Source organism: Petromyzon marinus, unplaced genomic scaffold, assembly GCF_048934315.1.
Source record: "Petromyzon marinus isolate PM22_M1 ecotype Great Lakes invasive population unplaced genomic scaffold, UKy_Petmar_22M1.pri1.0 PM_Scaffold_50, whole genome shotgun sequence".
In the NCBI taxonomy this organism is placed as follows: Eukaryota; Metazoa; Chordata; class Hyperoartia; order Petromyzontiformes; family Petromyzontidae; genus Petromyzon; species Petromyzon marinus.
The window spans coordinates 294,795-436,733 of NW_027423502.1; the positions used below are offsets into that span (position 1 = coordinate 294,795).

Below are 141,939 nucleotides of genomic sequence, written 5' to 3' on the forward strand. Positions count from 1 at the left end.
CACACAGAGAACCATAAACTCACCAAACAGAGACCCACAAACTCACCACACTGAAACCCACAAACTCACCTCACACCGAGATCCACAGACTCACCACACACAGACACACACAGAGACCCACAAACTCACCACGCACTCACAAACTCACCTCACACCGATACACACAGACTCACCACACGCAGACACGCAGACTCACCTCACATACACACACAGACTCAACACACATAGACACACACAGAGACCCACACACTCACCACACAGAGACCCACAGACTCACTCATCACACAGAAACCCACAGACTCACCAAACAGATACCCACAGACTCACCACACATACACCCACACTCACCACACACAGACCCACAGACTCACTACACAGAGAACCATAAACTCACCACACAGAGACCCACAAACTGAACACACAGAGACCCACAAACTCACCTCACACAGAGACCCACACACTCACCACACAGAAACCCACAAACTCACCTCACACAGAGACCCACAGACTCATCACACAGAAACCCACAGACTCACCAAACAGATACCCACATACTCATCACACTGTGACCCACATACTCACCACGCTGAGACCCACAGACAGACCTCACACAGAGACCCACAAACTCACACAGAGACCCACAAACTAACTTCACACAGACACCCAGAGACTCACCACACACAGACACCCACACTCACCTCACACAGACGCCCACAGACTCACAGACTCACCTCACACAGAGAAACACAGACTCACCACACAGACACACAGACTCACAGACTCACCTCACACAGATAAACATAGACTCACCACACATACAAACACAAATACCCACAAACTCACCTCACACAGAGACCCACAGACTCACCACACACAGACACACATAGAGACCCACAGAGTCACCACACACAGACACCCACACTCACCACACACAGACCCACAGACTCACCACACAGAGAACCATAAACTCACCACACAGAGACCCACAAACTCACCACACTGAAACCCACAAACTCACCTCACACCGAGATCCACAGACTCACCACACACAGACACACACAGAGACCCACAAACTCACCACGCACTCACAAACTCACCTCACACCGATACACACAGACTCACCACACGCAGACACGCAGACTCACCTCACATACACACACAGACTCAACACACATAGACACACACAGAGACCCACACACTCACCACACAGAGACCCACAGACTCACTCATCACACAGAAACCCACAGACTCACCAAACAGATACCCACAGACTCACCACACATACACCCACACTCACCACACACAGACCCACAGACTCACTACACAGAGAACCATAAACTCACCACACAGAGACCCACAAACTCAACACACAGAGACCCACAAACTCACCTCACACAGAGACCCACACACTCACCACACAGAAACCCACAAACTCACCTCACACAGAGACCCACAGACTCATCACACAGAAACCCACAGACTCACCAAACAGATACCCACATACTCATCACACTGTGACCCACATACTCACCACGCTGAGACCCACAGACAGACCTCACACAGAGACCCACAAACTCACACAGAGACCCACAAACTAACTTCACACAGACACCCAGAGACTCACCACACACAGACACCCACACTCACCTCACACAGACGCCCACAGACTCACAGACTCACCTCACACAGAGAAACACAGACTCACCACACAGACACACAGACTCACAGACTCACCTCACACAGATAAACATAGACTCACCACACATACAAACACAAATACCCACAAACTCACCTCACACAGAGACCCACAGACTCACCACACACAGACACACATAGAGACCCACAGAGTCACCACACACAGACACCCACACTCACCACACACAGACCCACAGACTCACCACACAGAGAACCATAAACTCACCACACAGAGACCCACAAACCCACCACACAGAGACCCACAAACTCACCTCCCACCGAAACACACAGACTCACCACACACAGACACACACAGAGACCCACAAACTCACCACACAGAGACTCACAAACTCACCTCACACAGATACACACAGACTCACCACACGCAGACACGCAGACTCACCTCACATACACACACAGACTCAACACACATAGACACACACAGAGACCAACACACTCACCACACAGAGACCCACAGACTCATCACACAGAAACCCACAGACTCACCAAACAGATACCCACACACTCACCACACTGAAACCCACAAACTCAGCACACAGAGACCCACATACTCACAAAACAGCGACCCACAGACTCATAACACAGAGGCCCTACAAACTCAGCACACAGAGACCCACAGACTCACCACACAGAGACCCACACACTCACCTCACGCTGAGACCGACAAACTCACTTCACACAGAGAAGCACATACTCACCACACAGAGACCCACAAACTCACATCACACAGAGACCCACAGAATCATCACACAGAAACCCACAGACTCACCAAACAGATACCCACATACTCATCACACTGTGACCCACATACTCACCACACTGAGACCCACAGACAGACCTCACACAGAGACCCACAAACTCACCTCACACAGAGACCCACAAACTAACTTCACACAGAGACCCACACACTCACCAGACAGAGACCCACAAACTCACCTCACACAGAGACCCAGAGACTCACCACACACAGACACACACAGAGACCCACAGACTCACCTCACAGAGACTCACAAACTCACCTCACACAGATACACACAGACTCACCACACGCAGACACGCAGACTCACCTCGCATACACACACAGACTCACCACACACAGACACACACAGAGACCCACAGACTCACCACACACAGACACCCACACTCACCTCACACAGAGACCCACAAACTCACCTCACACAGATACCCACAAACTCACTTCACACAGAGACCCACAAACTCACCTCACACCGAGACCCACAGACTCACCACACACAAACACACAGAGAGACCCACAAACTCACCACACAGAGACTCACAAACTCACCTCACACAGATACACACAGACTCACCACACGCAGAAACGCAGACTCACCTCACATGCACACACAGACTCAACACACATAGAGACACACAGAGACCCACACACTCACCACACTGAAAGCCACAAACTGAGCACACAGAGACCCACAAACTCACCAAACAGAGACCCACAGACTCATAAAACAGAGGCCCTACAAACTCACCACACAGAGACCCACAAACTCACCGCACACAGAGAACCACAGATTCACCACATACAGAGACCCAAACACTCACAAAAACAGAGACCCACAAACTCACCTCACACAGAGACCCACAAACTCACTTCACACAGAGACCCACAAACTCACCTCACACAGAGACCCACAGACTCACCAAACACAGACACACACAGAGACCAACAGACTCAGCATACACAGACACCCACACTCACCACACACAGACCCACAGACCCACTTCACACAGAGACCCACACACTCACCAAACAGAGACCCACAAACTCACCTCACACAGAGACCCACAGACTAACCACACACAGACAAACACAAAGACCCCCAAACTCACCACACACAGACACTCAGCTCACACAGACACCCACAGACTCACAGACTCACCTCACACAGAGAAACACAGACTCACTACACAGACACACGGAGATCCACAGACTCACCTCACACAGACACAAACAGAGACCCACAGACTCCACTACACACAGACACCCACACTCACCTCACACAGACACCACAGACTAACAGATTCACCTCACACAGAGAAACACAGACTCACCACACAGACACACACAAAGACCCACAAACTCACCTCACACAGAGACCCACAGACTCACCACACAGAGACACACACAGAGACCCACAGACTCACTACACACAGACACCCACACTCACCACACACAGCCCCACAGACTCACCACACAGAGAACCACAAACTCACCACACAGAGACCAAAAGACTCCTCACACAGAGATCCACAAACATACCACACACAGAGACCCAAAATCTCACTTCACACAGAGACCAACACACTCACCACACAGAGACTCACAGACTCACCTCACACAGAGACACACAGACACACACAGAGACCCACAGACTCACCTCACACATAGACCCACAGACTCATCACACAGAAACCCACAGATTCACCAAACAGATACCCAAATACTCATCACACTGTGAGCCACATACTCACCACACTGAGACCCACAGACATACCTCACACAGAGACCCACAAACTCACCTCACACAGAGACCCACAAACTAACTTCACACAGAGACCCACACACTCACCAGACAGAGACCCACAAACTCACCTCACACAGAGACCCACAGACGCACCAAACACAGACACACACAGAGACCCACAGACTCACCACACACAGACACCTAATCTCACCTCACACAGACACCCACAGACTCACAGACTCACCTCACACAGATAAACATAGACTCACCACACATACACACACAGATACCCACAAACTCACCTCACACAGAGACCCACAGACTCACCACACACAGACACACATAGAGACCCACAGATTCACTACACACAGACACCCACGCTCACCACACACACACCCACAGACTCACCACACAGAGAACCATAAACGCACCACACAGAGACACAAAAACTCACCACACAGAGACCCACAGACTCATCACACAGAGACCCTCAAACTCACCTCACACAGAGACCCATAGACTCACCACACACAGACACACGCAGACACCCACATTCACCTCACGGACACCCACAGACTCACTACACACAGACACCCACACTAAAACCACAGTGACACCTATAGACTCACCTCACACAGACATACACAGATACACAGAGACCCACAGAGTCACCACACAGAGACCCACAAACTCACCACACAGAGACCCACAAACTCACCTCACACAGAGACCCACAGACCCACCACATACAGACACACACAGAGACCCACAGACTCACTTCACACAGAGACCCACAGACTCACCACACACAGACACCCACAGAAAAACCACAGTGACACCCACAGACTCACCACGCACAGACACACACGAAGACCCAAAGACTAACCTCACACAGACACACACAGAGATCTACAGACTCACGACACAGAGACACCCACACTCATCTCACACAGACACCCACAGACTCACAGACTCACCTCACACAGAGAAACAGAGACTCACCAAACAGACACACACAGAGACCCACAGACTCACCACACACAGACACCCACACTCACCTCACACAGAGACCCACAAACTCACCTCACACAGATACCCACAAACTCACCACACAGAGACTCACAAACTCACCTCACACAGATACACACAGACTCACCACACGCAGACACGCAGACTCACCTCACATACACACACAGACTCAACACACATAGACACACACAGAGACCCACACACTCACCACACAGAGACCCACAGCCTCATCACACAGAAACCCACAGACACACCAAACAGATACCCACACACTCACCACACTGAAACCCACAAACTCAGCACAGAGAGACCCACAAACTCACCAAACAGAGACCCACAGACTCATAACACAGAGGCCCTACAAACTCACCACACAGAGATCCACAAACTCACCGCACACAGAGACCCACAGATTCACCACACACAGAGACACACAGAGACCCACAGACTCCACTACATACAGACACCCACACTCACCTCACAAAGACACCACAGACTAACAGACTCACCTCACACAGATAAACATAGACTCACCACACATACACACACAGATACCCACAAAATCACCTCACACAGAGACCCACAGACTCACCACACACAGACACACATAGAGACCCACAGATTCACCACACACAGACACCCACGCTCACCACACACACACCCACAGACTCACCACACAGAGAACCATAAACGCACCACACAGAGACACAAAAACTCACCACACAGAGACCCACAGACTCATCACACAGAGACCCTCAAACTCACCTCACACAGAGACCCATAGACTCACCACACACAGACACACGCAGACACCCACATTCACCTCACGGACACCCACAGACTCACTACACACAGACACCCACACTAAAACCACAGTGACACCTATAGACTCACCTCACACAGACATACACAGATACACAGAGACCCACAGAGTCACCACACAGAGACCCACAAACTCACCACACAGAGACCCACAAACTCACCTCACACAGAGACCCACAGACCCACCACATACAGACACACACAGAGACCCACAGACTCACTTCACACAGAGACCCACAGACTCACCACACACAGACACCCACAGAAAAACCACAGTGACACCCACAGACTCACCACGCACAGACACACACGAAGACCCAAAGACTAACCTCACACAGACACACACAGAGATCTACAGACTCACGACACAGAGACACCCACACTCATCTCACACAGACACCCACAGACTCACAGACTCACCTCACACAGAGAAACAGAGACTCACCAAACAGACACACACAGAGACCCACAGACTCACCACACACAGACACCCACACTCACCTCACACAGAGACCCACAAACTCACCTCACACAGATACCCACAAACTCACATCACACAGAGACCCACAAACTCACCTCACACCGAGACCCACAGACTCACCACACACAAACACACAGAGAGACCCACAAACTCACCACACAGAGACTCACAAACTCACCTCACACAGATACACACAGACTCACCACACGCAGAAACGCAGACTCACCTCACATACACACACAGACTCAACACACATAGAGACACACAGAGACCCACACACTCACCACACTGAAAGCCACAAACTGAGCACACAGAGACCCACAAACTCACCAAACAGAGACCCACAGACTCATAACACAGAGGCCCTACAAACTCACCACACAGAGACCCACAAACTCACCTCACACAGAGACCCACAGACCCACCACATACAGACACACACAGAGACCCACAGACTCACTTCACACAGAGACCCACAGACTCACCACACACAGACACCCACAGAAAAACCACAGTGACACCCACAGACTCACCACGCACAGACACACACGAAGACCCAAAGACTAACCTCACACAGACACACACAGAGATCTACAGACTCACGACACAGAGACACCCACACTCATCTCACACAGACACCCACAGACTCACAGACTCACCTCACACAGAGAAACAGAGACTCACCAAACAGACACACACAGAGACCCACAGACTCACCACACACAGACACCCACACTCACCTCACACAGAGACCCACAAACTCACCTCACACAGATACCCACAAACTCACATCACACAGAGACCCACAAACTCACCTCACACCGAGACCCACAGACTCACCACACACAAACACACAGAGAGACCCACAAACTCACCACACAGAGACTCACAAACTCACCTCACACAGATACACACAGACTCACCACACGCAGAAACGCAGACTCACCTCACATACACACACAGACTCAACACACATAGAGACACACAGAGACCCACACACTCACCACACTGAAAGCCACAAACTGAGCACACAGAGACCCACAAACTCACCAAACAGAGACCCACAGACTCATAACACAGAGGCCCTACAAACTCACCACACAGAGACCCACAAACTCACCGCACACAGAGACCCACAGATTCACCACACACAGAGACCCAAACACTCACAAAAACAGAGACCCACAAACTCACCTCACACAGAGACCCACAAACTCACTTCACACAGAGACCCACAAACTCACCTCACACAGAGACCCACAGACTCACCACACACAGACACACACAGAGACCAACAGACTCAGCATACACAGACACCCACACTCACCACACACAGACCCACAGACCCACTTCACACAGAGACGCACACACTCACCAAACAGAGACCCACAAACTCACCTCACACAGAGACCCACAGACTAACCACACACAGACAAACACAAAGACCCCCAAACTCACCACACACAGACACTCAGCTCACACAGACACCCACAGACTCACAGACTCACCTCACACAGAGAAACACAGACTCACTACACAGACACACGGAGATCCACAGACTCACCTCACACAGACACAAACAGAGACCCACAGACTCCACTACACACAGACACCCACACTCACCTCACACAGACACCACAGACTAACAGATTCACCTCACACAGAGAAACACAGACTCATCACACAGACACACACAGAGACCCACAAACTCACCTCACACAGAGACCCACAGACTCACCACACAGAGACACACACAGAGACCCACAGACTCACTACACACAGACACCCACACTCACCACACACAGCCCCGCAGACTCACCACACAGAGACCCACAGACTCATCACACAGAGACCCTCAAACTCACCTCACACAGAGACCCACAGACTCACCACACACAGACACACGCAGACACCCACATTCACCTCACGGACACCCACAGACTCACTACACACAGACACCCACACTAAAACCACAGTGACACCTACAGACTCACCTCACACAGACATACACAGATACACAGAGACCCACACAGTCACCACACAGAGACCCACAAACTCACCACACAGAGACCCACAAACTCACCACACAGAGACCCACAGACTCACCACACACAGACACCCACAGAAAAACCACAGTGACACCCACAGACTCACCACGCACAGACACACACGAAGACCCAAAGACTAACCTCACACAGACACACACAGAGATCCACAGACTCACGACACACAGACACCCACACTCACCTCACACAGACACCCACAGACTCACAGACTCACCTCACACAGAGAAACAGAGACTCACCAAACAGACACACACAGAGACCCACAGACTCACCTCACACAGGGACCCACAGACTCACCTTACACAAACACACAGAGACCCACACACTCACCTCACACAGACACACGCAGAGACCCACAGACTCACCTCACGTAGACACACACAGAGACCCACACACTCATCACACAGAGATCAACAAACTTACCTCACACAGAGACCTACACTTACCACACAGAGACCCACAAACTCACCTCACACAGAGACCCACAGACTCACCACCCACAGACACACACAGAGACCCACAGACTCACCTCACACAGAGGCCCAAACTCACCTCACATAGAGACCCACAAACTCACTTCACACAGAGACCCACACACTCACTACAGAGACCCACAAACTCACCTCACACAGAGACCCACAGACACACCACACACAGACACACACAGAGATCCACAGACGCACCACACACAGATACCCACACTCACCTCACACAGACACCCACAGACTCACAGACTCACCTCACACAGAGAAACACAGACTCACCATACAGACACACACAGAGACCCACAGACTCACCTCATACAGACACACACAGAGACCCACAGACTCACCTCACACAGAGACCCATAGACTCACCACACACAGACACCCACACTAAAACCCCAGTGACATGCAGAGACTCACCTCACACAGACACACACAGAGACCCACAGACTCATCACACAGAGACCCACAGACTCACCACATACAGACACATACAGGGACCCACAGACTCACCTCACACAGAGACCCAATGACTCACCACACACAGACACCCACACTAAAACCACAGTGACAACCACAGACTCACCACGCACAGACACACACGAAGACCCACAGACTCCACCACTTACCGACACCCACACTCACCTCACACAGACACCACAGACTCACAGACTCACCTCACACAGAGAAACACAGACTCACGAGAGAGACACACAGAGACCCACAGACTCACCTCACACAGAGACCCACAGACTCACTACACCCAGACACACACGGAGACCCACAGACTATCCTCACACAGACACCCACACTTACCTCACACAGACACCCACAAACTCACAGACTCACCTCACACAGGCCCACACAGAGACCCACAGACTCACCTCACACAGACACACACAGAGACCCACAGACTCACCTCACACAGAGACCCACAAACTCACCTCACACAGAGACCCACACACTCACCACACAGAGACCCACAAACTCACCTCACACAGAGAAACACAGACTCACCTCACACAGACACACACAGAAACCCACAGACTCACCACACACAGAAACCCACACCAAAACCACAGTGACACTCACAGACTCACCACGCACAGTCACACACGGAGACCCACAGTCTATCCTTACACACACACACAGAGACCCACACACTCACCACACAGAGACCCACAGACTCATCACACAAAGACCCAAAAACTCACTTCACCCAGAGAACCACACACTCATCTCACAGAGAGACTCACAAACTCACCTGACACAGAGACCAACAAACTGACTTCACACAGAGACCCACACACTCACCACACAGAGACCCACAGACTCAACTCACACAGAAACCCATGGACTCACCACACACAGACACACACGGAGACCCACAGACTATCCTCACATAGGCACACACAGAGACCCACAAACTCACCTCCCACAGAGAAACTCAGACTCACCTTACACAGACACACACAGAGACCCACAGACTCACCACACACAGACACCCACACTAAAACCACAGTGACACTCACAGACTCACCACGCACAGACACACACGGCGACCCACAGACTAACGTCATACAGACACACAGAGACCCACACACTCACCACACAGAGACCCACAGACTCACCACACACAGACAGACACAGAGACCCACAATCTCACCTCACACAGAGACCGACAAACTCACTTCACACAAAGACCCACACACTCACCACACAGAGACCCACACACTCACCACACAGAGACCCACAAACTCACCTCGAGGGGCACGCCGCGTCGGCGTCGTCACTCCTCCTTGGCGGTGTCACAGTGGTGAATACGGCCCCCGACGGATCTGCTCCGCTGCGGTGGTACCACACAGCCCCCCGAGGTGCCAGTCCCCGTCCCGGGTTGACTGGAGCACCTCGCCTGGGTTGCCCCTACGAGATAGTGCCGCGGGGTCCGAGGGACTCGTCCGACTCTCGTGGCTGGCCTCGGCTGTGGCGGTTCTGTCTCCCGGGGTTCCGGCGGCGGTCTCCTCCTCCACTCCAGTGGTTCTATCCGTTCTTGGGTACCTGCGGGCGGGGAGACAATCTCCGGGGCGGTGGGGTTCAGGGACCGTCGTCCCCGTCTCTTCTGGCTTGGGTCGGGAACCCTGGGGCCCGGGGCCCCCTGGGGCCCATATACTCTGCGAGGCCCCCGCGTATGGGGGGTGTGGGGACCCCGGGGTTTCGGGGTCCTCGAGCGGCGGAGTTCTCCCTCGCTGGGGCCGCCCTCCATGGTTTCAGTCGCCGGACGTTGACTACCATCTCCCGGCCCCCTTCTCCCCCTTGAATCAGTACCGTCCATGGGGAGATCTGTCGCCCCACCGTCCAGGGTCCCCGCCAGTAGGTGATTAACTTCCCCACCTGTCCGGCCCTGACGCGAGGGTTGTGCAGCCACACTTTAGAGCCCGCCGAGTAAAAGGGGGGCTCCATTCGGGGTCGGGCGCCCCGCTCGTGCCGCTGGTGTGCGGTCTCGCCTTGCGGGTAGGCCCGAACCCTAGCTTCTTGTAGGGTCTCCATCAAGTGCTCCACGGGGCTGCTCCCTTCCTCCCGTTGCGGTGGAGGGACACCGAACAGCAGATCTGTGGGTAAGCGAGACTCGCGACCAAACATCATTAGGAACGGGGTCTGTCTCGTGGATGTGTGTACTGTGGTGGCGTAGACGAACAGAGCATAAGGGAGGTGTTCGTCCCAGTCCCGTTGATTCGCGGCTGCCATGCGTTTCAGCTTCTCTGCTAGAGTTTGGTTCATCCTCTCTACCATCCCATTTGCCTGGGGGTGATACGCCGTAGTTCGGTCCTTCTGGATCCCGAACTCTCGGCACAGCGCCTGGAATAGCTCTGCCTCGAACTCACTACCCTGATCAGTAATGACTCGTTCGGGGATCCAGTGCTTAAGTACGTAGTGTTCCACGAACGCTCGGGCCACTACGAGAGCTGTTTTATCGGGGATGGCTACCGCTACGGGAAAGCATGTGAAGTATTCCACCGCTACGAGAATATATCGGTTGCCCCGGTGGGATCGCGGGAATGGTCCCTGCAGGTCGATTCCGACCAGCTGGTTCGTCCGGCTGACGCAGAACGGCCTCAGGGGTACCTGGTATCACGCTGGTCTCGGCCCGCATTGCTGACACGCGCGGCAGCCCTGCACCCAGGCGGCCACGTCTTGTGCCAACTTGGGCCAGAGATACTGGCGGCGTAGGGTTTCCCGAGTGGGCCGTTTCCCATCATAGCCCCCGAGCGGGTGGTCGTGCACTAGTCTCAGCAGCTGGGGGCGCACCTGGGCGGGAAGGCAGATGCATCCCGGCTGGCCGGCTTCGTTTAGTTCTCGTACCATCCCATTCTGCACGCACAACCGGGCATACAAACCACTCCAGGGTCCTGGTAGGGCGTCCTCCTTCTCCCGTAGGGCCGCCTCCACCGCTGCCAGATCCGGATCCCGCAGCTGGGTCCGTCTCAGCTGCTCGTCGTTCAGGCCCGGGAAGGAGCAGCCGACGTCCTCCTGATCCGGGACCTGCAGGCGGCTCACGTCAACCCCGAGCACGCTGCAGTGCGCGGCGCTCACGAGTGAGGCTACGGCCCCCGTGTCCAGTAGGATCCGGGTGCGCTGCCCGTTCACCTGTCCTTCCACCAGCGACGTGGCCCCCATGATTCCTGCCACCAGCTCCCGCAGCCAGTCACCCGTCTTCACCGTATCCTTGGGTGTTGTGGTCGGAACCTGTGTGGGGGTCATTCGCTCACCATTATTATTATCGTCGTTCTGCAAAGGGACCGTGTTGACTGCACCCCTAGGTGGTCCACTCTCTAGGGGGCGTTGGCGTTTAACCCTGGCACATTTTTAGCGCGGGCGATCTGGGGACAGTCCCTCACGAGATGCCCTTGATGGTCGCACAGGTAACACGCCCGGGGGAGGGCGGCAGCCCCGTAGAAGCCTCTCCGCCCGTTCCCTTTTTCCCCTCCGATACGCCGCTGCCCAGATTCTGCCTCTAGTCGGGCTACCCTCCCGGCCAGCCCCCCTACCGTGCAGTGCATTTTTCCCATTTCCGACTGAATGGTCTCCACTGTGGACTGTAGTTTCGTCATGTTCCTGCTCGCTTCCTCACGTACGTGGGTCACCCTGTCACCTACTTGGGTTACCCTGTCACCTACTTGGGTCACCCGGCCGGCTACATCCTTTATGCCCATCTGTATCCCAGCTACCCATCATGGGGCTGTGTCGCGGGATGCCGGAGGCTCCCTCTCTCGCCCCCTTACTGCTCGGGCGAGCTCCTGTTCCTCCTCTTCCTCCTCGGTGGACAGACTTGCGATGGTGCGCTCCCGTCCCAGTCCTTGGAGCTGCGCGCGTTCACTAGAAATTCTTTCACATTTATGCGCGCGCTCGACAAGGGCGTTAAAGGGAAGACGCGTACAGCTCATGTCTGGCTGGCACCACGCCGTGCGAGTTAAGTATCGCTGGATTTTCTCGGCGGCCTGCTCCTCAATCACCTCTGTCGTGTACCCCGGGCGTGCGATGTTTGTTAGCTCGCGCACATCCTCGGCATAATCGCGCAGGTCCTCGCCGGGTTGTCGACGGCGTGCCTCTAAGGCCGCTTTTGCCTCCTCCTCATCACGCGTACCGAAACGCAGGTCAAGTCGGCGCATCAGCTCCCCTAGCTGTGTCTGCGTGCTTGTGGGTAGAGCTTCTATAAAATCAGCTGCCCGCCCATCCAGATTCACAATAAGTTGGCGTAACGCCTGCGCGTCTGTCCAGCCATTAATTTACTTAGCCCCTATGATGTTGCGGGCGAATGCCTTCCACGAAGGGGTCCCCCGGCCAGTAAATATGTGCTTTATTTTTGCGTGGGGTAACGCGGGGATTCGTACCACTTCTGACACCAAACTGTGGGGGCGAACGTCCCCCGCCATCACTGAATTGTCGGGGCCGTTGCCCACCGACTCCCCCGTTCCATTCATACCGCTACCCCCCGGCTGCTCTGTGGGGTTCGGGCTAGCGACCTCCCCTGCCTCGCCCTCCAGTGTTGCTGACCGCGTCAGCATGTTTCGACCGATGGGTAGGGCGCGGCGCTTTACGCTCATGGCGCGCTGCATGGTTGGGAGGCGGCGAGCCACGGTGAGCGCGCTTGCCAGCAAAAACTCCGTCCCGCCCGTAAACAAACAGGCGCGGCACGTGTCTCCCTCCCACCCACGCTCCACGTGCTCCGGTAATAACAAACACGCCTCTATTCTCTGCCCAGCCCCGTACACCAATCGCACGCGAGGGGGTTGGGGCCGAGGGATGGGCGGGCGGGACGTTTGCCGTGCGCGCTGCTGATTGGGGAGGGTCGCTCAGCTCTGAGTTAAAGGGCCCGTTCAACCAGTCGCATGAATACGCGCGCGCTCGGCGCTTAGCTCGCTACTTCGCAATTAGAAAATCGTGTGGGCGTGCGACCGCAACACAGCCACATAGGTACGCGATCGCTAAGCACCACCGAAAATCGCCACGTATGCCCGCACGCGCCGCACAGTACTGTACACAGTCGCCCAGGTGCGCGAGCGCTACACGCTATTGTAAACAATCGTGCGGGTACGTAAACACCAAACACTTCGTCTCGTGGTGAACAACCGCGCATACACATAGACACACAGCACACTCTGCCCTCCTCCTCACGCTCCCCAAAAGACCACACAACACAGTTTTTTATCCCCCCACTAGCGATTTTATTTACCAGAGCAACCCGTTTAAGTTACGCGTATGTGTGTGAGTCAGTGGCTACCAGCCTACTCTCCCGAGGATTCTAGGCTGAACCTACTCTACCTATTGCTCCGCTCTCTACTCTCGATTAACTAGCCTAACTTACCTCCCTCTCTTACTCACGTGCACTTTCACTCTGCTGCACGGGAAGCTGTAGAACAGCGATCCGTAGAGGGTTGAGCCTGGCTGCGCTGAAGTTTGTCACGCGGACGTTTTGAACGGCTGACTCCCCTCCTGCATGGACTGCGATGATTTTTGAAGAAGACTGTCTCTTGCTACGCTAAGCCTCCGTATTTTATACACCCTAAAGGCATTCCGTTGCTCTGGTGCCTGCCCACCCGTGCTCCTTCATATTCAGATCTGTAATATTGCTTATGACAAAGGCATACCGTGGTTCCCACGCTCCGTACCGCCCTGTCCATTCAGAGGCTGAGTTATTTTCGTCCTTTTTCATATGCTGATCCGTGACGTTTTCTAGAACAAAAGACATTCAGATGCTTCCGCCCCGCTCTGCCCTGTCTATGCAGAGGCCTGAATGCTCCTATCCAGTTGTTATTTGGACTCGGGAGCTCACCTATAGTCAAGGGCATTCAGTTCCTAATTCCATCTATAACAACAGGCATTCAGTTCCTAATTCCATCTGTAACCAAAGGCATCTCGCGGTTCCCACGCCCCATGCCGTGTGTGTGCGGTTTCGTTCGCGGTGGCGCAACGGCCTCCGCCGTGACCACGCAACTTTAATGTCAGGTCACGGTGCCGCGGTGCGTGTCAGCCTCTGGTGTAGATCGCCCAATTTCCCGGCCGAAAGGAAACCATGAAGCTTGATCCCATTAGGGGCTTCTGGATAAAAACCCGTCGGCCAGGTGACCTTTGTGGTGCCGCCGCAGCGGAGCCGCTCCAGCGGAGCCATGCTCGCCACTCTCCCGGGGCCGGTGCCTTCTCAGACGTCCGTGTTTTGCCCACTGCACAGTCGTGAGGCCGCCGCAGCAGAGCCGCTCTGCCGAGGCCGTGTCCACCACAGTGAAGCCACCACCGGGGGATGCCGACGCCGACGCGGTGCACCCTCGCCACCGCCCCCCCCCCCCCCGCACGAACGCACACACGCCCCACGTAGAGCAGGGAGGGGAGGTCAACCGGCCGATAGGTTTTTTTTCCAGAAGTCCCTAATGGGATCGAACTTCATGGTTTCCTGCGGCCGGGAAATTGGGCGATCTTCCCCCTGTAGCAGACATGCACTGCGGCGCCGTGACCTAATATTAAAGTTGCATGGTCACGGCAAGGGCCATCGAGTGTCCGTGAGTGGAACCACACACGCACAAGCATAGGTCAGTGGACTGGTAACGGGAGAACAGAGAGCGGACGTCGGAGAGATCACTGCGGCGACATCACCCGAGCTGGGATCCGAGTATCGAAAGGGCGGGAAAATCCGTGCCCCTGGTTGGACGGGAGGCCAAGGGAGCGAAACGGCGAAATTCCTTTGTTGTAGGTAGGATAAAGGGAGGGGGATTCAGGTAGCAAGGGCAGTTCTTCTTCAAGATCATCGCGGTTCCGGGAGCAGCAGAGTCAGCCGTCCGAGACGTCCGTGGGATGTACTCCAGCACCGTCAGGCTCGCCCATCTACAGAGACAACTCGCCGTCTCATCCGCTTACAGCGTTCAGCACAGCAGGGTGGAAGTAAGTGCGAGGGGGAGAGGCGTAAGTCTAAGTGTAGAGAGCGGGGCGATTGGTAGGAGAAATGAATCGAAGACTTCTGAGGGATAGACTAGCGTCCACTGACCCACACCATCACACGTAGATTAAACTGGTTACTCGCCGCAAATAAAATCGCTAGCAGGGGGATAAAACTGCGTCGTGCGGTCTTTGAGAGTGTGGAGTGTGCTTGGTGTCCACGCATCTGTACGATCACTTACAATAGTGCTTAGCGCTCGCGCGCCGGTGTGACCGTGTTACGATCGCTCGCCTGTACGAGTGTCTATAGCAAGGTAGCGAGCGACGCGCCAGGCATGCGCGTATTCGTGCGGCGGTTTAAACGGCCCATTCAAATCAGAACGCAGGGATCCCCTTCAACCAGCGTAGCGCGCTGCAAGTGTAGAGCGTACCGCCCCACTAATAGAAATATGCCGATGCAGGCAGCAACAAAGTCAGGGGTACAGGGAGGCGAGGGAGTGGAGGCCGGTAGCCCAGACCCCACAGAACAGCCGGGGGGTAGCGGTACGAGCGTCACGGGGGAATCGGAGGACAGCAGTCCCGACAATTCGGTGATGGCGGGGGACGGTAGCCCCCACAGTTTGGCGTCAGAAGTGGTACGAACCCCCGCGTTACCCCACGTGACAATAAGGCATATATTCACCGGCCGGGGTACCCCTTCGTGGAAAGTGTTTGCCCGCAACGTCCTAGGGGCTAAGGAAATTAATGGGTGGACAGACACGCAGGCGTTACGTCAACTTAATATGAATCTGGATGGCCGGGCAGCCGATTTTGTGGAAGCCCTACCCGCAAGCGCGCAGACACAGCTAGAGGAGCTGATGCGTCGACTTGATCTGCGTTTCGGTACGCGCGATGAGGAGGAGCCAAAAGCGGCCTTAGAGGCACGCCGTCGCCAACCCGGCGAGGACCTGCGTGATTATGCCGAGGATGTGCGCGAGCTGAGAAAGATCGCACGCCCGGGGTACACGACAGAAGTGATTGAGAAAATCCAGCGATACTTGACTCGCACGGCATGGTGGCAGCCAGACATGAACTGTACGCGCCTTCCCTTTAATGCCATTGTCGAGCGCGCGCGTAAGTGTGAAAGGATTTCTAGTGAACGCGCGCAGCTCCGAGGACTGGGACGGGAGCGCACCATCGCAAATCTGTCCACCGAGGAGGAAGAGGAGGAACACGAGCTCGCCAGGACGATGAGTGTTCGGGAAAGGGAGCCCCCTGTATCCCGCGAGACAACCCCAGGATGGGTGGCGGGGATACAGATGGGCATCGGGGGGATTGACAACGAGGTAACCCAAGTAGGTGAAAGAATAACCCAGGTGGACAACAAGGTAACCCAAGTACGGGCACATATGACTGCGCTGCAGACTATGGTGGAGACGGTTCCGACCGAGGTGGGAGGCTGGCCGGGAGGGTAGCCTGACTAGAGGCGGAATCTGGGCAGCGGTGTACAGGAGGAGAAAGAGGGAGCGGGCGGAGAGGCTCCCACGGGGCCGCCGCCTTTCCCCGAGCATGTTACCTGTGCGACCGTCAAGGGCACCTCGTTTGGGACTGTCCTCAGATCGCCCGCGCTAGAAACGCGCCAGGGTTAAACGCCAACGCCCCCTAGAGAGTGGACCACCTAGGGGTGCAATCAACGAGGTCCCGAAACAAAACGACGATAATAATAATGGTGAGCGAGTGACCCCCACACAGGTTCCGACCACAACACCCAAGGATGCGGTGAGGACGGGCGACTGGTTGCGGGAGCTGATGGCAGATATCACGGGGGCTACGTCGCTGGTGGAAGGACAGGTGAACGGGCAGCGCACCCGGATCCTACTGGACACGGGGGCCGTAGCCTCACTCGTGAGCGCCGCGCACTGCAGCGTGCTCGGGGTTGACGTGAGCCGCCTGCAGGTCCCGGATCGCGTGCTGCAAACAGCGAGCGGGGCCGGAATGGGGTTGCTGGGAAGGATCTCCCTCGAGGTCCGTCTCGGACACCAGGTGTGCACACAGGAATTCTACGTCTCCAGTGTGTAGTGCCATGAGTGTATTGCAGGGACGGACCTCTTGGAGAAACTGGGGCTCAATGTACAGCCCCGCCAGCGATGCGCCACGATGGAAGGCAGCGGGGAGTGGATCCCGTTCCTGGGACAGGAGCGGGATCGCCCTCGTTTCACACCCGTAGCCGCTACGCTGGTGTCGGCCGTCACCATCGGGCCACTCGCCGAGATGCTGGTGCCAGTGGCAACCCCCTCCGCCGATCCCACACACCGACCATCGGGCGAGGTAATGCTAACCCCTCACCCGGAGTTGGCAGCGTGGTACGGAGTCGTAGGGTTAGCCACGCTGGTAAACGCAGATGGGGGGCGACTGTTCATGCGGGTGTTTAACCCACACAGTACCCCGGCGATGCTATGACGATGCACCACAGTAGCCACCATACACCCCCTGCACGAGCGCCACTCTAACGACTCAGTGTTTGGACTCTGGGCGGAAGACCCTGGCCACCCCGAGGACAAGCAGGATCTGGCCTGGCGGGTCGGCCCAACCCCCCGGGCTCCAGATCGTTCGCCTGCATGATGCGTTACATGTGCCTTGGGCAGATTTACCTAAGGGGGAGGCCGATCAGCTGCGCGGGTTGTTACGGGAGTACGCTGACGTGTTCAGTGAGCACGATTCAGATGTAGGCCAAACAGACCTTGTTAAACACCAAATTGACACAGGTGCAGCCCGACCGATCAAACTCCCCGCATACCGGGTGGGCGCGCCCGAACGGACCCAGATCAAGGAGCAGTTGCGGATATGCTACGTGATAACATAATCCAGCCCTCGACGAGCCCCTGGTCTGCCCCGGTGGTGCTAGTGACGAAAAAGGATGGGACGACCCGGTTCTGCGTTGATTACCGAAAGTTGAACGCAGTCACCCTCGGCGACGCCTTCCCCATACCGCTCATCGACGACACCTTTGACAGCCCCGCAGGAGCACGGTATTTTTCCACCCTTCTGTCGTCCGGGTACTGGCAGGTGGAGATGGCGGAGGAGGATCGGCCGAAAACCGCATTTACCACCCCGATGGGGCTGTTCGAGTTTCGAGTGCTTCCGTTCGAACTCACTAACGCGCCCGCGACGTTCCAGCGGTTGATGGAGTTGGTGATGCGGGGCTTACAGTGGGAACAGTGCCTGATTTACCTGGACGACGTGAAAGTGTTCAGCAGATCTCTGTCTGAGCACTGGTCCAGGTTGCTAGTGGTGTTCCAGCGACTGCGAGCAGCCCATCTCAAGCTCAAGCCGTGTGAGTGTTACCTGGCGCAGCGCGAGGTAGGGTACCTCGGACACCGAGTCAGCGAGGCGGGGGTGTGCACTGATCCGGAAAAGGTGCGCGCCGTAGTGGAATGGCCACGGCCCAAGAATCTGACGGAGATCAGGTCATTCCTGGGACTAGCTACGTATTGTCGTCGATTTGTAAAGGGATTCAGCGAGATTGCACGCCCCCTCACCCAACTCACCTCCCCTAAGAACCCCTATCGATGGACGGTGGCCTGCCAAACGGCCTTCACCACCCTCAAAGACCACCTCACCCACACCCCTACCCTAGCTTTCCCCGATTTCACCACGGATTTTATCTTGGACACCGACGCCTGCAGCAGTGGGCTGGGCGCGGTGCTGTCACAGGTACAGGGTGGGAGGGAGCGGGTCATCGCATACGCCAGTCAGACCCTGAGTGGACCCGAGCTGAATTATTGCGTGACCCGTCAAGAACTGTATGCCGTGATCTTCGCGTGTAAACAGTTCCGACCGTATTTGTACGGCAGGAAATGTCGGGTGCGCACCGACCATTATGCCCTGCAGTTCCTCCTTACATTCAAGGAACCGCGGGGGCAGATGGCCCGATGGCTGGCGCAGCTGCAGGAGTACAACCTGCAAATAGAGTACCGAGCTGATCGTACGCACGCAAACGCGGACACCTTGTCGAGGCGGCCCACGGTGTGTGCCGAGACAAGGGTGGAGGAAGCTTGCCCATGCTTCATGGGGGGCCGTTGCCGGCGGGTGTCGGACCCCCAGGAGCGCACCGAGACTAACCCTCCCCCGGTGAGAGGCAGTGCAGTATGTGCAACAGAGACCCCGGTAGGAGGAACCAAGGACCCGGGGGACCATTTGGCGGGCACGGAGCACACACCCCGGGGCCCGACGGGTCGCTCAACCCCACCCGATTAGATCCAGGAGGATGTCGGCTGCACCTTCCCGAGCCTGGACGACGAGCAGCTGAGACGGACCCAGCTGCGGGATCCAGATCTGGCGGCGGTGGAGGCGGCCCTACGGGAGAAAGAGGACACCCTACCAGGGCCCTGGAGTGGTTTGTATGCCCGATTGTGTGTGCAGAACGGGGTGGTACGGGAGCTAACCGAAGCCGGCCAGCCAGGATGCATCTACGTGCCCGCCCAGGTGCAACCCCAGCTGCTGAGACTAGTGCACGACCACCCGCTCGGGGGCCATGACGGAGAACGGCGCACTCGTGAAACCCTGTGCCGCCAGTATCTCTGGCCCAAGTTGGCACAAGCCATAGCCGCCTGGGTGCAGGGCTGCCGCGCGTGTCAGCAATGCGGGCCGAAACCGGCGCGATACCAGGTACCCCTGAGGCCATTCCGCGTCAGCCGGACGAACTAGTTGGTCGGGATCGACCTGCAGGGGCCATTCCTGCGATCCCACTGGGGCAACCGATATATTCTCGTAGCGGTGCAGTTCTTCACACGCTATCCCGTAGCAGTAGCCATCCCCAATAAGACAGCCCTCGTAGTAACCCGAGCGTTCGTCGAACACTACGTACTTAAGCACGGGATCCCCGAACGAGTCATTACTGACCAGGGTAGTGAGTTCGAGGCAGAGCTATTCCAGGCACTGTGCCAGGAGTTCAGCATCCAGAAGGACCGAACTACGGCATATCACCCCCAGACAAACGAGATGGTAGAGAGAATGAACCAGACTCTAGCCGAGAAGCTGAAACGCATGGCGGCTGCGAATCAACAGGACTGGGACGAACACCTCCCCTATGCTCTGTTCGCCTACGCCACCACAGTACACACATCCACGGGACAGACCCCATTCCTAATGATGTTTGGTCGCGAGTCTCGCCTGCCTACAGATCTGCTGTTCGGTGTCCCACCGCCCTAACGGAAGGAAGGGAGCCGCCCCGTGGAGCACTTGATGGGGACCCTGCGAGAAGCAAGGGTCCGGGCCTACCCGCAAGGCGAGACCGCACACCAGCGGCACGAGCGGGGCGCCCGACCCCGAATGGAGCCCCCTTCTACTCGGCGGGCTCTAAGGTGTGGCTGCAGAACCCTCGCGTCGGGGCCGGACAGGTGGGGAAGTTAACCACCTACTGGCGGGGAGCCTGGACGGTGGGGCGACAGATCTCCCCCTGGACGGTACTGATTCAGGGGGGAGAGAGGGGCGGGAGATGTCAGTTAATGTTCGGCGACTAAAACCATGGAGGGCGGTCCCAGCGAGGGAGAACCCCGCCGTTCGAGGACCCCGAAACACCAGGGTCCCCACACCCCCGATACCCGGGGGCCTCGCAGAGTGTATGGGCCCCACGGGGTCCCAGGCCCCAGGGGTCCTGTCCCAAGCCAGGAGAGACGGGGACGGCGCCCCCTGAACCCTACCGCCCCTGAGTTTGCCTCCCAGCCCGCAGGTACCCAGGGCCGGAGGGAACCATTAAAGTGGAGAAGGAGACCGCCGCCGGAACCCCGAGAGACGGAGCCATTACCGCCGAGGCCAGCCACGAGAGTCGGACAAGTCCCGCGGACCCCGCGGCGCTACCTTGTAGGGGCAACCCAGGCGAAGTGCTCCAGTAAACCCGGGACGGGGACTGGCACCTCGGGGGCCTGTGTGGTACCGCCGCAGCGGAGCCGCTCCAGTGGAGCCATGCCCACCGCCGCGACGCCGTCACCGATGCCTCGGATTTCCCGCCACTCTCCTGGGGCCGGTGCCTTCTCAGACGTCCGCATTTTGCCCACTGCACAGTCGTGAGGCCGCCGCAGCAGAGCCGCTCTGTCGAGGCCGTGCCCACCACAGTGAAGCCGCCACCGGGGGATGCCGACTCCGACACGGTGCACCCTCGCCACCCTCCCCCCTGCACGAACGCACACACGCCCCACGTAGAGCAGGGAGGGGAGGTCACCCGGCCGATAGGTTTTTTTCCAGAAGTCCCATATGGGATCGAACTTCATGGTTTCCTGCGGCCGGGAAATTGGGCGATCTTCCCCCTGTAGCTGACATGCACTGCGGCGTCGTGACCTAATCTTAAAGTTGCATGGTCACGGCAAGGGCCATCGAGCCACCGTGAGTGGAACCACACACGCACAAGCACGGGTCAGTGGACTGGTAGCAGGAGAACAGAGAGCGGACGTCGGAGAGATCACTGCGGCGACATCACCCGAGCTGGGATCCGAGTATCGAAAGGGCGGGAAAATCCGAGCCCCTGATTGGACGGGAGGCCAAGGGAGCGAAACGGCGAAATTCCTTTGTTGTAGGTAGGATAAAAGGAGGGGGATTCAGGTAGCAAGGGCAGTTCTTCTTCAAGATTATCGCGGTTCCGGGAACAGCAGAGTCAGCCATCCGAGAGGTCCGTGGGACGTACTCCAGCACCGTCAGGCTCGCCCCTCTACAGAGACAACTCGCCGCCTCATTCCCTTACAGCATTCAGCGCAGCAGGGTGGAAGTAAGTGCGAGGGAGAGAGGCGTAAGTCTAAGTGTTTTTAATCCAGGGTAGAGAGCGGGGCGATCGGTAGGAGAAATTGAATCGAAAACTTCCACTGACCCACACCATCACACATAGATTAAACTGGTTAAAATCGCTAGCGGGGGATAAAACTGCGTCGTGCGGTCTTTGAGAGTGTGGAGCGTGCTTGGTGTCCACGCATCTGTACGATCACTTACAATAGTGCTTAGAGCTCGCGCACCGGTGTGACTGTGTTATGATCGCTCGCCTGTACGAGTGTCTATAGCGAGGTAGCGAGCGACGCGCCAGGCGTGCGCGTATTCGCGCGGCGGTTTAAACGGCCCCTTTAAATCAGAACGCAGGGATCCCCTTCAACCAGCGTAGCAGGCTGCAAGTGTAGAGCATACCGCCCCACTAATAGAAGTATGCCGACGCAGGCAGCAACAAAGTCAGGGGTACAGGGAGGCGAGGGAGTGGAGGCCGGTAGCCCGGACCCCACAGAACAGCCGGGGGGTAGCGGTACGATTGTCACGGGGGAATCGGGGGACAGCGGTCCCGAAATTTCGGTGATGGCGGGGGACGGTAGCCCCCACACCTTCCCTCCCGGCCCTACGTGGGGTGTGTGTGTGTATACATGTGGGGGGGGGGGGGGGGGTGTGGCGGGTGGCGGTGTTACGGTGGTGAATACGGCCCCCGACGGAGCTGCTCTGCCGCGGTGGTACCACATAGTCACTTTAAGACGTTTATTGTTCATGTTTTTGTTTGTTGTGGTTGCACCCGATTCAAGAGCCGAATGGCTCACAGGGCTATACCTAATAAATGAACTGAACTATGGGTCTCTGTGTGTCTCTATGGATAAGCGTGGTTTCTTAAGCGAACTGGGGAATGTGGTGGGCGCTTAACATGGGAGCCCTTGGGAGCTCTTTGGGAGTTTGCCGGCGATGGTGATTGTAATGTGTAGTGCGGATAGGTTGGGAAGTTTATGTCATGTAGGGAATGTGGGGACGGGTAACGTGGGAGCCTATTGGTGTAGAAGGTGAAGGTGATTGCAATTTGTAGTGTGGATAAGTAAGGTGGTTATGTCTTGTAGAAAATGTGGCGGAAGGTTTGATGTAAAGCCTATAGAAGCCTATAGGAGTAGCAAGTGAAGGTGATTGCAATTTGTAGTGTGGATAGGTTAGGTAAGCTCTGTTAATTATTGTAACTCAGACACGTGCCCCACCCCCCTTGTGACGTCACCGCAGCACTTATGAGGCCATGTGAAGTGTCGAAGGGTCGCTGCTGGCAGGGCACGTGACAGACCCAGCAGGTGCCATGGGTTGACTGCTGTGCTAGGCTAGGTACAGGAAGAGGTCACGTGACACACCCAGCAGGTGCCATGGGTTGACTGCTGTGCCAGACTAAGTGCAGGAGGAGGTCACGTGACAGACCCAGCAGGTGCCATGGGTTGACTGCTGTGCTAGGCTAGGTACAGGAAGAGGTCACGTGACACACCCAGCAGGTGCCATGGGTTGACTGCTGTGCCAGACTAAGTGCAGGAGGAGGTCACGTGACAGACCCAGCAGGTGCCATGGGTTGACTGCTGTGCCAGGTTAGGTAAAGGAAGAGGTCACGGGACAGACACAGCAGGTGCCATGGGTTGACTGCTGTGCCAGGCTAGGTGCACTTGGAGGTGACGGGACAGACCCAGCAGGTGCCATGGGATGACTGCCGTGCCAGGCTAGGTGCACTTGGAGGTGACGGGACAGACCCAGCAGATGCCATGGGTTGACTGCTGTGCTAGGCTAGGTGCAGGAGGAGGTCACGTAACAGACCCAGCAGGTGCCATGGGTCGACTGCTGTGCCAGGCTAGGTGCATCTGACGACAAACATCTGGGCAGTTCACCACCATTGGTTCAAGCAGAGCCTGTCTCCTGCTTCTGCTGATGAGACACGGAGCTGGGCAGACTCCAATTGAACCTACGACCTCATGCATCAGGCGAGGTAGTTAACATCTGGATCCAAGTCACCTGAGACCCCAAGCAGCAGCAACTCGCCACAACAAACACAACTGCAACATTCTGTTGAGTCCGCATATTTATTACAACAACAATCGATAAACTAACAATGGTCTAGATATATATGTACACATTATTACATTAAAACTTATTTTTTTATCTCTATCCTAACTCTTCACACGCGCACGTGGCTTGGCAAGCTCTAGTCCATTGTGTGGTGAGTGTGGGTGGTGCGTGTGGTGTGGTAAGTGTGGTGTGGTGAGTGTGTGTGGTGAGTGTGGTGTGGTGAGTGTGGTGAGTGTGGGTGGTGAGTGTGGGTGGTGAGTGTGGGTGGTGAGTTTGGTGAGTGTGGGTGGTGAGTGTGGGTGGTGAGTGTGGTGAGTGTGGGTGGTGAGTGTGGGTGGTGAGTGTGGTGAATGTGGGTGGTGAGTGTGGGTGGTGAGTGTGCGTGGTGAGTGTGGGTGGTGAGTGTGGTGAGTGTGGTTGGTGAGTGTGGGTGGTGAGTGTGGGTGGTGAGTGTGGTAAGTGTGGGTGGTGAGTGTGGGTGGTGAGTGGGGGTCCTGGCCCACACGCGTCATCACCATCATCATCAACGTCATCAGCATCATCGTCATCATCATTATCAACGTCATCATAATCATCGTTATCATCATCGTCGTCATCATCATCATGGTCATCATCGTCATCGTTGTCAACATCATTGTCATCATCAACATCGTCATCATCATCATCGTCGTCATCATCGTCGTTATCATCGTCATCATCGTCATCATCGTCATCATCATCATCATCATGGTGGTAGGGGTGGCCTCGCTGGTGGTGGGGGTGGGCCAGCTGGTGGTGGTGGCCCAGCTGGTGGTCGTGGCCCGGATGGTGGTGGTGGTGGCCCGGATGGTGGCGGAGGTGGGGCTGGCCTCGCTGGCGGTGGGGGTGGCCTTGCTGGCAGTGGGGGTGGCCCAACTGGTGGTGGTAGCCCGGATGGTGGTGGTGGTGGCCCGGATGGTGGTGGTGGTGGCCTCGCTGGTGGTGGGGGTGGCCTTGCTGGCGGTGGGGGTGGCCTCGCTGGTGGTGGGGGTGGCCTTGCTGGCGGTGGGGGTGGCCCAGCTGCTGGTGGTGGCCCGGATGGTGGTGGTGGTGGGGGTGGCCTCGCTGGTGGTGGGGGTGGCCTTGCTGGCGGTGGAGGTGGCCTTGCTGGCGGTGGGGGTGGCCTTGCTGGCGGTGGGGGTGGCCCAGCTGGTGGTGGTGGCCCGGATGGCGGTGGTGGTGGGGGTGGCCTCGCTGGTGATCGGGGTGGCCTTGCTGGCGGTGGGGGTGGCCTCGCTGGCGGTGGGGGTGGCCTTGCTGGCGGTGGGGGTGGCCCAGCTGCTGGTGGTGGCCCGGATGGTGGTGGGGGTGGGGGTGGCCTCGCTGGTGGTGGGGGTGGCCTTGCTGGCGGTGGAGGTGGCCTCGCTGGCGGTGGGGGTGGCCTTGCTGGCGGTGGGGGTGGCCCAGCTGGTGGTGGTGGCCCGGATGGTGGTGGTGGTGGGGGTGGCCTCGCTGGTGGTGGGGGTGGCCTTGCTGGCGGTGGGGGTGGCCCAGCTGCTGGTGGTGGCCCGGATGGTGGTGGGGGATGCCTCGCTGGCGGTGTGGGTGGCCCAGCTGCTGGTGGTGGCCCGGGTCGTGGTGGTGGTGGTGTGGAGCCAGCTGTGAGCCAGCGCCTGCTCAGGCGTCATCCGGAGATTCGGATCCCATCTGTTGGGAGACGCACGGGGAGGGAGGGGAGGGAGGGGAGGGATGGGGGGAGACACACACGTGGTGAGAGGGGCATAGTGAGATGATTTGACAGGGTGGGAGGTGGGGGGAGAGTGGTGAGATGGCGGCGTGGGGGGGGGGAGAGATGGAGAGGGTGGGAGGGAGTGGTGGTGTGTAGTGACTTGGTTGCAGAGCTGTCAAACCGTATGGTTTATTAGATATTCTTGTGCAGGGTAATTGAGTTTTCAGGTCCGTACGGAGTGCAGCCGTTTCAATTCTAGGTAACAACAATAATTCGTGTCTATTTGTTTGTATTTGTCCCTTGTGATTGGACTTTGCAGGATGAACGTTGATATTTATAAGGGTCACGGAGTGACCAATAATATCTGGGTTGGGTCTGTAGTAAGGTAGGGCACTGATAAGGTGTTGACAGGTATGGGGTGGGGAGTGGGGGTGAGTGGGGGTGAGCGAGGGGTGAGTGTGGTTCGTACTGCAGGCAGCGGCTGACGAAGTCCACCAGCTGAGGGTGGTGGCCCTGCAACGCGCGGTGCAGAGGGAGGCTTCCCGGTGGCCGCTGCTTGGACAGGTTGTAGGGGAGGCCCTCAGAGTCTGCAGAGAGGCAGAGAGACGCACGCAGAGTCACCAACCACCATGTCGCCCACATACCCACTCATCAACTTAACTACGCACCCACTCACCCACCTACATACCCAGTCACCAACCCACCCACTCACTCACCCACCCACCCACTCACTCACTCACCCACCCACTCACCTACCCACCTACTCACCCACCCACTCACCCACCCACTCACCTACCCACCCTCTCACCCACTCACCCACTCACCTACTCAACCACCCATTAACCTACCCACTCACCTACCCACCCACTCACTCACCCACATACTCACCCACCCACTCACTCACCCACCCATCCGCTCACTCACACACCCACCTATGCTTCCTAGCGGCTGTTACAAAGATCCGCAAACCCCACCCCACTCCCCACCTCCGGGATATTCAGAGACGCCCCTCAGCCCCCCCCCCCCCACAATAGAACCCTATAAGAGCCTCAATGCCACCCCCTACCTAACAAAACGGAATGGGTTACGTCGCTGACGCCAGCCTGCCCGAGCCTTTGACTCACCAAAGTAAGTTGTCTTGTTAGGGGCTTCGTCCACCATCTTTTTCGGGGGCATGCCCAGGATCTGCGTACCGTTTCGGACGAAGACAAAAGGAGGAGGGGGGGGTTACAGCCGGTGTAGCCTCAGCCGGCCCATTGGGGCAAGTGCCATCTGTCAGCGGTGATTAGTGGCGGAGGCAGCGCCTGTCGAGGCCGGCACTGTGTACAAAGACAACAATCCCTCCCTCTCCTTATTAGACTCATCTCATTGCTAGGGCAAGCGCTGTTAGTAGCGAGCAGCACCTACGAAGGCCAGCACTGTGTACAAAGACAACAATCTCCTCCTCCCAGTTTAGCCTCATCTCATTGCTGGGGCAAGTGCTGTTATCAGCGAGCAGCACCTTTGAAGGCCGGAACGACAGATGAGCGGGTGGGTGCCCAGCACCACGCCCGGCCACCTTTGTCTCCCCCAGTGGAAATGTTTACTACACACCGCTACACCAAGTACTCGTTTGAGGCTGAGTAGACCTATGAGAGGTCCAGGACCAGTTCAGATCTTCCTCGCCTGTTGTTTGTGGCCGCCAGAGCGAATCAAACTCTATAAGAATTGGTATCTGTGGGTCTGCATGGGTCTCTATGAGTTTCGGTCTCTGTGGGTCTGCATGAGTCTCTATGAGTATGGGTCTCTGTGGGTCTGTATGTGTCTCTATGAGTATGGGTCTCTGTGGGTCTGCATGAGTCTCTATGAGTATGGGTCTCTGTGGATCCGTTTGGGTCTCTATGAGTATGGGTCTCTGTGCCGACCCACAGAGACCCATATCCATAGAGAGCTGCCCGTCCACCCACCCACCATACCCACCGGTACCCACCCACCATACCCACCCACCGTACCCACCCACCGACCGTACCTCGATGCAGTAGGGCAGGTGTTCTGTGTAGGTCCGTGAATCAAAGAGATCCTTGCCGGTGGCCATCTCGGCTACGGTGCAGCCCAGGGCCCACATGTCCACAGCACAGGTGACATAGTAGCCCAGCAGCAGCTCCGGGGCCATGTAGTTCAACGTCCCGCACACGTTTTGGGCTGTGCAGCAACACCAACAATAACAACAATGACGATGAATATAAAGTAGCCCCTCCGTCAACAGCGACGTGGGTTGAACAGGTTTCTTTTTTCGGTCGGTTAAACGCCTAGTCGGCTTCTGCGAACGATATTTCACGGCGGAGACGAGTTTTGGGTTGGACCGCGTACTCTGGCTGCCCACCCGATAATGATGCTCGGCTGTAATCGCTCGAATTGTAAACGTCGTAGTGGGTTTACATCTCCAGCACACCGGCTAGTGCTGTGCAAGTGGCGAATTGGAGCGTCCTGTTTACGTGACGCTGAACCTCACTAACTGGCTGCGTCGGATGGCGGCGGGTTTGACGACGCAACGTTTACGTTGACGCGAGCTAACCCTGAAAAAAGAAACTCCACGCACACAAAGCCACTCACTTTTATGCTTCAGGTAGGAGCTGCAACCGAAGTCGGTGACCCTGACTTTGCCGGCCGCGGTGAGCAGAATGTTATCCTGGACAAAGGGGAGAGACAGAGAAGGAATTCCACGCTCTGAGGTTACGGCAAGAGTGTCTAGCCAGCAGTGGGTCGATCATGCAAAGTGACGCATTTACATCCACACGGGCAGGCCCCCCCTTCCCCGCTGACTTGCGACACGGTCTACGTGCCTGAGACCCGTTTAAAGTCGTTTTAATAAATTACTCAACCTATTTGTTTTATTTTACTACCAGGGTGTAAGGCCCCGCTGAGCTGCTGTGTAGCTATTTTATCGGAAACGACCTGGCCATCACGTAATAACATCATCTCAACCAAGTAGCTGATTTCATCATCATCATCAACATCATCATCATCAGCATCATCAGCATTGCGTGGACATTTATAGCAGCAGCTAAACACTCTAGAGACGTGTTTCAACAGGCCCAAAGAGACCCACACTCACCCACAGAGACCCATACTCATAGAGACCCATACCCATAGAGACCCATACACACCCACACTCATAGAGACCCATACACACCAACAGAGACCCAATCTCATAGAGACCCACACAGACATAGAGAGACCCAAACTAAAACGAAGCTATGTTTTACTTTACTAGGTGTCAGGCCCCACTCTGTGCTGCTGTGCAGCTTTTTTGTCAGAAGCGACCTGGCCATCACAAACGATAGCTCATCATCATCATTACGCGGAAATGTTGCAGCAGTGGTAAAATACTCTAAACGCTTGGTGATGTTGATTCTGAACGTGGAGGTAAAAAGCAGGAGGACCTGGAGTAAAATCCACGTGACCACCACGGGGAGAGCGAGACGCAGACTCTAAACATACAGTAAGGGAAATAAAGTATTTGATCCCCTGCTGATTTTGTACGTTTGCCCACTGACAAAGAAATGATCAGTCTATAATTTTAATGGTAGGTTTATTTTAACAGTGAGAAACAACAACAAAATCCAGAAAAACGCATGTCAAAAATGTTAGAAATTGATTTGCATGTTAATGAGGGAAATAAGTATTTGACCCCTCTGCAAAACATGACTTAGTACTTGGTGGCAAAGCCATTGTTGGCAATCACAGAGGTCAGACGTTTTTTGTAGTTGGCCACCAGGTTTGCATATATCTCAGGAGGGATTTTGTCCCACTCCTCTTTTTCAGATCTTCTCCAAGTCGTTAAGGTTTCAAGGCTGACGTTTGCCAACTCGAACCTTCAGCTCCCTCCACAGATTTTCTATGGGATTAAGGTCTGGAGACTGGCTAAGCCACTCCAGGACCTTTATGTGCTTCTTCTTGAGCCACTCCTTTGTTGTCTTGGCCGTGTGTTTTGGGTCATTGTCATGCTGGAATACCCATCCACGACCCATTTTCAATGCCCTGGCTGAGGGAAGGAGGTTCTCACCCAAGATTTGACGGTACATGGCCCCGTCCATCGTCCCTTTGATGCGGTGAAGTCCTGTCCCCTTAGCAGAAAAACACCCCCAAAGCATAAGGTTTCCACCTCCATGTTTGACGGTGGGGATGGTGTTCTTGGGGTCATAGGCAGCATTCCTCCTCCTCCAAACACGGCGAGTTGTGTTGATGCCATAGAGCTCCATTTTGGTCTCATCTGACCACAACACTTTCACCCAGTTGTCCTCTGAATCATTCAGATGTTCATTGGCCAACTTCAGACGGGCATGTATATGTGCTTTCTTGAGCAGGGGGACATTGCTGGCGCTGCAGGATTTCAGTTCTTCACGGCATAGTTTGTTACCAATCATTTTCTTGGTGACTATGGTCCCAGCTGCCTTGAGATCATTGACAAGATCCTCCCGTGTAGTTCTGGGCTGATTCCTCACCGTTCTCATGATCATTGCAACTCCACGAGGTGAGATCTTACATGGAGCCCCAGGCCAAGGGAGATTGACAGTTCTTTTGTGTTTCTTCCATTTGCGAATAATCGCACCAACTGTTGTCACCTTCTCACCAAGCTGCTTGGCAATGGTCTTGTAGCCCATTCCAGCCTTGTGTAGGTCTGCAATCTTGTCCCTGACATCCTTGGAGAGCTCTTTGGTCTTGGCCATGGTGGAGAGTTTGGAATCTGATTGATTTATTGCTTTTGTGGACAGGTGTCTTTTATACAGGTAACAAGCTGAGATTAGGAGCACTCCCTTTAAGAGTGTGCTCCTAATCTCAGCTCGTTACCTGCATAAAAGACATCTGGGAACCAGATATCTTTCTGATTGAGAGGGGGTCAAATACTTATTTCCCTCATTTAAATGCATATCAATGCATAGCATTTTTGACATGCGTTTTTCTGGATTGTGTTGTTGTTATTCTGTCTCTCACTGATCAAATAAACCTACCATTAAATTATAGACTGATCATTTCTTTGTCATTGGGCAAACGGACAAAATCAGCAGTGGATCAAATACTTTTTTTCCCTCACTGTACAGCAGGAGTCAGGGTCGGGATCGAACCCATGACCCTGTATACCAGACGAGATAGTTAACAACCAGCCACTGTGGTGATGAGAGAGGAAAAGACGCAAACTCCAAATATACAGCAGGCGTCAGGGTCGGGATAAAACCCACGAACCCCTGTATACCAGGCGAGGTAGTAAACATCTCCTGCTACCTCCTCCATCTGGAAGGAGGAGGTGGCAGAGTCACAGTAGATGGACGGGGCCCTGCGATCAACCATGGCTGGCCTGCCTCTACGGTACGAGTGTCCACCTCGTCCCGGATCGTCTTCACCGGAGGTAAAGTGACCCCACCACCACCACTACCACCACCTCCCTCCAGATGGACGGAGCCACCGCATCGACCCCGCGATCAACAGTGGCCGGGCTGCTTCCGCGCCAGCTAACCGAGCGCCCCGATGAGAGGGCGCGACCACCGCGCCCGCTCCGCTCACCGGCTTGATGTCCGCGTGGATGATGCCCCGCCCCTTGGCGTACAACAGGAAGTCGAGGATGGCCCTGGTGTACTCCCTCAACCGCCTCACGTAGATTCGCCCGATGCTCCCTTTGCTCATGACATCGTAGAGGCTCTTCCTGGCACGACAACGACAACGACGACGTTAAAACCCCTTTCCCGTTCCGATGACGTGCGCAGGGCGACCCCCAACCCGGACCCCAAACCGACTGTGCCACTCGGTTAGTTTTGGGGGGGGGGGGAGGGGGGTCAGGAAACTCCTCGTCGCTCCGCGGTATTCATCCGCGTCATCGCCGCGCTGCACTAGCGCCGAGAGAACTAACGCGCACAAAACATTGCGGCGTGTGAAATATTTAATGATAATAATTTCATTATGATTTTATTATAATTTCACCGTGATTATGTTATTACAATTTCTATTTTATTATTTCATTACTAGCATTTTATTACTATCATATCACAATTTAATAATAAATGTATTATTACTTTATTGTCGACCTTTCTTAATTTTAAAGTTTGTTTCATGTTGGGAAGTATGCTAAACATTTCGAACAGAAACACATATTCACAAATTTCCCTTTTATATATATAGATTCTCATGAAAAAAGTTTAATGTGTGATTCATGGGGAGCGTTTCCGTGAGTCGCGTCTTCCGCAACCAGGGGGACTTCCTGCGTCTGCATTGTCCCCACGGTGTTCTGCGATTGTCGATAACGCAGCGGTTCGCCGTGCTGAGCTGCTTGACCCACGGGGGCCACGTGGACGCGTGCTGCTCGACTTCCCAGAGCTTTGGATACTCAGTTGCCAAACAAATTGTGATTGTAAAATTGTCATATTAATTGTTGCATAAATTAATTATCAAAATAGCAATTAAATAAGTTACGTCTTCGATGAAATTAATTGATTTAACGAGGCGAGACATCTTTTGATGAATTGTTAACTATCTTTAAACTCATTAAACAAACTGCAAAATAAGTTAATTATGAAAATTATTAAATAAAGATATTGGGGAACAAATTAGAAAATTAATCACCCCCCTACTTTGCGCAAGAGCACAGAAGTGTGGTCACCACATCTGTGCCTCTTTATAAGGAACAGAAGAGGTGGAATTCTCCACAAAATCTGGCTGTCGCCTGATGAAGCTGGTTGTAATTACTGGCGAAATGTCGTACTCAGAGATTGTAAATGTTGTGGCTTGGCTGTCCAACACACCGTTGTGCTGTACCATTATACTACACTATACACTACACTATACACCACACTACTATACACTACACAATAGTGCTGTACTAGTAACGAATTGGCAAGTTCTGTTTGCGTGACCACCCTTACTAGTTGGCTGTGTCGAGTGATGGCGGGTTTAACGACACAACATTTATATATTTACGTGATCTAACCCAAACATACCTCTATATTGGATGATATTGGTCGCAAAAGCCCTCCGTGTAAAACTCAATTAATAAATGTGATAAATCGATAAATCTAGTTGCTTGATCAAATATTAAATAAATATTAATTCCGAAATAAATCAACTATCGAACGGAGCAATGGACACGCACATGGGTGGGTGGTGGGGGGTTGGGAAGGTTCACGTACTTCAAGAGCTCGACGACGAGGCAATTGTGTCCGCGGAATTCGAACGTGTCCAGGACCCGGATGACTCCGTAGCGCTCATCGCTGGCCCTGCCCTGCAGCTTCTTGGCCACCTCCAGCTCCGTCCTCTGGCGGGCCGCTGTCGAGGAGCTGCGCAGCGGGAGGGGGAAGGCCACGAAATCAACGGTGACTCTGTGTGGGTGACTCTGTGTGGGTGACTCTGTGTAGGTGTCTCTGTGTAGGTGTCTCTGTGTGGGTGACTCTGTGTGTGTGACTCTGTGTGTGTGACTCTGTGTGGGTGACTCTGTGTGGGTGTCTCTGTGTAGGTGACTCTGTGTGGGTGTCTCTCTGGGTGACTCTGTGAGGGTCTCTGTGCGTGACTCTGTGGGTGACCCTGTGGGTCTCTGTGGGTCTCTGTGGGTGTCTCTGTGGTTGACTCTGTGGGTGACTTTGTGGGTGACTGTGGGGGTCTCTGTGGGTGTCTCTGTGGGGGTCTCTGTGGGTGACTGTGGGGGTCTCTGTGGGTGACTTTGTGGGGGTCACTGTGGTGGTCTCTGTGGGTGACTCTGTGGGGGTCTCTGTGGTGGTCTCTGTGGGTGACTCTGTGGGGGTCTCTGTGGGTGACTGTGTGGGTCTCTGTGGGTGTCTCTGTGGGGGTCTCTGTGGAGGTCTCTATGGGTGTCTCTGTGGGGGTCTCTGTGGGTCTCTGTGGGTCTCTGGGTCTGGGTGTTTCTGTGGGTCTCTGTGGATCTCTATGGGTCTCTATGGGTCTGTTAGTTTTTAGTTCATAGTTAGCAATAGTTATGCGGCAGTTATTATTTTGTTAGTTCATATTTAGCAGCAGGTTTATATCAGTTAGTATTCCGTTAGTTTATAGTTAGCAACAGTTTTATGGCAGTAAAATGTTGTTAGTTTAAAGTTAGCAGCAGTTTTATGGCAGTCAGTATTTTGTTAGTTCATAACTAGCAGCAGGTTTATGTCAGTTAGTATTTTGTTAGTTTATAGCTAGCAGAAGTTTTACGGCAGTTAGTATTTTGTCAGCGAGTCCATAGTTAGTGGCAGTTTCACGGCTTTGCCTCCAATCATTGATGATCATTTTCCGAGAGTGCGGGCCACCCCGAAAGGCCCTCTGACTCACCACAAGGGCAGCGACAACATCTTGACGGCCACGAGCGTTTTGGTTTTGTGGTCGAGGCACTGCAGCACCAGGCCCTGGCCTCCCTCACCGATCATCTTCTGCACCTCATAACGGTAGTGGAGCTGTTCCTTGCAGACCTAGGAGGCGAAGGAGGAGGCGGAGGCCTGTAGTCAGAGTCATCGCAATCGGAGCTGCCACCACCGAGCCTAACGCTCGGTGGTGGCAGCAGCAGTCGGGGCTTCCAGGACCGCCATTATCTACCACGGAGGTTTCATTTTGCTTGGGTGTTAGATCGCGGAAATGTATAAATGTTTCGTTAAACTGCCGAATGCTTGACTTAACGCTTTCGTGACTGCAGGAATTCATATTCTTGGGTCTTTTGGTAAAGTCACGTAGATAGGTTCAAAGAAAATAATAAAAAATAACAGAAAACTACAACATTTCGATCGCAATGCAAGCGGTCGTCTTCCTGTTATTATTTTATTTTCTTTGAACCTATCTAAAGTATGTTACTTTACCGAAAGACCCAAGAATACCAAATTGCGTTAAAACTTGGGGGAGTTGTTCGCCTTTTTGCGTTTATCCATCTAACACTGGGTAGTGAGACACGGGAGTGAGACACTGGTGGTGAGACACTGGTGATGAGACACTGGGGGTGAGACACTGGTGGTGAGACAGGTAGTGAGATACAGGTAATGAGACACTGGTGGTGAGACACTGGTGGTGAGACACTGGTGGTGAGACACTGGTGGTGAGACACTGGTGGTGAGACGCAGGTTGTGAGACGCAGGTTGTGAGACGCTGGTTGTGAGACGCTGGTGGCGAGACGCTGGTGGCGAGAAACTGGTGGCGAGACACTGGTGGCGAGACACTGGTGGTGAGACAGGTAGTGAGATACAGGTAATGAGACACTGGTAGTGAGACACTGGTGGCGAACAACTGTTGGTGAGACCCAGGTATTGAGACTAGGCCCGAAAGAAGGCTGTTCTCTCTGGTGTAGACTAATCAGTTTCAAAGGTAATGCCACATATTATCAGAGCATGTTGTTGTTTGCATGTTCACCACCAGTATGTGTTTTATTTCCAGAAAGGCTGCAGCCTATTGTTATGCTGTTAAAGGCTCCACCACTGAGCTGCTATGTAACTCTTCTTGTTCAAAAGCGACCTGGCCATCTCAAATCATTGCTCAACGAAGTGGCCTTATCATTACCACCGTGTGGAAATGTATAGCGGAAGCCAATTGCTCTCAACGTGTGGTGCCGTTGATTATAAATGTGGAAGGAAAGAAAATGGAGGACCCGGAGAGAAATCCACGCAACCACGGAGAGAGAGATAGAGACGCAAACTCCAAATATACAGCAGGCGTCAGGGTCGGTATCCAACCCACGACCTTCTGTATACCAGGCGAGGGAGTTAACATCTCCTGGCCATTGTGGCCGACGTTATAGTGAGTGGATTAGCCAAAGTTTGCTACATACGGCGTGAAATAACTTTAACACATACACAGAGACCCAGATCCTGAGAGACCCAGAGAGACCCACATACACTCAGACCAACAAAGATCCACACAGATCCTTAGACACCCACAGAGACCCCCAGAAACCCGTAACACAAAACCTTAACTGACTGTCTGTGTCTTGTGGTGGTGGCAGATTAGAAATGTATACTCATGCCTTCTAACCCAACAAAAACCTCTGTGGGTGTCTAATGGTGTCTCTTTGGGTGCTTCTGTGGGTCTCAATAGGAGTGGGTCTCTGTGGGTGTCTCTGTGGGTCTCTGTGGGTGTCTCTTTGGGTCTCTGTGGGTCTCTATGGGTGTCTCTGTGGGTGTCTCTGTGGGTGTCTCTTTGGGTCTCTGTGGGTATCTATGGGTGTCTCTTTGGGTCTCTGTGGGTATCTCTGTATCTCTGTGAGACTCACAGGGATGTAGTTGTTGTTTTCGTCGTCGTAGCTGTCGTTGTTGTTGCCGCCCCGGGGTTTGCCGACCTTGTCCACAGTGAAGAACCATACTTGTTTCATGGCCGCCAGCTCCAGCTTCTGGCGATGACTCAGCAAGGGCCCAAAGAGATCCAGGATCTCTGCACACGTGACAACAACAACTAAACTTTGAACTATTCTGGGTTTTTTTACATGCCAGGTAAGAGCTACATCGTCATCCTCATCAACATATTCACGTGGAGACTCATCACTCAACTCAGACCCACAGAGACCCACAGAAACCCATACTCGTATCGAACCATAGAGACCCACAGAGACCCAGAGACCCATACTTATATAGATCCATAGAGACCCACAGAGATCCATGCTCATATCGAACAATAGACACCCAGAGGGACCCATTGTAAAACTAAACTATATGTATATATATTTTCTTATATTGGCAGGTAAGGCCCCACCGAAGTGGCTGATATCATCATCATCATCTTCATCACGTGGAAATATATCGCGGCAGCCAAATACTATATACCCATGTAACATGCCCACCATGACAACCCCCATCCAATATGGCTGACGTGACATTCCCCATGCAACATGGCCATCAGGACAGCCCTCATGCAACATGGCCGCAATAAAGTCCCCCTTGCAACATAGCCGAAGTTACATCCCTCATGCAACATTGCTGCCGTGACATCCCCCATCTCACATGGCCACCATGACAACCCCCATGCAACATGGCCGCTGTGATATCCCTCATGCAACGTGGCCATCCTATAGACTGCCATGCATCATGGCCACCGTGAAATCCCCCACGTAACATGTCCAGAGTGACGTCCCCCATGCAACATGGCGATAGTAATGTACCCCATGCAACATGGCTGCCGTGACATCCCCCATGCAAAATTGCCACAATGAAGTCACCCGTGCAACATGGCTGCCATAAAGTCCCCTAAGCAACATGGCCACCGTGAAGTCTTCCATGCAAAATGGCGGTAGTGACTTCCCCCCATTCACCGATGGACATGTTTGCTCACTGCTGTTCTCACCTCGAGGCGATTTACTGCGGATAGGGCCGGTGCCGGCGGCTGACAGCGCGCTCCACGTGTTGTCAGAGACTCCCTCCCTCCTTCTCGCTCCAGCTTGGCTCGTCTACACGCACATACATACACGAAAACAATATTGGGAGTAGGCTCCTCTACACACACAGACGTCAAATAAACAGTAGGCCTCAGGGTCGGGGTCGAACCCACGACCTCCTGTATACCAAGTGAGGTTGTTAACATCTCATAGCCACCATGGTGCCACAGAGTAGTGTACAGGCATCACAAACACTCACTACATCTCGCGGAGGATCGTTCCACGGTTCGGTTCGCAAGTGCTAGTTGTAAGTCGATGTTAAACAAATATATATTTCATGGAAGCTCGTTCATAAGCGTGGGTGGTGTTTGTAAGTGTGAGTGGTGTTCGTAAGTGTGGGTGGTGTTCGTAAGTGCAGGTGGTGTTAGTAAGTCGAGTGTAGGGGCCCATGCGTACCTCCATGGTGCTGATGCTCAGAGTGGCTTTGCTCACGCAGCAGTCCCCAAGGTCTCTGTGTGGAAAGCTGTGAGTGGGGGGGGGGGGGGGGGGGGGGGGGGTGGGAGGGGGTGGAGATGATGTAGAGAGTCACAACACGAACTCACATCCTCACCACTGTCCTACATCCCCCCAACAGGAACCCCCCATCCTCACCACGAACACACAACACGGACTCACATTATCACCACAAACTCACATGGACTCACATCCTCACCACGGACCCAGCCTCACAAATAACCAACAACACGGACCTACAAACTTAACACAAACCCACAAGACGGACCGACACACTCACCACGAACCCACAACATGGATCTACACACTCACCACGGACCCACACACTCACCACGAGCCCACAACACCGACCCACACACTCACCACGAGCCCACACACTCACCTCGTCAAAGGTTTGGCACGGATGGCTTCAGCAGAAGTTGGACGAAGATGATGAAGCTGAAGCAGCTGAAATTTGAGAAGCGGCCGTCTCCTTCACCCCCGTCTCGAACTGTGAGGAAGCACGTGGTGTTGCGACGTCACCGTTGCTGTCAGCCACGCCCCTAGGAGTGACGTGGCTGTGCGAGACCACGCCCCCGGAAGCCGCCTCCCGCCCCGCCTCTTTCGGCGACCCCCACCTCCACCCCCAGCTTCTACTTCCGCTTCCGGTCGGGGCGAATGGCGGCGATGGCGGGAAAAATCTGAACCCTGTCTGGGCATCCTCGAGGTCGACTCAGCCTGAAGAAGCCGACACGGGGCTCTTTGTGAGGTGAGTCTGTGTGTCTGTGTGAGGTGAGTCTGTGGGTCTCTGTGTGTGTCTGTGTGAGGTGAGTCTGTGTGTGTCTGTGTGAGGTGAGTCTGTGGGTCTCTTTGGGTGGTGAGTCTGTACGTCTCTGTGGGTCTCTGTGTGTTGCGAGTCTGTGGGTCTCTGTGGGTGTCTGTGTGTGGTGAGTCTGTGGGTCTCTGTGTGGTGAGTTTGTGGGTGTCTGTGTGAGGTGAGTCTGTGTGTGTCCGTGTGAGGTGAGTTTGTAGGTGTCTGTGTGAGGTGGGTCTGTGGGTGTTTGTGTCTGTGTGTGTCTGTCTGTGTCTGTCGGTTGCGTAACGCTGTGTGGAAGCTACCTGGTATGTCTCTCCGCACTAAGCTTCAGGTCTTCTCGGCCACGGTTATTCCCTCCCTTCTCTACACTTGCGAAACGTGGACCCCCCTAATGGAACATCTTCGCCGGTTAGAAACATTTAGGCTGGCCTGCCTACGATCCATCCTGGGTTTAACCAAACTGGATTGTGTGAGGAGCTCACAAATCCTTGAAAGATCTGGGCAAGGTCCCATCGGTGAGCTCCTCCGGCGGGGAAGGCTGCGATGGCTGGGTCATGTAGCCCGCATGCCCACCCACCGCATACCGAAACAGCTTTTGTTCAGCCGGATTGAGGGGGCTAAGCGGGCGCGGCACGGGCTAGAGAAGAGATGGAGTGATGTGGTACAGGAGGACGTGGAGCTGAGTGGACTTGCCGATGACTGGTACCAGCGGTGTCAAGATCGGCCTCTGTGGAGGAGGCTCGTGAAGGACGCTACTGGGCAGTTGGAGGTAGTCGCCCTCCAACAACAACGGAGGGCGGAGGAGCGACGCTCAGAACAACGAGCGGAGCGCCGGGTGGCTAAAGCACAGTAGGTTGGCACAGTAGGGGGCACAGGTGGTGCATCAGCCAGTCATCTCAGTCAGTCGACCCGTGGCACCTGGGTCTGCCCCTTGACCTCCTGCCAGCGGGCGTTCGACACTTCACGTGGCCTCAGGGTGCACATAGCCTGGCACAAGCGTCGTGGTGACGTCACCGCCACTTAGTGGCGAATGGCGGTTGTTGTCTGTGTGTGGTGAGTCTGTGGGTGTCTGTGTGAGGTGAGTTTGTGGGTGTGTGTGTGAGGTGAGTGTGGTGAGTCTGTCGGTCTGTGTGTGTCTGTGTGAGGTGAGTCTGTGGATCTCGGTATCGTGAGTCCATGGGTGTCTGTGTGAGGTGAATGTGGTTCTCTTTGTGAGGTGAGTTTGTGGGTCTCTGTATTGTGAGTCTGCAGGTCTTAGTGTGGTGAGTGTGGGTCTCTCTGTGTCTGTGTTGTGAGTCTGTTGGTCTCCGTGTGGTGAGTGTGTGGGTCTTAGTGTGATGAGTCTGTGGGTCTCTGTGTGGGGAGTGTGTGTTTCAGTGTGGTGAGTGTGTGGGTCTCTGTATGGTGAGTCTGTCGGTCTCTGTGTGGTGAGTGTGTGGGTCTCTGTGTGGTGATTGTGTGGGTCTCTGTGGGTGTCTATACATTTCCACACGATGATGATGATGTTATCAGCTACTTGGTTGAGCTTCTGTCATTTGTCATAGCCAGCGCTACATAGCTCGTTACCTGGAAAAATCTACATCGTTTAGTTTAGTATTTGGGTCTCTATGCATCTTTGTAGTTCTCTGTGTGTGTCTCTCTGGGTGTCTGTGGGTCTCTGAGGGTCTCTATGTATGACTAAGGATCTCTGTGTCTCTATGGGTCTCTGTGTATCCCTAGATCTCTGTGTGTCTCTATCGGTCTCCATGTATCTCGATGGGTCTCAATGTGTCCATGTCAGTCTCTATGTATCTCTATGTATCATTATGGGTCTCTATGTATCTCTATGGGTCTCTGTGTGTCTCTATGTATCTATGGATCTCTGTGTGTCTCTATCGGTCTCTATGTATCTATATGGGTCTCTGTGTGTCTTTATGTGTCTCTGCGTGTCTATGCATATTTGTGTGTCTCTATCGGTCTCTATTTGTATGGGTCACTATGTTTACTAGTGGTCTCTATGTGTCTGTATGGGTCAATATGTATCTCTATAGGTCCCTGTCCGACTCAATGTGTCCCTGTCGGACTCTATGTATCCCTTTCGGAGTCCATGAATCTCTTTGTATCTCTATGGGTATCTGTGTGTCCCTATATGTCTCTGTGTATCTATGGATTTTTGTGTGTCTCTATGGGTCTTTATGTATCACTATGGGTCTCTGTGTGTCCCTATAGGTTTCTATGTATCACTATGGGTCTCTGTGTATCTCTGGATCTCTCTGTGTCTCATTTGGTCTCTGTATCACTATAGTTCTTTTTGGGTCTCTGTGGGTATTAATGGGTCTCTGTGTATCTCTATGGGTCTATATGTATCTCTGTGGGTCTCTACATATCCCTATGGGTCTCTATGTATCACTTTGGCTCCTTGTTTGTCTCTATGGGTCACTTTGTATCTTTATGGGTTTCTATATATCTCTATTGGTCTCTGTGTATCTCTAGATATCTGTCTGTCTCTATCGGTCTCTATGTATATCTATGGGTCTCTATGTGTCCCTGTCGGTCTCTATGTTTCTCTATGGTTCTCTGTGTATCACTCTGGGTCTCTCTGTATCTCTATGGGTCTTTGTGCATCTCTATGGGTCTCTATGTATCACTATGGGTCTCTATGTATCTCTATGGGTCTCTATGTGTCCCTGTCAGTCTCTAAGTTGCTCTATAGTTCTCTGTGTATCACTCTAGGTCTCTGTGTCTCTATGGGTCTCTATGTATCTCTATGGGTCTCTATGTATCTCTATGGGTCTCTATGTATCACTATGGGTCTCTGTTTATATCTATGGGTCTCTATGTATCACTATTGTTCTCTGTGTATTGCTATGGGTCTCTAGGTATCTCTATGTGTCTCTATGTATGTCTATGGATCTCTACGTATCTCTATGGGTCACTGTATCTCTATGGGCGTCTGTGTCCCTATCGGTCTCTATGTTTCTCTGGTTCTCTGTGTATCACTCTGGGTCTCTGTGTGTCTCTATGTATCACTATGGGTCTCTATGCATCTCTATCCGTCTCTACCTATCTCTATCGGTCTCTTTGTATTACTATGGGTCTGTGTGTGTCTCTATGGGTCACTATGCATCTCTATGGTTCTCTGTGTATTGCTATGGGTCTCTATGTATCTCAATGGGTCTCTAAATAGCTCTATGGGTCTCTATGTATCTCTATGGGTCTCTGTGTATCTCTATGGGTCTCTATGTATCTCTATGGGTCTCTGTGTATCTCTATGGGTCTCTGTGTATCACTATGGGTCTCTATGCATCTCTATGTATGTATCTCTGTGTATCTCTATGGGTATCTATGTATCTCTATTTATCTCTATGTATCTCTATGGGTCACGGACCTACACACTCACCACAAACTCACAACATGGACCCACACACTCACCACGCACCTACATCCTCACCACGGACCCACACACTCACCAGGAACCCACAAGAAGGACCCACAACACGGACCCACACACTCACTACGAACCCACAACACTGACCCACACACTCACCAGAAACCCACAACACCGACTCACACACTCACCACGAACCCACAATACGGACCCACACACTCACCACAAACCTTCAACACTGACCCACACACTCACCAGGAACCCACAAAACGGACCCACACACTCACCACGAACCCACAACACTGACCCACACACTCACTAGGAACCCACATCACGGACCCACACACTCACCACGAACCCACAACATGGACCCACACACTCACCACGAACCCACAACACCAACCCACAAACTCACCAGGAACCCACAACACGGACCCACACACTCACCAAGAACCCACAACACCGACCCACACACTCACCACGAACCCACAACATGGACCCAGACACTCACCACGAACCCACACACTCACCACGAACCCACAAAACGAACCCACAAAATGGACCCACACACTCATCACGAACCCACAACACCGACCCACACACTCACCAGGAACCTAAAAAACGGACCCACACACTCACCACGAACCCACAACACAGACCCACACACTCACCACGAACCCACAACACCAATCCACAAACTCACCAGGAACTCACAACACGGACCCACACACTCACCACGTTCCCACAACACGGACCCACACACTCAGCAGGAACATACAACACGGACCCACACACTCACCACGAACCCACAACACCAACCCACAAACTCACCAGGAACCCACAACACGGATCCACACACTCACCACGAACCCACAACACGGACCCACACACTCACCACGAACCCACAACACCAACCCACACACTCACCACGGACCCACAACACGGACCCACACACTCACCACGAACCCACAACACAGACCCACACACTCACCACGAACCCACAACACCAATCCACAAACTCACCAGGAACCCACAACACGGACCAACACACTCACCACGAACCCACAACACGGACCCACACACTCACCACGAACCCCCAACACCAACCCACAAACTCACCAGGAACCCACAACACCGACCCACACACTCACCACGGACCCACAACACGGACCCACACACTCACCACGAACCCACAACATGGACCCACACACTCACCACGAACCCACAACACCAACCCACAAACTCACCAGGAACCCACAAAACGGATCCACACAATCACCACGAACCCACAACACCGACCCACACACTCACCACGAACCCACAACATGGACCCACACACTCACCAGGAACCCACAAGATGGACCCACACACTCACCAGGAACCCACAACACGGACCCACACACTCACCAGGAACCCACACAACTCACCTCGTCAATAGTTTTGCTCGGATGGCTTCAGCAGAAGTTGTTCGAAAGGCGATGATGATAAAGCTGAAGCAGCTGAAGTTTAAGAAGCTGCCGTCTCCGTCATGCCCGTCTCGTACTCTGAGGAAGCACGTGGTGATTGCGACGTCACCGGTGCTGTCACACTGCGGGGGACGTTACCACGCCCCCTTCAGCCACGCCCCTCCGAGTGACGTGACGGTGCGAAACCACTCCCCCGGAAGCCGCCTCCCGCCCCTCTTTTGTCGACCCCCAACCTCCACCCCCAGCTTCTGCTTCCGCTTCTGGTCGGGGCGAATGACGGCGATGGTGGGAAAAATCTGAACCCTGTCTGGGCCTCCTCGAGGTCAACTCAGCCTGAAGATGCCGACAAGGGGCTCTTGTGAAGTGAGTCTGTGGGTGTCTGTGTGTGTCTGTGTGTGGTGATTCTGGGTGTGTCTGTTTGTGGTGAGTCTGTGTGTCTGTGTGATGAGTCTGTAGGTCTCGTGGTGAGTGTGGGTTTCTCTGTGTCTGTGTTGTGAGTCTGTGGGTCTCTGTGTGGTGAGTCTGTGGGTCTTTGTGTGTGTCTGTGTGAGGCGAATCTGTGTGTGGTGAGTCTGTCTGTGTCTGTGTGAGGTGAGATTGTGGTTCTCTGTGTGAGGTGAGTTTGTGGGTCTCTGTGTGATGAGTCTGTGGGGCTCTGTGTGATGAGTCTGTGGGTCTCTATTTGGTGAGTTTGTGGGTGTCTGTGTGTGGTGAGTCTGCGGGTCTCTGTGTGAGGTGAGTCTGTGGGTCTCTGTGTTGTGAGTCTGTACGTCTCGGTGTGGTGAGTGTGGGTTTCTCTGTGTCTGTGTTGTGAGTCTGTGGGTCTCTGTGTGAGGTGAGTTTGTGGGTCTCTGTCTGGTGAGTGTGTGGGTCTCTGTGTGAAGTTAGTTTGTGGGTCTCTGTGTGAGGTGAGTTTGTGGGTCTCTGTGTGAGGTCTGTCTGTGGGTTTCTGTTTGATGAGTTTGTGGGTCTCTGTATGCTGAATTTGTGGGTCTCAGTGTGGTGAGTATGTGGGTCACAGTGTGATGAGTATGTGGATATCTGTTTGGTGAGTCTGTGGGTTTCTGTGTGATGAGTCTGTGGGTCTCTGTGTGAGGTGAGTCTGTGGGTCTCTGTGTGTGTCTGTGTGTCTCTGTGTGAGGTGAGTCTGTGAGCCTCTGTGTGAGGTGAGTTTGTGGGTCTCTGTGTGAGGTGAGTTTGTGGGTCTCTGTGTGTGTCTGTGTGTGGTGAGTCTGTGGGTCCCTGTCTGAGGTGAGTCTGTGGGTCTCTGTGTGAGGTGAGTTTGTGGGTCTCTGTGTGAGGTGAGTTTGTGGGTCTCTGTGTGTGTCTGTGTGTGGTGAGTCTGTGGGTCCCTGTCTGAGGTGAGTCTGTGGGTCTCTGTGTGTGTCTGTGTGAGGCGAGTCTGTGTGAGTCTGTGTGTGGTGAGTCTGTGTGTGGTGAGTCTACGGGTCTCTGTGTGAGGTGAATCTGTGGGTCTCTGTGTGATGAGTCTGTGGGTCTCGGTGTGGTGAGCGTGTGGGTATCTGTGTGGTGAATCTGTGGGTCTCAGTCTGATGAGTCTGTTGGTCTCAGTGTGGTGAGTGTGTGGGTATTTTTGCGGTGAGTCTGTGTGTCTCTGTGTGGTGAGTCTGTGTGGTGAGTCTGTGGGTCTCTGTGGTGACTGTGTGGGTCTCTGTGTGGTGAGTTTGTGGTTCTCTGTGTGATGAGTCTGTGGGTCTCTGTGTGTGTCTGTGTGAGGTGAGTCTGTGTCTGTCTGCTTGTGGTCAGTCTGTGTGTGTCTGTGTGTGGTGAGTCTACGGGTCTCTGTGTGTTGAGTCTGTGGGTCTCTTTGTGGTGAGTGTGTCGGTCTCTGTATGGTGAGTCTGAGTCTCTGTGGGTGTCTATACATTTCCACACGATGATGATGATGATGTTATCAGCCACTTGGTTGAGCTTCTATCGTTTGTAATTGCCAGTGCTACATAGCTCCTTACCTGGTAAAATGTATATCGTTTAGTTGAGTATTTGGGTCTCTATGTATCTTTGTGGGTCTCTGTGTGTGTCTCTCTGGGTGTCTGTGGGTCTCTGGTGGTCTCTATGTATGACTATGGGTCTCTGTGTCTCTATGGGTCTCTGTGTATCTCTGAATCTCTGTGTGTCTCTATTGGTCTTTATGTATCTCTATGGGTCTATATGTAACATTCTGGGTCTCTATGGGTCTCTGTGTTTCCATGGATATCTGTGTGTCTCTATCGGTCTCCATGTATCTTGATGGGTCTCTGTGTCCCTGTCAGTCTCTGTATCTCTATGGGTCTTTATGTATCATTATGGGGCTCTGTGTATCTCTGGATCTCTGTGTGTCTCTATCGGTCACTACGTATCTGTATGGGTCTTTGTGTGTCTCTATGTGTCTCTGTGTATCTATGGATCTCTGTGTGTCTCTATCAGTCTCTATGTATCTGTATGGGTCTCTGTGTGTCTCTATGTATCTCTGTATCCATGGATTTCTGTGTGCCTCTATCTGTCTGTGTATTTGTATGGGTCTCTATGGGTCACTATGTTTACTAGTGGTCTCTATGTGTCTGTATGGGTCACTATGTATCTCTATAGGTCCCTGTGGGACTCAATGTGTCCATGTCAGACTCTATGTATCCCTTTCGGAGTCCATGACTTTCTTTGAATCTCTATGGGTCTCTGTGTGTCTCTATGGGGCTCTGTGTGTCTCTATGTGTCTCTGTGTGTCTCTATCGATCTATATGTATCTCTATGGGTCTCTATGTCTCACTTTAGGTTTCTATGTATCTATATGGGTCTCTATGTATCACGTTGGGGCCTCTGTTTCTCTATCGGTCTATGTGTATGTCTATGGGTCTATCTCTAGATCTCTGTGTCTCTATCGTTCTCTATGTATGTCTATGGGTCTTTATGTATCACTATGGGTCTTTGTGTGTCCCTATGGGTTTCTATGTATCACTATGGGTCTCTGTGTATCTCTGGATGTCTCTGTGTCTCATTCGGTCTCTGTATCACTGTGCTTCTCTTTGGGTATTTATGGGTCTGTGTATTTCTATGGGTTTCTATGTATGGGTCTCTATGGGTCTGTGATTGCCAACAACGTTTTTGCCACCAAGCACTAAGTCATGATTTGCAGAGGGGTCAAATACTTATTTCCCTCATTAAAATGCAAATCAATTTATAACATTTTTAACATGCGTTTTTCTGGATTTTTGTTGTTGTTATTCTGTCTCACTGTTCAAATAAACCTACCATTAAAATTTAGACTGATAATTTCTTTGTCAGTCGGAAAACGTACAAAATCAGCAGGGGATCAAATACTTTTTTCCCTTACTGTATCACTATGGTTCTCTGTGTATTGCTATGGGTCTCTATGGGTCTCTGTGGGTTTCTATGTATCACTATGGGTCTCTATGTATCTCTATGGGTCACTATTTATCTCTATGGTCTCTGTGTATCTCTATGGGTCTCTATCACTATGGGTTTCCTGTGTCTCTATGGGTCACTATGTATCTCTATGGGTCACTATGTATCTTCTATGGGTCTCTGTGTATCTCTATGGGTCTCTATGTATCACTATGGGTCTCGGTATGTCTCTATGGGTCACTTTGTATATCTATGGGTCTCTATGTATCACTATGTCAGTTGGAAAGGGGACTGACCAACATAATCTTCTGGCATAGCTTCATGAAGATGGTGATCATGCGCAAGAATTGCACGAAGATTTCAAGCTTCCCTGTATGTTTGAAAGGGCAGGGGTCTTGATGGGGGTGAGGTACCTCAGCACTGATCAATGTGTCAATGAGACCTGCATGAATGGTTTCTCTCATCCATAGGGAAATGTGAGCATGAGGAAGGCGACGTTTTTGCCACCCAATGGTGTGCAAGGTGCTGCTTGTCCATTCAAAGACGCCGACTTTGTTGGTCGTAATGCGCATCTCATGATGCTGTGGCTTGCAACGTTTGGTCGTACATGTCACGTATATCGTTTATTGTTAAATTGGAAATCACAGTTCCTGTGATCACTGTTACAATGTTTTTAGAACTTTATTTTGGTGATTTCGAAAAGGTTCTGGTTTAGCCATATTTGTTTGTTATAGTACACAGAGTTAGACTGGTAACTGTATTCTAAATTGTCTTATGGTTGTTATTGTTTGACTTGCATCCCACTGGGATTTTTGCACACAGCGTTGATACGCGGTGCTTTTTCTGGAAGACTTTGCGTTTTTTCCTGGATTTTTCTGTTGCGCGTAGTCACTTTAAGACGTTTATTGTTCATGTTTTTGTTTGTTGTGGTTGCACCCGATTCAAGAATCGAATGCCTCACAGGGCTAGACCTAATAAATGAACTGAACTATGGGTCTCTGTGTCTCTATGGATAAGCGTGGTTTCTTATGCGAACTGGGGAATTTGGTGGGCGCTTAACATGGGAGCCTATGGGAGCTCTATGGGAGTTTGCCGGCGAGGGCGATTGTAATGTGCAGTGCGGATAGGTAGGGAAGCTTACGTCATGTAGGGAATGTGGAGGGAGGGTAACGTGAGAGCCTATGGGAGCTCAATGTGTCGCTGCTGGCAGGAGGTCACGGGACAGACCCAGCAGGTGCCATGGGTTGACTGCTGTGCCAGGCTAGGTACAGGAAGAGGTCACAGGACAGAACCAGCAGGTGCCATGGGTTGACTGCTGTGCCAGGCTAGGTACAGGAAGCGGTCATGGGACAGACCCAGAAGGTGCCATGGGTTGACTGCCGTGCCAGGCTAGGTACAGAAAGAGGTCACGGGACAGACTCAGCAGGTGCCATGGGTTGACTGCTGTGCCAGGTTAGGTGCAGGAGGAGGTCACGGGACAGACCCAGCAGGTGCCATGAGTTGACTGCTGTGCCAGGCTAGGTGCAGGAGGAGGTCACGGGAAAGACCCAGTAGGTGCCATGCGTTGACTGCTGTGCCAGGCTAGGTGGAGGAAGAGGTCACGGGACACACCCAGCAGGTGCCATGGGTTGACTGCTGTGCGAGGCTACGTGCAGGAGGTCACGTGACAGACCCAGCATTTGCCATGGGTTGACTGCTGTGCCAGGCTAAGTGCATGTGACGACAAACATCTGGGCAGTTGCTTCTGCTGATGAGACACGGAGCTGGACCGACTCCAAATATACAGCAGCAGGCATGGTGGTTGTTATTGTTTGACTTGCATCCCACTGGGATTTTTGCACACAGCGTTGATACGCGGTGCTTTTTCTGGAAGACTTTGCGTTTTTTCCTGGATTTTTCTGTTGCGCGTAGTCACTTTAAGACGTTTATTGTTCATGTTTTTGTTTGTTGTGGTTGCACCCGATTCAAGAATCGAATGCCTCACAGGGCTAGACCTAATAAATGAACTGAACTATGGGTCTCTGTGTCTCTATGGATAAGTGTGGTTTCTTATGCGAACTGGGGAATTTGGTGGGCGCTTAACATGGGAGCCTATGGGAGCTCTATGGGAGTTTGCCGGCGAGGGCGATTGTAATGTGCAGTGCGGATAGGTGGGGAAGCTTACGTCATGTAGGGAATGTGGAGGGAGGGTAACGTGAGAGCCTATGGGAGCTCAATGTGTCGCTGCTGGCAGGAGGTCACGGGACAGACCCAGCAGGTGCCATGGGTTGACTGCTGTGCCAGGCTAGGTACAGGAAGAGGTCACAGGACAGAACCAGCAGGTGCCATGGGTTGACTGCTGTGCCAGGCTAGGTACAGGAAGCGGTCATGGGACAGACCCAGAAGGTGCCATGGGTTGACTGCCGTGCCAGGCTAGGTACAGAAAGAGGTCACGGGACAGACTCAGCAGGTGCCATGGGTTGACTGCTGTGCCAGGTTAGGTGCAGGAGGAGGTCACGGGACAGACCCAGCAGGTGCCATGAGTTGACTGCTGTGCCAGGCTAGGTGCAGGAGGAGGTCACGGGAAAGACCCAGTAGGTGCCATGCGTTGACTGCTGTGCCAGGCTAGGTGGAGGAAGAGGTCACGGGACACACCCAGCAGGTGCCATGGGTTGACTGCTGTGCGAGGCTACGTGCAGGAGGTCACGTGACAGACCCAGCATTTGCCATGGGTTGACTGCTGTGCCAGGCTAAGTGCATGTGACGACAAACATCTGGGCAGTTGCTTCTGCTGATGAGACACGGAGCTGGACCGACTCCAAATATACAGCAGCAGGCATGGTCAGGGTCAGGATCGAACCCACGACCTCCTGTACACCAGGCGAGGTAGTTAACATCTCATCAGGGTCGGAATTGAGCCCACGACCTCCTGCGTACTAGGCGAGGTAGTTAACATCTCATCAGGGTCGGAATTGAGCCCACGACCTCCTGCGTACCAGGCGAGGTAGTTAACATCTCATCAGGGTTGGAATTGAACCCACGCCCTCCTATATACCAGGCAAATCACCTGAGATCCTAGGCAGCAGCAACTCGCCACAACAAACACAACTGCAACGTTCTGTTGAGTCCGCTTATTTATTAACAACAACAATAGATAAACAATGGTATAGATATATATGTACACATTATTACATTATAACTTATTTTGTATCTCTATCCTAACTCTTCACACGCGCACGTGGCTAGGCTGGCTGTAGTCCATTGTGGGGTGAGTGTGGGTGGTGAGTGTAGGTGTTGAGTATGGGTTGTGTGGGTGGTGAGTGTGGGTGGTGAGTGGGTGGTGAGTGTGGGTGGTGAGTGAGTGTGGGTGGTGAGTGAGTGTGGGTGGTGAGTGGGTGGTGAGTGTGGGTGGTGAGTGTGGGTGGTGAGTGGGTGGTGAGTGTGGGTGGTGAGTGAGTGTGGGTGGTGAGTGGGTGGTGAGTGTGGGTGGTGAGTGTGGGTGGTGAGTGGGTGGTGAGTGTGGGTGGTGAGTGAGTGTGGGTGGTGAGTGAGTGTGGTGGTGGTGGTGGTGCTGCTGCTGCTGCTGCTCGTGGTGGTGGTTGCACCGATTCCACCACCACCACTCTGCTACTCTGCCGTGGGTCGTCCACCACAGAGGAGCAGACGGCCGAAGAGCGAGCGGAGCGCCCTGCCCACACGCGCCAGGACCCCTCGCTCCCTCTCCTCCTCCTCTTCCTTCTCTTCCTCCTCCTCTTCCTCCTCCTCTTCATCCTCCTCTTCATCCTCCTCTTCATCCTCCTCTTCATCCTCTTCATCCTCTTCATCCTCCTCGTTGTCGTCATCCTCCTGTGTCTCCACCACCTCCGTCCTCTCTCCAAAGGTCTGGGTGAGCAGTGACGATGACGATGGTGATGGGAGCTTCTCCGGCTCCGCTCTGTGGAGAGAGGCAGCAACACCACAGCAGCGCATCATCGTCGTCATCGTCATCATCGGCATCATCATCATCGTCTTCATCATCAACATCGTCTTCATCATCAACATCGTCATCATTGTCATCGTCGTCGTCATCATCATCGTCATTATCATACCCACAGAGACCCATAGACCTACATAGACCCATACTCATAGCGACCCATACTCAGAGACCCATCCTCATAGCGACCCATACCCACAGAGACCCATACTCATGGAGACCCATACAGACCAATGCTCATACAGACCCATAGACCTACAGAGACCCATACTCATGTAATGAGAGCGCCATCTCCTGTATTATATGGGGTGTGGTGTGATATGCAGTTATGGGTTATCTCGGGGAAAGATTACATCGAGGCCAAAGGTAATGGGGCGGAGCCACCCGGGAAGCCTCTGGAATGCTCCCGAAGGTTCCATGAGGGGCGTGGCCAGAGGCGGGGTTTAGTCGCCGGGGAGCGAATATAAGCGGGGGCCGGAGCAAGGTGCGGGGTCGGTGTGTGAAGAATCAAGAGGAGATTCCCGTCGCCGCCGCTGCTCTGCCATCATCGGCCACGTGGCGGCTCGACCTTCAGCCACTCAGCCGCTCCCTAGCCAGCGCCGTCAGCCAGCGGCGTGCTAGAGAGTGGGGCGAGCGCGCAGGGCAGCGAAGCCGCTTGGGGGGCCATGCATCCGTGGTGCGAGTGACAAGAGACGAGTAGACGGCCAACTGTACCGAAGTTTTATTAATAAACGTTTCAAGTTCTTATCGTGTTGGAGCCACTCATTACACTCACAAAGACCCATACTCATAGAGACCCATACAGACCAATACTCATACAGAACCATACAGATCTACAGAGACCCATACTAATAGAGACCTATACAGACCCATACTCATAGACCCATATTCAGAGACGCACAGAGACCCATACTAATAGAGCCCATACAGACCCCAGAGACCCATACTCATACAGACCCATACAGACCCCTGAGGCCCATAATCACAGAGACGCATAGACCCACAGAGACCCATAGACCCACTTAGACCAGAAGCGACTTGGCCATCTCGAATGATAGCCGAATCAAGTGGGCAGATAACATCATCATCATCTTCATCGCGTGGACATTCATAGCGGCAGTCAAATACTCGAAGTGCATGACGCCGATTCTCAACGTGGAGGGGAAAATCCTGAGGACCCTGAGAAGAATCCACACGGTGACCACGGGGACAGAAACGCAGACTGCAAATATACAGCAGCAGCTGGCATCGTCAGGGTCGGGATCGAACCCACGACTTCCTGCGTACCAGGCGAGGTACACAGAGAGAGGCTCACCGTGGCTCAGCAGCTGCAGATCCCTGCACAGGAGTGGTGCCACCGCTGCTGCTGATGGTGGCCCAGTTGGTGGTGTCGGCCCAGCTGGTGGTGGTGGCTCGGATGGTGGTGGTTGTGGGGGTGGCCTCGCTGGCGGTGGGGGTGGCCTCGCTGGTGGTGGTGGCCCGAGTGACGGTGGTGGCCCGAATGGTGGTGGTGGTGGGGTTGGCCTCGCTGGAAGTGGGGGTGGCCTTGCTGCTGGTGGTGGCCTCGCTAGCGGTGGAGGTGCCCCTGATGGTGGTGGTGGTGGTGGTGGCCCGGATGGTGGCATTGGTGGGGGTGGCCCTTCTGGTAGCGTCCCGGGTGGTGGTGGTGGTGGTGGTGTTTTGAAGCCAGCTGTGAGCCAGTGCCTGCTCAGGCGTCATCCGGAGATTCGGATCCCATCTATTGGGAGATGCACGGGGAGGGAGGGGAGGGATGGGAGGAGACACACACGTGGTGAGAGTGGCATGGTGAGATGATTTGACAGGGTGGGAGGTGGGGGGAGAGTGGGGAGATGGCGGCATGGGGGAAGAGATGGAGAGGGTGGGAGCAAGTGGTGGTGGGTGGTGAGTGGGTGGCAGAGCTGTCAACCCGTACGGTTTATTAGATATTCTTGTGCAGGGAAATTGTGTTTTCAGGTCCGTACGGAGTGCAGCCGTTTCAATTCTGGGTAACAACAATAATTCGTGTCTATTTGTTTGTTTGTCCCTTGTGATGGGATTTTGCAGGATGAACGTTGAGATTCATAAGGGTCACGGGGTGACCAATAATGTTGTGTCTAGTACGGTAGGGCAGTGATAAGGTGTTGACAGGTATGGGGTGGTGAGTGGGGGTCAGTGGGGGTGAGTGGTGTGGGGATGAGTGGGGGTGAGCGAGGGGTGAGTGTGGTTCGTACTGCAGGCAACGGCTGACGAAGTCCACCAGCTGAGGGTGGTGGCCCTGCAGCGCGCGGTGCAGAGGAAGGCTTCCCGGTGGCACCTGCTTGGACAGGTTGTAGGGGAGGCCCTCAGGGTCTGCAGAGACAGAGAGACGCACGCAGAGTCACCAACCACCACGTCACCCACATACCCGCTCATCCACTTACCTACCCACCTACCTATAGACCTACATACCCACCAACTCACACACCTGGCCACTTACCTACCTTCCCTCACACCGACCAACTCAACCACCCACCTATGCACTTACCCACCTACCTATCCAGTCGCCCACCTACCTACCTACATATCCACTCACCCACCTACATACCCAGTCTCCCACTCACTAACCCACCCACCCACTCACCGACCCACTCACCTCCCCACCCACCGCCCCACCCACCCGCTCACTCACCCACCCACCTATGCTTCCTAACGACTGTTACAAAGATCCACAACCCCCACCCCACCCCCCACCTCCGGGATAATCAGAGCCCCCCTCCCCCCACAATAGAACCCTATAAGAGCCTCACTGCCAGCCCCCCATCTAACAAAACGGAATGGGTCACGTCGCTGGCGACTCACCAAAGTAAGTTGTCTTGTTAGGGGCTTCGTCCACCATCTTTTTCGGGGGCATGCCCAGGATCTGCGCACGGTTTCGGACGAAGACAAAAGGAGGAGGGGGGGGGGGTTACAGCCGGTGTAGCCTCAGCGGGTCCATTGGGGCAAGTGCCGTCTGTCAGCGGTGAGTAGTGGTGGAGGCAGCGCCTGTCGAGGCCGGCACTGTGTACAAAGACAACAATCACTCCCTCTCCTTATTAGACTCATCTCATTGCTAGGGCAAGCGCTGTTAGTAGCGAGCAGCACCTATGAAGGCCAGCACTGTGTACAAATACAACAATCTCCCCTTCCCCGTATTAGCCTCATCTCATTGCTGGGGCAAGTGCTGTTAGCAGCGAGCAGCACCTTTGAAGGCCGGAACGGCACACAAGGGGGTGGGTGCCCAGCAACACGCCCGGCCACCTTTGTCTCCCCCAGTGGAAATGTTTACTACACACCGCTACACCAAGTACTCGTTTGAGGCTGCGTCGACCTATGAGAGGTCCAAGACCAGGTTAGCTATTCCTCGCCAGTTGTTTGTGGCCGCCAGACGAATCAAACTCTGAGTATTGGTATCTGTGGGTCTGCATGGGTCTCTATGAGTATGGGTCTCTGTGCAGACCCACAAAGACCCATATCCATAGAGACCTGCCCACCCACCCACCCACCATACCCACCGTACCCACCCACCATACCCACCCACCATACCCACCGTACCCACCCACCGACCGTACCTCGATGCAGTAGGGCAGGTGTTCTATGAAGATTCGTGAATCAAAGAGATCCTTGCCGGTGGCCATCTCGGCCACGGTGCAGCCCAGAGCCCACATGTCCACAGCGCAGGTGACATGGTAGCCCAGCAGCAGCTCCGGGGCCATGTAGGGCAACGTCCCCCACATGTTTTGGGCTGCACAGCAACAACAACAATAACAACAACGACGATGAATATAAAGTAGCCCCTCCGTCAACAGCGACGTGGGTTGAACAGGTTTTTTTTTTCGGTCGGTTAAATGCCTAGTCGGCTTCTGCGACCGATATTTCACGGCGGAGGCGAGTTTTTGGGTTGGACCGCGTACTCTGGCTGCCCGCCCGATGATGATGCTCAGCTGTAATCGCTCGAATTGTAAACGTCGTAGTGGATTTACATCTCCAGCACACTGGCTAGTGCTGTGCAAGTGGCGATTTGGAGCGTCCTGTTTACGTGACGCTGAACCTCACTTACTGGCTGCGTCAGATGGCAGCGGGTTTGACGACGCAACGTTTACGTTGACGTGAGCTAACCCTGAAAAAAGAAACTCCACGCACGCAAAGCCACTCACTTTTATGCTTCAGGTAGGAGCTGCACCCGAAGTCGGTGACCCTGACTTTGCCGGCCGCGGTGAGCAGAATGTTATCCTGGACAAAGGGGAGAGACAGAGAAGGAATTCCACGCTCTGAGGTTACGGCAAGAATGTCCACCCAGCAGTGGGTCGATCACGCAAAGTGACGCATTTACACCCACACAGGCAGCCCCCCCCCCCCTCCCACTTTTGGCATGGGCTATGTGCCTGAGACCCGTTCAAAGTCGTTTTAATAAACTACTAAACCTATTTTTTTATGTTACTACCAGGGTGTAAGGCCCCACTGAGCTGTTGTGTAGCTATTCTATCAGAAACGCCCTGGCCATCACGTAATAACATCAGCATCATCATCATCATTGCTTGGACATTAATAGCAGCAGCCAAACACTCTAAACACATGTTTCAACAGGCCCATAGAGACCCATACACACCCACAGAGACCCATACTTATAAAGACCCACACAGATATAGAGACCGATTCTCATAGAGACCTACACAGACCAACAGAGACCCATACTCATAGAGACCCATAAAGACCGAAATAGACCCATACTCATAGAGACTCACACAGAGACTCATACTCATAGAGACTCACACAGACTTCGAGAGACCCATACTCATAGAGACCTACACAGACATAGAGAGACCCAAACTAAAACTAAGCTATATTTACTTTACTAGGTGTAAGGCCCCACTCTGTGCTGCTGTGCAGCTGTTCTGTCAGAAGCGACCTGGCCATCACAAACGATAGCTCAACCAAGTGGGCTGATATCATCATCATAATCACGCGGAAATGTTAAAGCAGCGGTCAAATACTCTAAACGCTTGGTGATGTTGATTCTGAACATGGAGGGAAAAACCGGAGGACCCGGAGTAAAATCCACGTGACCACCACGGGGAGAGAGAGACGCAGACTCCAAACATACAGCAGGTGTCAGGGTCGGGATCGAACCCACGACCTCCTGTATACCTGGCGAGGTAGTTAACATCTCCTGCTACCTCCTCCATCTGGAAGGAGGAGGTGGCAGAGTCACAGTAGAAGGACAGAGCAAGCGCATTGACCCTGCAATCAACCATGGCCGGCCTGCCTCTATGGTACGAGTGTCCACCTCGTCCCGGATCGTCTTCACCGGAGGTACCGTGACCCCACCACCACCACTACCACCACCTCCCTCCAGATGGACGGAGCCACCGCATCGACCCCGTGATCAACAGTGGCCGGGCTGCCTCCGCGCCAGCTAACCAAGCGCCCCGACGAGAGGGCGCGACCACCGCGCCCGCTCCGCTCACCGGCTTGATGTCCCCGTGGACGATGCCCCGCCCCTTGGCGTACAACAGGAAGTCGAGGATGGCCCTGGTGTACTCCCTCAACCGCCTCACGTAGATTCGCCCGATGCTCCCTTTGCTCATGACATCGTAGAGGCTCTTCCTGACGCGACAAGGACGACGACGACGTTAAAACCCCTTTCCCGTTCCGATAACGTCCGCAGGGCGACCCACAACCCGGACCCCAAACCGACTGTGACACTTGGTTAGTTTTGGCAGGGGGGGGGGAGGTCGGGGAACTCCTCGTCGCTCTGCGGTATTCTTATTTCATTATAATTATGTATTATTATTTCATTATAATTATGTATTATTATTTCATTATAATTTCCTTATTATTTTGGAATCTTATTGTTCATGATCATTTTTTCATTATTATTAACCTATTAATATCGTGTTATTTTATTATTTTAAAAAATAGCTTATTAATATATATTTTACAAGAAATGTGTACCCGTTCTTCGCACGGAAATTAATAGTTTATTCCATCACAGATGTGCCGTCACCGCTCACTGCCGTGCAATAGATTATATCCATTATTCCCTCCCCCAAAAAAATACAAAGTAATTTTTTATACTTTTTACATTGTGTACAGTATGGAAGCTACCCACATGCCAAATTTAAAGTTTGTAGCATGTTGGGAAGTATGCTAAACATTTCGAACAGACACACATATCCACAAATTTCCCTTTTGCTGTATATATAAAGATTTCACTGGAAAACCCTTTAAAAAGGTTGATGCTTGCAAGAAAGAAAAAATCCTAAACAAATCAATTTCACTAAATCGGATGTTTTTCACTGAAGGAAATTCAACTTTAACCCACTTCTACGTAAGGTCGATTTAGGCAACTCGGGAAGGGAATGACGTGGCGAGCTGAATATAGTCACGTTGCCTTAGAAATTCCAGACAGCGTAAGCTGTGCAAATTTCACGACGTCATAGCTCAGCGTTCGAGAGTTTTTGCTGCTTCACACAAACAGTGGATTTTCTGCTTCATATTTAGAAGCGAGCTGAAATTCGTCGCGTTGACTTAGAAAATGGAGGCAGCTATGCAGCGCTTTTGTGCGGGATACACAGCCTACGCGGGGGTTGGGGGGGGATGCGTGACGTCCGCAGGCACACTGCGTGACGCTGCCGCATGCGGGTGACATCACAGATGTGACGTCACCACTCACTTGCCGCGCAATGTATTACATGCATTATTCCGCCATCCCCCCCCCCCCAAAATACAAAAGTCTATTTTTAGACTTTTTGCATTGTGTACAGTCTGGAAGCTACCCACATGCCAAATTTCAAGTTTGTTGCATAAACATTTCAAACAGACACAAATTCACAAATTCCCTTTTTCCACATGTAGATTATCAATATCATAAAAAAATTAGAATGTGTTATTCATGGGGAACGTTTCCGTGAGTCGCGTCTTCCGCAACCCAGGGGACTTCCTGCGTCTGCTTTGTCCCCACGGTGTTCTGCGATTGTCGATAACGCAGCGGTTCGCCGTGCTGAGCTGCTTGACCCACGGGGGCCACGTGGACGCGTGCTGCTCGACTTCCCAGAGCTTTGGAGACTCGGTTGCCAAACAAATTGTGATTGTAAAATTGTCAGATGAATTATTGCATAAATTAATTACCAAAATAGCAATTAAATAAGTTACGTCTTCGATTAAATTAATTCATTTAACGAGGCGAGACATATTTTGATTAATTGTTAATTATCTTTAAACTCACTAAATAAACTGCAAAATAAGTTTATTATGAAAGTTATTAAATAAAGCTATTGGGGAACAAATTAGAAAATTTATCCCCCACCCAACTTTGCCGCACAGAAGTGTGGTCACCACATCTGTGCCTCTTTATAAGGAACGGAACAGGTGGAATTCTCCACAAAATCTAACTTTCGCCTGATGAAGCTGGTTGTAATTACTAGCGAAACGTCGTACTCAGAGATTGTAAATGTTGTGGCTTGGCTGTCCAACACACCGTTGTGCTGTACCATTATACTACACTATACACTACACTATACACTACACTACTATACACTACACACTAGTGCTGTACTAGTAACGAATTGGCACGTTCTGTTTGCGTGACAACCCTTACTAGTTGGCTGTGTCGGGTCGTGGCGGGTTTAACGACGCAACATTTATATTTTTAAGCGATCTAACCCAAAAATACCTCTATTATGGATTATAATGGTCGCAAAAGCCCTGCGTGTAAAACTCAATTTATAAATGTGATAAATCGATAAATCTAGTTGCTTGATCAAATATTAAATATTAATTCCGAAATAAATCAACTATCGAACGGAGCAATGGAGACGCACGTGGGTGGGTGGTGGGGGGGGGGTGGGAAGGTTCACGTACTTCAAGAGCTCGACGACGAGGCAATTATGGCCGCGGAATTCGAACGTGTCCAGGACCCGGATGACTCCATAGCGCTCATCGCTGGCCCTGCCCTGCAGCTTTTTGGCCACCTCCAGCTCCGTCCTCTGGCGGGCCGCTGTCGAGGAGCTGCGCAACGGGAGGGGGAAGGCCACGAAATCAACGGTGACTCTGTGTGGGTGACTCTGTGTGGGTGACTCTGTGTGGGTGACTCTGTGTGGGTGACTCTGTGTGGGTGTCTCTGTGTGGGTGACTCTGTGTGGGTGACTCTGTGTGGGTGACTCTGTGTGGGTGACTCTGTGTGGGTGACTCTGTGTGGGTGACTCTGTGTGAGTGACTCTGTGTGGGTGACTCTGTGTGGGTGACTCTGTGTGGGTGACTCTGTGTGGGTGACTCTGTGTGGGTGACTCTGTGTGGGTGTCTCTGTGTGGGTGACTCTGTGTGGGTGTCTCTGTGTGGGTGACTCTGTGTGTGTGTCTCTGTGTGGGTGACTCTGTGTGGGTGACTCTGTTTGGGTGACTCTGTTTGGGTGACTCTGTGTGGGTGACTCTGTGGGTGACTCTGTGTGGGTGACTCTGTGTGGGTGACTCTGTGTGGGTGACTCTGTGTGCGTGACTCTGGGTGGGTGACTCTGTGAGTGACTCTGTGTGGGTGACTCTGTGTGGGTGACTCTGTGTGGGTGACTCTGTGTGGGTGTCTCTGTGTGGGTGTCTCTGTGTGGGTGACTCTGTGTGGGTGTCTCTGTGTGGGTGACTCTGTGTGGGTGACTCTGTGTGGGTGACTCTGTGTGGGTGACTCTGTGTGGGTGACTCGGTGTGGGTGACTCTGTGTGGGTGACTCTGTGTGGGTGACTCTGTGTGGGTGACTCTGTGTGGGTGACTCTGTGTGGGTGTCTCTGTGTGGGTGACTCTGTGTGGGTGTCTCTGTGTGGGTGACTCTGTGTGGGTGACTCTGTTTGGGTGACTCTGTGTGGGTGACTCTGTGAGGGTGACTCTGTGTGGGTGACTCTGTGTGGGTAACTCTGTGTGGGTGACTCTGTGTGCGTGACTCTGTGTGGGTGACTCTGTGTGGGTGACTGTGTGGGTGACTCTGTGTGGGTGTCTCTGTGTGGGTGACTCTGTGTGGGTGTCTCTGTGTGGGTGACTCTGTGTGGGTGTCTCTGTGTGGGTGACTCTGTGTGGGTGACTCTGTTTGGGTGACTCTGTGTGGGTGACTCTGTGAGGGTGACTCTGTGGGTGACTCTGTGAGGGTCTCTGTGCGTGACTCTGTGTGGGTGACTCTGTGTGGGTGACTCTGTGTGGGTGTCTCTGTGGGTGTCTCTGTGGGTGACTCTGTGTGGGTGACTCTGTGGGTGACTCTGTGGGTGACTCTGTGGGGGTCTCTGTGGGGGTCTGTTTGGGGGTCTCTGTGGGTGTCTCTGGTTGACTCTGTGGGTGACTCTGTGGGGGTCTCTGTGGGGGTCTCAGTGGGGTCTCTGTGGGGGTCTCTGTGGGGGTCTCTTTGGGGGTCTCTGTGGGGGTCTCTGTAGGGGTCTGTGTGGGGGTCTCTGTGGGTGACTCTATGGGGGTCTCTGTGGGTGAATCTGTGGGGGTCTCTGTGGGTGACTCTGTGGGTGATTGTGCGGGTCTTTGGGTGACTGTGGGGGTCTCTGTGGGGGTCTCTGTGGGTTTCTCTGTAGGTGACCCTGTGGGGGTCTCTGTGGGTGACTCTGTGGGGGTCTCTGTGGGGGTCTCCGTGGGTGACTCTATAGGTCTCTGTGGTTGTCTCGGTGGGTGCCTCTGTGGGTTACTCTGTGGATATCTGTGGCTCTCTATGGGTCTGGGTGTTTTTGTGGGCCTCTGTGGGTCTCTAAGGGTCTGGGTGTTTATGTGGTTCTTTAAGGGTCTTTATTTGTTTGGGTGTCTCTTGGGTCTCTCAGGGTCTGGGTGTCTCTGTGGATTTCTAAGGGTCTGGGTGTCGCTGTGGGTGTCTCTGTGGGTCTCTCAGGGTCTGGGTGTTGCTGTGGGCCTCTATGGGTCTCTCAGGGTCTGGGTGTCTTTGTTCGTCTCTATGGGTCTCTGTGGGTCTCTATGGGTCTGTTAGTTTTTAGTTTAGAGTTAGCAACAGTTGCACGGTATTTATTATTTTGAAAGTTAACTTTAGTTCATAGCAGTCGTCTCACGGCAGGTTATTATTTGGTGAGCAAGTTCATAGTTAGCAGTAAGTATTACGACAGTTAAACATTTGTTGGTTCGTATTTAGCAGCAGTTTTATGGCAGTTAGTATCTTTTTTAATTTGTTCATATTTAGCAGTAGTTTTACGGCAGTTAGTATTTTGTTAGTTTATAGTTGGCAGAAGTTTTGCGGCAGTTAGTATTTTGTCAGCGAGTCCATAGTTACTGGCAGTTTCACGGCTTTAACTCCAATCATTGATGATTATTTTCCGAGAGTGCGGGCCACCGCGGAAGGCCCTCTGACTCACCACAAGGGCAGCGACAGCATCTTGACGGCCACGAGCGTTTTGGTTTTGTGGTCGCGGCACTGCAGCACCAGGCCCTGGCCTCCCTCGCCGATCATCTTCTGCACCTCATAGCGGTAGTTGAGCTGTTCCTTGCGGACCTAGGAGGCAGAGGAAGAGACGGGGGCCGATACTCAGAGGCGTCTCAATCGGAGCGCCTAACGCTCGGTGGTGGCAGCAGCAGTCGGGGCTTCCAAGACCGCCATTTTCCACCACGGAGATTTATTTTTGCTTGGGTGTTAGATCGCGGAAATGTATAAATGGTTCGTTAAACTGCCGAATGCTTGACTTAAAGCTTTTGTGACTGCAGGAATTCATATTCTTGGGTCTTTCGGTAAAGTCACGTAGATAGGTTCAAAGAAAAGAATAAAAAATAACAGAAAACCACGACGTTTTGATCGCAACACAAGCGGTCGTCTTCCTGTTATTTTTTTATATTTTCTTTGAACCTATCTACAGTACGTTAATTTACCGAAAGACCCAAGAATACCGAATTGCGTTAAAACTTGAGGGAGTTGTTCGCCTTTTTGCGTTTATCCATCTAACACTGGGTAGTGAGACACTGGTAGTGAGACACTGGTGGTGAGACACTGGTGATGATATACTGGTGGTGAGACAGGTAGTGAGACAGGTAGTGAGATACAGGTAATGAGACACTGGTGGTGAGACACTGGTGGTGAGACACTGGTGGTGAGACACTGGTGGTGAGACACTGGTGGTGAGATGCAGGTTGTGAGACGCTGGTTGTGAGACGCTGGTGGTGAGTCGCTGGTGGCGAGACGCTGGTGGCGAGACACAGGTGGTGAGACACTGGTGGTGAGACAGGTAATGAGATACTGGTAGTGAGACACTGGTGGCGAACAACTGGTGGTGAGACCCAGGTATTGAGACTAGGCCCGAAAGAAGGCTGTTCTCTCTGGTGTAGACCAATCAGTTTCAAAGGCAATGCCACATTATCAGAGCATGTTGTTGTTTGCATGTTCACCACCAGTATGTGTTTTATTTCCAGAAAGGCTGCAGCCTATTGTTATGCTGTTAAAGGCTCCACCACTGAGCTGCTATGTAACTATTCTTGTTCAAAAGCAACCTGGCCATCTCAAATCATTGCTCAACGAAGTGGCCTTATCATTACCACCGTGTGGAAATGTATAGCGGAAGCCAATTGCTCTCAATGTGTGGTGACGTTGATTATAAATGTGGAAGGAAAGAAAACGGAGGACCCGGAGAAAAATCCACGCAACCACGGAGAGAGAGATAGAGACGCAAACTCCAAATATACAGCAGGTGTCAGGGTCGGTATCCAACCCACGACCTTCTGTATACCAGGCAAGGGAGTTAACATCTCCTGGCCATTGCGGCCGACGTCGTTGTGAGAGAATTAGCCAAAGTTTGCTACATATGGCGTGAAATAACTTTAACACATACACAGAGACCCAGATCTTGAGATACTCAGAGAGACCCACAGACACCCAGACCAATAAAGACCCACACAGATCCCTAGACAACCACAGAGACCCCCAGAAACCCATAACACAAAACCTTAACTGACTGTCTGTGTCTGGTGGTGGTGGCAGGTTACAAATTTATACTCATGCCTTCTAACCCAACAAAAACCTCTGTGGGTGTCTAATGGTGTCTCTTTGGGTGCTTCTGTGGGTCTCAATAGGAGTGGGTCTCTGTGGGTGTCTCTGTGGGTCTCTGTGGGTGTCTCTGTGGGTCTCTGTGGGTGTCTCTGTGGGTGTCTCTGTGGGTGTCTCTGTGGGTGTCTCTTTGGGTCTCTTTGGTTCTCTATGGGTGTCTCTGTGGGTCTCTGTGGGTGTCTCTATGTGTGGCTCTGTGGGTCTCTATGGGTATCTTTGTATCTCTGTGAGCCTCACAGGGATGTAGTTGTTGTTTTCGTCGTCGTAGCTGTCGTTGTTGTTGCCGCCCCGGGGTTTGCCGACCTTGTCCACAGTGAAGAACCATACTTGTTCCATGGCCGCCAGCTCCAGCTTCTGGCGATGACTCAGCTGGGGCCCGAAGAGATCCAGGATCTCTGCACACGTGCCAGCAACAACAACTTAAACTTTGAACTATTTCTGTTTCTTTTACATTCCAGGTAAGAGCTACATCGTCATCCTCATCATCATCTTCACGTGGAGACTCATCACTCAACTCAGACCCACAGAGACCCACAGAAACCCAAACTCGTATCGAACCATAGAGACCCACAGAGACCCATAGAGACCCATACAAGTATCGAACCATAGAGACCCATAGAGACCCATACTTATATAGATCCATAGAGACCCACAGAGATCCATGCTCATATCGAACAATAAACACCCACAGGGACCCATCGTAAAACTAAACTATATGTATATATATTTTTTTATTTTGGCTGGTAAAGCCCCACCGAAGTGGCTGATATCATCATCTTCATCACGTGGAAATATATCGCGGCAGCCAAATACTGTATACACATGTAACATGGCCACCATGACAACCCCCATCCAATATGGCTGACGTGACATCCCCCATGCAACATGGCCATTAGGACAGCCCTCATGCAACATGGCCCCAATAAAGTCCCCCTTGCAACATGGCCGAAGTTACATCCCTCACGCAACATTGCTGCCGTTACATACCCCATGTCACATGGCCACCATGACAACCCCCATGCAACATGGCCGCTGTGATATCCCTCATGCAACGTGGCCATCCTATAGACTGCCATGCATCATGGCCACCGTGAAATCCCCCACGTAACATGTCCAGAATGACGTCCCCCATGCAACATGGCCATAGTAATGTACCCCATGCAACATGGCTGCCGTGACATCCCCCATGCAAAATTGCAACAATGAAGTCACCCGTGCAACATGGCTGCCATAAAGTCCCCTAAGCAACATTGCCACTGTGAAGTCCCCCATGCAAAATGGCGGTAGTGACTTCCCCCCATTCACCGATGGACATGTTTGCTCACTGCTGTTCTCACCTCGAGGCGATTTACTGCAGATAGGGCCGGTGCCGGCTGCTGACAGCGCGCTCCACGTGTTGTCAGAGACTCCCACCCTCCTTCTCGCTCCAGCTTGGCTCGTCTACACGCACATACACACACAAAAACAATATTGAGAGTAGGCTCCTCTACACACACAGACTTCAAATAAACAATAGGCCTAAGGGTCGGGGTCGAACCCACGACCTCCTGTATACCTAGTGAGGTTGTTAACATCTCATAGCCACCGTGGTGCCACAGAGTAGTGTACAGGCATCACAAACACTCACTACATCTCGCGGAGGATCGTTCCACGGTTCGGTTCGCAAGTGCGAGTTGTAAGTCGATGTTAAACAAATATATATTTCATGGAAGCTCGTTCATAAGTGTGAGTGGTGTTTATAAGTGCGGGTGGTGTTCGTAAGTGTGGGTGGTGTTCGTAAGTGCTAGTGGTGTTAGTAAGTCGAGTGTAGGGGCCCATGCGTACCTCCATGGTGCTGATGCTCAGAGTGGCTTTGCTCACGCAGCAGTCCCCAAGGTCTCTGTGTGGAAAGCTGTGAGTGGGGGGGGGTGGAAGGGGGGTGGAGATGGTGTAGAGAGTCACAACACGAACTCACATCCTCACCACTGTCCCACATCCCCCCAACAGGTACCCACCATCCTCACCACGAACCCCCATCCTCACCACGAACTCACAACACGGACTAACATTATCACCACAAACTCACATGGACTCACATCCTCACCACGGACCCAGCCTCACAAATAACCCACAACACGGACCTACAAACGTAACACAAACCCACAAGACGGACCGACACACTCACCACGAATCCACAACATGGATCTACACACTCACCACGGACCCACACACTCACCACGAGCCCACAACACGGACCCACACACTCACCACGAGCCCACACACTCACCTCGTCAAAGGTTTGGCACGGATGGCTTCAGCAGAAGTTGGACGAAGATGATGAAGCTTAAGCAGCTGAAATTTGAGCAGCAGCCGTCTCCTTCACAAACCGTCTCCAACTGTGAGGAAGCACGTGATGTTGCGACGTCACCGGTGCTGTTAGCCACGCCCCTCCGAGTGACGTGCAGTGCGAGACCACGCCCCCGGAAGCCGCCTCCCGCCCCGCCTCTTTGGGCTCCAGCCACCTCCACCCCCAGCTTCTACTTCCGCTTCCGGTCGGGGCGAATGGCGGCGATGGCGGGAAAAATCTGAACTCTGTCTGGGCCTCCTCGAGGTCGACTCAGCCTGAAGATGCCTACACGGGGCTCTGTGTGAGGTGAGTCTGTGTGTGTCTGTGTGTGGTGAGTCTGTGTGTGTCTGTGTGAGGTGAGTCTCTGTGTGTCTCTGTGTGAGGTGAGTCTGTGTGTGTGTCTGTGTGTGGTGAGTTTGTAGGTCTCTGTGTGTGTCTGTGTGAGGTGAGTCTGTGTGTGTCTGTGTGTGGTGAGTCTGTGTGTGTCTGTGTGAGGTGAGTTTCTGTGTGTCTCTGTGTGAGGTGAGTCTGTGTGTGTGGCTGTGTGTGGTGAGTTTGTAGGTCTCTGTGTGTGTCTGTGTGAGGTGAGTCTGTGTGTGTCTGTGTGTGGTGAGTCTGTGTGAGGTGAGTCTGTGGGTCTGTGTGTGGTGAGTTTGTGGGTCTCTGTGTGTGGTGAGTCTGTGTGTGTCTGTGTGAGGTGAGTCTCTGTGTGTCTGTGTGAGGTGAGTCTGTGTGTCTGTGTGTATCTGTGATTTGGTAATAGCTGCTCAGTCAGAGGAGGAGTTGGAGACGCTGCTGCTGAGACTGGAGGGTGCCACTAAGAGATGGGGCCTTACCATCAGCCCCACCAAAACTAAGCACCTGCCTGGGTATTTTGTACCATCGGACACTCCACCCCCACAACTCCCAATCGGTGATGGGGCAGTTGTGGAGAGAGTGGAGAGTTTCCCATACCTGGGCAGTGTGCTTATGACTGGCTCCAGTTTAACAGCAGAGGTCTCACTCCGAATCAGTCGAGCGGCAATATCTTTTCATCGGTTGCGTAACGCTGTGTGGAAGCTACCTGGTCTGTCGCTCCGCACTAAGCTTCAGGTCTTCTCGGCCACGGTCATTCCCTCCCTTCTCTACGCTTGCGAAACGTGGACCCCCCTAATGGAACATCTTCGCCGGTTAGAAACATTTAGGCTGGCCTGCCTACGATCCATCCTGGGTTTAACCAAACTGGATTGTGTGAGGAGCTCACAAATCCTTGAAAGATCTGGGCAAGGTCCCATCGGTGAGCTCCTCCGGCAGACAAGGCTGCGATGGCTGGGTCATGTAGCCCGCATGCCCAGCCACCGCATGCCGAAACAGCTTTTGTTTGGCCGGATTGAGGGGGCTAAGCGGGCGCGGCACGGGCTAGAGAAGAGATGGAGTGATGTGGTACAGGAGGACGTGGAGCTGAGTGGACTTGCCGATGACTGGTACCAGCGGTGTCAAGATCGGCCTCTGTGGAGGAGGCTCGTGAAGGATGCTACTGGGCAGTTGGAGGCAGTCGCCCTCCAACAACAACGGAGGGCGGAGGAGCGACGCTCACAACAGCGAGCGGAGCGCCGGGTGGCTAAAGCACAGCAGGTTGGCACAGTCGGGGGCACAGGTGGTGCATCAGCCAGTCATCTCAGTCAGTCGACCCGTGGCACCTGGGTCTGCCCCGTGACCTCCTGCCGGCGGGCGTTCGACACTTCACGTAGCCTCAGGGTGCACATAGCCTGGCACAAGCGTCGTGGTGACGTCACCGCCACATAGTGGCGAATGGCGGTTGTTGTTGTTGTTGTTATCTGTGTGTGTCTGTGTGTGTCTGTGTGAGGTGAGTGTGGTGAGTCTGTGTGTGTGTCTGTGTGAGGTGAGTCTGTGTGTGTCTGTGTGTGGTGAGTTTGTGGGTCTGTGTGTGTGTCTGTGTGTGGTGAGTCTGTGGGTCTCTGTGTGTTGAAGTCTGTGGGTCTCTGTGTGAGGTGAGTGTGTGGGTCTCTGTGTGAGGTGAGTGTGTGGGTCTCTGTGTGTAGTGATTCTGTGGGTGTCTGTGTGAGGTGAATCTGTGGGTCTCGGTGTCGTGAGTCTGTGGGTGTCTGTGTGAGGTGAATGTGGGTCTCTGTGTGAGGTGAGTTTGTGGGTCTCTGTGTTGTGAATCTGCAGGTCTTGGTGTGGTGAGTGTGGGTCTATCTGTGTCTGTGTTGTGAGTCTGTGGGTCTCCGTGTGGTGAGTGTGTGGGTCTTAGTATGGTGAGTTTGTGGGTCTCTGTGGTGAGTGTGTGGGTTTCAGTGTGGTGAGTCTGAGTCTCTGTGGGTGTGTGTACATTTCCACATGATGATGATGATGTTATCAGCTACTTGGTTGAGCTTCTGTCATTTGTAATAGCCAGCGCTACATAGCTCGTTACCTGGAAAATCTATATCGTTTAGTTTAGTATTTGGGTCTCTATGCATCTTTATGGTTCTCTGTGTGTGTGTCTCTCTGGGTGTCTGTGGGTCTCTGTGGGTCTCTATGTATGACTATGGGTCTCTTTGTCTCTAAGGGTCTCTGTGTCTCTATGGGTTTCTGTGTTTATATGGGTCTCTGTGTGTCTCTATTGGTCTCTATGTATTTATATATGTCTCTATGTAACCTTCTGGGTCTTTATGGGTCTCTTGTGTGTCTCTGGATCTCTGTGTGTATCTATGGGTCTCTGTGTATCCATGGATCTCTTTGTGTCCCTGTCAGTCTCTATGTATCTATATGGGTCTCTATGTATCATTATGGGTCTCTTTGTGTCTCTGGATCTGTGTGTATCTATGGGTCTCTGTGTATCCCTGGATCTCTGTTTGTCTCTATCGGTCTCAGTGTATCTATATGGGTCTCTGTGTGTCTCTATGGGTCACTATGCATCTATATAGGTCCCTGTCGGAGTCTATGTGTCCCTGTCGGACTCCATGAATCTCTTTGTATCCCTATGGGTCTCTGTGTGTCTCTGTGTATCTATGGATCTTTGTGTCTCTCTATCGATCTATATGTATCTCTATGGGTCTCTATGTCTCACTTTAGGTTTTTATGTATCTCTATGGGTCTTTATGTATCACTATGGGGCCTCTGTGTTTCTCTATCGGTCTATGTGTATGTCTATGGGTCTATCTCTAGATCTCTGTGTCTCTATCGATCTCTATGTATCTGTATGGGTCTCTATGTATCACTCTGGGTCTCTGTGTGTCCCTATGGGTTTCTATGTATCTCTATGTGTCTCTGTGTATCTCTCTGTGTCTCATTCGGTCTCTGTATCACTATGGTTCTCTTTGGGTCTCTATGGGTATTTATGGGTCCCTGTGTATCTCTATGGGGCTCTATGTATCACTCTGGGTCTCTATGTATCACTATGGGTCTCTGTGTGTCTCTATGGGTCACTTTGTATCTATATGGGTTTCTATATAGCTCTATTGGTCTCTGTGTATCTCTGGATCTTTGTGTGTCTTTATGGGTCTCTATGGATCTCTATGGATCTGTGTATCTCTATGGGTCTCTATGTATCACTATGGGTCTCTGTGTGTCTCTGTGTCTTTTTGTATCTGTATGGGTCTCTGTGTGTCTTTATGTGTCTCTGTGTGTCTGTGGGTTTCTGTGTGTCTCTATCGGTCTGTATGTATTTGTATGGGTCTCTATGGGTCACTATGTTTACTATTGGTCTCTATGTGTCTGTATGGGTCACCATATATATCTATAGGTCCCTGTCAGACTCAATGTGTCCCTGTCGGACTCTATGTATCCCTTTTGGAGTCCATGATTCTCTTTGTATCTCTATGCGTCTCTGTGTGTCTCTATGTGTCTCTTTGTATCTATGGATCTTTGTGTGTCTCTATCGGTCTCTATCTCTATAGGCCTCTGTATTTCTCTATGGGTCTTTTTGTATCACTATGGGTCTCTGTGTGTCCCTATAGGTTTCTATGTATCACTATGGGTCTCTGTGTATCTCTGGATCTCTCTGTGTCTCATTCGGTCTCTGTATCACTTTGGTTCTCTTTGGGTCTCTTTGGGTATTAATGGGTTTCTGTGTATCTCTATGGGTCTATATGTATCTCTGTGGGTCTCTACATATCTCTATGGGTCTCTGTGTATCACTATGAGTCTCTATGTATCACTATGGGTCTCTGTGTGTCTCTATGGGTCACTTTGTATCTCTATGGGTTTCTATATAGCTCTATTGGTCTCTGTGTATCTCTGTATTTTTGTGTGTCTTTATGGGTCTCTATGGATCTCTATGGATCTCTGTGTATCTCTATGGGTCTCTATGTATCCCTGTAGGTCTCTACGTATCTCTATGGGTCTCTATGTATCACTTTGGGTCTCTGTGTGTCTCAATGGGTCACTTTGTATCTCTATGGGTTTCTATATATCTCTATTGTTCTCTGTGTATCACTCTAGGTCTCTGTGTGTCTCTATGGGTCTCTATGTATCACTATGATTCTCTGTGTATTGCTATGGGTCTCTGTGTATCTCTATGTGTCTCTATGTATATCTATCGATCTCTACATATCTCTATGGGTCTCTGTGTGTCTCTATGGGTCACTATGTATCACTATGATTCTCTGTGTATTGCTATGGGTCTCTGTGTATCTCTATGTGTCTCTATGTATATCTATCAATCTCTACATATCTCTATGGGTCTCTGTGTGTCTCTATGGGTCACTATGTATCTCTATGGGCCTCTATGTGTCCCTGTCGGTTTCTATGTTTCTCTGGTTCTCTGTATATCACTCTGGGTCTCTGTGTGTCTCTATGGGTCACTATGTATCTCTATTGTTCTCTGTGTATTGCGATGGGTCTCTATGTATCTCTGTGGGTCTCTATGTATCACTATGTATCTTTATGGGTCACTATGTATCTCTGTGCTTCTCTATGTGTCTCTATGGGTCTCTATTTATCTCTATGTATCTCTATGGGTCACGGACCCACACACTCACCACGAACCCACAACATGGACCCACACACTCACCACAAACCCACAACATGGACCCACACGCTCAACACCAACTCACAACACGGATCCATACTCTTTGGTTCTATTTGGTAAAGTCACGTAAAAGTATAAACAACAACAACAAATTCAATCCTTGCAGTCACGAAAGCTTCAAATCTAGAATTCACAACACGGACCCACACACTCACCACGAACCCACAACACGGACCCATACACTCACCACGAACTCATAACACAACATGGACCCACACACTCACCACGAACCCACACGACATGGACCCACACACTCACCTCGAGTCCACAACACGGACCTACACACTCACCAGGAACCTACACAACTCACCTCGTCAATAGTTTCGCTCAGATGGCTTCAGCAGAAGTTGTTCGAAAGGCGACGATGATGAAGCTGAAGCAGCTGAAGTTTCAGAAGCTGCCGTCTCCTTCATGCCCGTCTTGTACTCTGAGTAAGCACGTGGTGATTGCGACGTCACCGGTGCTGTCACAGTCCGAGGGACGTGACCACGCCCCCTTGTTGTATATGTGGGTGTGTGAAAATTGATGAAAAGTAATGAAAATTAAATGAAATTTGAAATTTTCTTAATTAATCCAAAATTATGTTAATTCGTGTAATTCTGCGTATAACTATGCTAATTAGCGAGGTAATCGTATTAATTTATACGACTGGGTGTGGTTGTGTTAATGATAGCCTTTATGATAATCAGGCCCCGCCTCGTTGACGAGGTGGGGTTATCAATCAGGATAACGCAATCAATCGTTTTTAGTTACGCTAGTGTCAATTCGGCCTCGTTGTCTAACTTCGTATTATTGATCAGCATTATACAATGATTCTCGCTTTAACACTCCCCGAGTGTTCATATTTTAGGTCCCAAGTTCATATCATTTGCTTTAAAGTTTAATGAGTGTGGATTGGTGTGTTTATACTTTAGGTTCCCGAGTTCATATCTCATCGCAGGATACAGGTCTTATGCAAAAATTTCAGGAAAGAATCACACGACCACAACTGTATTAGTCAATTTATTTCTAATTAAACCTTAACTATAATATGTATGTGAACTCTCAATCTCGGAACTTCAGCACGGTATCCACACGGTATCAAGACAGTATCATCCACGACTGTACGATTTCACTTTGATAACACATGGACCCCGCATAAAGCGATTGCTGTTAGTGAGAGAGAGAGTCAGAACATGCCAATGCTATGCTACACAAAAGCTTATACATTATAATATGAACGATCATTATACTTGAAATGGTCAGCACATTATCACAGGCGATTGATTAACATGCAACGGTATTCATATAAAAAGACAATCAAACAGTTATTATTTCCAAAGGCATAAATGTAACAACAGATCCACCGGACAGACTATAAGATTACCGAAATGGCTTAGTGTGAGGGTATGCGGCGGAACGTGTTATCTCACGGGAGATTAATTAATCCGTGAATAAGATTGTATGATCAGAAAATCGGTTTAGCACGATTCCTCCCCGGGAGCGTAGCTCCGTGGCGAAGGTGCCAAGGGTTAATTCGTATTGATGGATCGGTTGGTAACTTATGCGATTAGAAGTACAGTCCAAAACAAAATATCAAGAGGAAAATTACGAATATACTTATAAACGACGGACTGTTATCACACGGCCAGATAGTTCACGGACTTGAGTGTGTTTTTGTGTGTCATGAATTGTGTGGAGTAGTCATTGTTTGGAGTTGAGTCTTTAGGTCCAGCGAACGTCAGATTGGTCGTGTAGTGGGGCATAGCACATCATCGTATCGTTGAGTTCTCTTTTTAGGGTAATGTGAGTGTGGTTGGTCTTCTTGCGTTAACATACGTCAACGTGTCCCTTGTATGAAAGGGATACTCGCTCCCTTTAGAGCGGTCAGGGTGAGTGGGGGTTGTGCATCATACGTATCGGCGTTCCCTCCTCCACACAGCAGCCAGCCTCTGTCCACGGGGGAGAGTTGCTTGATCGCTCTCAGTGCTGCTCAGTGGCCACCTCTCTCCACTGCTGGATGAGCTGCGCGATCACGCTCGTGCTGGTTCGCTGACAGCAGTTTCTCTCCGCTGCTGGATGAGCTGCATCGGCACGCTCCCTCTCTCTGGGTGGAGAACTCGAACGTGCTCGTTGCTGGTTTGCTGAAAGCAGGTTTTTCTCCACTGCTGGATGACTCAAGTCGCACGTGCTCTTGCTCTGGTTTGCAGAAGCTCTTGCTTGGTGCATTGGTCGCTGTGCAGCTGGACTCAATGTAGAATAAACTTTCAGCAATACTCTTTCTTTCAGCTCTTTTAAAATCACACTCGGTGGCGCCTCACTACCTTGCGAGTCTTGCCAACGTCAGTGGGTAGCGACGGGGCCACTTTGGCCTCTGCTCGCCGCCCCTTGCTCTGCAGCTCGCCGGCTGGCGACCTGTTGCTCTCGTTCCCGATTTGAACTGCTCCTGAGCCGACCCACTGGTCGAACTCTCTCGCGTGTCGAACTGCCCCGAGTTCCGACCCCCCTGGTCGAACTCCCCGAGTTGAACTCCTCCGAGTCGAACTCCCCGAGTTCCGACCTCCTCCGAGTCGAACTGTCTCCCGAGAGTCGACCCCCCGGTCGAACTCTGGTGAGCCGACCCCCCCCCCCCCCCCCCGGTCGAACTGAGGTTTCAATGCTCAGGATCCTCTTTTTATGCCCAAACATCCCTTCACTCGGATTCTGCCCACAAGGCGGGGTTTCTTTAGATTTTTGCTGTGTCAGGATTTGTCCGTATGTATCTGCGTCCGTGTGTGTGTCCGTACGTATGTCAGTGTGTGTCCTTGTGTGGATCACCCATGGTATATTCCGTTGTCATACTCCTATCATAAAACCCACAAGTAAAACAATCAAATGTTATAAATTGTCTCGAAGGCGCCTCTCTGTCTGAGTGCACAACCTGGAGGGAGGGGCGATATTCCCTCCGACTTTCACCGACGCACAAAGAAATGGTTAAAAAGTTTTAAGTTAACATTTCATTTCATCAGAGTTCCACAGTTATGATTCTGTATTAATCCAAGGTCTGGGTCAGCTTCCCGTTGTGGTGTTTGACTCGTGTTTCCCCGAGCGTATACACACTCCTACCCCGCACTGCGGGGATACAAAGACGGCCGGGATCTTCCTTTCTCTCCGACCCTGGGTTTAACATCGCCCTTTACTTACGTTGCAGTTTTGCTGTGCGCTTGCATTTCTTTTCCTCTCTACTCTTACTTTAACCCGGCTTATTAATTGTGTATGGGTGGATTAGGGCATTCATGTTGACTTAGGAAAACCTGATTGTTAGGCTTCGGGTCAAGTCGTATAGAAATGATTAAAATATGTAAATACATTTCATATTTATAGACGGGTGATGGTTACATTGACGTAGCTTGTGGCAGGGTTCAATTGGAGTGGGTGTGAAGATCAATAACTTTAGCCTACCCTGTCGTTAATTTCCGACTTTAAGTTACTTTAATAGTAATGCAGAACCAATTAGCTTTTTTGACTTAACTAGATCTAGGCTAACGCAACCTCCCAGTGACCCTGGCTTTGTGTTTACGTCAGCCCCTTGCAATCCGCTGCACTCTGCTCTCTATCTGCTCCCTCTGACCCTGGGAGGGCTCTGAACGTAAAAATCGTGTTAGTGGGTCAAGGTAAATATGACCTCCACATGCCATGCTGAGGCCTGGTTTGGTGTTTTTATTCATTATTAAAATTAAAAGAAACAATAGAAATATGTATCTATATGTATTGAAAAAATACTTGTTAATATTAATATGGAAAGGGGGACATATACAACACCCTTCAGCAACGCCCCTCCTAGTGACGTGCAGTGCGAGGCCACTCCCCCGGAAGCCGCCTCCGACCCCTCCTCTTTGGGCGAACCCCACCTCCACCCCCAGCTTCTACTTCCACTTCCGGTCGCGGCAAATGACGGCGATGGCGGGAAAAATCTGAACCCTGTCTGGGCCTCCTCGAGGTCGATTCAGCCTGAAGATGCCGACACGTGGCTTTGTGTGAGGTGAGTCTGTGGGTGTCTGTGTGTGTCTGTGTGTGATGAGTCTGTGGGTCTCTGTGGTGAGTGTGTGGGTCTGTGTGTTGAATCTGTGGGTCTCTGTGTGGTGAGTGTGTGGGTCTCTGTATGGTGAGTCTGAGTCTCTGTGGGTGTCCACACGATGATGATGATGATGATGTTATCAGCCACTTGCTTGAGCTTCTTTCGTTTGTAATAGCCAGCGCTACGTAGCTCCTTACCTGGTAAAATGTATATCGTTCAGTTTAGTATTTGGTTCTCTGTATCTTTGTGGGTCTCTGTGTGTGTCTCTCTGGGTGTCTGTGGGTCTCTGTGGGTCTCTATGGGTCTCTATGCATGTCTATGGATCTGTCTCTATGGGTCTCTATGTATTTCTATGGGTCTTTGTCTTTACGTTTCTCTGTGTATTTATATGGGTCTCTATGCATCTTTGTGGTTCTCTGTGTCTCCCACATCCCCCCACCAGGAACCCACCATCCGCACCACGAACTCACAACACGGATCCACACACTCACCACGCACCCACATCCTCACCACGGACCCACACACTCACCACGAACCCACAACACGGACTCACACACTCACCACGCACCCACATCCTCACCACGGACCCACACACTCTCCACAATCCCACAACAAGGACCCACACACTTACCACGAACCCACAACACGGACCCACACACTCACCAGGAACCCACAAAACTCACCTCGTCAATAGTTTCGCTCGGATAGCTTCAGCGGAAGTTGTTCGAAAGGCGACGATGATGAAGCTCAAGCAGCTGAAGTTTAAGAAGCTGCCGTCTCCTTCATGCCCGTCTCGTACTCTGAGGAAGCACGTGGTGATTGCGATGTCACCGGTGCTGTCACAGTGCGAGGGACGTTACCACGCCCCCTTCAGCCACGCCCCTCTGAGTGACGTGAGAGTGCGAGGCCACGCCTCCGGAAGCCGCCTCCCGCCCCGCCTCTTTGGGCGCCACCCACCTCCACCCCCATCTACTTCCGCTTCCGGTCGGGGCGAATGGCGGCGATGGCGGGAAACATCTGAACCCTGTCTGGGCCTCCTCGAGGTTAGCTCAGCCTGAAGATGTCGACACGGGGCTTTGTGTGAGGTGAGTCTGTGGGTGTCTGTGTGAGTCAGTGGGTCTCTGTGTGAGGTGAGTCTGTGTGTCTCTGTGTGTGTCTGTGTGTGGTGAGTCTGTGGGTCTCTGTGTCTGTCTGTGTGAGGTGAGTCTGTGGGTCTCTGTGTGTGTCTGTGTGAGGTGAGTCTGTGGGTCTCTGTGTGAGGTGAGTCTGTGTGTCTGTGTGAGGTGAGTCTGTGGGTCTCTGTGTGTGTCTATGTGAGGTGAGTCTGTGGGTCTCTGTGTGTGGTGAGTCTGTGTGTGTCTGTGTGAGGTGAGTCTGTGGGTGTCTGTGTTAGGTGAGTCTGTGGGTGTCTGTGTGAGGTGAGTTTGTGGGTCTCTGTGTGTGGTTAGTCTATGGGTCTCTGTGTGTGTCTGTGTGAGGTGAGTCTGTGGGTGTCTGTGTGAGGTGAGTCTGTGGGTCTCTGTGTGTGGTGAGTCTGTGTGCGTCTGTGTGAGGTGAGTTTGTGGGTGTCTGTGTAAGGTGAGTTTATGGATCTCTGTGTGTGGTGAGTCTGTGGGTCTGTGTGTGGCGAGTCTGTGGGTCTCTGTGTGTGTCTGTTGTTGGTGAGTCTGTGGGTCTCTGTGGGTGTCTGTGCATGGTGAGTCTGTGTGTGTCTTTGTGAGGTGAGTCTGTGGGTCTGTGTGTGGTGAGTTTGTGGGTCTCTGTGTGTGTCTGTGTGTGGTGAGTTTGTGGGTCTCTGTTTGAGGTGAGTTTGTGGGTGTCTGTGTGAGGTGAGTCTGTGGGTCTCTGTTTGTGTCTGTGTGAGGTGAGTTTGTGGGTGTCTATGTGTGGTGAGTCTGTGGGTCTCTGTGTGAGGTGAGTCTATGGGTCTCTGTGTGAGTCTGTGTGTGGTGAGTCTGGGTGTCTGTGTGTATCTGTGTGAGGTGAATTTGTGGGTCTCTGTGTGTGGTTAGTCTGTGGGTCTCTGTGTGTGTCTGTGTGAGGTGAGTCTGTGGGTGTATGTGTGAGGTGAGTCTGTGGGTCTCTGTGTGTTGTGAGTCTGTGTGTGTCTGTGTGAGGTGAGTTTGTGGGTGTCTGTGTAAGGTGAGTTTATGGGTCTCTGTGTGTGTCTGTTGGTGGTGAGTCTGTGGGTCTCTGTGGGTGTCTGTGCATGGTGAGTCTGTGTGTGTCTTTGTGAGGTGAGTCTGTGGGTCTGTGTGTGGTGAGTTTGTGGGTCTCTGTGTGTGGTGAGTCTGTGGTTCTCTGTGTGTGTCTGTGTGTGGTGAGTCTGTGGGTCTCTGTTTGAGGTGAGTTTGTGGGTGTCTGTGTGAGGTGAGTCTGTGGGTCTCTGTTTGTGTCTGTGTGAGGTGAGTTTGTGGGTGTCTATGTGTGGTGAGTCTGTGGGTCTCTGTGTGAGGTGAGTCTGTGGGTCTCTGTGTGAGTCTGTGTGTGGTGAGTCTGTGGGTGTCTGTGTGTATCTGTGTGAGGTGAGTCTGTGGGTCTCTGTGTGTTGTGAGTCTGTGTGTGTCTGTGTGAGGTGAGTTTGTGGGTGTCTGTGTAAGGTGAGTTTATGGGTCTCTGTGTCTGTCTGTTGGTGTTGAGTCTGTGGGTCTCTGTGGGTGTCTGTGCATGGTGAGTCTGTGTGTGTCTTTGTGAGGTGAGTCTGTGGGTCTATGTGTGGTGAGTCTGTGGGTCTCTGTGTGAGGTGAGTCTGTGGGTCTCTGTGTGAGTCTGTGTGTGGTGAGTCTGTGGGTGTCTGTTTGTATCTGTGTGAGGTGAGTCTGTGGGTCTCTGTGTGTGGTGATTCTGTGTGTGGTGAGTCTGTGGGTCTCTGTGTGTGTCTCTCTGGGTGTCTGTGGGTCTCTGTGGGTCTCTATGGGTCTCTATGGGTCTCTATGTATATCTATGGATCTGTGTGTCTCTATGGGTCTGTATGTATTTCTATGGGTCTTTGTCTTTACGATTCTCTGTGTATTTATATGGGTCTCTATGCATCTTTGTGGTTCTCTGTGTGTCTCCCACATCCCCCACCAGGAACCCACCATCCGCACCACGAACCCACAACACGGACCCACATACTCACCAGGAACCCACAAAACTCACCTCGTCAATAGTTTCGCTCGGATAGCTTAAAGCAGAAGTTGTTCGAAAGGCGACGATGATGAAGCTAAAGCAGCTGAAGTTTAAGAAGCTGCTGTGTCCTTCACGCCCGTCTCGTACGCTGAGGAAGCACGTGGTGATTGTGACATCACCGGGCTGTCACAGTGCGAGGGACGTTACCACGTACCCTGCAGCCACGCCACTCCGAGTGAAGTGCCAGTGCGAGACCATGCCCCCAGAAGCCGCCTCACGCCCCGCCTCTTTGGGCGCCCCCCACCTCCACCCCCAGCTTCTACTTCCGCTTCCGGTCGGGGCGAATGGCGGTGATGGCATGAAAAATCTGAACCCTGTCTGGGCCTCCTCGAGGTCGGCTCAGCCTGAAGATGCCGACATGGGGCTTTGTGTGAGGTGAGTCTGTGGCTGTCTGTGTGAGTCTGTGGGTCTCTGTGGTGAGTGTGTGGATCTGTGTGTTGAGTCTGTGGGTCTCTGTGTGGTAAGTGTGTGGGTCTCTGTATGGTGAGTCTGAGTCTCTGTGGGTGTCTATACATTTCCACACGATGATGATGATGATGTTATCAGCCACTTGGTTGAGCTTCTATCGTTTGTAATAGCCAGCGCTACATAGCTCCTTACCTGGTAAAATGTGTATCGTTCAGTTTAGTATTTGGGTTTCTGTATCTTTGTGGGTCTCTGTGTGTGTCTTTCTGGGTGTCTGTGGGTCTCTGTGGGTCTCTATGGGTCTCTATGGGTCTCTATGCATATCTATGGATCTGTGTGTCTCTATGGGTCTCTATGTATTTCTATGGGTCTTTGTCTTTACGATTCTCTCTGTATTTATATGTGTCTCTATGCATCTTTGTGGTTCTCTGTGCGTCTCCCACATCCCCCCACCAGGAACCCACCATCCTCACCACGAACTCACAACACGGACTCACACACTCACCACGCACCCACATCCTCACCATGGACCCACACACTCACCACGAACCCACAACACGGACCCACACACTCACCACGCACCCACATCCTCACCACGGACCGACACACTCTCCACAATCCCACAACAAGGACCCACACACTTACCACGAACCCACAACATGGACCCACACACTCACCAGGAACCCACAAAACTCACCTCGTCAATAGTTTCGCTCGGATAGCTTCAGCAGAAGTTGTTCGAAAGGCGACGATGATGAAGCTGAAGTTTAAGAAGCTGCCGTCTCCTTCATGCCCGTCTCGTACTCTGAGGAAGCACGTGGTGATTGCGACGTCACCGGTGCTGTCACAGTGCGAGGGACGTTGCCACGCCCCCTTCAGCCACGCCCCTCCGAATGACGTGAGAGTGCGAGGCCACGCGCCCGGAAGCCGCCTCCCGCCCCTCTTTCGGCGACCCCCACCTCCACCCCCAGCTTCTACTTCCGCTTCCAGTCGGGGCGAATGGCGGGAAAAATCTGAACCCTGTCTGGGCCTCCTCGAGGTCGGCTCAGCCTGAAGATGCTGACACGGGGCTCTGTGTGGGGTGAGTCTGTGGGTCTCTGTGTGTGTCTATGTGAGGTGAGTCTGTGGGTCTCTGTGTGTTTCTGTGTGTGGTGAGTCTGTCGACACTTCACGTGGCCTCAAAGTGCACATGGCCTGGCACAAGCGTCTTGGTGACGTCACCACCACTTAGTGGCGAATGGCGGTTGTTGTTTTTGTGGGTGTCTGTGTGAGTTTGTGGGTCTCTGTGTGATGAGTCTTTGGGTCTCTGTGTGGTGAGTGTGTGGGTATCTGTGTGGTGAGTCTGTGGGTCTCTGTGTGGTCAGTCTGTGGGTCTGCGTGGGGCGAGTGTGGACATCTGTGTGAGGTGAGTCTGTGGTTCTCTCTGTGTTGTGAGTGTGTGGGTCTCTGTATGGTGAGTCTGAATCTCTGTGGGTGTCTATACATTTCTACACGATGATGATGATGTTATCAACCACTTGGTTGATAACATCATCTGTGGGTCTCTGTGTGGTGAGTGTGTGGGTTTCAGTGTGGTGAGTGTGTGGGTCTCTGTTTGGTGAGTGTGTGGGTTTCAGTGTGGTGAGTCTGTGGGTGTCTATACATTTCCACACGATGATGATGATGATGTTATCAGCCACTTGGTTGAGCTTCTATCATTTGTAATAGCCAGCGCTACATAGCTCCTTACCTGGTAAAATGTATATCGTTTAGTTTAGTGTTTGGGTCTCCTCGTATCTTTGTGGCTCTCTGTGTGTCTCTCTGGGTGTCTGTGGGGCGCTGTGAGTCTCTATGGGTCTCTATGTATATGTATGGATCTGTGTGTCTCTATGGGTCTCTATGTATTTCTATGGGTCTTTGTCTTTACGATTCTCTGTGTATTTATATGGGTCTCTATGCATCTGTGTGGTTCTGTGTGTGTGTCTCTCTGGGTGTCTGTGGGTCTCTGTGGGTCTCTATGTATGACTATGGGTCTCTGTGTATCTCTGGATCTCTGTGTGTATCTATGGGTCTCTGTGTATCCCTGGATCTCTGTGTGTCTCTATTGGTCTCAATGTATCTGCATGGGTCTCTGTGTGTCTCCATGTGTCTCTGTGTATCTATGGATCTCTGTGTGTCTCTATCGATCTCTACGTATTTGTATGGGTCTCTATGGGTCACTATGTTTACTATTGGTCTCTATGTGTCTGTATGGGTCACTATGTATCTCTATAGGTCTCTGTCGAACTCTATGTATCCCTTTCGGACTCCATGAATCTCTTTGTATCTCTATGGTTATCTGTGTGTCTCTATGTGTCTCTGTGTATCTATGGATCATTGTGTGCCTCTATCAATCTATATGTATCTCTATGGGTCTCTATGTATCACTATGGGTCTCTATGTATTTCTATGGGTCTTTCTGTGTCGCTATGGGTCTTTGTGTGTCCCTATCGGTTTCTATGTATCACTATGGGTCCCTGTGTGTCTCTGGATCTTTGTGTGTCTTAATGGGTCTCTACGTATCTCTATGGGTCTCTGTGTTTCTCTATGGGTCTCTGCGGGTCTCTGTCTCTGTGTATTCCTTGATCTATGTTTGTCTCTATTGGTCTCTATGTACAGTGAGGAAAAAAGTATTTTATCCCCTGCTGATTTTATACGTTTGCTCACTGACAAAGAAATGATCAGTCTATAAATTTAATGGTAGGTTTATTTGAACAGTGAAAGACAGAATAACAACAACAAAATCCAGATAAACGCATGTCAAATATCTTATAAATTGATTTGCATTTTAATGAGGGAAATAAGTATTTGACCCATCTGCAAAACATCACAGAGGTCAGACGTTTCTTGTAGTTGGCCACCAGCTTTGCACACATCTCAGGAGAGATTTTGTCCCACTCCTCTTTGCAGATCTTCTCCAAGTCATTAAGGTTTCGAGGCTGATATTTGGCAACTCGAACCTTCAGGGAAATAAGTTTTTGACCCCCTAGTTATTTCAATGCTAAATTCTCCTGTTTGATTTGTACTAGGTGCCTCTGAATGTGTATGCTTTGACTTTAACATAGCCATTTCTGTGACCAGTCACAAGCTAATCACTCAGCTATTTCAATGCTAAATTCTATGCTAATTCCTTTATCAAGGGGTGCCTCTGTGAATGTGTATGTTTTGACTTTAACATAGCCATTTCTGTGACCAGTCACAAGCTAATCACTCAGCTATTCCAATGCTAAATTCTATGCTAATTCCTTTGTCAAGGCCCTCTGTTTCTTCTCACACAGCTTAAAGGTCGCGATCTGAGCTTGGATTTGTTCGCTCCAGCTCTGTCCTCCAGACAGTCTCGTCCCTTCAACTGATGAAGGCCGCTTGTGTTGTGGCCGAAACGTCAGGATAATTTTCTTGTGTTATTTTATTTTATCAATGTATTATTTTATTCTCATTCTATATATACTGTATTCTAAATTGTCTTACGGTTGTTATTGTTTGACTTGCATCCCACTGGGATTTTTGCACACAGCGTTGATATGCGGTGCTTTTTCTGGAAGACTGCGTTTTTTCCTGGATTTTTCTGTTGCGCGTAGTCACTTTAAGACGTTTATTGTTCATGTTTTTGTTTGTTGTGGTTGCACCCGAATCAAGAATCGAATGCCTCACAGGGCTATACCTAATAAATGAACTGAACAATCGGTCTCTGTGTGTCTCTATGGATAAGCGTGGTTTCTTATGCGAACTGGGGAATTTGGTGGGCGCTTAACATGGGAGCCTATGGGAGCTCTACGGGAGCTTGCCGGCGAGGGCGATTGTAATGTGCAGTGCGGATTGGTAGGGAAGCTTACGTCATGTAGGGAATGTGGAGGGAGGGTAACGTGAGAGCCTATGGGAGCTCAATGTGTCGCTGCTGGCAGGAGGTCACGTGACAGACCCAGCAGGTGCCACGGGTTGACTGCTGTGCCAGGCTAGGTACAGGAAGTGGTCACGGGACAGACCCAGCAGGTGCCATGGGTTGACTGCTGTGCCAGGCTAGGTACAGGAAGCGGTCACGGGACAGACCCAGTAGGTGCCATGGGTTGACTGCCGTGCCAGGCTAGTTACAGGAAGAGGTCACGGGACAGACTCAGCAGGTGCCATGGGTTGACTGCTGTGCCAGGCTAGGTGCACTTGGAGGTCACGGGACAGACCCAGCAGGTGCCATGGGTTGACTGCTGTGCCAGGCTAGGTACAGGAAGCGGTCACGGGACAGACCCAGTAGGTGCCATGGGTTGACTGCCGTGCCAGGCTAGTTACAGGAAGAGGTCACGGGACAGACTCAGCAGGTGCAATGGGTTGACTGCCCTGCCAGGCTAGGTACAGGAAGAGGTCACGGGACAGACTCAGCAGGTGCCATGGGTTGACTGCTGTGCCAGGCTAGGTGGAGGAGGTCACGGGACACACCCAGCAGGTGCCATTGGTTGACTGCTGTGCGAGGCTACGTGCAGGAGGTCACGTGACAGACCCAGCAGGTGCCATGGGTTGACTGCTGTGCCAGGCTAAGTGCATCTGACGACAAACATCTGGGCAGTTCACCACCATTGGTTGAAGCAGAGCCTGTCTCTTGCTTCTGCTGATAAGACACGGAGCTGGGCAGACTCCAAATGCACAACATCAGCAGGCATCGTCAGGGTCGGGATGGAACCCACGACCTCCTGTATACCAGGCGAGGTAGTTAACATCTCCCAGCCACTGTGATGATGAGAGAGGCATAGACTCAAAATATACAGCAGCAGGCATCGTCAGGGTCAGGATCGAACCCATGACCTCCTGTATACCAGGCGCGGTAGTTAACATCTCATCAGGGTCGGCATTGAGCCCACGACCTCCTGCGTACCAGGCGAGGTAGTTAACATCTCATCAGGGTCGGAATTGAGCCCACGACCTCCTATGTACCAGGCGAGGTAGTCAATATCTGGATCCAAATTACCTGAGACCCCAGGCAGCAGCAACTCGCCACAACAAACACAACTGCAACGTTCTGTTGAGTCCGCTTATTTATTAACAACAATCGATAAACAATGGTCTAGATATATATGTACACATTATTACATTATAACTTATTTTGTATCTCTATCCTCTTCACACGCGCACGTGGCTAGGCTGGCTGTAGTCCATTGTGTGGTGAGTGTGGGTGGTGAGTGTGTGTGGTGAGTGTGGGTGGTGAGTATGGGTTGTGTGGGTGGTGAGTGTGGGTGGTGTGGGTGGTGAGTGTGGGTGGTGAGTGTGGTGAGTGTGGGTGGTGAGTGTGGTGAGTGTGGGTGGTGAGTGTGGGTGGTGAGTGGTGAGTGTGGGGAGGGTGGGGGGTGAGTGCGGTGAGTGCGGTGAGTGCGGTGTGTGGTGGTGGTGGTGCTGCTGCTGCTCGTGGTGGTGGTTGCACCGATTCCACCACCACCACTCCGCTACTCTGCCGTGGGCCGTCCACCACAGAGGAGCAGGCGGCCGAAGAGCGAGCGGAGCGCCCTGCGCACACGCGCCAGAACCCCTCGCTCCCTCTCCTCCTCTTCCTTCTCTTCCTCCTCCTCTTCATCCTCCTCCTCTTCATCCTCCTTCTCCTCTTTATCCTCCTTGTTGTCGTCATCCTCCTCCTGCGTCTCCACCACCTCCGTCCTCTCTCCAAAGGTCTGGGTGAGCAGTGACGATGGTGATGGGAGCTTCTCTTCCGGCTCCGCTCTGTGGAGAGAGGCAGCAACACCACAGCAGCGCATCATCGTCATCGTCATCATCGTCGTCGTCATCATCATCATCGTCGTCATCAACATCGTCTTCATCATCAACATCGTCATCATCATTGTCATCGTCGTCGTCATCATCATCGTCATTATCATACCCACAGAGACCCATAGACCTACAGAGACCCATACTCATAGCGACCCATACAGACCCATACTCATAGAGACCCATACTCATAGAGACCCATACAGACCAATGCTCATACAGACCCATAGACTTACAGAGACCCATCCTCATAGAGACCCATACAAACCCACAGAGACCCATACTCATAGAGACCCATACAGACCAATGCTCATACAGACCCATAGATCTACAGAGACCCATCCTCATAGAGACCCATACATACCCACAGAGACCCATACTCATAGAGACCCATACAGACCAATGCTCATACAGACCCATAGACCTACAGAGACCCATACTCATGTAATGAGAACGCCATCTCCTGTATTATATGGGGTGTGGTGTGATATGCAGTTATGGGTTATCTCGGGGAAGGATTACATCGAGGCCAAAGGTAATGGGGCAGAGCCACCCAGGAAGCCTCTGGAACGCTCCTGAAGGTTCCATGAGAGGCGTGGCCAGAGGCGGAGTTTAATCGCCGTGGAGCGAATATAAGCGGGGGCCGGAGCAAGGTGCGGGGTCGGTGTGTGAAGAATCAAGAGGAGCTTCCCGTCGCCGCCGCTGCTCCGCCATCTCCATGGGCCACGTGGCGGCTCGACCTTCAGCCACTCAGCCGCTCCCTAGCCAGCGCCGTCAGCCAGCGGCGTGCTAGAGAGTGGGGCGAGCGCCAAGTGGCGCAGGGCAGTGAAGCCGCTTGGGGGGCCATGCATCCGTGGTGCGAGTGACAAGAGACGAGTAGACAGCCAACTGTACCGAAGTTTTATTAATAAACGTTTCAAGTTCTTATCGTGTTGGAGCCACTCATTACACTCACAGAGACCCATACTAAGAGACCCATACAGATCTACAGAGACCCATACTAATAGAGACCCATACAGACCCCTGGGGCCCATAATATATACTCATAGACCCATATTCAGAGACGCACAGAGACCCATACTAATAGAGCCCATACAGACCCCAGAGACCCATACTCATAGAGACCCATACAGACCCCTGAGGCCCATAATCACAGAGACGCATAGACCCACAGAGACCCATAGACCCACGTAGACCAGAAGCGACTTGGCCATCTCGAATGATAGCCGAATCAAGTGGGCAGATAACATCATCATCATCTTCATCGCGTGGACATTCATAGCGGCAGTCAAATACTCGAAGTGCATGTCGCCGATTATCAACGTGGAGGGGAAAATCCTGAGGACCCTGAGAAGAATCCACGCGGTGACCACGTGGACAGAAACGCAGACTGCAAATATACAGCAGCAGCTGGCATCGTCAGGGTCGGGATCGAGCCCACGACCTCCTGTATACCAGGCGAGGTAGTTAACATCTCATCAGGGCCGGGATCGAACGCACGACCTCCTGCGTACCAGGCGAGGTAGTTGACGTCTCATCAGGGTCGGGATCGAACCCACGACGTCCTGCGTACCAGGCGAGGTAGTTAACGTCTCATCAGGATCGGGATTGAACCCACGACCTCCTGCATATCAGGCGAGGTGGTTAATATCTCATCAGGGTCGGGATCGAACCCACGACTTCCTGCGTAGCAGGCGAGGTACACAGAGAGAGGCTCACCGTGGCTCAGCAGCTGCAGATCCCTGCACAAGAGTGGTGCCACCGCTGCTGCTGATGGTGATGGTGGCCCAGTTGGTGGTGTCGGCCCAGCTGGTGGTGGTGGCTCGGATGGTGGTGGTTGTGGGGGTGGCCTCGCTGGCGGTGAGGGTGGCCTCGCTGGTGGTGGTGGCCCGAGTGACGGTGGTGGCCCGAATGGTGGTGGTGGTGGGGTTGGCCTCGCTGGCAGTGGGGGTGGCCTTGCTGCTGGTGGTGGCCTCGCGAGCGGTGGAGGTGCCCCTGATGGTGGTGGTGGTGGCGCGGATGGTGGCATTGGTGGGGGTGGCCCTTCTGGTAGTGTCCCAGGTGGTGGTGGTGGTGGTTTGGAGCCAGCTGTGAGCCAGCGCTTGCTCAGGCGTCATCCGAAGATTCGGATCCCATCTATTGGGAGACGCACGGGGAGGGAGGGGAGGGATGGGGGGAGACACACACGTGGTGAGAGGAGCATGGTGAGATGATTTGACAGGGTGGGAGGTGGGGGGAAAGTGGGGAGATAGCGGCGTGGGGGGAGAGATGGAGAGGGTGGGAGGGAGTGGTGGTGGGTGGTGAGTGGGTGGCAGAGCTGTCAACCCGTACGGTTTATTAGATATTCTTGTGCAGGGAAATTGTGTTTTCAGGTCCGTACGGAGTGCAGCCCTTTCCATTCTGGGTAACAATAATAATTCGTGTGTATTTGTTTGTTTGTCCCTTGTGATGGGATTTTGCAGGATGAACGTTGAGATTTATAAGGGTCACGGGGTGACCAATAATGTTGTGTCTGTAGTAAGGTAGGGCAGTGATAAGGTGTTGACAGGTATGGGGTGGTGAGTGGGGGTGAGTGAGTGGGGGTGAGTGGTGTGGGGATGAGTGGGGGTGAGCAAGGGGTGAGTGTGGTTCGTACTGCAGGCAACGGCTGACGAAGTCCACCAGCTGAGGGTGGTGGCCCTGCAGCGCGCGGTGCAGAGGGAGGCTTCCCGGTGGCCCCTGCTTGGACAGGTTGTAGGGGAGGCCCTCAGGGTCTGCAGAGACAAAGAGACGCACGCAGAGTCACCAACCACCACGTCGCCCACATACCCGCTCATCCACTTACCTACCCACATACCTATAGACCTACATACCCACCAACTCACTCACCTGCACACTTACCCACCTACCCTCACACCGACCAACTCAACCACCCACCTATGCACTTACCCACCTACCTATCCAGTCGCCCACCTACCTAGCTACATATCCACTCACCCACCTACATACCCAGTCTCCCACTCACTAACCCACCCACCCACTCACCCACCCACTCACCGACCCACTCACCTCCCCACCCACCGCCCCACCCACCTGCTCACTCACCCACCCACCTATGCTTCCTAACGACTGTTACAAAGATCCCCAACCCCCACCCCACCCCCCACCTCCGGGATAATCAGAGCCCCCCCCCCCCCACAATAGAACCCTATAAGAGCCTCACTGCCACCCCCCCATCTAACAAAACGGAATGGGTCATGTCGCTGGCGACTCACCAAAGTAAGTTGTCTTGTTAGGTGCTTCGTCCACCATCTTTTTCGGGGGCATGCCCAGGATCTGCGCACGGTTTCGGACGAAGACAAAAGGAGGAGGGGGGGGGTTACAGCCGGTGTAGCCTCAGCTTGCCCATTGGGGCAAGTGCCGTCTGTCAGCGGTGAGTAGTGGTGGAGGCAGCGCCTGTCGAGGCCGGCACTGTGTACAAAGACAACAATCCCTCCCTCTCCTTATTAGACTCATCTCATTGCTAGGGCAAGCGCTGTTAGTAGCGAGCAGCACCTATGAAGGCCAGCACTGTGTACAAATACAACAATCTCCCCTTCCTCGTATTAGCCTCATCTCATTGCTGGGGCAAGTGCTGTTAGCAGCGAGCAGCATCTTTGAAGGCCGGAACGGCACACAAGGGGGTGGGTGCCCAGCACCACGCCCGGCCACCTTTGTCTCCCCCAGTGGAAATGTTTACTAGACACCGCTACACCAAGTACTCGTTTGAGGCTGCATCGACCTATGAGAGGTCCAGGACCAGGTTAGATATTCCTCGCCGGTTGTTTATGGCCGCCAGACGAATCAAACTCTGAGTATTGGTATCTGTGGGTCTGCATGGGTCTCTATGAGTATGGGTCTCTGTGCAGACCCACAAAGACCCATATCCATAGAGACCTGCCCGCCCACCCACCCACCATACCCACCGTACCCACCCACCATACCCACCCACCATACCCATCCACCATACCCACCGTACCCACCCACCGACCGTACCTCGATGCAGTAGGGCAGGTGTTCTGTGAAGATTCGTGAATCAAAGAGATCCTTGCCGGTGGCCATCTCGGCCACGGTGCAGCCCAGAGCCCACATGTCCACAGCGCAGGTGACATAGTAGCCCAGCAGCAGCTCCGGGGCCATGTAGGGCAACGTCCCGCACATGTTTTGGGCTGCACAGCAACAGCAACAATAACAACAACGATGATGAATATAAAGTAGCCCCTCCGTCAACAGCGACGTGGGTTGAACAGGTTTCTTTTTTCGGTCGGTTAAATGCCTAGTCGGCTTCTGCGACCGATATTTCACGGCGGAGGCGAGTTTTTGGGTTGGACCGCGTACTCTGGCTGCCCGCCCGATGATGATGCTCAGCTGTAATCGCTCGAATTGTAAACGTCGTAGTGGATTTACATCTCCAGCACACCGGCTAGTGCTGTGCAAGTGGCGATTTGGAGCGTCCTGTTTACGTGACGCTGAACCTCACTTACTGGCTGCGTCGGATGGCGGCGGGTTTGACGACGCAACGTTTACGTTGACGTGAGCTAACGCTGAAAAAAGAAACTCCACGCACGCAAAGCCACTCACTTTTATGCTTCAGGTAGGAGCTGCACCCGAAGTCGGTGACCCTGACTCTGCCGGCCGCGGTGAGCAGAATGTTATCCTGGACAAAGGGGAGAGACAGAGAAGGAATTCCACGCTCTGAGGTTACGGCAAGAGTGTCCAGCCAGCAGTGGGTCGATCACGCAAAGTGACGCATTTACACCCACACAGGCAGCCCCCCCCCCCCTCCCACTTTTGGCATGGGCTATGTGCCTGAGACTCGTTCAAAGTCGTTTTAATAAACTACTAAACCTATTTGTTTTGTTACTACCAGGGTGTAAGGCCCCACTGAGCTGTTGTGTAGCTATTCTATCAGAAACGACCTGGCCATCACGTAATAACATCATCAGCATCATCATCATCATTGCGTGGACATTTATAGCAGCAGCCAAACACTCTAAACACATGTTTCAACAGCCCATAGAGACCCATACACACCCACAGAGACCCATACTCATAAAGACCCACACAGATATAGAGACCCATTCTCATAGAGACCTACACAGACCAACAAAGACCCATTCTCATCGAGACCCACACAGACCAACAGAGACCCATACACATAGAGACCCATAAAGACCTCCAGAACCCTATACTCATAGAGACCCATAAAGACTGAAAAATACCCATACTCATAGAGACCCACATAGACATAGAGAGACCCAAACTAAAACTAAGCTATGTTTTACTTTACTAGGTGCAAGGCCCCACTCTGTGCTGCTGTGCAGCTGTTCTGTCAGAAGCGACCTGGCCATCACAAACGATAGCTCAACCAAGTGGGCTGATATCATCATCATAATCACGCGGAAATATTAAAGCAGCGGTCAAATACTCTAAACGCTTGGTGATGTTGATTCTGAACGTGGAGGGAAAAACAGGAGGACCCGAAGTAAAATCCACGTGACCACCACGGGGAGAGAGAGACGCAGACTCCAAACATGCAGCAGGCGTCAGGGTCGGGATCAAACGCACGATCTCCTGTATACCTAGCGAGGTAGTTAACATCTCCTGCTACCTCCTCCATCTGGAAGGAGGAGGTGGCAGAGGCACAGTAGAAGGACGGAGCCAGCGCATTGACCCTGCGATCAACCATGGCCGGCCTGCCTCTACGGTACGAGTGTCCACCTCGTCCCAGATCGTCTTCACCGGAGGTAAAGTGACCCCACCACCACCACTACCACCACCTCCCTCCAGATGGACAGAGCCACCGCTTCGACCCCGTGATCAACAGTGGCCGGGCTGCCTCCGCGCCAGCTAACCGAGCGCCCCAACGAGAGGGCGCGACCACCGCGCCCGCTCCGCTCACCGGCTTGATGTCCCCGGCGATGATGCCCCGCCCCTTGGCGTACAACAGGAAGTTGAGAATGGCCCTGGTGTACTCCCTCAACCGCCTCACGTAGATTCGCCCGATGCTCCCTTTGCTCATGACATCGTAGAGGCTCTTCCTGGCACGACAAGGACGACGACGACGTTAAAACCCCTTTCCCGTTCCGATAACGTCCGCAGGGCGACCCACAACTCGGACCCCAAACCGACTGTGCCACTTGGTTAGTTTTGGCGGGGGGGGGGGGGAGGTCAGGGAACTCCTCGTCGCTCTGCGGTATTCATTCGCGTCGTCGCCGCGCTGCACTAGCGCCGAGGGAACTAACGGGCACAAAACATTGCCGCGGGTGAAATATTTAATGATAATAATTTCATTATGATTTCATTCTAATTTCACCGTGATTATGTTCTTATTACAATTTCTATTTTATTATTTCATTACTATCATTTTATTACTATCATATCACAATTTAACAATAATATTTTTTATTATTACTTTATCAATATTTCTTAATTAAAAAAATTATTACAATTTTTATTAGCAATATATTTGCATTATTATTTCATTATAATTTCCTTATTATTTTGGAATCTTATTGTTCATTATCATTTTTTCATTATTATTAACCTATTAATATCGTGTTATTTTATTATTTAAAAAATAGCTTATTAATATATATTACTAGAATGTGTACCCGTTCTTCGCACGGAAATTAATAGTTTATTCCATCGCAGATGTGCCGTCACCGCTCACTGCCGTGCAATAGATTATATCCATTATTCCCTCCCCCCAAAAAATACGAAGTAATATTTTATACTTTTTACATTGTGTACAGTATGGAAGCTACCCACATGCCAAATTAAAAGTTTGTAGCATGTTGGGAAGTATGCTAAACATTTCGAAAAGACACACATATCCACAAATTTCCATTTTGCTGTATACATAAAGATTTCACTGGAAAACCCTTAAAAAAGGTTGATGCTTGCAAGAAAGAAAAAATCCTAAACAAATCAATTTCACTAAATCGGATGTTTTTCACTGAAGGAAATTCAACTTTAACCCACTTCTACGTAAGGTCGATTTAGGCAACTCGGGAAGGGAATGACGTGGCGAGCTGAATATAGTCGCGTTCCCTTAGAAATTCCAGACAGTGTAAGCTGTGCAAATTTCACGACGTCAGAACTCAGCGTTCGAGAGTTTTTGCTGCTTCACACAAACAGATGGATTTTCTGCTTCCTATTTAGGAGCGAGCTGAAATTCGTCGCGTTGACTTAGAAAATGTAGGCAGCTATGCAGCGCTTTTGTGCGGGATACACAGCCTACACGGGGGTTGGGGGGGGATGCGTGACGTCAGCAGGCACACTGCGTGACGCTGCCGCATGCGGGTGACATCACAGATGTGACGTCACCACTCACTTGCCGTGCAATATATTACATGCATTATTCCGCCATCCCCCCCTCCCAAAATACAAAAGTCTATTTTTAGACTTTTTGCATTGTGTACAGTCTGGAAGCTACCCACATGCCAAATTTCAAGTTTGTTGCATAAACATTTCAAACAGACACAAATTCCCTTTTTCCACATGTAGATTATCAATATCATAAAAAAATTAGAATGTGTGATTCATGGGGAACGTTTCCGTGAGTCGCGTCTTCCGCAACCCAGGGGACTTCCTGCGTCTGCTTTGTCCCCACGGTGTTCTGCGATTGTCGATAACGCAGCGGTTCGCCGTGCTGAGCTGCTTGACCCACGGGGCCACGTGGACGCGTGCTGCTCGACTTCCCAGAGCTTTGGAGACTCGGTTGCCAAACAAATTGTGATTGTAAAATTGTCAGATGAATTATTGCATAAATTAATTATCAAAATAGCAATTAAATAAGTTATGTCTTCGATTAAATTAATTCATTTAACGAGGCGAGACATATTTTGATGAATTGTTAATTATTTTTAAACTCACTAAATAAACTGCAAAATAAGTTTATTATGAAAGTTATTAAATAAAGCTATTGGGGAACAAATTAGAAAATTAATCCCCCACCCAACTTTGCCGCACAGAAGTGTGGTCACCACATCTGTGCCTCTTTATAAGGAACGGAACAGGTGGAATTCTCCACAAAATCTGACTTTCGCCTGATGAAGCTGGTTGTAATTACTAGAGAAACGTCGTACTCAGAGATTGCAAATGTTGTGGCTTGGCTGTCCAACACACCGTTGTGCTGTACCATTATACTACACTATACACTACACTACTATACACTACACACTAGTGCTGTACTAGTAACGAATTGGCAGGTTCTGTTTGCGTGACAACCCTTACTAGTTGGCTGTGTCGGGTCGTGGCGGGTTTAACGACGCAACATTTATATTTTTAAGCAATCTAACCCAAAAATACCTCTATTATGGATTATAATGGTCGCAAAAGCCCTGCGTGTAAAACTCAATTAATAAATGTGATAAATCGATAAATCTAGTTGCTTGATCAAACATTAAATAAATATTAATTCCGAAATAAATCAACTATCGAACGGAGCAATGGAGATGCACGTGGGTGGGTGGTGGGGGGGGGGGGTGGGAAGGTTCACGTACTTCAAGAGCTCGACGACGAGGCAATTGTGGCCGCGGAATTCGAACGTGTCCAGGACCCGGATGACTCCATAGCGCTCATCGCTGGCCCTGCCCTGCAGCTTTTTGGCCACCTCCAGCTCCGTCCTCTGGCGGGCCGCTGTCGAGGAGCTGCGCAACGGGAGGGGGAAGGCCACGAAATCAACGGTGACTCTGTGTGGGTGACTCTGTGTGGGTGACTCTGTGTGGGTGACTCTGTGTGGGTGTCTCTGTGTGGGTGACTCTGTGTGGGTGACTCTGTGTGGGTGACTCTGTGTGGGTGACTCTGTGTGTGTGACTCTGTGTGGGTGACTCTGTGAGTGACTCTGTGTGGGTGACTCTGTGTGGGTGACTCTGTGTGGGTGACTCTGTGTGGGTGACTCTGTGTGGGTGACTCTGTGTGGGTGACTCTGTGTGGGTGACTCTGTGGGTGACTCTGTGGGTGACTCTGTGAGGGTGACTCTGTAGGTGACTCTGTGAGGGTCTCTGTGCGTGACTCTGTGGGTGACTCTGTGTGGGTGACTCTGTGTGGGTGACTCTGTGTGGGTGACTCTGTGAGTGACTCTGTGTGGGTGACTCTGTGTGGGTGACTCTGTGTGGGTGACTCTGTGTGGGTGTCTCTGTGTGGGTGTCTCTGTGTGGGTGTCTCTGTGTGGGTGACTGTGTGGGTGTCTCTGTGTGGGTGACTCTGTGTGGGTGACTCTGTGTGGGTGACTCTGTGTGGGTGACTCTGTGAGTGACTCTGTGGGTGACTCTGTGTGGGTGACTCTGTGTGGGTGACTCTGTGTGGGTGTCTCTGTGTGGGTGACTCTGTGTGGGTGTCTCTGTGTGGGTGACTCTGTGTGGGTGACTCTGTTTGGGTGACTTTGTGTGGGTGACTCTGTGGGTGACTCTGTGAGGGTGACTCTGTGTGGGTGACTCTGTGAGTGACTCTGTGTGGGTGACTCTGTGTGGGTGACTCTGTGTGGGTGACTCTGTGTGGGTGACTCTGTGTGGGTGACTCTGTGAGTGACTCTGTGTGGGTGACTCTGTGTGGGTGACTCTGTGTGTGTGACTGTGTGTGCGTGACTGTGTGGGTGACTCTGTGTGGGTGTCTCTGTGTGGGTGACTCTGTGAGGGTGACTCTGTGGGTGACTCTGTGAGGGTCTCTGTGCGTGACTCTGTGGGTGACTCTGTGTGGGTGACTCTGTGTGGGTGACTCTGTGGGTGTCTCTGTGGGTGACTCTGTGTGGGTGACTCTGTGGGTGACTCTGTGGGTGACTCTGTGGGGGTCTCTGTGGGGGTCTGTTTGGGGGTCTCTGTGGGTGTCTCTGGTTGACTCTGTGGGTGACTCTGTGGGGGTCTCTGTGGGGGTCTCAGTGGGGTCTCTGTGGGGGTCTCTGTGGGGCTCTCTTTGGGGGTCTCTGTAGGGGTCTCTGTAGGGGTCTGTGTGGGGGTCTCTGTGGGTGACTCTATGGGGGTCTCTGTGGGTGAATCTGTGGGGGTCTCTGTGGGTGACTCTGTGGGTGATTGTGCGGGTCTTTGGGTGACTGTGGGGGTCTCTGTGGGGGTCTCTGTGGGTTTCTCTGTAGCTGACCCTGTGGGGTCTCTGTGGGTGACTCTGTGGGGGTCTCTGTGGGGGTCTCCGTGGGTGACTCTATAGGTCTCTGTGGTTGTCTCTGTGGGTGCCTCTGTGGGTTACTCTGTGGATATCTGTGGCTCCCTATGGGTCTGGGTGTTTTTGTGGGCCTCTGTGGGTCTCTAAGGGTCTGGGTGTTTATGTGGTTCTTTAAGGGTCTTTTTTTGTTTGGGTGTCTCTTGGGTCTCTCAGGGTCTGGGTGTCTCTGTGGATTTCTAAGGGTCTGGGTGTCGCTGTGGGTGTCTCTGTGGGTCTCTCAGGGTCTGGGTGTTGCTGTGGGCCTCTATGGGTCTCTCAGGGTCTGGGTGTCTTTGTTCGTCTCTATGGGTCTCTGTGGGTCTCTATGGGTCTGTTAGTTTTTAGTTTAGAGTTAGCAACAGTTGCACGGTAAATTTTGATTTAAAGCTTTCGTGACTGCAGTAATTCATATTCTTAGTTTTTTTCGGTAAAGTCACGTTGAAGAGAAACAACAAAATAACAAAATATATATAAAACAATAAAAAATTCTCACGACGTTTCGACCATAACTCAAACGGTCATCATCAGGTGTGTCGGTTTGCATAAATTTATTTTAAAAACGGCACATTTATTTATTTATAAAAAACGTTGGCGTCACGCGCAGCGATTGGCAGTTTGCCCAGGACTAGTCCATCTATTTTTTGAAAAGAGGAGGGGGGAGACGAATTTTTTTATAATGTATGCTGTCTGAAAGCCACTGTAAGCGTGAACAATCAATCAAGAACTGAAATGATTTATCAAATCTTTCCAATGATTGCTAAGATAGAATCCATCTTCTCGGTTGAAATTGTCTCTGTGCTTGTATATGTGGATTTCCTCATGAACGAATCTCTCATGGAAGCCAGATGGCTTACAAAGAACCTCCGTCTTGGAAAAGTCAATGGCATGTGAGCCTACTGAATTAGAACAATGATCTGCTACGGCCGAGGTGTTGGTCCTACCGTGTTTAAGGTCTGCTTTATGTTCACGAATGCGGTCCGAGACATGGCGATTGGTTTCTCCAATGTAACTACTACCACAGAGGCAACTTAGTTTGTAGACACCAGGGTATTGTATGTCCGGAATCACATCTTTTACAGACGGAACCAGATCACGGATTTTATGTAATGTGTTGAAACGGACCTGGATCTTGTGTTTATTCAAGATTTTGGAGATCTTTTTTGTGATCCCAGCAATGTAGGGTAAAGTGATGGTTTTGAAAGGCTCCTCAAGAGGGTTCTTCTTCATGGTTTGAGTGATAGCTTTGCGGATTGTATAGTCGGAGTAACCATTAGCCCTAAGAGCTTGGTGTACGTGCTTGAGTTCACTGCTTATGTGTTCCTGGTCGGATATGCATTGGGCTCTACGATACAGAGTCTTGATGAGAGAATTCTTCCGTGATGGATGGTGGTGGGAATCCGGTTTCAGATAAGCATCCGTATGGGTAGCTTTCCTGTAGACAGAGTGGCTCATTGAACCATCAGGTCTCTTTTTAATTAGGACATCCAAAAAAGGTATCTTGCCATCTATTTTGACTTCCATGGTAAATCTGATGGCTGGGTGTATGGAATTGATGTGGTCGAAGAATTGGTCTAGAGCAGGCCGGCCATGTGGCCAGATGACAAAAGTGTCATCCACGTACCTCTTCCATAAGGTTGGGCGCAGAGTGGCAGTCTGCATGGCGTCAGTCTCAAATTTCTCCATGAAAATGTTAGCTATAACTGGAGAAAGGGGGGAGCCCATTGGGGTGCCCTCAGTTTGTTTGTAGAAAGTTCCATTCCAAGTGAAGTATGTATTGGTTAAACAGTGTCTCACCAGGGGGGGTACCTCAGTGTTTAGTCCTTGATGAACCAAGTCTTCAATGATTGCAATGGTGTCAGGTACAGGAACCTTGGTGAATAAGGAAACTACATCAAAACTGACAAGCAGGTCGTCAGGGGACAGGGAAATACCCTTGATTGTTGATACCAGGTGAGTAGAATTTTGTACTGCAGAGGTGGTCTTTCCAGTGAAAGGACGCAGGATTTCAGACAAAAAACGAGCTAGTTTGTAGGTGGGGGAGCTGATAGTAGAGACTATGGGACGAAGAGGTGTATCTACTTTATGTATTTTTGGTAAGCCGTATAATCTTGGTGGCCTGGCAGCAGAAGGTTTCAACGAAAACTGTTTAGATTGATCAATTAATGCGGTTGAATCAGAAATTATTTTGTTGGTTTGTGTGACGAGGCTGTTGGTGGGATCTCTTTTTATTTTTGTATAACTACCATCGTCGAGTAATTCTTTAATTTTGTTGTTGTATTCTATTTTATCCATGATGACAGTAGCATTGCCTTTGTCAGCTGAGAGAACTACAATATCATTCCTCTTTTTTAATTTATATAATTCAAAACGCTCATCTTTGCTGAGGTTGCTAGCTGGCATCTTAGCGTTTTTGAGGGTTGCAGCGATTTCAGATCTTGCTACGTCTGCAGCGATGTGACCCAGGCCCCTGAGAGCAACGTCTACTTGGGCAATTATATCATTAACTGGTATGTGTTTAGGCGTGACTGCAAAGTTTAGACCTTTAGCTAAAACGGATTTCAGACCATCGGAAATATAACTGTTACTGCGATTAATTACGACTTTATTAACGTCTAACTTTTTGGTGTGTGGGTCCGGTCTTTTGTTGAAGAGGAGGTTAAATTTGGAAATCAGGTTTTCCTTACATTTGGTCGACATAGTAGCAGCTGAAGAGGCAGTCATATTGTCTACATGTTCCCAATCCGATGTGGACATTATTGCCGTCAATGATAAGTGTGATTTCTAGAGTGTCTTGTCTAACTGATCTAGTTCTGTGCGTATAAGTCTGATTTTTTCTGAGATAAGAGCTAAGCTAGTTTTGAAAAGAATTCGTTTCGCATTAGAAGAAGTTACAGCAGCAGAGGTCAGTGTAAATGCGATTGGTATTACCCCAGAGTCGCGGCATCTCTTCAGGAAGGTGAGAGACTCGATCAGCTGAGCTTTCTTATCCCGGAGTTTGTTGAAGGATCTTAAAGTTACGGGGAGGGTTTTCACATAACTTTAAGATCCTTCAACAAACTCCGGGATAAGAACGCTCAGATGATCGAGTCTCTCACCTTCCTGAAGAGATGCCGCGACTCTTGGGTAATACCAATCGCATTTACACTGACCTCTGCTGCTGTAACTTCTTCTAATGCGAAACGAATTCTTTTCAAAACTAGCTTAGCTCTTATCTCAGAAAAAATCAGACTTATACGCACAGAACTAGATCAGTTAGACAAGACACTCTAGAAATCACACTTATCATTGACGGCAATAATGTCCACATCGGATTGGGAACATGTAGACAATATGACTGCCTCTTCAGCTGCTACTATGTCGACCAAATGTAAGGAAAACCTGATTTCCAAATTTAACCTCCTCTTCAACAAAAGACCGGACCCACACACCAAAAAGTTAGACGTTAATAAAGTCGTAATTAATCGCAGTAACAGTTCTATTTCCGATGGTCTGAAATCCGTTTTAGCTAAAGGTCTAAACTTTGCAGTCACACCTAAACACATACCAGTTAATGATATAATTGCCCAAGTAGACGTTGCTCTCAGGGGCCTGGGTCACATCGCTGCAGACGTAGCAAGATCTGAAATCGCTGCAACCCTCAAAAACGCTAAGATGCCAGCTAGCAACCTCAGCAAAGATGAGCGTTTTGAATTATATAAATTAAAAAAGAGGAATGATATTGTAGTTCTCTCAGCTGACAAAGGCAATGCTACTGTCATCATGGATAAAATAGAATACAACAACAAAATTAAAGAATTACTCGACGATGGTAGTTATACAAAAATAAAAAGAGATCCCACCAACAGCCTCGTCACACAAACCAACAAAATAATTTCTGATTCAACCGCATTAATTGATCAATCTAAACAGTTTTCGTTGAAACCTTCTGCTGCCAGGCCACCAAGATTATACGGCTTACCAAAAATACATAAAGTAGATACACCCCTTCGTCCCATAGTCTCTACTATCAGCTCCCCCACCTACAAACTAGCTCGTTTTTTGTCTGAAATCCTGCGTCCTTTCACTGGAAAGACCACCTCTGCGGTACAAAATTCTACTCACCTGGTATCAACAATCAAGGGTATTTCCCTGTCCCCAGACGACCTGCTTGTCAGTTTTGATGTAGTTTCCTTATTCACCAAGGTTCCTGTACCTGACACCATTGCAATCATTGAAGACTTGGTTCATCAAGGACTAAACACTGAGGTACCCCCCCTGGTGAGACACTGTTTAACCAATACATACTTCACTTGGAATGGAACTTTCTACAAACAAACTGAGGGCACCCCAATGGGCTCCCCCCTTTCTCCAGTTATAGCTAACATTTTCATGGAGAAATTTGAGACTGACGCCATCCAGACTGCCACTCTGCGCCCAACCTTATGGAAGAGGTACGTGGATGACACTTTTGTCATCTGGCCACATGGCCGGCCTGCTCTAGACCAATTCTTCGACCACATCAATTCCATACACCCAGCCATCAGATTTACCATGGAAGTCGAAATAGATGGCAAGATACCTTTTTTGGATGTCCTAATTAAAAAGAGACCTGATGGTTCAATGAGCCACTCTGTCTACAGGAAAGCTACCCATACGGATGCTTATCTGAAACCGGATTCCCACCACCATCCATCACAGAAGAATTCTCTCATCAAGACTCTGTATCATAGAGCCCAATGCATATCCGACCAGGAACACATAAGCAGTGAACTCAAGCACGTACACCAAGCTCTTAGGGCTAATGGTTACTCCGACTATACAATCCGCAAAGCTATCACTCAAACCATGAAGAAGAACCCTCTTGAGGAGCCTTTCAAAACCATCACTTTACCCTACATTGCTGGGATCACAAAAAAGATCTCCAAAATCTTGAATAAACACAAGATCCAGGTCCGTTTCAACACATTACATAAAATCCGTGATCTGGTTCCGTCTGTAAAAGATGTGATTCCGGACATACAATACCCTGGTGTCTACAAACTAAGTTGCCTCTGTGGTAGTAGTTACATTGGAGAAACCAAACGCCATGTCTCGGACCGCATTCGTGAACATAAAGCAGACCTTAAACACGGTAGGACCAACACCTCGGCCGTAGCAGATCATTGTTCTAATTCAGTAGGCTCACATGCCATTGACTTTTCCAAGACGGAGGTTCTTTGTAAGCCATCTGGCTTCCATGAGAGATTCGTTCATGAGGCTATCCACATATACAAGCACAGAGACAATTTCAACCGAGAAGATGGATTCTATCTTAGCAATCATTGGAAAGATTTGATAAATCATTTCAGTTCTTGATTGATTGTTCACGCTTACAGTGGCTTTCAGACAGCATACATTATAAAAAATTTCGTCTCCCCCCTCCTCTTTTCAAAAAATAGATGGACTAGTCCTGGGCAAACTGCCAATCGCTGCGCGTGGCGCAAACGTAAATTTTTTTTATATAAATAAATAAATAAATATGCCGTTTTCGAAATAAATTTATGCAAACCGACACACCTGATGATGACCGTTTGAGTTATGGTCGAAACGTCGTGAGAATTTTTTATTGTTTTATATATATTTTGTTATTTTGTTGTTTCTCTTCAACGTGACTTTACCGAAAAAACTAAGAATATGAATTACTGCAGTCACGAAAGCTTTAAATCAAAATTTAATCGCCTCTACGGGGAGGGTTTTCACATAACTTTAAGATCCTTCAACAAACTCCGGGATAAGAAAGCTCAGCTGATCGAGTCTCTCACCTTCCTGAAGAGATGCCGCGACTCTGGGGTAATACCAATCGCATTTACACTCACCTCTGCTACTGTAACTTCTTCTAATGCGAAACGAATTCTTTTCAAAACTAGCTTAGCTCTTATCTCAGAAAAAATCAGACTTATACGCACAGAACTAGATCAGTTAGACAAGACACTCTACAAATCACACTTATCATTGACGGCAATAATGTCCATTTGGTTGATAACATCATCTGTGGGTCTCTGTGTGGTGAGTGTGTGGGTTTCAGTGTGGTGAGTGTGTGGGTCTCTGTTTGGTGAGTGTGTGGGTTTCAGTGTGGTGAGTCTGTGGGTGTCTATACATTTCCACACGATGATGATGATGATGTTATCAGCCACTTGGTTGAGCTTCTATCATTTGTAATAGCCAGCGCTACATAGCTCGTTACCTGGAAAATCTATATCGTTTAGTTTAGTATTTGGGTCTCTATGCATCTTTATGGTTCTCTGTGTGTGTCTCTCTGGGTGTCTGTGGGTCTCTGTGGGTCTCTATGTATGACTATGGGTCTCTTTGTCTCTAAGGGTCTCTGTGTCTCTATGGGTTTCTGTGTCTCTATGGGTCTCTGTGTGTCTCTATTGGTCTCTATATATTTCTATATGTCTCTATGTAACCTTCTGGGTCTCTATGGGTCTCTTGTGTGTCTCTGGATCTCTGTGTGTATCTATGGGTCTCTGTGTATCCATGGATCTCTTTGTGTCCCTGTCAGTCTCTATGTATCTATATGGGTCTCTTTGTATCATTATGGGTCTCTTTGTGTCTCTGGATCTCTGTGTGTATCTATGGGTCTCTGTGTATCCCTGGATCTCTGTTTGTCTCTATCGGTCTCAATGCATCTATATGGATCTCTGTGTGTCTCTATGGGTCACTATGTATCTATATAGGTCCCTGTCGGACTCTATGTGTCCCTGTCGGACTCCATGAATCTCTTTGTATCCCTATGGGTCTCTGTGTGTCTCTGTGTATCTATGGATCTTTGTGTCTCTCTATCGATCTATATGTATCTCTATGGGTCTCTATGTCTCACTTTAGGTTTTTATGTATCTCTATGGGTCTTTATGTATCACTATGGGGCCTCTGTGTTTCTCTATCGGTCTATGTGTATGTCTATGGGTCTATCTCTAGATCTCTGTGTCTCTATCGATCTCTATGTATCTGTATGGGTCTCTATGTATCACTCTGGGTCTCTGTGTGTCCCTATGGGTTTCTATGTATCTCTATGTGTCTCTGTGTATCTCTCTGTGTCTCATTTGGTCTCTGTATCACTATGGTTCTCTTTGGGTCTCTATGGGTATTTATGGGTCCCTGTGTATCTCTATGGGTCTCTATGTATCACTATGGGTCTCTATGTATCACTATGGGTCTCTGTGTGTCTCTATGGGTCACTTTGTATCTCTATGGGTTTCTGTATAGCTCTATTGGTCTCTGTGTATCTCTGGATCTTTGTGTGTCTTTATGGGTCTCTATGGATCTCTATGGATCTGTGTATCTCTATGGGTCTCTATGTATCACTATGGATCTCTGTGTGTCTCTGTGTCTTTTTGTATCTGTATGGGTCTCTGTGTGTCTTTATGTGTCTGTGTGTCTGTGGGTTTCTGTGTGTCTCTATCGGTCTGTATGTATTTGTATGGGTCTCTATGGGTCACTATGTTTACTATTGGTCTCTATGTGTCTGTATGGGTCACCATATATATCTATAGGTCCCTGTCAGACTCAATGTGTCCCTGTCGGACTCTATGTATCCCTTTTGGAGTCCATGATTCTCTTTGTATCTCTATGCGTCTATTTGTGTCTGTATGTGTCTCTTGGTATCGATGGATCTTTGTGTGTCTCTATCGGTCTCTATCTCTATGGGCCTCTGTATTTCTCTACGGGTCTTTATGTATCACTATGGGTCTCTGTGTGTCCCTATAGGTTTCTATGTATCACTCTGGGTCTCTGTGTATCTCTGGATCTCTCTGTGTCTCATTCGGTCTCTGTATCACTTTGGTTATCTTTGGATCTCTTTGGGTATTAATGGGTCTCTGTGTATCTCTATGGGTCTCTCTATCTCTGTGGGTCTCTACATATCTCTATGGGTCTCTATGTATCACTATGGGTCTCTGTGTGTCTCAATGGGTCACTTTGTATCTCTATGGGTTTCTATATATCTCTATTGTTCTCTGTGTATCTCTGGATCTCTGTGTGTTTCTATCGGTCTCTGTATATCTATGGGTCTCTATGTGTCCCTGTCGGTCTCTATGTTGCTCTATGGTTCTCTGTATATCACTCTAGGTCTCTGTGTGTCTCTATGGGTCTCTGTGTATCTCTATGGGTCTCTATGTATCACTATGGGTTTCTGTGTGTCTCTATGGGTCACTATGTATCACTATGGTTCTCTATGTATCACTCTAGGTCTCTGTGTGTCTCTATGGGTCTCTGTGTATCTCTATGGTTCTCTGTGTATTGCTATGGGTCTCTGTGTATCTCTATGTGTCTCTATGTATTTCTATCGATCTCTACATATCTCTATGGGTCTCTGTGTGTCTCTATGAGTCACTATGTATCTCTATGGGCCTCTATGTGTCCCTGTCGGTCTCTATGTTTCTCTGGTTCTCTGTATATCACTCTGGGTCTCTGTGTGTCTCTATGGGTCACAATGTATCTCTATGGGTCTCTATGTGTCTGTATGGGTCTCTGTGTTTCTCTATGGTTTTCTGTGTATCACTCTGGGTCTCTGTGTGTCTCTATGTATCACTATGAGTCTCTATGTATCTCTGTCCGTCTCTACATATCTCTATAGGTCTCTTTGTATTACTATGGGTCGGTGTGTGGCTCTATGGGTCCCTATGTATCTCTTTGCTCTCTGTGTATTGCTATGGGTCTCTATGTGTCTCAATGGGTCTCTATGTATCTCTATGGGTTTCTATGTATCACTATGGGTCTCTACGTATCTCTATTGTTCTCTGTCTATCTCTATGGGTCTCTATGTATCTCTATGGGTCTCTGTGTATCTCTATGGGTCTCTATGTATCGCTATCGTTCTCTACATATCTCTATCGGTCTCTTGTATTACTATGGATCACTCTGTGTCTCTATGGGTCACTATGTATCTCTTTTGTTCTCTGTGTATTGCGATGGGTCTCTATGTATCTCTGTGGGTCTCTATGTATCACTATGTATCTTTATAAGTCACTATGTATCTCTGTGCTTCTCTATGTGTCTCTATGGGTCTCTATTTATCTCTATGTATCTCTATGGGTCACGGACCCACACACTCACCACGAACCCACAACATGGACCCACACACACACCACAAACCCACAACACGGACCCACACGCTCAACACCAACTCACAACACGGATCCATACTCTTTGGTTATATTCGGTAAAGTCATGTAAAAGTATAAACAACAATAACAAATTCAATCCTTGCAGTCACGAAAGCTTCAAATCTAGAATTCACAACACGGACCCATACACTCACCACGAACCCACAACACGGACCCATACACTCACCACGAACCCATAACACAACACGGACCCACACACTCACCACGAACCCACACGACACGGACCCACACACTCACCACGAGTCCACAACACGGACCCACACACTCACCAGGAACCTACAGAACTCACCTCGTCAATAGTTTCGCTCGGATGGCTTCAGCAGAAGTTGTTCGAAAGGCGACGATGATGAAGCTGAAGCAGCTGAAGTTTCAGAAGCTGCCGTCTCCTTCATGCCCGTCTTGTACTCTGAGTAAGCACGTGGTGATTGCGACGTCACCGGTGCTGTCACAGTCCGAGGGACGTGACCACGCCCCCTTGTTGTATATGTGGGTGTGTGAAAATTGATGAAATGTAATGAAAATTAAATGAAATTCGAAATTTGCATTATTATCCAAAATTATGTTAATTCGTGTAATTATGCGTATAACTATGCTAATTAGCGAGGTAATCGTATTAATTTATACGACTGGGTGTGGTTGTGTTAATGATAGCCTTTATGATAATCAGGCCCCGCCTCGTTGACGAGGTGGGGTTATCAATCAGGATAACGCAATCAATCGTTTGCAGTTATGCTAGTGTCAATTCGGCCTCGTTGTCTAACTTCGTATTATTGATCAGCATAATACAATGATTCTCGCTTTAACACTCCCCGAGTGTTCATATTTTAGGTCCCAAGTTCATATCATTTGCTTTAAAGTTTAATGAGTGTGTATTGGTGTGTTTATAGTTTAGGTTCCCGAGTTCATATCTCATCGCAGGATACAGGTCTTATGCAAAAATTTCAGGAAAGAATCACACGACCACAACTGTATTAATCAATTTATTTCTAATTAAACCTTAACTCTAATATGTATGTAAACTCTCAATCTCGGAACTTCAGCACGGTATCCACACGGTATCAAGACAGTATCATCCACGACTGTACGATTTCACTTTGATAACACATGGACCCCGCATAAAGCGATTGCTGTTAGTGAGAGAGAGAGTCAGAACATGCCAATGCTATGCTACACAAAAGCTTATACATTATAATATGAACGATCATTATACTTGAAATGGTCAGCACATTATCACATGCGATTGATTAACATGTAACGGTATTCATATAAAAAGACAATAAAACAGTTATTATTTCCAAAGGCATAAATGTAACAACAGATCCACCGGACAGACTATAAGATTACCGAAATGGCTTAGTGTGAGGGTATGCGGCGGAACGTGTTATCTCACGGGAGATTAATTAATCCGTGAATAAGATTGTATGATCAGAAAATCGGTTTAGCACGATTCCTCCCTGGGAGCGTAGCTCTGTGGCGAAGGTGCCAAGGGTTAATTCGTATTGATGGATCGGTTGGTAACTTATGCGATTAGAAGTACAGTCCAAAACAAAATATTAAGAGGAAAATTACGAATATACTTATAAACGACGGACTGTTATCACACGGCCAGATAGTTCACGGACTTGAGTGTGTTTTTGTGTGTCATGAATTGTGTGGAGTAGTCATTGTTTGGAGTTGAGTCTTTAGGTCCAGCGAACGTCAGATTGGTCGTGTAGTGGGGCATAGCACATCATCGTATCGTTGAGTTCTCTTTTTAGGGTAATGTGAGTGTGGTTGGTCTTCTTGCGTTAACATACGTCAACGTGTCCCTTGTATAAAAGGGATACTCGCTCCCTTTAGAGCGGTCAGGGTGAGTAGGGGGTTGTGCATCATACGTATCGGCCTTCCCTCCTCCACACAGCAGCCAGCCTCTGTCCACGGGGGAGAGTTGCTTGATCGCTCTCAGTGCTGCTCAGTGGCCACCTCTCTCCACTGCTGGATGAGCTGCGCGATCACGCTCGTGCTGGTTCGCTGACAGCAGTTTCTCTCCGCTGCTGGATGAGCTGCATCGGCACGCTCCCTCTTTCTGGGTGGAGAACTCGAACGTGCTCGTTGCTGGTTTGCTGAAAGCAGGTTTTTTTCCACTGCTGGATGACTCAAGTCGCACGTGCTCTTGCTCTGGTTTGCAGAAGCTCTTGCTTGGTGCATTGGTCGCTGTGCAGCTGGACTCAATGTAGAATAAACTTTCAGCAATACTCTTTCTTTCAGCTCTTTTAAAATCACACTCGGTGGCGCCTCACTACCTTGCGAGTCTTGCCAACGTCAGTGGGTAGCGACGGGGCCACTTTGGCCTCTGCTCGCCGCCCCTTGCTCTGCAGCTCGCCGGCTGGCGACCTGTTGCTCTCGTTCCCGATTTGAACTGCTCCTGAGCCGACCCACTGGTCGAACTCTCTCGCGTGTCGAACTGCCCCGAGTTCCGACCCCCCTGGTCGAACTCCCCGAGTTGAACTCCTGCGAGTCGAACTCCCCGAGTTCCGACCTCCTCCGAGTCGAACTGTCTCCCGAGAGTCGACCCCCCGGTCGAACTCTGGTGAGCCGACCCCCCCCCCCCCGGTCGAACTGAGGTTTCAATGCTCAGGATCCTCTTTTTATGCCCACAAATCCCTTCACTCGGATTCTGCCCACAAGGCGGAGTTTCTTTCGATTTTTGCTGTGTCAGGATTTGTCCGTATGTATCTACGTCCGTGTGTGTGTCCGTACGTATGTCAGTGTGTGTCCTTGTGTGGATCACCCACGGTATATTCCGTTGTCATACTCCTATCATAAAACCCGCAAGTAAAACAATCAAATGTTATAAATTGTCTCGAAGGCGCCTCTCTGTCTGAGTGCACAACCTGGAGGGAGGGGCGATATTCCCTCCGACTTTCACCGACGCACAAAGAAATGGTTAAAAAGTTTTAAGTTAACATTTCATTTCATCAGAGTTCCACAGTTATGATTCTGTATTAATCCAAGGTCTGGGTCAGCTTCCCGTTGTGGTGTTTGACTCGTGTTTCCTCGAGCGTATACACACTCCTACCCCGCGCTGCGGGGATACAAAGACGGCCGGGATCTTCCTTTCTCTCCGACCCTGGGTTGAACATCGCCCTTTGCTTATGTTGCAGTTTTGCTGTGCGCTTGCATTTCTTTTCCTCTCTACTCTTACTTTAACCCGGCTTATTATTTGCGTATGGGTGGATTAGAGCATTCATGTTGACTTAGGAAAACCTGATTGTTAGGCTTCGGGTCAAGTCGTATAGAAATTATTAAAATATGTAAATACATTTCATATTAAATTAATAGACGGGTGACGGTTACATTGACGTAGCTTGTGGCAGGGTTCAATTGAAGTGGGTGTGAAGATCAATAACTTTAGCCTACCCTGTCGTTAAATTCCGACTTTAAGTTACTTTAATAGTAATGCAGAACCAATTAGCTTTTTTGACTTAACTAGATCTAGGCTAACGCAACCTCCCAGTGACCCTGGCTTTGTGTTTACGTCAGCCCCTTGCAATCCGCTGCGCTCTGCTCTCTATCTGCTCCCTCTGACCCTGGGAGGGCTCTGAACGTAAAAATTGTGTTAGTGGGTCAAGGTAAATATGACCTCCACATTCCATGCTGAGGCCTGGTTTGGTGTTTTTATTCATTATTAAAATTAAAAGAAACAATAGGAATATGTATCTATATGTATTGAAAAAATACTTGTTAATATTAATATGGAAAGGAGGACATATACAACACCCTTCAGCAACGCCCCTCCTAGTGACGTGCAGTGCGAGGCCACTCCCCCGGAAGTCGCCTCCCACCCCTCACCTCCACCCCCAGCTTCTACTTCCACTTCCGGTCAGGGCAAATGACGGCGATGGCGGGAAAAATCTGAACCCTGTCTGGGCCTCCTCGAGGTCGACTCAGCCTGAAGAAGCCGACACGTGGCTCTGTGTGAGGTGAGTCTGTGGGTGTCTGTGTGTGTCTGTGTGTGATGAGTCTGTGGGTCTCTGTGGTGAGTGTGTGGGTCTGTGTGTTGAATCTGTGGGTCTCTGTGTGGTGAGTGTGTGGGTCTCTGTATGGTGAGTCTGAGTCTCTGTGGGTGTCCACACGATGATGATGTTGTTATCAGCCACTTGGTTGAGCTTCTTTCGTTTGTAATAGCCAGCGCTACGTAGCTCCTTACCTGGTAAAATGTATATCGTTCAGTTTAGTATTTGGGTCTCTGTAGCTTTGTGGGTCTCTGTGTGTGTCTCTCTGGGTGTCTGTGGGTCTCTGTGGGTCTCTATGGGTCTCTATGGATCTCTATGCATATCTATGGATCTGTGTGTCTCTATGGGTCTCTATGTATTTCTATGGGTCTTTGTCTTTACGTTTCTCTGTGTATTTATATGGGTCTCTATGCATCTTTGTGGTTCTCTGTGTGTCTCCCACATCCCCCCACCAGGAACCCACCATTCCCACCACGAACTCACAACACGGATCCACACACTCACCACGCACCCACATCCTCACCACGGACCCACACACTCACCACGAACCCACAACACGGACTCACACACTCACCACGCACCCACATCCTCACCACGGACCCACACACTCTCCACAATCCCACAACAAGGACCCACACACTTACCACGAACCCACAACACGGACCCACACACTCACCAGGAACCCACAAAACTCACCTCGTCAATAGTTTCGCTCGGATAGCTTCAGCAGAAGTTGTTCGAAAGGCGACGATGATGAAGCTGAAGCAGCTGAAGTTTAAGAAGCTGCCGTCTCCTTCATGCCCGTCTCGTACTCTGAGGAAGCACGTGGTGATTGCGATGTCACCGGTGCTGTCACAGTGCGAGGGACGTTACCACGCCCCCTTCAGCCACGCCCCTCCGAGTGACGTGAGAGTGCTAGGCCACGCCTCCGGAAGCCACCTCCCGCCCCGCCTCTTTGGGCGCCACCCACCTCCACCCCCATCTTCTACTTCCGCTTCCGGTCGGGGCGAATGGCGGCGATGGCGGGAAAAATCTGAACCCTGTCTGGGCCTCCTCGAAGTTGGCTCAGCCTGAAGATGTCGACACGGGGCTTTGTGTGAGGTGAGTCTGTGGGTGTCTGTGTGAGCCAGTGGGTCTCTGTGTGAGGTGAGTCTGTGTCTCTGTGTGTGTCTGTGTGTGGTGAGTCTGTGGGTCTCTGTGTCTGTCTGTGTGAGGTGAGTCTGTGGGTCTCTGTGTGTGTCTCTGTGAGGTGAGTCTGTGGGTCTCTGTGTGAGGTGAGTCTGTGTGTCTGTGTGAGGTGAGTCTGTGGGTCTCTGTGTGTGTCTATGTGAGGTGAGTCTCTGGGTCTCTGTGTGTGGTGAGTCTGTGTGTGTCTGTGTGAGGTGAGTCTGTGGGTGTCTGTGTTAGGTGAGTCTGTGGGTGTCTGTGTGAGGTGAGTTTGTGGGTCTCTGTGTGTGGTTAGTCTATGGGTCTCTGTGTGTGTCTGTGTGAGGTGAGTCTGTGGGTGTCTGTGTGAGGTGAGTGTGTGGGTCTCTGTGTGTGGTGAGTCTGTGTGCGTCTGTGTGAGGTGAGTTTGTGGGTGTCTGTGTAAGGTGAGTTTATGGATCTCTGTGTGTGGTGAGTCTGTGGGTCTGTGTGTGGTGAGTTTGTGGGTCTCTGTGTGTGTCTGTGTGGTGAGTTTGTGGGTCTCTGTTTGAGGTGAGTTTGTGCGTGTCTGTGTGAGGTGAGTCTGTGGGTCTCTGTTTGAGTCTGTGTGTGGTGAGTCTGGGTGTCTGTGTGTATCTGTGTGAGGTGAGTTTGTGGGTCTCTGTGTGTGGTTAGTCTGTGGGTCTCTGTGTGAGATGAGTCTGTGGGTCTCTGTGTGTTGTGAGTCTGTGTGTGTCTGTGTGAGGTGAGTTTGTGGGTCTCTGTGTGTGTGTTGGTGGTGAGTCTGTGGGTCTCTGTGGGTGTCTGTGCATGGTGAGTCTGTGTGTGTCTTTGTGAGGTTAGTCTGTGGGTCTGTGTGTGTGGTGAGTCTGTGGTTCTCTGTGTGTGTCTGTGTGTGGTGAGTCTGTGGGTCTCTGTTTGAGGTGAGTTTGTGGGTGTCTGTGTGAGGTGAGTCTGTGGGTCTCTGTTTGTGTCTGTGTGAGGTGAGTCTGTGGGTGTCTGTGTGAGGTGAGTGTGTGGGTCTCTGTGTGTGGTGAGTCTGTGTGCGTCTGTGTGAGGTGAGTTTGTGGGTGTCTGTGTAAGGTGAGTTTATGGATCTCTGTGTGTGGTGAGTCTGTTGGTCTGTGTGTGGTGAGTTTGTGGGTCTCTGTGTGTGTCTGTGTGGTGAGTTTGTGGGTCTCTGTTTGAGGTGAGTTTGTGCGTGTCTGTGTGAGGTGAGTCTGTGGGTCTCTGTTTGAGTCTGTGTGTGGTGAGTCTGGGTGTCTGTGTGTATCTGTGTGAGGTGAGTTTGTGGGTCTCTGTGTGTGGTTAGTCTGTGGGTCTCTCTGTGTGTCTGTGTGAGGTGAGTCTGTGGGTGTCTGTGTGAGATGAGTCTGTGGGTCTCTGTGTGTTGTGAGTCTGTGTGTGTCTGTGTGAGGTGAGTTTGTGGGTCTCTGTGTGTGTCTGTTGGTGGTGAGTCTGTGGGTCTCTGTGGGTGTCTGTGCATGGTGAGTCTGTGTGTGTCTTTGTGAGGTGAGTCTGTGGGTCTGTGTGTGTGGTGAGTCTGTGGTTCTCTGTTTGTGTCTGTGTGTGGTGAGTCTGTGGGTCTCTGTTTGAGGTGAGTTTGTGGGTGTCTGTGTGAGGTGAGTCTGTGGGTCTCTGTTTGTGTCTGTGTGAGGTGAGTTTGTGGGTGTCTATGTGTGGTGAGTCTGTGGGTCTCTGTGTGAGGTGAGTCTGTGGGTCTCTGTGTGAGTCTGTGTGTGGTGAGTCTGTGGGTGTCTGTGTGTATCTGTGTGAGGTGAGTCTGTGGGTCTCTGTGTGTTGTGAGTCTGTGTGTGTCTGTGTGAGGTGAGTTTGTGGGTGTCTGTGTAAGGTGAGTTTATGGGTCTCTGTGTGTGTCTGTTGGTGGTGAGTCGGTGGGTCTCTGTGGGTGTCTGTGCATGGTGAGTCTGTGTGTGTCTTTGTGAGGTGAGTCTGTGGGTCTATGTGTGGTGAGTCTGTGGGTCTATGTGTGGTGAGTCTGTGGGTCTCTGTGTGAGGTGAGTCTGTGGGTCTCTGTGTGAGTCTGTGTGTGGTGAGTCTGTGGGTGTCTGTGTGTATCTGTGTGAGGTGAGTCTGTGGGTCTCTGTGTGTGGTGATTCTGTGTGTGGTGAGTCTGTGGGTCTCTGTGTGTGTCTCTCTGGGTGTCTGTGGGTCTCTGTGGGTCTCTCTGGGTCTCTATGGGTCTCTATGTATATCTATGGATCTGTGTGTCTCTATGGGTCTGTATGTATTTCTATGGGTCTTTGTCTTTACGATTCTCTGTGTATTTATATGGGTCTCTATGCATCTTTGTGGTTCTCTGTGTGTCTCCCACATCTCCCCACCAGGAACCCACCATCCGCACCACGAACCCACAACACGGACCCACACACTCACCAGGAACCCACAAAACTCACCTCGTCAATAGTTTCGCTCGGATAGCTTAAAGCAGAAGTTGTTCGAAAGGCGACGATGATGAAGCTAAAGCAGCTGAAGTTTAAGAAGCTGCTGTCTCCTTCACGCCCGTCTCGTACGCTGAGGAAGCACGTGGTGATTGCGACATCACCGGTGCTGTCACAGTGCGAGGGAAGTTACCACGTACCCTGCAGCCACGTCACTCCAAGTGAAGTGCCAGTGCGAGACCACGCCCCCAGAAGCCGCCTCACGCCCCGCCTCTTTGGGCGCCCCCCACCTCCACCCCCAGCTTCTACTTCCGCTTCCGGTCGGGGCGAATGGCGGTGATGGCATGAAAAATCTGAACCCTATCTGGGCCTCCTCGAGGTCGGCTCAGCCTGAAGATGCTGACACGGGGCTTTCTGTGAGGTGAGTCTGTGGGTATCTGTGTGAGTCTGTGGGTCTCTGTGGTGAGTGTGTGGATCTGTGTGTTGAGTCTGTGGGTCTCTGTGTGGTGAGTGTGTGGGTCTCTGTATGGTGAGTCTGAGTCTCTGTGGGTGTCTATACATTTCCACACGATGATGATGATGATGTTATCAGCCACTTGGTTGAGCTTCTATCGTTTGTAATAGGCAGCGCTACATAGCTCCTTACCTGGTAAAATGTATATCGTTCAGTTTAGTATTTGGGTTTCTGTATCTTTGTTGGTCTCTGTGTGTGTCTCTCTGGGTGTCTGTGGGTCTCTGTGGGTCTCTGTGGGTCTCTATGGGTCTCTATGGGTCTCTATGCATATCTATGGATCTGTGTGTCTCTATGGGTTTCTATGTATTTCTATGGGTCTTTGTCTTTACGATTCTCTCTGTATTTATATGGGTCTCTATGCATCTTTGTGGTTCTCTGTGTGTCTCCCACATCCCCCCACCAGGAACCCACCATCCTCACCACGAACTCACAACATGGACCCACACACTCACCACGCACCCACATCCTCACCATGGACCCACACACTCACCACGAACCCACAACACGGACCCACATACTCACCACGCACCCACATCCTCACCACGAACCCACGACCTCCTGTATACCAGGCGAGGTAGTTAACATCTCATCAGGGTCGGCATTTAGCCCACGACCTCCTATGTACCAGGCGAGGTAGTTAACATCTCATCAGGGTCGGAATTGAACCCACGCCCTTCTTTATACCAGGCAAATCACCTGAGACCCTAGGCAGCAGCAACTCGCCACAACAAACACAACTGCAACGTTCTGTTGAGTCCGCTTATTTATTAACAACAACAATCGATAAACAATGGTCTAGATATATATGTACACATTACATTATAACTTATTTTGTATCTCTATCCTCTTCACACGCGCACGTGGCTAGGCTGGCTGTAGTCCATTGTGTGGTGAGTGTGGGTGGTGAGTGTGTGTGGTTAGTGTGGGTGGTGAGTGTGGATGGTATGGGTGGTGAGTGTGGGTGGTGAGTGAGTGGTGAGTGTGGTGTGGGGGGTGAGTGTGGGTCGTGAGTGTGGGTGGTGAGTGCGGTGTGTGGTGGTGGTGGTGCTGCTGCTGCTTGTGGTGGTGGTGGTTGCACCGATTCCACCACCACCACTCCGCTACTCTGCCGTGGGCCGTCCACCACAGAGGAGCAGGCGGCCGAAGAGCGAGCGGGGTGAGCGGAGCGCCCTGCCCACACGCGCCAGGACCCCTCGCTCCCTCTCCTGCTCCTCTTCCTTCTCCTCTTCCTCCTCCTTCTCTTCCTCCTCTTCATCCTCCTCCTTCTCTTCATCCTCCTCTTTATCTTCCTCGTTGTCGTCATCCTCCTCCTGCGTCTCCACCACCTCCGTCCTCTCTCCAAAGGTCTGGGTGAGCAGTGACGATGATAATGGTGATGGGAACTTCTCCTCCGGCTCCGCTCTGTGGAGAGAGGCAGCAACACCACAGCAGCGCATCATCGTCATCATCATCGTCGTCATCATCATCATCATCAACATCATCATCATCGTCGTCATCGTCGTCGTCATCATCATCGTCATTATCATACCCACAGAGACCCATAGACCTACAGAGACCCATACTCATAGCGACCCATACAGACCCATACTCATAGAGAGCCATACATACTCACAGAGACCCATACTCATAGCGACCCATACAGACCCATACTCATAGAGAGCCATACATACTCACAGAGACCCATACTCATAGAGACCCATACAGACCAATGCTCATACAGACCCATAGACTTACAGAGACCCATCCTCATAGAGACCCATACATACCCACAGAGACCCATACTCATAGAGACCCATACAGACCAATGCTCATACAGACCCATAAACCTAGAGACCCAAACTCATGTAATGTGAGCGCCATCTCCTGTATTCTGTGGGGTGTGGCGTGATATGCAGTTACGGGTTATCTCGGGGAAGGATTACATCGAGGCCAAAGGTAATTGGGCGGAGCCACCCGGGAAGCCTCTGGAACGCTCCCGAAGGTTCCATGAGGGGCGTGGCCAGAGGCGGAGTTTAGTCGCCAGGGAGCGAATATAAGCGGGGGCCGGAGCAAGGTGTGGGGTCGATGTGTGAAGAATCAAGAGGAGCTTCCCGTCGCCACCGCTGCTCCGCCATCTCCATCGGCCATGTGGTGGCTCGACCTTCAGCCACTCAGCCGCTCCCTAGCCAGCGCCGTCAGCCAGCGGCGTGCTAGAGAGTGGGGCGAGCGCCAAGTGGCGCAGGGCAGCGAAGCCGTTTGGGGGGCCATGCATCCGTGGTGCGAGTGACAAGAGACGAGTAGACAGCCAACTGTACCGAAGTTTTATTAATAAACGTTTCAAGTTCTTATCGTGTTGGAGCCACTCATTACACTCACAGAGACCCATACTCATAGAGACCCATACAGATCTACAGAGACCCATACTAATAGAGACCTCTACAGACCCATACTCATAGACCCATATTCAGAGACGCACAGAGACCCATACTAATAGAGCCCATACAGACCCCAGAGACCCATACTCATAGAGACCCATACAGACCCCTGTGGCCCATATTCACAGAGACGCATAGACCCACAGAGACCCATAGACCCACTTAGACCAGAAGCGAATTGGCCATCTCGAATGATAGCCGAATCAAGTGGGCAGATAACATCATCTTCATCGCGTGGACATTCATAGCGGCAGTCAAATACTCAAAGTGCGTGACGCCGATTCTCAACGTGGAGGGGAAAATCCTGAGGACCCTGAGAAGAATCCACGCGGTGACCACCACGGGGACAGAAACGCAGACTGCAATTATACAGCAGCAGCTGGCATCGTCAGGGTCGGGATCAAGCCCACGAACTCCTGTATACCAGGCGAGGTAGTTAACATCTCTTCAGGGCCGGGATCGAACCCACGATCCTGCGTACCAGGCGAGGTAGTTGACGTCTCATCAGGGTCGGGATCGAACCCACGACGTCCTGTGTACCAGGCGAGGTAGTTAACGTCTCATCAGGATCGGGATTGAACCCACGACCTCCTGTGTATCGGGCGAGGTGGTTAACATCTCATCAGGGTCGGGATCGAACTCACGACTTCCTGCGTACCAGGCGAGGTATACAGAGAGAGGCTCACCGTGGCTCAGCAGCTGCAGATCCCTGCACAGGAGTGGTGCCACCGCTGCTGCTGATGGTGATGGTGGCCCAGTTGGTGGTGTCGGCCCAGCTGGTGGTGGTGGCTCGTATGGTGGTGGTTGTGGGGGTGGCCTCGCTGGTGGTGGGGGTGGCCTCGCTGGTGGTGGTGGCCCGAGTGACGATGGTGGCCCGGATGGTGGTGGTGGCCAGGATGGTGGTGGTGGTGGCCCGAATGGTGGTGGTGGTGGGGTTGGCCTCGCTGGCAGTGGGGTTGGCCTTGCTGCTGGTGGTGGCCTCGCTGGCGGTGGAGGTGCCCCTGATGGTGGTGGTGGTGGTGGCCCGAATGGTGCCATTGGTGGGGGTGGCCTCGCTGACGGTGGGGGTGGCCCTTCTGGTAGTGGCCCTTCTGGTGGTGGCCCTGTCCCTGTCCCTGGTGGTGTCCCTGTCCTTGGTGGTGTCCCTGTCCCTGGTGGTGTCCCTGTCCCTGTCCCTGGTGGTGTCCCTGTCCCCGTCCCTGGTGGTGTCCCTGTCCCTGTCCCTGGTGGTGTCCCTGTCCCTGGTTGTGTCCCTGTCCCTGTCACTGGTGGTGTCCCTGTCCCTGGTGGTGTCCCTGTCCCTGGTGGTGTCCCTGTCCCTGGTGGTGTCCCTGTCCCTATCCCTGGTGGTGTCCCTGTCCCTGTCCCTGGTGGTGTCCCTGTCCCTGTCCCTGGTGGTGTCCATGTCCCTCTCCCTGGTGGTGTCCCTGTCCCTGGTGGTTTCCCTGTCCCTGTCCCTGGTGGTGTCCCTGTCCCTGTCCCTGGTGGTGTCCCTGTCCCTGGTGGTGTCCCTGTCCCTGGTGGTGTCCCTGTCCCTGTCCCTGTCCCTGGTGGTGTCCCTGTCCCTGGTGGTGTCCCTGTCCCTGTACCTGGTGGTGTCCCTGTCCCTGTCCCTGGTGGTGTCCCTGTCCCTGTCCCTGGTGGTGTCCCTGTCCCTGTCCCTGGTGGTGTCCCTGTCCCTGTCCCTGGTGGTGTCCTTGTCCCTGTACCTGGTGGTGTCCCTGTCCCTGTCCCTGGTGGTGTCCCTGTCCCTGTCCCTGGTGGTGTCCCTGTCCCTGTCCCTGGTGGTGTCCCTGTCCCTGTCCCTGGTGGTGTCCCTGTCCTTGGTGGTGTCCCTGTCCCTGTCCCTGGTGGTGTTCCTGTCCCTGGTGGTGTCCCTGTCCCTGTCCCTGTCCGTGGTGGTGTCCCTGTCCCTGTCCCTGGTGGTGTCCCTGTCCCTGTCCCTGGTGGTGTCCCTGTCCCTGGTGGTGTCCCTGTCCCTGTCCCTGGTGGTGTCCCTGTCCCTGTCCCTGGTGGTGTCCCTGTCCCTGTCCCTGGTGGTGTCCCTGTCCCTGGTGGTGTCCCTGTCCCTGTTGGTGTCCCTGTCCCTGTCCCTGTCCCTGGTGGTGTCCCTGTCCCTGGTGGTGTCCCTGTCCCTGTCCCTGGTGGTGTCCCTGTCCCTGTCCCTGGTGGTGTCTCTGTCCCTGTCCCTGGTGGTGTCCCTGTCCCTGGTTGTGTCCCTGTCCCTGTCACTGGTGGTGTCCCTGTCCCTGGTGGTGTCCCTGTCCCTGTCCCTGGTGGTGTCCCTGTCCCTGGTGGTGTCCCTGTCCCTATCCCTGGTGGTGTCCCTGTCCCTGTCCCTGGTGGTGTCCCTGTCCCTGTCCCTGGTGGTGTCCATGTCCCTCTCCCTGGTGGTGTCCCTGTCCCTGTCCCTGGTGGTGTCCCTGTCCCTGTCCCTGGTGGTGTCCCTGTCCCTGTCCCTGGTGGTGTCCCTGTCCCCGTCCCTGGTGGTGTCCCTGTCCCTGTCCCTGGTGGTGTCCCTGTCCCTGGTTGTGTCCCTGTCCCTGTCACTGGTGGTGTCCCTGTCCCTGGTGGTGTCCCTGTCCCTGGTGGTGTCCCTGTCCCTGGTGGTGTCCCTGTCCCTATCCCTGGTGGTGTCCCTGTCCCTGTCCCTGTCTCTGGTGGTGTCCCTGTCCCTGTCCCTGGTGGTGTCCATGTCCCTCTCCCTGGTGGTGTCCCTGTCCCTGTCCCTGGTGGTGTCCCTGTCCCTGGTGGTGTCCCTGTCCCTGTCCCTGGTGGTGTCCCTGTCCCTGGTGGTGTCCCTGTCCCTGTCCCTGGTGGTGTCCCTGTCCCTGTCCCTGGTGGTGTCCCTGTCCCTGTACCTGGTGGTGTCCCTGTCCCTGTCCCTGGTGGTGTCCCTGTCCCTGTCCCTGGTGGTGTCCCTGTCCCTGTCCCTGGTGGTGTCCCTGTCCCTGGAGGTGTCCTTGTCCCTGTACCTGGTGGTGTCCCTGTCCCTGTCCCTGGTGGTGTCCCTGTCCCTGGTGGTGTCCCTGTCCCTGTCCCTGGTGGTGTCCCTGTCCCTGTCCCTGGTGGTGTCCCTGTCCTTGGTGGTGTCCCTGTCCCTGTCCCTGTCCCTGGTGGTGTTCCTGTCCCTGGTGGTGTCCCTGTCCCTGTCCCTGTCCGTGGTGGTGTCCCTGTCCCTGTCCCTGGTGGTGTCCCTGTCCCTGTCCCTGGTGGTGTCCCTGTCCCTGTCCCTGGTGGTGTCCCTGTCCCTGTTGGTGTCCCTGTCCCTGTCCCTGTCCCTGGTGGTGTCCCTGTCCCTGTCCCTGGTGGTGTCCCTGTCCCTGTCCCTGGTGGTGTCCCTGTCCCTGTCCCTGGTGGTGTCTCTGTCCCTGTCCCTGGTGGTGTCCCTGTCCCTGGTTGTGTCCCTGTCCCTGTCACTGGTGGTGTCCCTGTCCCTGGTGGTGTCCCTGTCCCTGTCCCTGGTGGTGTCCCTGTCCCTGGTGGTGTCCCTGTCCCTATCCCTGGTGGTGTCCCTGTCCCTGTCCCTGGTGGTGTCCCTGTCCCTGGTGGTGTCCATGTCCCTCTCCCTGGTGGTGTCCCTGTCCCTGGTGGTGTCCCTGTCCCTGTCCCTGGTGGTGTACCTGTCCCTGTCCCTGGTGGTGTCCCTGTCCCTGTCCCTGGTGGTGTCCCTGTCCCTGTCCCTGGTCCCTGGTGGTGTCCCTGTCCCTGTCCCTGGTGGTGTCCCTGTCCCTGGTGGTGTCCCTGTCCCTGTCCCTGGTGGTGTCCCTGTCCCTGGTGGTGTCCCTGTCGCTGTCCCTGGTGGTGTCCCTGTCCCTGTACCTGGTGGTGTCCCTGTCCCTGTCCCTGGTGGTGTCCCTGTCCCTGTCCCTGGTGGTGTCCCTGTCCCTGTCCCTGGTGGTGTCCCTGTCCTTGGTGGTGTCCCTGTCCCTGTCCCTGTCCGTGGTGGTGTCCCTGTCCCTGTCCCTGGTGGTGTCCCTGTCCCTGGTGGTGTCCCTGTCCCTGTCCCTGGTGGTGTCCCTGTCCCTGTCCCTGGTGGTATCCCTGTCCCTGTCCCTGGTGGTGTCCCTGTCCCTGTCCCTGGTGGTGTCCCTGTCCCTGTCCCTGGTGGTGTCCCTGTCCCTGTTGGTGTCCCTGTCCCTGTCCCTGTCCCTGGTGGTGTCCCTGTCCCTGTCCCTGGTGGTGTCCCTGTCCCTGTCCCTGGTGGTGTCCCTATCCCTGTCCCTGGTGGTGTCTATGTCCCTGTCCCTGGTGGTGTCCCTGTCCCTGTCCCTGGTGGTGTCCCTGTCCCTGTCCCTGGTGGTGTCCCTGTCCTTGTCCCTGGTGGTGTCCCTGTCCCTGTCCCTGTCGGTGTCCCTGTCCCTGTCGGTGTCCCTGTCCCTGTCGCTGGTGGTGTCCCTGTCCCTGGTGGTGTCCCTGTCCCTGTCCCTGGTGGTGTCCCTGTCCCTTTCCCTGGTGGTGTCCCTGTCCCTGTCCCTGGTGGTGTCCCTGTCCCTGTCACTGGTGGTGTCCCTGTCCCTGTCCCTGGTGGTGTCCCTGTCCCTGTCCCTGGTGGTGTCCCTGTCCCTGGTGGTGTCCCTGTCCCTGTCCCTGGTGGTGTCCCTGTCCCTGTCCCTGGTGGTGTCCCTGTCCGTGGTGGTTTCCCTGTCCCTTTCCCTGGTGGTGTCCCTGTCCCTGTCCCTGGTGGTGTCCCTGTCCCTGTCCCTGGTGGTGTCTCTGTCCCTGTCCCTGTCCCTGGTGGTGTCCCTGTCCCTGTCCCTGGTGGTGTCCCTGTCCCTGTCCCTGGTGGTATCCCTGTCCCTGTCCCTGGTGGTGTCCCTGTCCCTGGTGGTGTCCCTGTCCCTGTCCCTGGTGGTGTCCCTGTCCCTGGTGGTGTCCCTGTCCCTGGTGGGGTCCCTGTCCCTGTCCCTGGTGGTGTCCATGTCCCTGTCCCTGGTGGTGTCCCTGTCTCTGTCCCTGTCCCTGTCCCTGGTGGTGTCCCTGTCCCTGGTGGTGTCCCTGTCCCTGTCCCTGGTGGTGTCCCTGTCCCTGTCCCTGGTGGTGTCTCTGTCCCTGTCCCTGGTGGTGTCCCTGTCCCTGTCCCTGGTGGTGTCCCTGTCCCTGTCCCTGTCCCTGGTGGTGTCCCTGTACTTGTCCCTGGTGGTGTCCCTGTCCCTGTCCCTGTCGGTGTCCCTGTCCCTGTCCCTGTCCCTGTCGCTGGTGGTGTCCCTGTCCCTGTCCCTGGTGGTGTCCTTGTCCCTGTCCCTGGTGGTGTCCTTGTCCCTGTCCCTGGTGGTGTCCCTGTCCCTGTCCCTGGTGGTGTCCCTGTCCCTGTCACTGGTGGTGTCCCTGTCCCTGTCCCTGGTGGTGTCCCTGTCCCTGGTGGTGTCCCTGTCCCTGTCCCTGGTGGTGTCCCTGTCCCTGGTGGTGTCCCTGTCCCTGTCCCTGGTGGTGTCCGTGTCCCTGTCCCTGGTGGTGTCCCTGTCCGTGGTGGTTTCCCTGTCCCTTTCCCTGGTGGTGTCCCTGTCCCTGTCCCTGGTGGTGTCCCTGTCCCTGCCCCTGGTGGTGTCTCTGTCCCTGTCCCTGTCCCTGGTGGTGTCCCTGTCCCTGTCCCTGGTGGTGTCCCTGTCTCTGTCCCTGTCCCTGGAGGTGTCCCTGTCCCTGGTGGTGTCCCTGTCCCTGTCCCTGGTGGTGTCCCTGTCCCTGTCCCTGGTGATGTCCCTGTCCCTGTCCCTGGTGTTGTCCCTGTCCCTGTCCCTGGTGGTGTCCCTCTCCCTGTCCCTGGTGGTGTCCCTGTCCCTGTCCGTGGTGGTGTCCCTGTCCCTGGTGGTGTCCCTGTCCCTGTCCCTGGTGGTGTCCCTGTCCCTGGTGGTTTCCCTGTCCCTGTCCATGGTGGTGTCCCTGTCCCTGTCCCTGGTGGTGTCCCTGTCCCTGTCCCTGGTGGGGTCCCTGTCCCTGTCCCTGGTGGTGTCCCTGTCCCTGTCCCTGGTGGTGTCCCTGTCCGTGTCCCTGGTGGTGTCTCTGTCCCTGTCCCTGGTGGTGTCCCTGTCCCTGTCTCTGTCCCTGGTGGTGTCCCTGTCCCTGTCCCTGGTGGTGTCCCTGTCCCTGTCCCTGGTGGTGTCCCTGTCCCTGTCCCTGGTGGTGTCCATGTCCCTGTTCCTGTCCCTGGTGGTGTCCCTGTCCCCGTCCCTAGTGGTGTCCCTGTCCCCGTCCCTGGTGGTGTCCCTGTCCCTGTCCCTGGTGGTGTCCCTGTCCCTGTCCCTGGTGGTTTCCCTGTCCCTGTCCCTGGTGGTTTCCCTGTCCCTGTCCCTGGTGGTTTCCCTGTCCCTGTACCTGGTGGTGTCCCTGTCCCTGGTGGTGTCCCTGTCCCTGTCCCTGGTGGTTTCCCTGTCCCTGTCCCTGGTGGTTTCCCTTTCCTTGTCCCTGGTGGTTTCCCTGTCCCTGTCCCTGGTGGTGTCCCTGTCCCCGTCCCTGGTGGTGTCCCTGTCCCCGTCCCTGGTGGTGTCCCTGTCCTCGTCCATGGTGGTGTCCCTGTCCCCGTCCCTGGTGGTGTACCTGTCCCCGTCCCTGGTGGTATCCCTGTCCCCATCCCTGGTGGTGTCCCTGTCCCCGTCCCTGGTGGTGTCCCTGTCCCCGTCCCTGGTGGTGTCCCTGTCCCCGTCCCTGGTGGTGTCCCTGTCCCCGTCCCTTGTGGTGTCCCTGTCCCCGTCCCTGGTGGTTTCCCTGTCCCCGTCCCTGGTGGTGTCCCTGTCCCCGTCCCTGGTGGTGTCCCTGTCCCCGTCCCTGGTGGTGTCCCTGTCCCCGTCCCTGGTGGTGTCCCTGTCCCCGTCCCTGGTGGTGTCCCTGTCCCCGTCCCTGGTGGTGTCCCTGTCCCCGTCCCTGGTGGTGTCCCTGTCCCCGTCCCTGGTGGTGTCCCTGTCCCCGTCCCTGGTGGTGTCCCTGTCCTCGTCCCTGTGGTGTCCCTGTCCCCGTCCCTGGGTGGTGTCCCTGTCCTCGTCCCTGGTGGTGTCCCTCTCCCCCGTCCCTGGTGGTGTCCCTGTCCCTGGTGGTGTCCCTGTCCCTGGTGGTTTCCCTGTCCCTGCCCCTGGTGGTTTCCCTGTCCCTGGTGGTGTCCCTCTCCCCGTCACTGGTGGTGTCCCTGTCCCCGTCCCTGGTGGTGTCCCCGTCCCTGGTGGTGTCCCTGTCCCCGTCCCTGGTGGTGTCCCTGTCCCCCTCCCTGGTGGTGTCCCTGTCCCCGTCCCTGGTGGTGTCCCTGTCCCTGGTTGTGTCCCTGTCCCTGTCACTGGTGGTGTCCCTGTCCCTGGTGGTGTCCCTGTCCCTGTCCCTGGTGGTGTCCCTGTCCCTGGTGGTGTCCCTGTCCCTATCCCTGGTGGTGTCCCTGTCCCTGTCCCTGGTGGTGTCCCTGTCCCTGGTGGTGTCCATGTCCCTCTCCCTGGTGGTGTCCCTGTCCCTGGTGGTGTCCCTGTCCCTGTCCCTGGTGGTGTACCTGTCCCTGTCCCTGGTGGTGTCCCTGTCCCTGTCCCTGGTGGTGTCCCTGTCCCTGTCCCTGGTCCCTGGTGGTGTCCCTGTCCCTGTCCCTGGTGGTGTCCCTGTCCCTGGTGGTGTCCCTGTCCCTGTCCCTGGTGGTGTCCCTGTCCCTGGTGGTGTCCCTGTCGCTGTCCCTGGTGGTGTCCCTGTCCCTGTACCTGGTGGTGTCCCTGTCCCTGTCCCTGGTGGTGTCCCTGTCCCTGTCCCTGGTGGTGTCCCTGTCCCTGTCCCTGGTGGTGTCCCTGTCCTTGGTGGTGTCCCTGTCCCTGTCCCTGTCCGTGGTGGTGTCCCTGTCCCTGTCCCTGGTGGTGTCCCTGTCCCTGGTGGTGTCCCTGTCCCTGTCCCTGGTGGTGTCCCTGTCCCTGTCCCTGGTGGTATCCCTGTCCCTGTCCCTGGTGGTGTCCCTGTCCCTGTCCCTGGTGGTGTCCCTGTCCCTGTCCCTGGTGGTGTCCCTGTCCCTGTTGGTGTCCCTGTCCCTGTCCCTGTCCCTGGTGGTGTCCCTGTCCCTGTCCCTGGTGGTGTCCCTGTCCCTGTCCCTGGTGGTGTCCCTATCCCTGTCCCTGGTGGTGTCTATGTCCCTGTCCCTGGTGGTGTCCCTGTCCCTGTCCCTGGTGGTGTCCCTGTCCCTGTCCCTGGTGGTGTCCCTGTCCTTGTCCCTGGTGGTGTCCCTGTCCCTGTCCCTGTCGGTGTCCCTGTCCCTGTCGGTGTCCCTGTCCCTGTCGCTGGTGGTGTCCCTGTCCCTGGTGGTGTCCCTGTCCCTGTCCCTGGTGGTGTCCCTGTCCCTTTCCCTGGTGGTGTCCCTGTCCCTGTCCCTGGTGGTGTCCCTGTCCCTGTCACTGGTGGTGTCCCTGTCCCTGTCCCTGGTGGTGTCCCTGTCCCTGTCCCTGGTGGTGTCCCTGTCCCTGGTGGTGTCCCTGTCCCTGTCCCTGGTGGTGTCCCTGTCCCTGTCCCTGGTGGTGTCCCTGTCCGTGGTGGTTTCCCTGTCCCTTTCCCTGGTGGTGTCCCTGTCCCTGTCCCTGGTGGTGTCCCTGTCCCTGTCCCTGGTGGTGTCTCTGTCCCTGTCCCTGTCCCTGGTGGTGTCCCTGTCCCTGTCCCTGGTGGTGTCCCTGTCCCTGTCCCTGGTGGTATCCCTGTCCCTGTCCCTGGTGGTGTCCCTGTCCCTGGTGGTGTCCCTGTCCCTGTCCCTGGTGGTGTCCCTGTCCCTGGTGGTGTCCCTGTCCCTGGTGGGGTCCCTGTCCCTGTCCCTGGTGGTGTCCATGTCCCTGTCCCTGGTGGTGTCCCTGTCTCTGTCCCTGTCCCTGTCCCTGGTGGTGTCCCTGTCCCTGGTGGTGTCCCTGTCCCTGTCCCTGGTGGTGTCCCTGTCCCTGTCCCTGGTGGTGTCTCTGTCCCTGTCCCTGGTGGTGTCCCTGTCCCTGTCCCTGGTGGTGTCCCTGTCCCTGTCCCTGTCCCTGGTGGTGTCCCTGTACTTGTCCCTGGTGGTGTCCCTGTCCCTGTCCCTGTCGGTGTCCCTGTCCCTGTCCCTGTCCCTGTCGCTGGTGGTGTCCCTGTCCCTGTCCCTGGTGGTGTCCTTGTCCCTGTCCCTGGTGGTGTCCTTGTCCCTGTCCCTGGTGGTGTCCCTGTCCCTGTCCCTGGTGGTGTCCCTGTCCCTGTCACTGGTGGTGTCCCTGTCCCTGTCCCTGGTGGTGTCCCTGTCCCTGGTGGTGTCCCTGTCCCTGTCCCTGGTGGTGTCCCTGTCCCTGGTGGTGTCCCTGTCCCTGTCCCTGGTGGTGTCCGTGTCCCTGTCCCTGGTGGTGTCCCTGTCCGTGGTGGTTTCCCTGTCCCTTTCCCTGGTGGTGTCCCTGTCCCTGTCCCTGGTGGTGTCCCTGTCCCTGCCCCTGGTGGTGTCTCTGTCCCTGTCCCTGTCCCTGGTGGTGTCCCTGTCCCTGTCCCTGGTGGTGTCCCTGTCTCTGTCCCTGTCCCTGGAGGTGTCCCTGTCCCTGGTGGTGTCCCTGTCCCTGTCCCTGGTGGTGTCCCTGTCCCTGTCCCTGGTGATGTCCCTGTCCCTGTCCCTGGTGTTGTCCCTGTCCCTGTCCCTGGTGGTGTCCCTCTCCCTGTCCCTGGTGGTGTCCCTGTCCCTGTCCGTGGTGGTGTCCCTGTCCCTGGTGGTGTCCCTGTCCCTGTCCCTGGTGGTGTCCCTGTCCCTGGTGGTTTCCCTGTCCCTGTCCATGGTGGTGTCCCTGTCCCTGTCCCTGGTGGTGTCCCTGTCCCTGTCCCTGGTGGGGTCCCTGTCCCTGTCCCTGGTGGTGTCCCTGTCCCTGTCCCTGGTGGTGTCCCTGTCCGTGTCCCTGGTGGTGTCTCTGTCCCTGTCCCTGGTGGTGTCCCTGTCCCTGTCTCTGTCCCTGGTGGTGTCCCTGTCCCTGTCCCTGGTGGTGTCCCTGTCCCTGTCCCTGGTGGTGTCCCTGTCCCTGTCCCTGGTGGTGTCCATGTCCCTGTTCCTGTCCCTGGTGGTGTCCCTGTCCCCGTCCCTAGTGGTGTCCCTGTCCCCGTCCCTGGTGGTGTCCCTGTCCCTGTCCCTGGTGGTGTCCCTGTCCCTGTCCCTGGTGGTTTCCCTGTCCCTGTCCCTGGTGGTTTCCCTGTCCCTGTCCCTGGTGGTTTCCCTGTCCCTGTACCTGGTGGTGTCCCTGTCCCTGGTGGTGTCCCTGTCCCTGTCCCTGGTGGTTTCCCTGTCCCTGTCCCTGGTGGTTTCCCTTTCCTTGTCCCTGGTGGTTTCCCTGTCCCTGTCCCTGGTGGTGTCCCTGTCCCCGTCCCTGGTGGTGTCCCTGTCCCCGTCCCTGGTGGTGTCCCTGTCCTCGTCCATGGTGGTGTCCCTGTCCCCGTCCCTGGTGGTGTACCTGTCCCCGTCCCTGGTGGTATCCCTGTCCCCATCCCTGGTGGTGTCCCTGTCCCCGTCCCTGGTGGTGTCCCTGTCCCCGTCCCTGGTGGTGTCCCTGTCCCCGTCCCTGGTGGTGTCCCTGTCCCCGTCCCTTGTGGTGTCCCTGTCCCCGTCCCTGGTGGTTTCCCTGTCCCCGTCCCTGGTGGTGTCCCTGTCCCCGTCCCTGGTGGTGTCCCTGTCCCCGTCCCTGGTGGTGTCCCTGTCCCCGTCCCTGGTGGTGTCCCTGTCCCCGTCCCTGGTGGTGTCCCTGTCCCCGTCCCTGGTGGTGTCCCTGTCCCCGTCCCTGGTGGTGTCCCTGTCCCCGTCCCTGGTGGTGTCCCTGTCCCCGTCCCTGGTGGTGTCCCTGTCCTCGTCCCTGTGGTGTCCCTGTCCCCGTCCCTGGGTGGTGTCCCTGTCCTCGTCCCTGGTGGTGTCCCTCTCCCCCGTCCCTGGTGGTGTCCCTGTCCCTGGTGGTGTCCCTGTCCCTGGTGGTTTCCCTGTCCCTGCCCCTGGTGGTTTCCCTGTCCCTGGTGGTGTCCCTCTCCCCGTCACTGGTGGTGTCCCTGTCCCCGTCCCTGGTGGTGTCCCCGTCCCTGGTGGTGTCCCTGTCCCCGTCCCTGGTGGTGTCCCTGTCCCCCTCCCTGGTGGTGTCCCTGTCCCCGTCCCTGGTGGTTTCCCTGTCCCCGTCCCTGTTGGTGTCCCTGTCCCCGTCCCTGGTGGTGTGCCTGTCCCCGTCGCTGGTGGTGTTCCTGTCCCCGTCCCTGGTGGTGTCCCTGTCCCCGTCCCTGGTGGTGTCCCTGTCCCCGTACCTGGTGGTGTCCCTGTCCCCGTCTCTGGTGGTGTCCCTGTCCCCGTCCCTGGTGGTGTCCCTGTCCCCATCCCTGGTGGTGTCCCTGTCCCTGGTGGTGTCCCTGTCCCTGTCCCTGGTGGTGTCCCTGTCCCTGGTGGTGTCCCTGTCCCCGTCCCTGGTGGTGTCCCTGTCCCCGTCCTTGGTGGTGTCCCTGTCCCTGGTGGTGTCCCTGTCCCTGTCCCTGGTGGTGTCCCTGTCCCTGTCCCTGGTGGTTTCCCTGTCCCTGTCCCTGGTGGTTTCCCTGTCCCTGTCCCTGGTGGTTTCCCTGTCCCTGTCCCTGGTGGTGTCCCTGTCCCCATCCCTGGTGGTGTCCCTGTCCCCTTCCCTGGTGGTGTCCCTGGCCCCGTCCCTGGTGGTGTCCCTGTCCCCGTCACTGGTGGTGTCCCTGTCCCCGTCACTGGTGGTGTCCCTGTCCCCGTCTCTGGTGGTGTCCCTGTCCCCGTCCCTGGTGGTGTCCCTGTCCCTGGTGGTGTCCCTGTCCCTGTCCCTGGTGGTTTCCCTGTCCCTGTCCCTGGTGGTTTCACTGTCTCTGTCCCTGGTGGTTTCCCTGTCCCTGTCCCTGGTGGTGCCACTGTCCTCGTCCCTGGTGGTGTCCCTGTCCCCATCCCTGGTGGTGTCCCTGTCCCCGTCCCTGGTTGTGTCCCTGTCCCCGTCCCTGGTGGTGTCCCTGTCCCTGTCCCTGGTGGTGTCCCTGTCCCCGTCCCTGGTGGTGTCCCTGTCCCCGTCCCTGGTGGTGTCCCTGTCCCCGTCCCTGGTGGTGTCCCTGTCCCCGTCCCTGGTGGTTTCCCTGTCCCCGTCCCTGGTGGTGTCCCTGTCCCCGTCCCTGGTGGTGTCCCTGTCCCCGTCCCTGGTGGTGTCCCTGTCCCCGTCCCTGGTGGTGTCCCTGTCCCCGACCCTGGTGGTGTCCCTGTCCCCGACCCTGGTGGTGTCCCTGTCCCCCTCCCTGTTGGTGTCCCTGTCCCCGTCCCTGGTGGTGTCCCTGTCCCTGTCCCTGGTGGTGTCCCTGTCCCCATCCCTGGTGGTGTCCCTGTCCCCGTCCCTGGTGGTGTCCCTGTCCCCGTCCCTGGTGGTGTCCCTGTCCCCGTCCCTGGTGGTTTCCCTGTCCCCGTCCCTGGTGGTGTCCCTGTCCCCGTCCCTGGTGGTGTCCCTGTCCCCGTCCCTGGTGGTGTCCCTGTCTCCGTCCCTGGTGGTGTCCCTGTCCCCGTCCCTGGTGGTGTCCCTGTCCCCGTCCCTGTTGGTGTCCCTGTCCCCGTCCCTGGTGGTGTCCCTGTCCCCGTCCCTGGTGGTGTCCCTGTCCCCGTCCCTGTGGTGTCCCTGTCCCCGTCCCTGGTGGTGTCCCTGTCCCCGTCCTTGGTGGTGTCCCTGTCCCCGTCCCTGGTGGTGTCCCTATCCCCGTCCCTGGTGGTGTCCCTGTCCCCGTCCCTGGTGGTGTCCCTCTCCCCGTCCCTGGTGGTGTCCCTGTCCCTGGTGGTGTCCTTGTCCCTGTCCCTGCTGGTTTCCCTGTCCCTGTCCCTGGTGGTTTCACTGTCCCTGTCCCTGGTGGTTTCCCTGTCCCTGTCCCTGGTGGTGCCCCTGTCCTCGTCCCTGGTGGTGTCCCTGTCCCCGTCCCTGGTGGTGTCCCTGTCCCCGTCCCTGGTGGTGTCCCTGTCCCCATCCCTGGTGGTTTCCCTGTCCCCTTCCCTGGTGGTGTCCCTGTCCCCGTCCCTGGTGGTGTCCCTGTCCCCGTCCCTGGTGGTGTCCCTGTCCCCGTCCCTGGTGGTGTCCCTGTCCCCGACCCTGGTGGTGTCCCTGTCCCCGACCCTGGTGGTGTCCCTGTCCCCATCCCTGTTGGTGTCCCTGTCCCCGTCCCTGGTGGTGTCCCTGTCCCTGTCCCTGGTGGTGTCCCTGTCCCCGTCCCTGGTGGTGTCCCTGTCCCCGTCCCTGGTGGTGTCCCTGTCCCCGTCCCTGGTGGTGTCCCTGTCCCCGTCCCTGGTGGTTTCCCTGTCCCCGTCCCTGGTGGTGTCCCTGTCCCCGTCCCTGGTGGTGTCCCTGTCTCCTTCCCTGGTGGTGTCCCTGTCCCCGTCCTTGGTGGTGTCCCTGTCCCCGTCCCTGGTGGTGTCCCTGTCCCCGTCCCTGGTGGTGTCCCTGTCACCGTCCCTGGTGGTGTCCCTGTCCCCGTCCCTGGTGGTGTCCCTCTCCCCGTCCCTGGTGGTGTCCCTGTCCCTGGTGGTGTCCCTGTCCCTGTCCCTGGTGGTTTCCCTGTCCCTGTCCCTGGTGGTTTCCCTGTCCCTGTCCCTGGTGGTTTCCCTGTCCCCGTCCCTGGTGGTGTCACTGTCCCCGTCCCTGGTGGTGTCCCTGTCCCCATCCCTGGTGGTGTCCCTGTCCCCGTCCCCGGTGGTGTCCCTGTCCCCGTCCCTGGTGGTGTCCCTGTCCCCGTCCCTGGTGGTGTCCCTGTCCACATCCTTGGTTGTGTCCCTGTCCCCGTCCCTGGTGGTGTCCCTGTCCCCGTCCCTGGTGGTGTCCCTGTCCCCGTCCCAGGTGGTGTCCCTGTCCTGGTGGTGTCCCTGTCCCCGTCCCTGGTGGTGTCCCTGTCCACGTCCCTGGTGGTGTCCCTGTCCCTGTCCCTGGTGGTGTCCCTGTCCCTGTCCCTGGTGGTGTCCCTGTCCCTGTCCCTGGTGGTGTCCCTGTCCCTGTCCCTGGTGGTGTCCCTGTCCCAGTCCCTGGTGGTGTCCCTGTCCCCGTCCCTGGTGGTGTCCCTGTCCCCGTCCCTGGTGGAGTCCTGTCCCCGTCCCTGGTGGTGTCCCTGTCCCTGGTGGTGTCCCTGTCCCTGTCCCTGGTGGTGTCCCTGTCCCTGTCCCTGGTGGTTTCCCTGTCCCTGTCCCTGGTGGTTTCCCTGTCCCTGTCCCTGGTGGTTTCCCTGTCCCCGTCGCTGGTGGTGTCCCTGTCCCCGTCCCAGGGGGTGTCCCTGTCCCCGTCCCTGGTGGTGTCCCTGTCCCCGTCCCTGGTGGTGTCCCTGTCCCCGTCCCTGGTGGTGTCCCCGTCCCCGTCCCTGGTGGTGTCCTTGTCCCCGTCCCTGGTGGTGTCCCTGTCCCCGTCCCTGGTGGTGTCCCTGTCCCCGTCCCTGGTGGTGTCCCTGTCCCCGTCCCTGGTGGTGTCCCTGTCCCCGTCCCTGGTGGTGTCCCTGTACCCGTCCCTGGTGGTGTCCCTGTCCCCGTCCGTGGTGGTGTCCCTGTCCCCGTCCCTGGTGGTGTCCCTGTCCCCGTCCCTGGTGGTGTCCCTGTCCCCGTCCCTGGTGGTGTCCCTGTCCCCGTACCTGGTGGTGTCCCTGTCCTCGCCCCTGGTGGTGTCCCTGTCCCCGTCCCTGGTGGTGTCTCTGTCCCCGTCTCTGGTGGTGTCCCTGTCCCCGTCCCTGGTGGTGACCCTGTCCCTGGTGGTATCCCTGTCCCTGGTGGTGTCCCTGTCCCCGTCCCTGGTGGTGTCCCTGTCCCCGTCCCTGGTGGAGTCCCTGTCCCCGTCCCTGCTGGTGTCCCTGTCCCCGTCCCTGGTGGTGTCCCTGTCCCCGTCCCTGGTGGTGTCCCTGTCCCCATCCCTGGTGGTGTCCCTGTCCCCGTCCCTGGTGGTGTCCCTGTCCCCGTCCCTGGTGGTGTCCCTGTCCCCGTCCCTGGTGGTGTCCCTGTCCCCGTCCCTGGTGGTGTCCCTGTCCCTGGTGGTGTCCCTGTCCCTGTCCCTGTCCCTGGTGGTTTCCCTGTCCCTGTCCCTGGTGGTTTCCCTGTCCCTGTCCCTGGTGGTTTCCCTGTCCCCGTCCCTGGTGGTGTCCCTGTCCCCGTCCCTGGTGGTGTCCCTGTCCCCTTCCCTGGTGGTGTCCCTGTCCCCGTCCCTGGTGGTGTCCCTGTCCCCGTCCCTGGTGGTGTCCCTGTCCCCGTCCCTGGTGGTGTCCCTGACCCCGTCCCGGGTGGTGTCCCCGTCCCTTGTGGTGTCACTGTCCCCGTCCCTGGTGGTGTCCCCGTCCCTGGTGGTGTCCTTGTCCCCTTCCCTGGTGGTGTCCCTGTCCCCGTCCCTGGTGGTGTCCCTGTCCCCGTCCCTGGTGGTGTCCCTGTCCCCGTCCCTGGTGGTGTCCCTCTCCCCGTCCCTGGTGGTGTCCCTGTCCCTGGTGGTGTCCCTGTCCCTGTCCCTGCTGGTTTCCCTGTCCCTGTCCCTGGTGGTTTCACTGTCCCTGTCCCTGGTGGTTTCCCTGTCCCTGTCCCTGGTGGTGTCCCTGTCCCCATCCCTGGTGGTGTCCCTGTCCCCGTCCCTGGTGGTGTCCCTGTCCCCGTCCCTGGTGGTGTCCCTGTCCCCGTCCCTGGTGGTGTCCCTGTCCCCGTCCCTGGTGGTGTCCCTGTCCCTGGTGGTGTCCCTGTCCCTGTCCCTGTCCCTGGTGGTTTCCCTGTCCCTGTCCCTGGTGGTTTCCCTGTCCCTGTCCCTGGTGGTTTCCCTGTCCCCGTCCCTGGTGGTGTCCCTGTCCCCGTCCCTGGTGGTGTCCCTGTCCCCTTCCCTGGTGGTGTCCCTGTCCCCGTCCCTGGTGGTGTCCCTGTCCCCGTCCCTGGTGGTGTCCCTGTCCCCGTCCCTGGTGGTGTCCCTGTCCCCGTCCCGGGTGGTGTCCCCGTCCCTTGTGGTGTCACTGTCCCCGTCCCTGGTGGTGTCCCCGTCCCTGGTGGTGTCCTTGTCCCCTTCCCTGGTGGTGTCCCTGTCCCCGTCCCTGGTGGTGTCCCTGTCCCCGTCCCTGGTGGTGTCCCTGTCCCCGTCCCTGGTGGTGTCCCTCTCCCCGTCCCTGGTGGTGTCCCTGTCCCTGGTGGTGTCCCTGTCCCTGTCCCTGCTGGTTTCCCTGTCCCTGTCCCTGGTGGTTTCACTGTCCCTGTCCCTGGTGGTTTCCCTGTCCCTGTCCCTGGTGGTACCCCTGTCCTCGTCCCTGGTGGTGTCCCTGTCCCCGTCCCTGGTGGTGTCCCTGTCCCCGTCCCTGGTGGTGTCTCTGTCCCTGTCCCTGGTGGTGTCCCTGTCCCCGTCCCTGGTGGTGTCCCTGTCCCCGTCCCTGGTGGTGTCCCTGTCCCCGTCCCTGGTGGTGTCCCTGTCCCCGTCCCTGGTGGTGTCCCTGTCCCCGTCCCGGGTGGTGTCCCCGTCCCTTGTGGTGTCACTGTCCCCGTCCCTGGTGGTGTCCCCGTCCCTGGTGGTGTCCTTGTCCCCTTCCCTGGTGGTGTCCCTGTCCCCGTCCCTGGTGGTGTCCCTGTCCCCGTCCCTGGTGGTGTCCCTGTCCCCGTCCCTGGTGGTGTCCCTCTCCCCGTCCCTGGTGGTGTCCCTGTCCCTGGTGGTGTCCCTGTCCCTGTCCCTGCTGGTTTCCCTGTCCCTGTCCCTGGTGGTTTCACTGTCCCTGTCCCTGGTGGTTTCCCTGTCCCTGTCCCTGGTGGTGCCCCTGTCCTCGTCCCTGGTGGTGTCCCTGTCCCCGTCCCTGGTGGTGTCCCTGTCCCCGTCCCTGGTGGTGTCCCTGTCCCCGTCCCTGGTGGTGTCTCTGTCCCTGTCCCTGGTGGTGTCCCTGTCCCCGTCCCTGGTGGTGTCCCTGTCCCCGTCCCTGGTGGTGTCCCTGTCCCCGTCCCTGGTGGTGTCCCTGTCCCCGTCCCTGGTGGTGTCCCTGTCCCCGTCCCTGGTGGTGTCCCTGTCCCTGGTGGTGTCCCTGTCCCTGTCCCTGTCCCTGGTGGTTTCCCTGTCCCTGTCCCTGGTGGTTTCCCTGTCCCTGTCCCTGGTGGTTTCCCTGTCCCCGTCCCTGGTGGTGTCCCTGTCCCCGTCCCTGGTGGTGTCCCTGTCCCCTTCCCTGGTGGTGTCCCTGTCCCCGTCCCTGGTGGTGTCCCTGTCCCCGTCCCTGGTGGTGTCCCTGTCCCCGTCCCTGGTGGTGTCCCTGTCCCCGTCCCGGGTAGTGTCCCCGTCCCTTGTGGTGTCACTGTCCCCGTCCCTGGTGGTGTCCCCGTCCCTGGTGGTGTCCTTGTCCCCTTCCCTGGTGGTGTCCCTGTCCCCGTCCCTGGTGGTGTCCCTGTCCCCGTCCCTGGTGGTGTCCCTGTCCCCGTCCCTGGTGGTGTCCCTCTCCCCGTCCCTGGTGGTGTCCCTGTCCCTGGTGGTGTCCCTGTCCCTGTCCCTGCTGGTTTCCCTGTCCCTGTCCCTGGTGGTTTCACTGTCCCTGTCCCTGGTGGTTTCCCTGTCCCTGTCCCTGGTGGTGCCCCTGTCCTCGTCCCTGGTGGTGTCCCTGTCCCCGTCCCTGGTGGTGTCCCTGTCCCCGTCCCTGGTGGTGTCCCTGTCCCCGTCCCTGGTGGTGTCTCTGTCCCTGTCCCTGGTGGTGTCCCTGTCCCCGTCCCTGGTGGTGTCCCTGTCCCCGTCCCTGGTGGTGTCCCTGTCCCCGTCCCTGGTGGTGTCCCTGTCCCCATCCCTGGTGGTTTCCCTGTCCCCGTCCCTGGTGGTGTCCCTGTCCCCGTCCCTGGTGGTGTCCCTGTCCCCGTCCCTGGTGGTGTCCCTGTCCCCGTCCCTGGTGGTGTCCCTGTCCCCGTTCCTGGTGGTGTCCCTGTCCCCGTCCCTGGGTGGTGTCCCTGTCCTCGTCCCTTGTGGTGTCCCTCTCCCCGTCCCTGGTGATGTCCCTGTCCCTGGTGGTGTCCCTGTCCCTGGTGGTTTCCCTGTCCCTGTCCCTGGTGGTTTCCCTGTCCCTGGTGGTGTCCCTCTCCCCGTCACTGGTGGTGTCCCTGTCCCCGTCCCTGGTGGTGTCCCCGTCCCTGGTGGTGTCCCTGTCCCCGTCCCTGGTGGTGTCCCTGTCCCCGTCCCTGGTGGTTTCCCTGTCCCCGTCCCTGGTGGTGTCCCTGTCCCCGTCCCTGGTGGTGTCCCTGTCCCCGTCCCTGGTGGTGTCCCTGTCTCCGTCCCTGGTGGTGTCCCTGTCCCCCTCCCAGGTGGTGTCCCCGTCCCTTGTGGTGTCACTGTCCCCGTCCCTGGTGGTGTCCCCGTCCCTGGTGGTGTCCTTGTCCCCTTCCCTGGTGGTGTCCCTGTCCCCGTCCCTGGTGGTGTCCCTGTCCCCGTCCCTGGTGGTGTCCCTGTCCCCGTCCCTGGTGGTGTCCCTCTCCCCGTCCCTGGTGGTGTCCCTGTCCCTGGTGGTGTCCCTGTCCCTGTCCCTGCTGGTTTCCCTGTCCCTGTCCCTGGTGGTTTCACTGTCCCTGTCCCTGGTGGTTTCCCTGTCCCTGTCCCTGGTGGTGCCCCTGTCCTCGTCCCTGGTGGTGTCCCTGTCCCCGTCCCTGGTGGTGTCCCTGTCCCCGTCCCTGGTGGTGTCCCTGTCCCCGTCCCTGGTGGTGTCTCTGTCCCTGTCCCTGGTGGTGTCCCTGTCCCCGTCCCTGGTGGTGTCCCTGTACCCGTCCCTGGTGGTGTCCCTGTCCCCGTCCCTGTTGTTGTCCCTGTCCCCGTCCCTGGTGGTGTCCCTGTCCCCGTCCCGGGTGGTGTCCCCGTCCCTTGTGGTGTCACTGTCCCCGTCCCTGGTGGTGTCCCCGTCCCTGGTGGTGTCCTTGTCCCCTTCCCTGGTGGTGTCCCTGTCCCCGTCCCTGGTGGTGTCCCTGTCCCCGTCCCTGGTGGTGTCCCTGTCCCCGTCCCTGGTGGTTTCCCTGTCCCCGTCCCTGGTGGTGTCCCTGTCCCCGTCCCTGGTGGTGTCCCTGTCCCCGTCCCTGGTGGTGTCCCTGTCTCCGTCCCTGGTGGTGTCCCTGTCCCCCTCCCAGGTGGTGTCCCCGTCCCTTGTGGTGTCACTGTCCCCGTCCCTGGTGGTGTCCCCGTCCCTGGTGGTGTCCTTGTCCCCTTCCCTGGTGGTGTCCCTGTCCCCGTCCCTGGTGGTGTCCCTGTCCCCGTCCCTGGTGGTGTCCCTGTCCCCGTCCCTGGTGGTGTCCCTCTCCCCGTCCCTGGTGGTGTCCCTGTCCCTGGTGGTGTCCCTGTCCCTGTCCCTGCTGGTTTCCCTGTCCCTGTCCCTGGTGGTTTCACTGTCCCTGTCCCTGGTGGTTTCCCTGTCCCTGTCCCTGGTGGTGCCCCTGTCCTCGTCCCTGGTGGTGTCCCTGTCCCCGTCCCTGGTGGTGTCCCTGTCCCCGTCCCTGGTGGTGTCCCTGTCCCCGTCCCTGGTGGTGTCTCTGTCCCTGTCCCTGGTGGTGTCCCTGTCCCCGTCCCTGGTGGTGTCCCTGTACCCGTCCCTGGTGGTGTCCCTGTCCCCGTCCCTGGTGGTGTCCCTGTCCCCGTCCCTGGTGGTGTCCCTGTCCCCGTCCCGGGTGGTGTCCCCGTCCCTTGTGGTGTCACTGTCCCCGTCCCTGGTGGTGTCCCCGTCCCTGGTGGTGTCCTTGTCCCCTTCCCTGGTGGTGTCCCTGTCCCCGTCCCTGGTGGTGTCCCTGTCCCCGTCCCTGGTGGTGTCCCTGTCCCCGTCCCTGGTGGTGTCCCTCTCCCCGTCCCTGGTGGTGTCCCTGTCCCTGGTGGTGTCCCTGTCCCTGTCCCTGCTGGTTTCCCTGTCCCTGTCCCTGGTGGTTTCACTGTCCCTGTCCCTGGTGGTTTCCCTGTCCCTGTCCCTGGTGGTGCCCCTGTCCTCGTCCCTGGTGGTGTCCCTGTCCCCGTCCCTGGTGGTGTCCCTGTCCCCGTCCCTGGTGGTGTCCCTGTCCCCGTCCCTGGTGGTGTCTCTGTCCCTGTCCCTGGTGGTGTCCCTGTCCCCGTCCCTGGTGGTGTCCCTGTCCCCGTCCCTGGTGGTGTCCCTGTCCCCGTCCCTGGTGGTGTCCCTGTCCCCGTCCCTGGTGGTGTCCCTGTCCCCGTCCCTGGTGGTGTCCCTGTCCCTGGTGGTGTCCCTGTCCCTGTCCCTGTCCCTGTCCCTGGTGGTTTCCCTGTCCCTGTCCCTGGTGGTTTCCCTGTCCCTGTCCCTGGTGGTTTCCCTGTCCCCGTCCCTGGTGGTGTCCCTGTCCCCGTCCCTGGTGGTGTCCCTGTCCCCTTCCCTGGTGGTGTCCCTGTCCCCGTCCCTGGTGGTGTCCCTGTCCCCGTCCCTGGTGGTGTCCCTGTCCCCGTCCCTGGTGGTGTCCCTGTCCCCGTCCCGGGTAGTGTCCCCGTCCCTTGTGGTGTCACTGTCCCCGTCCCTGGTGGTGTCCCCGTCCCTGGTGGTGTCCTTGTCCCCTTCCCTGGTGGTGTCCCTGTCCCCGTCCCTGGTGGTGTCCCTGTCCCCGTCCCTGGTGGTGTCCCTGTCCCCGTCCCTGGTGGTGTCCCTCTCCCCGTCCCTGGTGGTGTCCCTGTCCCTGGTGGTGTCCCTGTCCCTGTCCCTGCTGGTTTCCCTGTCCCTGTCCCTGGTGGTTTCACTGTCCCTGTCCCTGGTGGTTTCCCTGTCCCTGTCCCTGGTGGTGCCCCTGTCCTCGTCCCTGGTGGTGTCCCTGTCCCCGTCCCTGGTGGTGTCCCTGTCCCCGTCCCTGGTGGTGTCCCTGTCCCCGTCCCTGGTGGTGTCTCTGTCCCTGTCCCTGGTGGTGTCCCTGTCCCCGTCCCTGGTGGTGTCCCTGTCCCCGTCCCTGGTGGTGTCCCTGTCCCCGTCCCTGGTGGTGTCCCTGTCCCCATCCCTGGTGGTTTCCCTGTCCCCGTCCCTGGTGGTGTCCCTGTCCCCGTCCCTGGTGGTGTCCCTGTCCCCGTTCCTGGTGGTGTCCCTGTCCCCGTCCCTGGGTGGTGTCCCTGTCCTCGTCCCTTGTGGTGTCCCTCTCCCCGTCCCTGGTGATGTCCCTGTCCCTGGTGGTGTCCCTGTCCCTGGTGGTTTCCCTGTCCCTGTCCCTGGTGGTTTCCCTGTCCCTGGTGGTGTCCCTCTCCCCGTCACTGGTGGTGTCCCTGTCCCCGTCCCTGGTGGTGTCCCCGTCCCTGGTGGTGTCCCTGTCCCCGTCCCTGGTGGTGTCCCTGTCCCCGTCCCTGGTGGTTTCCCTGTCCCCGTCCCTGGTGGTGTCCCTGTCCCCGTCCCTGGTGGTGTCCCTGTCCCCGTCCCTGGTGGTGTCCCTGTCTCCGTCCCTGGTGGTGTCCCTGTCCCCGTCCCTGGTGGTGTCCCTGTCCCCGTCCCTGTTGGTGTCCCTGTCCCCGTCCCTGGTGGTGTCCCTGTCCCCGTCCCTGTGGTGTCCCTGTCCCCGTCCCTGGTGGTGTCCCTGTCTCCTTCCCTGGTGGTGTCCCTGTCCCCATCCTTGGTGGTGTCCCTGTCCCCGTCCCTGGTGGTGTCCCTGTCCCCGTCCCTGGTGGTGTCCCTGTCACCGTCCCTGGTGGTGTCCCTGTCCCCGTCCCTGGTGGTGTCCCTCTCCCCGTCCCTGGTGGTGTCCCTGTCCCTGGTGGTGTCCCTGTCCCTGTCCCTGGTGGTTTCCCTGTCCCTGTCCCTGGTGGTTTCCCTGTCCCTGTCCCTGGTGGTTTCCCTGTCCCCGTCCCTGGTGGTGTCACTGTCCCCGTCCCTGGTGGTGTCCCTGTCCCCATCCCTGGTGGTGTCCCTGTCCCCGTCCCCGGTGGTGTCCCTGTCCCCGTCCCTGGTGGTGTCCCTGTCCCCGTCCCTGGTGGTGTCCCTGTCCCCGTCCCTGGTGGTGTCCCTGTCCCCGTCCCTGGTGGTGTCCCTGTCCCCGTCCCTGGTGGTTTCCCTGTCCCCGTCCCTGGTGGTGTCCCTGTCCCCGTCCCTGGTGGTGTCCCTGTCCCCGTCCCTGGTGGTGTCCCTGTCTCCGTCCCTGGTGGTGTCCCTGTCCCCGTCCCTGGTGGTGTCCCTGTCCCCGTCCCTGTTGGTGTCCCTGTCCCCGTCCCTGGTGGTGTCCCTGTCCCCGTCCCTGTGGTGTCCCTGTCCCCGTCCCTGGTGGTGTCCCTGTCTCCTTCCCTGGTGGTGTCCCTGTCCCCGTCCTTGGTGGTGTCCCTGTCCCCGTCCCTGGTGGTGTCCCTGTCCCCGTCCCTGGTGGTGTCCCTGTCACCGTCCCTGGTGGTGTCCCTGTCCCCGTCCCTGGTTGTGTCCCTCTCCCCGTCCCTGGTGGTGTCCCTGTCCCTGGTGGTGTCCCTGTCCCTGTCCCTGGTGGTTTCCCTGTCCCTGTCCCTGGTGGTTTCCCTGTCCCTGTCCCTGGTGGTTTCCCTGTCCCCGTCCCTGGTGGTGTCACTGTCCCCGTCCCTGGTGGTGTCCCTGTCCCCATCCCTGGTGGTGTCCCTGTCCCCGTCCCCGGTGGTGTCCCTGTCCCCGTCCCTGGTGGTGTCCCTGTCCCCGTCCCTGGTGGTGTCCCTGTCCACATCCCTGGTTGTGTCCCTGTCCCCGTCCCTGGTGGTGTCCCTGTCCCCGTCCCTGGTGGTGTCCCTGTCCCCGTCCCAGGTGGTGTCATGTCCTGGTGGTGTCCCTGTCCCCGTCCCTGGTGGTGTCCCTGTCCACGTCCCTGGTGGTGTCCCTGTCCCTGTCCCTGGTGGTGTCCCTGTCCCTGTCCCTGGTGGTGTCCCTGTCCCTGTCCCTGGTGGTGTCCCTGTCCCTGTCCCTGGTGGTGTCCCTGTCCCCGTCCCTGGTGGTGTCCCTGTCCCCGTCCCTGGTGGTGTCCCTGTCCCCGTCCCTGGTGGAGTCCTGTCCCCGTCCCTGGTGGTGTCCCTGTCCCTGGTGGTGTCCCTGTCCCTGTCCCTGGTGGTGTCCCTGTCCCTGTCCCTGGTGGTTTCCCTGTCCCTGTCCCTGGTGGTTTCCCTGTCCCTGTCCCTGGTGGTTTCCCTGTCCCCGTCGCTGGTGGTGTCCCTGTCCCCGTCCCAGGGGGTGTCCCTGTCCCCGTCCCTGGTGGTGTCCCTGTCCCCGTCCCTGGTGGTGTCCCTGTCCCCGTCCCTGGTGGTGTCCCCGTCCCCGTCCCTGGTGGTGTCCTTGTCCCCGTCCCTGGTGGTGTCCCTGTCCCCGTCCCTGGTGGTGTCCCTGTCCCCGTCCCTGGTGGTGTCCCTGTCCCCGTCCCTGGTGGTGTCCCTGTCCCCGTCCCTGGTGGTGTCCCTGTACCCGTCCCTGGTGGTGTCCCTGTCCCCGTCCGTGGTGGTGTCCCTGTCCCCGTCCCTGGTGGTGTCCCTGTCCCCGTCCCTGGTGGTGTCCCTGTCCCCGTCCCTGGTGGTGTCCCTGTCCCCGTACCTGGTGGTGTCCATGTCCTCGCCCCTGGTGGTGTCCCTGTCCCCGTCCCTGGTGGTGTCTCTGTCCCCATCTCTGGTGGTGTCCCTGTCCCCGTCCCTGGTGGTGACCCTGTCCCTGGTGGTATCACTGTCCCTGGTGGTGTCCCTGTCCCCGTCCCTGGTGGTGTCCCTGTCCCCGTCCCTGGTGGAGTCCCTGTCCCCGTCCCTGCTGGTGTCCCTGTCCCCGTCCCTGGTGGTGTCCCTGTCCCCGTCCCTGGTGGTGTCCCTGTCCCCATCCCTGGTGGTGTCCCTGTCCCCGTCCCTGGTGGTGTCCCTGTCCCCGTCCCTGGTGGTGTCCCTGTCCCCGTCCCTGGTGGTGTCCCTGTCCCCGTCCCTGGTGGTGTCCCTGTCCCTGGTGGTGTCCCTGTCCCTGTCCCTGTCCCTGGTGGTTTCCCTGTCCCTGTCCCTGGTGGTTTCCCTGTCCCTGTCCCTGGTGGTTTCCCTGTCCCCGTCCCTGGTGGTGTCCCTGTCCCCGTCCCTGGTGGTGTCCCTGTCCCCTTCCCTGGTGGTGTCCCTGTCCCCGTCCCTGGTGGTGTCCCTGTCCCCGTCCCTGGTGGTGTCCCTGTCCCCGTCCCTGGTGGTGTCCCTGTCCCCGTCCCGGGTGGTGTCCCCGTCCCTTGTGGTGTCACTGTCCCCGTCCCTGGTGGTGTCCCCGTCCCTGGTGGTGTCCTTGTCCCCTTCCCTGGTGGTGTCCCTGTCCCCGTCCCTGGTGGTGTCCCTGTCCCCGTCCCTGGTGGTGTCCCTGTCCCCGTCCCTGGTGGTGTCCCTCTCCCCGTCCCTGGTGGTGTCCCTGTCCCTGGTGGTGTCCCTGTCCCTGTCCCTGCTGGTTTCCCTGTCCCTGTCCCTGGTGGTTTCACTGTCCCTGTCCCTGGTGGTTTCCCTGTCCCTGTCCCTGGTGGTGCCCCTGTCCTCGTCCCTGGTGGTGTCCCTGTCCCCGTCCCTGGTGGTGTCCCTGTCCCCGTCCCTGGTGGTGTCCCTGTCCCCGTCCCTGGTGGTGTCTCTGTCCCTGTCCCTGGTGGTGTCCCTGTCCCCGTCCCTGGTGGTGTCCCTGTCCCCGTCCCTGGTGGTGTCCCTGTCCCCGTCCCTGGTGGTGTCCCTGTCCCCATCCCTGGTGGTTTCCCTGTCCCCGTCCCTGGTGGTGTCCCTGTCCCCGTCCCTGGTGGTGTCCCTGTCCCCGTCCCTGGTGGTGTCCCTGTCCCCGTCCCTGGTGGTGTCCCTGTCCCCGTTCCTGGTGGTGTCCCTGTCCCCGTCCCTGGGTGGTGTCCCTGTCCTCGTCCCTGGTGGTGTCCCTCTCCCCGTCCCTGGTGATGTCCCTGTCCCTGGTGGTGTCCCTGTCCCTGGTGGTTTCCCTGTCCCTGTCCCTGGTGGTTTCCCTGTCCCTGGTGGTGTCCCTCTCCCCGTCACTGGTGGTGTCCCTGTCCCCGTCCCTGGTGGTGTCCCCGTCCCTGGTGGTGTCCCTGTCCCCGTCCCTGGTGGTGTCCCTGTCCCCCTCCCTGGTGGTGTCCCTGTCCCCGTCCCTGGTGGTTTCCCTGTCCCCGTCCCTGTTGGTGTCCCTGTCCCCGTCCCTGGTGGTGTCCCTGTCCCCCTCCCTGGTGGTGTCCCTGTCCCCGTCCCTGGTGGTTTCCCTGTCCCCGTCCCTGGTGATGTCCCTGTCCCTGTCCCTGGTGGTGTCCCTGTCCCTGTCCCTGGTGGTTTCCCTGTCCCTGTCCCTGGTGGTTTCCCTGTCCCTGTCCCTGGTGGTTTCCCTGTTCCCGTCGCTGGTGGTGTCCCTGTCCCCGTCCCTGGTGGTGTCCCTGTCCCCGTCCCTGGTGGTGTCCCTGTCCCCGTCCCTGGTGGTGTCCCTGTCCCCATCCCTGGTGGTGTCCTCGTCCCCGTCCCTGGTGGTGTCCTTGTCCCCGTCCCTGGTGGTGTCCCTGTCCCCGTCCCTGGTGGTGTCCCTGTCCCCGTCCCTGGTGGTGTCCCTGTCCCCGTCCCTGGTGGTGTCCCTGTCCCCGTCCCTGGTGGTGTCCCTGTACCCGTCCCTGGTGGTGTCCCTGTCCCCGTCCCTGGTGGTGTCCCTGTCCCCTTCCCTGGTGGTGTCCCTGTCCCCGTCCCTGGTGGTGTCCCTGTCCCCGTCCCTGGTGGTGTCCCTGTCCCCGTCCCTGGTGGTGTCCCTGTCCCCGTCCCGGGTGGTGTCCCCGTCCCTTGTGGTGTCACTGTCCCCGTCCCTGGTGGTGTCCCCGTCCCTGGTGGTGTCCTTGTCCCCTTCCCTGGTGGTGTCCCTGTCCCCGTCCCTGGTGGTGTCCCTGTCCCCGTCCCTGGTGGTGTCCCTGTCCCCGTCCCTGGTGGTGTCCCTCTCCCCGTCCCTGGTGGTGTCCCTGTCCCTGGTGGTGTCCCTGTCCCTGTCCCTGCTGGTTTCCCTGTCCCTGTCCCTGGTGGTTTCACTGTCCCTGTCCCTGGTGGTTTCCCTGTCCCTGTCCCTGGTGGTGCCCCTGTCCTCGTCCCTGGTGGTGTCCCTGTCCCCGTCCCTGGTGGTGTCCCTGTCCCCGTCCCTGGTGGTGTCCCTGTCCCCGTCCCTGGTGGTGTCTCTGTCCCTGTCCCTGGTGGTGTCCCTGTCCCCGTCCCTGGTGGTGTCCCTGTCCCCGTCCCTGGTGGTGTCCCTGTCCCCGTCCCTGGTGGTGTCCCTGTCCCCATCCCTGGTGGTTTCCCTGTCCCCGTCCCTGGTGGTGTCCCTGTCCCCGTCCCTGGTGGTGTCCCTGTCCCCGTCCCTGGTGGTGTCCCTGTCCCCGTCCCTGGTGGTGTCCCTGTCCCCGTTCCTGGTGGTGTCCCTGTCCCCGTCCCTGGGTGGTGTCCCTGTCCTCGTCCCTGGTGGTGTCCCTCTCCCCGTCCCTGGTGATGTCCCTGTCCCTGGTGGTGTCCCTGTCCCTGGTGGTTTCCATGTCCCTGTCCCTGGTGGTTTCCCTGTCCCTGGTGGTGTCCCTCTCCCCGTCACTGGTGGTGTCCCTGTCCCCGTCCCTGGTGGTGTCCCCGTCCCTGGTGGTGTCCCTGTCCCCGTCCCTGGTGGTGTCCCTGTCCCCCTCCCTGGTGGTGTCCCTGTCCCCGTCCCTGGTGGTTTCCCTGTCCCCGTCCCTGGTGGTGTCCCTGTCCCCCTCCCTGGTGGTGTCCCTGTCCCCGTCCCTGGTGGTGTCCCTGTCCCCGTCCCTGTTGGTGTCCCTGTCCCCGTCCCTGGTGGTGTCCCTGTCCCCGTCCCTGTGGTGTCCCTGTCCCCGTCCCTGGTGGTGTCCCTGTCTCCTTCCCTGGTGGTGTCCCTGTCCCCATCCTTGGTGGTGTCCCTGTCCCCGTCCCTGGTGGTGTCCCTGTCCCCGTCCCTGGTGGTGTCCCTGTCACCGTCCCTGGTGGTGTCCCTGTCCCCGTCCCTGGTGGTGTCCCTCTCCCCGTCCCTGGTGGTGTCCCTGTCCCTGGTGGTGTCCCTGTCCCTGTCCCTGGTGGTTTCCCTGTCCCTGTCCCTGGTGGTTTCCCTGTCCCTGTCCCTGGTGGTTTCCCTGTCCCCGTCCCTGGTGGTGTCACTGTCCCCGTCCCTGGTGGTGTCCCTGTCCCCATCCCTGGTGGTGTCCCTGTCCCCGTCCCCGGTGGTGTCCCTGTCCCCGTCCCTGGTGGTGTCCCTGTCCCCGTCCCTGGTGGTGTCCCTGTCCCCGTCCCTGGTGGTGTCCCTGTCCCCGTCCCTGGTGGTGTCCCTGTCCCCGTCCCTGGTGGTTTCCCTGTCCCCGTCCCTGGTGGTGTCCCTGTCCCCGTCCCTGGTGGTGTCCCTGTCCCCGTCCCTGGTGGTGTCCCTGTCTCCGTCCCTGGTGGTGTCCCTGTCCCCGTCCCTGGTGGTGTCCCTGTCCCCGTCCCTGTTGGTGTCCCTGTCCCCGTCCCTGGTGGTGTCCCTGTCCCCGTCCCTGTGGTGTCCCTGTCCCCGTCCCTGGTGGTGTCCCTGTCTCCTTCCCTGGTGGTGTCCCTGTCCCCGTCCTTGGTGGTGTCCCTGTCCCCGTCCCTGGTGGTGTCCCTGTCCCCGTCCCTGGTGGTGTCCCTGTCACCGTCCCTGGTGGTGTCCCTGTCCCCGTCCCTGGTTGTGTCCCTCTCCCCGTCCCTGGTGGTGTCCCTGTCCCTGGTGGTGTCCCTGTCCCTGTCCCTGGTGGTTTCCCTGTCCCTGTCCCTGGTGGTTTCCCTGTCCCTGTCCCTGGTGGTTTCCCTGTCCCCGTCCCTGGTGGTGTCACTGTCCCCGT

General features: G+C 54.4%; 3 protein-coding genes and 2 long non-coding RNA genes across 5 annotated transcripts; 2 read left to right on the forward strand and 3 right to left on the reverse strand.

Annotated features, from left to right (window-relative positions):
- Positions 1-25,322: 25,322 nt before the first annotated feature.
- On the reverse strand, positions 25,323-35,415 carry LOC142923428 (uncharacterized). Its single transcript, XM_076064523.1, has 8 exons — positions 35,411-35,415; positions 34,172-34,360; positions 32,556-32,694; positions 29,607-29,682; positions 29,023-29,195; positions 28,139-28,199; positions 27,484-27,601; positions 25,323-26,992 (listed from the first exon to the last, which is right to left on the reverse strand). The coding sequence occupies exons 1-8, from the start codon at positions 35,413-35,415 to the stop codon at positions 25,429-25,431; spliced, it is 2,325 nt and encodes a 774-aa protein (XP_075920638.1). The 3' UTR covers positions 25,323-25,428.
- A 4,028-nt stretch (positions 35,416-39,443) lies between these two features.
- On the forward strand, positions 39,444-48,814 carry LOC142923432 (uncharacterized). Its single transcript, XR_012940762.1, has 3 exons — positions 39,444-39,580; positions 44,707-44,824; positions 48,292-48,814. It is a non-coding gene; the product is annotated as an uncharacterized LOC142923432 (long non-coding RNA).
- Positions 48,815-55,945: 7,131 nt separating this feature from the next.
- On the reverse strand, positions 55,946-62,372 carry LOC142923429 (uncharacterized). Its single transcript, XM_076064524.1, has 4 exons — positions 62,330-62,372; positions 59,652-61,108; positions 57,257-57,395; positions 55,946-56,021 (listed from the first exon to the last, which is right to left on the reverse strand). The coding sequence occupies exons 1-2, from the start codon at positions 62,370-62,372 to the stop codon at positions 59,829-59,831; spliced, it is 1,323 nt and encodes a 440-aa protein (XP_075920639.1). The 3' UTR covers positions 55,946-56,021; positions 57,257-57,395; positions 59,652-59,828.
- Positions 62,373-90,499: 28,127 nt separating this feature from the next.
- Positions 90,500-100,942, reverse strand: LOC142923430 (uncharacterized). Its single transcript, XM_076064525.1, has 3 exons — positions 100,897-100,942; positions 93,044-94,473; positions 90,500-90,577 (listed from the first exon to the last, which is right to left on the reverse strand). Exons 1-2 carry the CDS (start codon positions 100,940-100,942, stop codon positions 93,221-93,223), a joined length of 1,299 nt encoding a protein of 432 aa, XP_075920640.1. The 3' UTR covers positions 90,500-90,577; positions 93,044-93,220.
- Positions 100,943-107,254: 6,312 nt separating this feature from the next.
- LOC142923433 (uncharacterized) lies at positions 107,255-114,219 on the forward strand. The gene is made up of 4 exons (XR_012940763.1): positions 107,255-107,799; positions 108,288-108,933; positions 111,327-111,801; positions 112,298-114,219. It is a non-coding gene; the product is annotated as an uncharacterized LOC142923433 (long non-coding RNA).
- The last annotated feature ends 27,720 nt before the right edge of the window (positions 114,220-141,939 follow it).

What these genes read in the sequence shown, in the direction of transcription:
- LOC142923430 (XM_076064525.1), bottom strand. Translation starts at nt 100,942, where the DNA reads ATGCATAGAGACCCAAATACTAAACTAAACGATATAGATTTTCCAG. An exon ending in AAACGATATAGATTTTCCAG is followed by an intron (nt 94,474 to 100,896) that starts GTAACGAGCTAT and finishes AGACCCCTACAG; the next exon opens with AGACCCCTACAGAGACCCCC.
- LOC142923428 (XM_076064523.1), bottom strand. An exon ending in CTCCTACCTGAAGCATAAAA is followed by an intron (nt 29,196 to 29,606) that starts GTGAGTGGCTTT and finishes GTTGCTGCACAG; the next exon opens with CCCAAAACGTGTGCGGGACG. An exon ending in ACCTGCCCTACTGCATCGAG is followed by an intron (nt 28,200 to 29,022) that starts GTACGGTCGGTG and finishes AACGGTACGCAG; the next exon opens with ATCCTGGGCATGCCCCCGAA.
- LOC142923429 (XM_076064524.1), bottom strand. Translation starts at nt 62,372, where the DNA reads ATGGCGGTCTTGGAAGCCCCGACTGCTGCTGCCACCACCGAGC. An exon ending in TGCTGCTGCCACCACCGAGC is followed by an intron (nt 61,109 to 62,329) that starts GTTAGGCGCTCC and finishes AGACCCCCACAG; the next exon opens with AGTCACCCACAGAGTCAACC.